Source organism: Vigna angularis, chromosome 11 (genome assembly GCF_016808095.1).
Source record: "Vigna angularis cultivar LongXiaoDou No.4 chromosome 11, ASM1680809v1, whole genome shotgun sequence".
In the NCBI taxonomy this organism is placed as follows: Eukaryota; Viridiplantae; Streptophyta; class Magnoliopsida; order Fabales; family Fabaceae; genus Vigna; species Vigna angularis.
Genome location: NC_068980.1, coordinates 11575638 through 11719816, shown reverse-complemented (window position 1 = coordinate 11719816; position 144179 = coordinate 11575638). Strand labels below are relative to the sequence as shown.

The window sequence follows — 144179 nt, the reverse complement described above, 5'->3', positions numbered from 1 at the left end:
TGAAATTCTTTTTTTTATGCACCATTGAAAGATAGAGTGTGTATGCCTAGCACCAGCATCTGTTCTGGTTGTGTCTTAGGCTTGAGTGCATATTGTGAATGGCCCAAACCCCTTTCTAAAACCTTAATCTCTAAAACCCCACTTTAGAAACCCAGACTCTAACCTAATTTGTCCTAAAAAAACCCTAAACTTCAAGTTTTCCCAACTTCCCCTTCCAAAACCCTAACTTAGTTTCTACTTCATCATCCAAAACACAAAGCAGAACAGTTAATCGCATCCAGTCATCGCTCAACCCCATCTTTTAAAGGCTAAAACCGGAAGGACATGTTTTATTCTCACCGATTCCTGATCAAACAACATGAAGATAAATTATGCTTTGGTTCAAAACATGAGATTTTTAATGGAATGGATGGTAGACTTACAAGCTAGAGAGGTACTTAAATTTCAAGAAGAGTTTCTCTAGAGATTGTGGAATACACTTGGGATATACAATGATCAAGACCCTTACCTTAGCTATATACGAGGAAGATGCATGCTCTTTGATGTATAGACTATCAATACCTTCTTTAAAATAGAGTGGAAAATGGCTACACACCATGTCAATATGTCAAGTTAGTAGAAGGAGGTGTTGATTACGAGAAGATTAAGAGGACTTTGAGCATCCCAAGAGCCATTTTCCATAGGAATAGGCAACAAAAACCCATCCACTTCAAGGGATAATTCCTCACCTAGGTGAACAAGCTTTGGTTATCTTATATGCACTTCAACCTCTCCCTATGCTCCCATGTCTCTGACATCACGATGGGTCGTTCCATCATCTTTTATAGCATTCTCATGGGTCGATCCTTTAATGTGGGAAGTCTCATTGCCAATGAAATTCGTTAGTGTGCCCATGCTACCAATACAAAGTTTCCTTTTGTGCACCCCTTTTTGGTCACATATTTGTGTGTTGGTTGGAGTTGATACTTCCACTCCATCACTCGAGAGTCCTCGTTCGGCGATTAACTTAGGCTATTACACATAATTTTACCTACAGGATAAGGAAAGCTTAGTTGTACCACTACTACTACCACCACCATGACATTGTCGTCAGCAACTAGTTGACCCCCACCCTAATGTATATAAGATGTTGGAAATAAGGATGTAGTTGAGGGAAGCAAAGCTAGATGCACTCCATAAGAGTAGAGTGGCGACTTCAGAGATGATTAGGGACATATCTCTATCCATGCTAGAGCTAAACACCTTATCTCTTGAAGAATTTTTTGTTAAAGTGGCATCGCCTGGGATTAGGCCCATTCTACAGGACGAGGTGGAGTAGTTGCTGTTGGAGATGGAGAGGAGGAGGATGATGATGACGTGGATGACAAGGATAAGAGTGAAGACAATGTTTCTTGAGCACTAGAATTGAGACTGACTCTTTTGCATGACTCTTTTTGTCGATAATCCTTAGATTTAAATTCATGTTTTTAGTTTCTTTTCATCTTTTTTATTTTTTAAGTTTTTAGTTATGGAACTTTTTTAACTTGCGTAGTTGGATAATTTTAATGCATATGGTTTAGTTACTTGAATGAATTATAATTGTGCATGATTTGAATGAAAATCTTTTATACTTGCTCTTGATCAAAATGTGAACTACTTTGAAGATATATTTGAGATGGTATTTGGTTGTGTTTGTTGAGCATAAGTTGTGGTTGCTCTCATTTATCAATACATAGATTGATGCTTTATTTTAATTATGATCAATAATCATGGTAATTTCTTTGACAAATCTTTGAACCTATAGTTTAAACCAAGTGAGATGTTATGCTCCAATTTTAATTTTCTTGAATGTTATCACTTTGTTGTCACAATTGATTTTGCCCGAGTTTCTCTTTGAATCATTCATTTACATGTTACATATGATTAAGGTGATCTTTTACTTCTACAAGATGTACAATTTGAGCCAAAAAGTTAACCTTGTGTCAAATAGAATCTTTGTGCAAACCTTTTAAAATTTAAAGGAAAACTTTCTCATTTTTAGAACTTGGAGCTTAGTGAAATATTTTTTACCACCTTACCTTTAGTTATAAGAAGAACATGTACTTCAGGGTCATGAAAATAGTTCAAGTTTTGGAAAGTTCACCAAAGTCATAAAAGAGCATTGAGAAGAATAAAAAATAATTGTAAAGAATGAAAGTTTGTGGATATAAGTCGGGAATTGGTTTTATTTGGTTTGGTGTAAAAGGGAGAAGAATGCTATGTCATGATTTGATATGTTTGCTCTCTTAGGTCAAGGTGATTTTGTTATCTAGAAATTGCAAATCTCTTTGTTAGCACAGTCACAATACAAGCCATAAAAGCCCTTGAGATGATAACATGTTTGCGAATGTGTTTAATAATATTATTGAAACAAAGAGCAAACTTGAATTGTGTGAAATTGTGATGGCTGAGAAAATGACACATATCCCTATACACTAGTGTGCTTGAGTGAAACACTTCTTGAGCAAGCAAGAATGATTGTTATTTGTTGTGATTGTTTGAAATTATTTTCTTGAGTTACTATATCATTGTAGATGAAATGTTTTTCTAGGCCAAGTTGTCTTTTGCTTGAGGACAAGGAAGGTTCTAGACCAATATCATATTATCTAATTCAAATCTCACAAAATAAAATTTTAACAATTATTAGTTCACAATCATTACACCTCAACTCAGTGACACAAACAAAATTTCACAGATTCAATAGCTATTAAGTAATACAATTCATCCAAACACTAATTCAAACTAAAATAAGCAATATGCATGCAAAACCAATCAAATCATAATAACATAACATTTTTAGTTTTCCTCACTTCACAAAACAACTTAATGTAGCTCTAGAACAAATAATATACCTCCAACGTTACAAGATGTTCTATCTACACATAAAAACATCATAAACACGATTAGATCATACCTTTATGATCACTGGTCAACAAAAACTCATAGAATATAAAAAGAACACATGCAAGTGAGATAACCTCATATGTAGAAGCAAAATAGTTTGGACAGAGAAAAAAGGTAAAAAATCAACTTACCCAGAATGAAAAAATTGATCAATTGATCTTGAAGAACTTATCGCCAAAAGTAATTATATTGTCTCAGTTCTTCAAACAAACAACCTATAAGTAAGATATCTTAGAGAGAGGCAAAAGTTAGAAAAATGGTTTATAGAGATATAATGTTTTAAAATAATAAAACTCTAAAATTTCTATTTATAACTTAAGTATTTTAATATTAAAATAATTAAGTTTTATTATTTTAAATATACTATCAATTTTAAAATACAATTTTATAAGTCTTTACAAAAATTAAATATTTTTAAAAATATTTTATTTTTAAATTACATATAATTTAAATTTAATTTATTAAGAAATTCATTTTATTCGTTGATTACTTTCTTCTAAAAATATTTGTAAAAAAAAACTTATCCAATATTAGTTAAACATGTATTTAGCACTCACTAGTACTTGACTATCTGTTGGTGCGTAGCTTCTTTTTGGAAAAGATAGTAATAACCTATTATTTGCATAAACAAGGTATAAATCGTAGAAAACCCCTTTGTAGGGTTTCATATTAAAAGTTAAAATGCACATGTCCTTTAACGTCGGATGCAACATCACTATTATATTTATGTCCTAAACGAATCCCTACTTAGCATACATACAAAACTTTATGCTGATAGGTGCCCAATTAGATGAGTACAACCTTTTACTGTTAAGAATATTCTCGGTGATGATGACACAACATTTTCATACGAAGTTTAAGAACAACCTGGCATATATGCCAGTTAGCAAATTTTTAGATTCTTACTGGCTTTCATCTTTTTAATATCCTATCTAGGACTTTAATACGAGAATCTTAATAAGATACGGGATATAGTAGGTAGTTTATGTAATCTAAAAAATAATTAAAGAATAAAAAGTTATATTTATTTTACTATATTACTTGGTAGAGGATACTCTTTTACAGATAGGTTTGTTATTTTGTGTAATCCTAGAGTATATTAAATTTTATTTAGAAAAATATCTTCAATATATTATAAATTTTAAGTTTTAAAGTTAAGAATATTTAAAAATTTATGATTTTTTTATTTTAAATTAAAAATAAAAATTATTGGGATACTTTTACATTCAAAGTATGATTTTTTTAATAGAGACTTTTTTATTAACTAAAATTTAGTACTTTACATAAGTTAATAAATCTTATATATATATATATATATATATATATATATATATATATATATATATATATATTAGTTAAAAATTATATCACCTGCAATGTCTGATTAATTGTGTAAATTTTTTATATTATTAATATATTGTCAACAATTGACAACATCCTTTTTATTTTAGATTAATTGTTTTCAATAATTAATGTATTATTTGTCAATACATTGTGCCAATTTCTTCATCTTTTCATTTTTTATAGTCATACTTAATTACTTATTTGATTCTTAGTTTGATCAAAAATTTTCAAGTTAGTTTATGTTTTTGAAAAAAATTCAATTGCATTCTAACTTTCGAAAAAAAATGTCTCAATTATATTCTTTTAATAAAAATTACTATTAATGTTAATAACCTGTTACATGTCTATGATTTTTTTTATTTTGTACAAAACAAATATTGTTACCACTATTCAAATCTGTGGTGGGACGTTGTTAAAATATCATGTTAGCAAAATATAGACTAATAATATATAATAGTGTAATATACTAAAAAGTTATTTTTTTTAAAATATTAGATTTATACATATAATAAATTTGGTTTCTAGATAAAGATAATATGGTTCTATTTTGACAAAAAAATTAATTAAATTAAATCAAAAAGATATATAGTCACATAATTAAAGTGTCACATTTTGACACTGGCACTCACATGTTGCATTGTCCAATCACATGACACTAAAGTGTCACATTTCATACAAGAAACATAACTTGTGGCAACAAAAATTTTTGCAAAAAAAAAAAACTTAAAAGAACTTTTAAAAAAGTTAAAAATTTAAATAAAATTAAAAAACACATATATTGACACATGTCATATTTGTTAATGTCGTTTGTATTTTTTCAAAGAACCTAGTTGAAGAATATTTTCAAAAATTAAGACTCAATTGAAATATTTTCAAATCTATAACCAACTTGAAACTTTCATATCAAAGTGAGATGAAATAAGTAATCAAGCCTTACATAAAGTTTAAAAATAATTTAAATATATACGACTCTTTAACGTTTTTAACGAATTTCATATTTTAAATTTAGTATGGAATGTAATGATTATCTTTAATAATATTATCTTAACGCATTAAGGAAATAAAAATGAAATTTATAAAGTACACAATCTTCCCTTTTAGACTTTTATTGGGTATTTGTTTTGATTGGAGCTTTAGAAGTCAATTTCTCATCTTTTCCTTTTGTGCTTTTATTTCTTTATATAAGTTTCTAAAAATACTAATTTTGGTAAGACCATATTTATTTATATTTATTAGTTATAGAATTAATATTAGCACTAGTGCAGAAAGGGCTTTAGACGTTCGATCTTTTGGTTTTTTGACGTCCGACCTACCCTCGACGTCTTTGTGGGTGACGTTACTCAGACGTCCGGGGGTCCACAATGAACGTCTATGTAGACGTCCGATGTCTCAGTCCCGACGTCTACGTAGACGTCCGATGTGTACTCTCGGACGTCCACATAGACGTCCAATGTGCATCCCTTGGACGTCCACATAGACGTCTGATGTCCCCTCCACCGACGTCTACACAGACGTCCGAGGTGTATCCCCACGACGTGCCATATGTCTGAATGGTTTTGTGCTCAGGTAGGGTTGGACGTCGGTTTGTGCATTGCCAGACGTCTATAGATGTCTGACAGTGCACTAACAGACGTCTACTGGGCATTTTTTTCTTAAAAAATTAATTTATTTTTGCAATAAAACCAAAACTGAAAAGCAGAAAATTGTCCCAGAATAATATTGTATAATATATATATGCGTTTCATATAAAGAAAGTTCTACTTAATGTAAAAAACAATCCACTACCAAAACTATCAATTAGTAGTTATTCTGTCATATTTCTTTTTAAAACGGGATAAACCACATGTTGGACAATACTTTAGCGAAGCAAACTCCCTTGTGTACAAAACAAAATCATTAGGACAAGCATGTATCTTTTGATATTTAAGACCCATTGGACATAAAATAAATTTTGCCTCATAATTACGAATAGGTAGGTATTATTTTCTGGAAGCATCTCCTTCAACAACTCCAACAACTCAGTGAAACTTTTATTGGTCCATCCATTCCTTGCTTTTAAGCTAAACAACTTTAAAGTTGCAGACAGACGTGTAAAGTTCGAGCATCCTGGGAACAACGGTTGCTCTGAATCATTAATAAGAGAATCATACAAATTAGCTCTTCCAAAATTATCTTCACCGACATCACGTATCATGTCCTCTAAATGGTCACTCATTCATTCTTCCACATAATCCGTTCCTCGTGACGTGGTAGGCTGGTCCAGTACTTCTCCATGCCAAGTCCAAACAGTATAAGTCCTCATTATGCCAAACATGAATAGATGGTCACGCACATTGCCTAAGTCTTGCCGTATTTGATTAAGACAATGAACACAATGACAAAAATATGTCCCGTTCACAGACTTAGCATTTTGTTCAACGTATTGTAAGAACTCCGAAACACCCTTATCATATTCTTCACTGATGCGACGTTCATTCATCCAGCTTCGATCCATACTATGTTCGTAAAATCGTCAGTATAAGTTTTTTAACTCTCACAAGGTTAGGCCCTACCCATTCAAAAAAATTAATTTTCATAATTTGCTAAGACACGTGCAAAGAAGTCTACATGATAAAATTGATAAGATTTCGGTAGCATTTTGCATTGGTCTCCGAAATACACGAAATGAGAGTAGTCAACGATGACCACAATCAAATATGCATCCGGAGAACAACACAAATACTGAACCGAAATTTTATCAATCTTATCCATAAACTCCAACTTACATGTTATTGCAAATTATGAAAATTAATTTTCTCAAACTGTCCAATCGGACAATTCAAAATTTAACACAAACGATTAAAAGATTAATCGTTTGTGTTAAATTTCAAATGGGAACTAAGTGTCACTCAATGATTTGATACTTATATTCTAACATGACAATTATAATAACACAACTAATACATGCATATTCAAAAGCCAATAACACATGCAGACCTTAAAGTCAAAAACATGCATACACAAAATCCAATAACATGCATACAAAAAACCTTATCAACGAAGAAACTAACCTGAAAAGCAGATTCCAAATGAAACGGAGGGAAATCAAGGAGGACACGACCTAAAACGTAGGCCAAAAATAGTTAAAAACGCCGCCCAAGAACACGCAAGAAACTGTACCAAAACGCACCGAAAATGATTTTTAATCGGTTCAAATCAAGGATATTTCATCACAGAACAATTTAATCTGGTTAAAAGTGAATTTAAACGGTCCAAAAGAGAGAAAACGCACCTGGAAAAGCTTTGCCGCAGAGTGAAATCGCGGGAAAGACGATGAACAGTGAGCGTAACTCCTCGTGGGTTCGCGTTTTAGTATAAATATCATTAGATGTCCGGTACTTGGGGGCCCCGACGTCTATAATAGTATAGACATCGGGGCCATCACTACTATGACGTGTTTTGGATTTAAAAATTGATATTCGCGGGGCGTTTTAGACGTCCGTTGGAGGGGTCGTGACATCTATAGTATTATAGACGTCCGTCCCCCTCCACAACGGACGTCTACAGTTCCACTTATTTACGGATATGCCACCGGTCAATTATTTACGTTGGTGTTTTTGTGGACGGACGTCTATGTGCTGACGTTAAAGGCCAATTCTGCACTAGTGTAGGTAAAAACAACAAATCTAAGGGAGTTAAAAGATTAAAACCATAAACTACAAAGACATATGAGTTGTAGAATGAATTATTCTATTATAAGCAAACTCCATATGAGGTAATCAATCCTCTCAAGTTTTCATATTCTTATTTATAAAAAATCTAAGCAGTTAAGAAAGACTTCAATTTACCACTTTGGTTTATTCATTCGATTGAGAATGACAAGTTGTAGAGAAGAGATGTTTTGTAACTAACTTACCCCACAACACTTTCCAAAAATGGCTAACAAATTTCACATCTCTATTTGACATAATGCTCCTTGGGATGTCATGGAGTCTCACCAATTCCTTCAAAAATAGCTTGGCCACATGGTTAGCATCATGACTCTTGTGGTAAGGAATGAAGTGAGTAATCTTTGAGAACCTGATGGTGATGTTAGTTATGGCCCGACAGTCAACATACATCCTCCATGATCCATATTTCTTAGGAACAAGGATGATTAACATGAAGCTCCCTCAAAATGTTAAAAATGTTAAAAAGTGAAGTTTAAGTTTAACTTAATCTCATGAAACTAACTTATATATATATATATATATATATATTGCAAAAGGACCTTGATGGATAGTTCAATAGTGATCCGATAAGAGTGGAACAATAAACCTAACAAATAACAACTTCATGAAAATAGACTATAACTTATAACTTTTATATCATGTTGGAAGTCTTACATCAACTAGTGATAAGACTAATTTAGAGATATAAGTATAAACCTCGTCTTACAAGCCAATTTTGTAGGATTAAATTAGCTTAAAGTCCACTTCTTAACATGGTATTGAAGTTATGCATTAAAGTCTATTATAATGAGATTTCTTGTTTGTTTGACCTATTATGCCACATTTTTAGGGGTGGGCAAACTGCCCTACAGTGTACTGCACTATTACAATCTATAAATAATTATAAACTATTTCAACAAAACTGCACTGAACTAAAAAATAGTTTAGGATAACTGAACTAAACTATTTTTTTAGTTCATACTGCAGTACAGTTCAGTTTGCATCAAAAATACTCTTCTTCATACATTTCTCTTTCACGTTCAGTAATGGAAATAGACAAATGCAATGGTCAATTTATGCTTCAAACTAGCGGTGCAGAAACAACTCACAAAACTCTTCAATCTAATAATTCATCAAATCAAATGACCCACTGTCTTCTTTCAATCTTCTCGATTCTCACCAATTCGAAGGAGGGGATCACGTTGTTCTTGAGGCTGGATACGAGGATTCTGGGGCACCTATTAACAAGGTGAACGATATCAGAAACAGAAGCACCTTTTGAGCGTAAAAATTGAAACTTTGGCGAAAGCCTCTCGTCAGCGTTGCTTGTGAGCGTGGGTGAATCCATTTCTGTTGACGATGTTGTTGATGTGAGCGTGGGTGAATCCATTTCTGTTGAAGAAAGCGATGACTGAGTCGGGCTTTTGAGGGGTATCGAAGCTAACGTGTTTGGAAACCTTGAGAGTGGTTTATGGTAAGAAGCCAAAGGTGTTTATTGAATGTAAATTGACGCTGGAGCGAAAAGAGAACCGATGACGAAACCCTAGAGGGCTAATAGAGGGAGATGGGCGACAGCGGGATGGGCGACGGCGGGATGGGCAGCGGTAGGAAGGAAGAGAGCAACGAACCTTGGCAAAATCTGTGTGAGGTGTAGTGGTGATAAAAAGAGATTCCGACGAAGAAAGATGAAGAGACAAAGAAAGATGAAAAGACACATGTTAACTAGTTAACCATACTAAAATTATTAAGTTTCAATTTTTTAATCTGAACTGTAAAATAGTTTAATTAGTTTTTAGTAAAAACAGTTTAGTTTTTTTAAGTATAAAACAATACAGTTAAGTGCAGTTCAAGTTCAGTTAGATGAACTATGCCCACCCCTACACATTTTATTAGAATATTTGTTGTTTGTTGAGTATATTGTTCTATTCGCTCACTATCAGGCCCCTATCGAAACACTCATTACATCCAACGAATTACCTTTGCTAAGTAGATTAGCCTAAATAAAAAATTACTGTAACATATTTATTTTTTAGCAAATCTAACTTATAGAAATTCTACAAAAGCTTGATTCTTCATAAATTTTTTCTTCGTTCAATATACCAAAATTGTCAAATTTATTAACTAACCCATTTTCAGTTTAGTTTAATTACAAAACCATTTAAGACCTAACAAAGCTTTTAAGTTTACAGAAAAATAATTAGACTGTCCCCTAATGCCATGGTTTGACAAGTTCCAAGGGCAATCGATATTTTTTTCTTGTTTTTGTGCACGAAAACAAAATTAATGGGATAAACACATTGTTTTCACTTTCTTCATACTTATTTAATCTTCTCTTTCTACTCTAACAAATAATACACACACTTAATTGTATACAAAGGAAAGAAGTTTGGTGTGGAGCTCTTAAAAAATATTTTAATTAAACTAAAGTGCTGTTTAACTGAATTGAATTATGTAAAGAAAAACTAAATTGTTTAAAAAATAACTGATTATTATATTAGTTTAGTTTTTTGAAATTGAATTATTGCAAAATGAAGCCAATTAAATTAAATGGTTATCAGTAATACTTGAAATAATTAAAATAATTCAACCAAATTTAAAACAGTCGGTACTAATTCAAATTAGTTTGATTCACTTTTAAACTGTGATGTAATTTAATGCAATTTATTTAACTATTTTTAAAGCTTAAATTAATTTTATAATTTTAGAATGATTTAATGCAACTATGTATCACCAATTAGGGTATGGTGGCAAGACTATATTATTATTGATCATGGTTTGATGAGAGAAATGTAATAAAATGTAATTGAAGGGAATAGTAAAGGGAAGGTAAAAGGAAATATAGAGGAAAGAGATGAAAGGGTGGGGAAAAGTGAGACTTGATTCTCTTTATTTTGATAAATTTTGATGGTGAAATCCTACAAGATAGCGTACGTAAAGAACCAAACACTCCTTGTACGAAATTTAGAGTCAAAGTAATAAAAGTAAAACCCTATCATGGGTAAAGTTTAAGTTACAAAATTAGTGTAAGGTGAGAATTGTTTCTTTATATACTATAGGTTTACTTAATTTTTAGTTTAAGTTACTATAAGGATGAATTATGTTTAAACTCTTATTAATATGGTATTATTGACTATCCTAATAAGATTTGTTAGGTTTATCGTATTACTCATTAGTAGTAGACCACATCATACCATTACTCACAAATATATAATATCATGTATGAGATATATATGTGATGGTGTATTGGACATCCTATATCGATTAAATATAAGATTAATTTATAGTATATATAAGTAAGGGTGATATTTATTTTACAAGTCAGTTTTGTGGAAATAAGTTACACTTAAACTCACTTTATAATATGGCATGAGAATCTATCTTTTTAAGATATGTTAAACTTATCTAGTCATTCGCTTTCGAATCGTTAATGGACTACCTACAAATATTGAGTAACATACACGAAATAAGCATATATCAATGTGAGAGAGATAGTAAAAGATCTAACATACATTGTAAATAAAGCCAATTTATCATTAGATTTAAGCCTACCTCCTATAATAATTTATTACTTATTTTGTTTTTGTCATTTTTTTCTTTCTCTTTTCATTTAAAGTTTTACGAAAATCTTCCTAGAAATACTAATGTTTAGAATCCAATTTCTCAAAAATGTGAAAATTTAATTTCTACAACTTAATTCCTATAATCACTTCATATCTTTATTATTAGTGCTGTCAAAATGGATTGTAACCCGCGAGTCAACCCGACTAACCACGGGTTTGAGCTAGGTTGGGTTTGAAAAAAATGTAATTTTTTTATGCGGGTTAGTTTTCAACCCGGTTCACTTAGAACTCGACTCACCAGATTGAACCTGTGGTGAGTCGGATTGACTCACCAACCCAGCCAACCCACCTAATTTAATTATTTATTATTTTTGTGTTTCAATATTATTAGTTAACATTTTTTTATTATATTGTAGATGAGATAAGAAAAAAAGATGTTTCAAAAGAGAAAAATATTATAGATTTATCTATTCAAGACTATAATATTACATATGGATAAGTGATACAAAAATTATCAATATTAAAGGCTTATTTATTCGCCTTTTATGCTTGTTTTTGGATTACGCTTGGATTGTATGATATTTTTTTTTAAAATTGTCTGAATTTAACATCATTTTAGAGTGTTTATTTAGATTTGAATTAAAAAAAATTATAATTTTTTTTTATTTTAAAAAAAAAACTTATAATTAAGTGAGCTAGTGAGACAATCTGTTTAACCCACCAAGCCGTGGTGGGTCAAGCCGAATTCAAATTTTTTCAGGTCGTTAATAAATGAGTCAGGTTGGGTTAACTCACTATTATTTAGATTACAGTACTCTTAAGAGTCAATACTTATATTTACTTATTGCTATTATCATTGTCTACTAATTTTATTAAGGATAAATGTATTTTTAGTGCTGAAATTTTGACACGAAAGTGGAATTGGTTCTCATCTTTAATTTTGTCTTTTTAGTCTCTAAACTTTGAAAGGAAGGTGGAACTCGTTTTCATCCCAAACTAAAAAGTTAATGTCCTTGAGTGAAAATAATTATATTCATTTATTTTTAAAGCTTGAGATCAAAATTTAGAATAATAATTTTTTCTTTCACACGCAATAGTCTCACATCTTTTAAGAGTGAAGACCCAAAACATTTTAAATACTCATTTTTTTTCACTCTCTGAAACACTTTTCAAAAACAAAACTGTGACAATGGCTCAATTTTCAAAACAAACAATATCTCAAATATATAGTGATTAATTTCAGAACATTAATTAATTTCAATTTTACATCCAAATTTAAGACTAAAAATATATATAAATATATTTAAATAAGAAGTAAATATTATATTTAGATAATTAATATTAAAATAATTTAACATTATCTTATGTTCTGGTTATCTTTCTAACGGTACATAGATAAAAAAAATGTTATAATATTCTTCATATATTATACATTATTTTGTATAAGGTGAGCCACTAATGGAAAGCAATAGAGTGTTGCACCTGTATTATTCTTATAAAAACCACCAACTCAAACTAATAGAAAACTAACCTGGCAATTACCCTCCCCAACCGAGAACTCGAACAATCACCTTTTCATAGTCAACAAGAGCCATCATAATGTGGAATGAATTTCAAATGTAAACCTGTACCCTAGGCCTGCGTTGAGTAGGAAAAAGAGCATTATATAAAAAAAGAAACTGAGAAATCTATTATTTTAAAAAATTTAATTATTTCAAGTTAAAGATAACATTTTAATCTCTTTTTTTATTATGATGATCATATGATCTATTTATGTTGAATATACTTCCAACATTTTTCTGTGAAAGAACCCAGCATATAGTAAAAACAAAAAACAAAACCAACAAACTTTAACAATTGCATAACAAATTACAAATTACAAAATAAGAAAGAAAACAGGAAATGACTACCTAATTTGGGTTAAAATTTAAAACATCTGCTTCTATCTTGTCCCTTGAGTGTTATGTAAACATCACTTTGTTAACACAATTAACTCCTAGTGTTATAGCCTAAACCAACCATCTAGGCATACGTGGATAAAATGTTTGATGCTTATATAAATATAAAAACGTTATACCCATAATTTGCAGTTTAACTTATAAGATAGTGTGAAAGGAAACTACAGTCTTAATCAATCAAAAAGCAATAAACTTATTTTTCAAAGAAATTATTGCAATTGAAAATATAAAAACTGCCTACATTTCCAATGAGTAGAGTACTATTTATTTACTAAGTAAACTATCCAATCCAGAATGCTTTTTCCATCTAATTTACTGTGAAGCAAAAGAAATGTATATTCTATTGTTAATTAATTGTAAGTACATAGATCTCAGTTTTTATTAGATGATATCAACACATATTTCATTAAATAATAAACAAAAAATCATATGTTAATGAAAACCTGGTTTCCAATCGATGATTTGAGAGTAGGTAAATCCATAGCTTGGTCGGTTTGTTCAAACAAAACATGAGTAGGTAGGACTGCGATGTCAAAAATCGTGCAAAAAGCATGAAAAAAAGAAAAAGCAGAATAAAAAAAGAATGAAAAAGCATGGAGCAGAAAAGGCAAAGATAATTACAGTCAAAGATGGCACGCTAACTGAAGAAAAGAGGAAGCCACGCACGCACGACGACCCCAGATATCTATCTACCTACCATCGTAAGAAAGACAGTGACGATGAAAGAAAGAAGAGAGAAAAGGGAATAAAAATGAGGTGGAAGTTTCAGATAGAAAGGAATATGAAACGTTATGAGAAGACAAGAGAATAAAGCACAGGCACCACTTCACTACGGAATCTTCTCATTAAAGTTTAAGTATTGCAACATTATATTTTAATTTACCTTTATATTTATATTAGTGATGTAACATCTACTTTAGAATTACTTTACTACTAATTACTTAAAATAATCATTTCATAAAAGATAAATAATTCATATAGATATAATTGCCTACATGACTCCTTTGAACAACTTTTTTTAAGTATAAATATCATGTCATTTAGAGAAATATAAATATAAACAATAAATATATATATATATATATATAATATTTACATAATTATAAACAATTTTCACTAATGACTTATGCACTTATGTTACATTTTACTTTTAATATCAAAAAAAGTTATGATATTTAAGTCAAAAATGTCAAATATCATAATTGAAAATAAATATTTAAGAATGGCAGTGAGAGTATGATATCTCTTAACAACCAATACCACATGCCAAGGTTTGATTGATGTCATTTCAAACTAAAATTGAACAATATATGATATTTGTTAGTACATTAACAAATGTCAAAAGACGTTAGTTATGGTATAGTATGATGTCTTTTAAAGTATGTTAGTACCCTAATTGGCGTTGAATGCTAACTTTTATTTAAGAATTTTTTTTATATTTACAATTTACCTAAACTTGAAAAGTTAAGCAAAAATCTAGCATAATTTAGAAAATTTCTTACACATATTATATATTAGAACTAAAACTACTAACCCAAACTATTTAAGAGATAATTAGAACTTTCATAATAAAAAAATAACACCATTTTCAAGTAAAGTAACTATTGTTATAGTGGATCTTAATTCCATCATTCCAATAGATACGTTGTCGACTCTTATCTTGTCTTCTTTATTGTGTCATCCGTTATAGGTGATAGATTAATAAATTGATTAATGAAAAAATAACATAACTTCATTATGTATGGATACTAATGTTTAAAGTTTGATATGATTTCTAATATGTTAAAGGTATATATTATTATCTCATTCTAATCATCATTAATTCTTACTCGACTGATGTTTTTTATCCAAACCATGACATAATAGTCACATGCCTAGAAATCTAGCTGCTTGTTATACTAAACATGACAAAGAAAATAATTACATATATCAAGATCATAAAATGACATTTGAAAATTAATAACTTTAAGATGAATTAGTTCCAACCTTTAGATATAATACTTGAATTTGCTATGTTATAAACCTACCCACAACTCTAATTAGATTGGAATTGGAAACATAGGTTAGTATTAATATAACTAAGTAGATGATATGAAAAAGAATAACACTTACATTTGTAACATGGATTTCAAATCAAGTTTCATCTTCGGAAGCAAAACCATACTCTAGTTGGCAATGGTACCATGAATCATAAACAGTTAGTCAAATAATTAACATTTAAAATATTACATTCAGTTTAAGGTGCAAGGTACATCTCTCTTTATGACTCAGACATCCATGTTTGCATATAAGTTTGCTTGTGCTCAAGTGTGTTTCTAAAAAATTGAATGGTTTGACGTTCAATAAATCCATATATGGAAGCCCAACCTTAATCCACAATTATTGTGTCCATGTACTTATAACAAGACAGTTAAGTATAAATTAAAAAGTAGCAATTCCAAGATTTAAATATGGAACACAATGAAAAATCTTACATGTACCATAGTTGTATGATTGAAATATTCAACATCACGTTTCCCCCCAACTCCGATAATCGTGTAAAGTTAGCACATCATGGGTACAACTATTCCTCTGAATCAGACATAAGAGAATCATATGAATGAGCTCTTCCAAAATTATCTTCATCAACATCATGTACCATATCTTTTAAATGATCATTCATCTATTCGTCCACATGATATGTTTCTCAAGATCTTGTAGGCTTGTATAATACTTTTTTATGTCAAGTCCAAACTATATAACTCCCCATTGTACCAAAGGTGAATAGATGATCATGCATTGTACTCAAATCTTGAGATATTTGATTAATATAATGAATACAAAGACAAAAATATGTCTCGTTTACAGATTTTTACTTAAGGGATTAACATAATCTTGATTCTAATTATTACATATTACAATATTTATTAAATTAATAAATTTTATAGAATATTTTATTTTACCTAATTTGCTCATATGTATGAGACTTTGCTCAATAAATATTATTGAAAGAGAAAATAATCGTTCAAGACCTAATTTACTTAGTGAATATAAGTCTTATGTATGTTTAGAAGTAATTACCCATACCACTTGTATATAACTAGGAAGGTTTATTAATATACACATTTAATATATATGTCTTGAAAAGAGAAATTTGAACATGCATGAGTAATTACCTTTAAGTATATTGAATTGATGCATGACATACTAGAATTGAATGATTATTATAATGGTAGATGATAATTTTATCAAATTAGGTCAGATAGTCAATTTGTAGTATTAAACATAGAAAAATGTTAAAATTATACACGAGAGATTCTTAATTTACTAACAATCCAAACCATGTAGATTAAGACATCAAGTTATGATAAGTTGAAAAAGAGTTTTTGCATTATTCTTATATATTTGATCCTACAATTTTTTATTTAACGAAATTACCTTGAGCTCATCCTATGAATGAACTAAGTCAAACTAGTAATCTTACAATTAAGTTGATAGATTAATTGGGTTGTTTTGAAAGAAAAACAATGCTTATGAGTGTCATTTGTAAGAAAACTTAAAAGAAATGGATGAGAACTACTCATTATAGGAGTAAGATTCATTCTTATTCTCATTGATGCTACTTAAAGACTCCTCATGACACCAAAACCTCTACTTTTAAAAGCTTTTACTATTTCCTTATTTGTGAAATCGTTGTCGATGCTATCGTTTGTGAGGAGTGTGTGCTGATTTTATTCTTTGTTCACAACAACTTCTCTTTTTAAGTAGTTTCTAATTGTCACATGTAATTGTATTTTCTCGCAACAATTCTTCTTTTCGATTCAAGGTATGTTCTTAATTAGAGTAGTTTAATTAAATTTTATTTAAAACTGAAATTAGACGAGAATGGTAATGCAAGTATTGTATAGTGTGTTTTTTTATTTAAAATTGACAATATAAACTGAAAGATATTATTGATTTTTTTAATATTTCATTTCTAATTGTCAATATTCTTTTGTCTAATTATCAGTATTGTATAATATGTATGGGAGTGAATTAAATGACAAAGAAAATAGATCGGGTATTAGATAGAAACACCAGAAAAATATAAATAAAATGTAGTTATTATTCAATAATTGAGAGCAGATAAATATTTAGATTCATATATCATCTTTTTACAACCATAACAAATTATAAATCTTGTGTTTCTATTTTAGAGGAAGTTAAAATTTTGATAATAATTTTTTAAAAAGAGTTAAGGAAACTTCTGTTAGCTGTAACTAATATTTCTCAACTAAGAATAAGTGAATTGGTTTTTCAATAATTTGAATTTTTTTTAATTTTTAAAACTGGTTTCAAAATATCTTTAATCAATTAACATGTGTGGTAGAATGCTTAGTTTTTGTAACTTTAATAATTATCATGATACTAAAAAATGACAAAAGAAAAAACAAGAAACACCAAGTTTTATATTCATTAAGAATCTACTTCCGACTTTTAGCAACCTTAGCTAGAATTTCATTAAAATACCAAGAGTTAAGATTACAAGATTCACCTATCTAAATCATACTCTCTAAATATACAAGAAATTAAAATACACTTCAAGATTTTCAACCAAGATAATGCTAAACACAATTACCCTAACATATCTCTTACGCAGTGAAAAAAATATAGAAGAAGAACAAACAAAACATATAAAATGAATACACTTATGTGCAAATTTTACATCTCAATCCTAAGTCAAACAACAAAACCTTAGGACTAATCTAATCTTTTTTAATCTCGATGGAAACTTGAAAAATTATGTTAATCTCTCCAAAAACTTTCACATATTTCTTTCTCTTATTTTTATTTCAAATCTCATAGTTAGAAATAAGAAGGAAGTTGATTTTTAAAGAGAAATTTATTTACTGATGATATTAATCCATTATAAAAATATTGTAATAGATTAATGTATTTTAATTTTGAAAACTTGTAAATGTGTTATGTTTTAATCAATTAGATTAATATGTTAATAGATTAATACAAATCAACGAACAGGCATATAATTTGAAATGAATATTTTTGTGTCAGAATTAATCTTAATTGATTATATTGTAATTATTTTGATTTTAAGAACATTTTAACTTGGTTTACAGTATTTATAGACTCAATAACAAGCAACTAATGTACTTTAAAAATTATTCTATCGATCAAATATAACTTAACACTAACTATCACATATTTATACTCATATTTTCTTTGAACATCATAAAAAAATAACAACTTTATCTTTTTTTGACATATTAACAACAACTTTGTTAAAGAAAAAAGATTGAATACAATTGATAAAAGTCACACAAAAATTGAGCAAGTTAAAAAAACAATAAATGTTTGATTTTAAAAGAAAATAAGCAATAATGAGAAAGTTGAAAAACAAATACAAATCAAGTTATTAAAAAAGAATATATAAAAGACAAATGTTTTCTAATTGTTCTTTTTTACATGGGTATAAGTTCATTCAATATAATTAAAATTTGAGTTCCTTTTACAAAAATTATGAGATGATTGAAAGTTATAAATTATAAACCTTTATCTTATCGTAATGTTAAAGAGAAGCATTTGAGATGAGTAATTAAAAAAACTTATTTAATCCTTCATAATTTAAGACTGTGGGAAGATAATGAACTGTTCAATTTATATTAAATATTTGGTAAATTAAAAGTTCAGTTACGCAGTGACTATTACAAATGTAGAGTAAATGTTCAATATTCAGCTTGTACAAAACAACACACAATTAAACAAGAGAAACATTCAATGTAGCCATTAATTAATATGCAATATACTTTCAAGCAAAATTAATGCTAATTAATGTCATATCTGTCTCTGTATTTGTCAGCAAAATCAAATAACTGAAAATGAACAAACCAATTACCTCTGTACTCGTTAAGTTGGTCAATGGAAATAAATTAATTTAATTAGGAAAATTGCGTTTTTACGATTATATAATCATTAGCCACCTGTTCTCAAGAATAGTCCAATTATTAAAGAAAGTAAACTTTCGTTATAAAAAACAATTATTTAGTAAGTATTAATTGATTATATAACTTTTTTGGAATATCAAGATATTATTGCCAATTTAATTAAGAAAAGAAAAGAAAAGTAATAAAAACAAAAACCCAAAAGTAACTGAATAATCGGTTAGGTTCACAGATATCTGATTCCTTTACAATACTGCTGCCAAAAAACCTAATACGGTAACGTTAAAGTTTAATACTTTACATATGAGCGAATTTTGCATATAATACTTAATTTTCCTAATAAAGTACATTCATTTAATAATTCACTTAATATATACTAAGATTTCAAATCAAAAAATAAATAAATATGACTAAAATATTATTATTTAAAATTAGTACCATCACGAAGCAGACATGATTCCCTACTACTACATTGTTATTTGACAACCCATGTGCTACATATTCATCTCTGAATTGACATCCCAAGATAAGCAACATAAAATATCTTCGCTCATATCGATAGAATATTGAACATAAGATTAATATAACAAATTCAAATACTTTAATTCCTGTATAGCTACACAAGGCACAAAAATCCATAATTTCTATTTTGAGCGGGTTGGGTTTGCGACCCGGTTTATACTATTTAGCCCAAAAAATATCCTAATTTCTAAAGCCCATAGAAGTTGTCTTTTTCTATACTTTTAGAGTGTTGCTCCCTCCACCACCACCCTATACTTCCTCCACCTCTCCACATTATTTTAAATACAATTATATTCTTAAGTTAAAAATATTTTTACTTTTACCTTATTTTAAATAATTTGAAACCCTAATTTTACTTTCCCACCACCCACCCACGGAACTCTCTTCCTCTTTCCCCATTTTCGTTTCACTTCCTCACCTTCCGCACTTTCATTCCTTTTTCTTCCCAGTTTTTTCTTTTGGTTTGAAAGCTTCCATTGCAGCCGTGGTGTGAAGTAGCATCGCCGCCGTGGTGTGGAGGAACATCGAGGAGCGTCCAGAGCATCAACCAGCGTGAGGAAGTATACATCAACCCTAATAAAACAAACTCTAAAATAAAAAAAGTAACCTTTAAACGAAGGTGACATCTTCAACGGATGTCAACATCCGTTTAAGGTAAAACGGATGTCGACATCCGTTGAAGGATGTCACCTCCTTTAAAGGTTACGTTTTTTATTTTAGGGTTTTATTTCAAGGTTTATTCGAATACGAGGAAGCACGACACGCACTGCACCACTCCACGCACTGCATCACGAGAGCGATACTGCACCACGAGAGGGAGACTGCTTGATAATTCTTTCCACCACCACCAACCTTTACAACTTGTAGTATCTCACAACGAAAGAAAGAGAGGAAGAAATATAATATTAAAATGAAAAAAAAAAGTATTTTACTCATTCACGGGACTAGAATAGGTTATTAGTGAAATAGGTTGTGAATGGGTAAAATTAAAAAATAATAACCCTAAAAATAAAATTTTACTGAGGGGCAAAATAATAAAGGGGAGGTGGAGGAAGAAAGGTGTGGTGGTGGAGAGAGCAACACCCATACTTTTATTACATACCTTTGGAGGCTGCAGCCTCCAAATATCCTAATTTCACTTTGAATTAACCTAGAAGAAAATATATAAAAAAATATCTTTAAAAAAATAGATTTAATGATTTGACAATAATTGAATAATTAAAATAGAAAATCTACTTATGAATTTTCTACTTTATGAATTACTAGAAGGTTTTAATGGATTTTTAATTTCTAATCCAAAATTAATAATTAAATACTCATTTTTGCGATTGATAGACTCGTTCAATTGTTTCATCGTTGTTTAATAGGGTTTAAAGTTTATGCTTTTCGACTTGTAACTTGTTAGACAAGCCAAATTTTCGTTCAGTGACTCAAATATTGCTAGTTTGGGTTATCATTTTCTCCCAGTGAACACTTAATGTATTTCTTTCAAACAATGTTAACACAACTATCATGTTTTTGAAGATTGTGTTGCTAAAATTGTACAGTAAATGCACATAGGTATATCACTCTATTTGATTATGAAGTTGGTTTGTTATTAATTATTTCTTTGTGTAATTATATAACTTATGTTAAATTTTTTAATGTTTATATAATGTTTATGAATATTTAAGTATATGTTAAACTTTTTAATGTTTATATAATGATTATGAATCGTAAGACTCAGCATAGGATATGACTCACATAATAATATAATAGGATTCGCAATTCAAAATTTAAGTTCTTCAATACACAATAGATTGAGGATTCAACTATTATGATAGGAAGTAATGAAGGAAAGATGATTTTGCCTGAAATCTTTGAAGAACTCATAAGGACTAAAGATTATCCCAAATAAAAACGTGGAATAAAGTCGAGTTTGAGTAAAAATAATTATATATATAATTTACTTCTCGAATGTTTATCATTATATTTCTTAATATAATAGTTCTTTTAATAATTCTCGTCTTCAATTGAGTTCATAATCTATATTCTTGAAATCTAATGACTTCTCCTACTTTAAAAAGAATTATATTTCATTTATTTATTTAATTTTTATCTTAATATAATGATGTATGATGTGTTTGTTCCCAACAATGCTAACACATATACGCATGGATATGCAAAGAAAGATCGAAATTCAGTAAAAGAAAAACACAAAATGCGATACAATGTTTTTTCAAAAACTTTCTTCACATTTAAAGATTTACAAACAAAGGACCGTAGATATAATAAAATATATACATGTAATTATTCTCTTATAATAGTATCGATTCTCTAACTTTTATATATATATATATATATATTATTTTGATATAATTAATTTTATTATATTTTTATAGTAAAATAATATGACATAATAAAAATGTTTAATCATTGTAGCGGTCGTTTTTGGATTCAAGTCACATATTAGTCTTTCAAATTTTTTTGTTTCAATTGGATTTTTATTTTTGAAAAATTAATGGAATTAGGTCCTTTTTCTGTTAGTACAGTATTAACACCACTAAAAGAGGTGCTACATGTCAGTTTCTGATTTTTATAAATATTTTTTATACATTTAAAGAAAAAAGTTTGCCACGTGTCAATATGACAATGTCACGTGACAATGGTAGTGTGACATGTGTCACATGTCTTTATCATGTTATGTGTCATTACACTAGTCTCAATTTGATTCCTATATTTTTATTGTCTCAATACAGTCTTAATTTTTTTTATATTAAACAATTTCGTCCATTTCTAAATTAAAACAAAATTTAATTTGTATATTAATGATATACAAATATTTTTATTAAAATTAATATTTCATTAAATATTTTTAACAAGTTTATTTATATTTTATATTGAGTTAATTATATAAATGTTAATCATAAAAACAAGTGGTGAAAGCAAGAATTGAAATAAAATGGGAAAAGGGTGGAAGAGCACGAAAGAATAAGAAGTACCATTAACAACCTTTAATTAGGGTTTTTAAGAAATTTTCTCCAATTTTTTTTAAAAAAATAAAATTCTATGTCATTAACTTGTTTTTAAATATACCTATAAGAGTTTAAAAAACTATAACGTGGCACGTCATTAACTTGTTCATTGAGTCATGCGTCATTTGAAAAATCCATACCAATGTGTCACGTTACACTTTTTTAAACTCTTACAGGTATATTTAAAAACAAGTTAATGACGTAGAATTTTATTTTTTTAAATAAAAAGTTGGAGAAAATTTCATGAAAACCTAGTTAATGGTTGTTACTAGTACTCCTTCTTATTCTTCCATGCTCTTCCACACTCTCCCAAATTTTATTTCAATTCTTAGTTTTACCACTAGTTTTTCTTAACTCTTATAGGTGTATGTAAAAAACATAATTAACATTTATATAATTAAGTCAATGTAAAATATAAATAAACTAAATCTTTTTAGAAATATTTAATAAAAATATTTGTATAACATTTATATACAAATTAAAATTCGTTTTATTTTGAAAAGGGTTGAAATTATTTATTTAAAAAAAATTAGGACTAAATTGAGAAAAAATGAAAATATAAAGACCAAATTGAAACTAGTACAATGATACATAACATGATAGTGACACGTGACACTGTCTTTGCCACATCACATTGTCATTGCCACATGGCACAATGTTTGCTTGCCACTTGACAAATTTTTATTTTTTTGAAAAATACATAAAAAATAAAATAAAATAAAAATTATTGTAAAAATATTAAAAAAATCACGAATTGACATGTGATACCTCTTTAACGATGTTAGTAATGCACTAACGAAAAAGACCTGATTGCTTCAATTTTTTAAAATGACAGAATGAATTGAGACACAAATTTAAAGAGCTCATATGCAACTTCGATAAAAAACAAGAATAGTTAAAATAATTAAACGTAATAAAAATAATAAAATATGATTTTTTACTATTAAAATAATAATCATAATAAATAAAATAGATAATAACAATAATAACATAAATAATAATAACAATAATATTAATTTATAATAATTTCTCATAACCTTTTCCTTGTCTAAAAACTTTACTTTCACTTCTCTTTCTCCTGAAATTCACTATTCCAAAAAAAAAACAATATATATATGAGAAAAATTACTCTTAAATTTTAAAACAGTATTTTTCATTTTTTTTATTGATAGAATAATTCAATTAAGGGTAAATAAATAATTTTGAGACATTCCAAAATAATCTAAATCCATATTGTTTTAAATCAATTTAAATCGATTTATTCCAAATCTAAATTCATATTTTTTAATTTTAAATCCAATCGCTTAAATTGGATTTTTAATCCAAATCTCAATCCTTTAATTGGATTTGGATTAGATTTAGATTCGATCATTGTTACAAAATTGACAAGTATATACTAACACGTACAAATAATAAAGTGAATAAGTTCACATATCAAGTTGGCCCCAACCAAAAGTTAATTGAGTTACTTCTTGCGAAGGTTGATCGAGACAATCCTGGATGAAGGTGGGTCCACTTGGCCCTGATCAAATATTAGTTGAGTCAGTCTCAACCAAAAATCAAGCCGAGTCAATCAGGATCTAAGGTCGAATCGAATCGGCCTGGGTAAAAAATTCAGACTAAATTAGCCTAAGACGAAGGGTTGAGCTCAATCGTCCAAATCCATATCTAATATAGTAGATCAATCTCATTCAATTTGATCTAATTAACAAAGTAGATTAAAGCTAGTTTTAATCCAATTAAATTAGATTGAAAAAAATTCAAATTTAGTAAATGTAATTGAAATGGATCTAGATTTTAATTTAGATTCATTTTAACTAAATTAACTAAATTTAGATTATAACTCTAGTCATTTTATTGAATCTAGATTGGATATTGAAAAATCCAATCCATGATCATCCTTAAATTCAACAAGTAACTTATCTTTAAGAATTTGAATAATACAAAATGGAAAAAATAACGAGAAGTAATTGGTAAAAGACTTATTGCAATAGTAACCTAAAAAAATTTCTCAATTTTCATCATTCATTTTCCTTTGCTTTATTCCTTTTGTGTCACTAACGTTAAGATGATGTCTATTCAACATATTGCAACTTAATCACTCTATGATCTAATTTTAATATCTTTCGACTTAATTAGGTTCATCTGAGACGAAATCTTTTGAAACAATAAAAGACCATATTTATGAAATATCCATTACATGGTTGGAGGCAATATGGCATATAAAACTGCAGTCTTTATCAAGTGGCTTTAGGTATCCGATGTTTGTAATAAAATAGATAATTATGTAAAGGGCCAAGTTTTGTAATTAGCCTGTTAAATGGATTTCCTGACAAAGAATTATGTTATGGCTTCACCTGAAAGACTATCCGAAATGGAGATTTAGAACCCAGATATTTTGAATTATATGATTAACTAATGCTTTGAGTTTGTGCTTGAATGTTGTTGTCATGCTTGCAAATTTAACTGTAATCTCTTTTATGCTTCTAGGTATGCATGTGGATATCTATTACTGGCTTATACTTCAACACTTCACCATATAAAGGTATTTATTTCATTTCATATACTAGTATTATATAATTATATAACAATCATGAGTTGGACCCTGAGTATGCAATTACTGAGATATCATTCTTTAGAGCTGAGACATTATTTTATTACACAGTGGAAGTTATTACCACCAACGATTTCTTCTAGGTCCCAGAAAGTTCTTAATTTTTTATGAATATTGGGAAAGCGTTTTGAAGTGTCAAACATGTTTCTGCAAAAAAAGCATCTCAAACCATGCCACACTTTCGATAAGTCTAATTCTTTTGCTTGACGAAATTGTTCAATGACCCCAGTTGAGTTGGAGCAGTTAAAGAGTGTTACATCCACACCATAAACCAGAGGATGATCAAAAGTCAAATTTTTAGTGCAGGTCGCTCCAACCACTAAAAATAAAGTTACTTTTTCTTATTTTCTAATGTGGATGAAGACTCTCGTGTTCGTATGTGGAATCTTCTTTCAAAATTTACGCTTTAGCAAGCTCTAGTCCAATATAAGTTGAATAAGTAGTTGCATATACAATACGTAAGTTATAGAATAAATTATATGGATTGCTATGAGGTGATAGTGTGGTGCTCTCTCTTACTTTCTTCCTTCATACCCAACATCACTGCACTGAGCAGTATCACTCCAAATAAGCCCTTGCATCGTAATGAAACCCTGGTTTCAGCATCTGGAACCTTTGAAGCAGGATTCTTTAGCATTGGAAGTTCTCAGAGATATTACTTTTGCATATGTTACAAGAATATATCACCTAGAACATTTGTATGGGTGGCCAACAGAAACACCCCATTGGATAACTCCACTGGGGTTTTGAAAGTCAGTGATTGGGGGAATCTTGCTGTACTTGATGGCACTGGTGCAAATGTTTGGTCATCCAATGCATCAACCACTGTTCAGAAGCCAACTGTGGAGCTCTTGGACTCTGGCAACCTTGTTGTGAAAGATGGTGGTAGTAATGCCCCAGAAAAGATTTTGTGGCAAAGCTTTGATTATCCTGGTGACACTTTACTTCCTGGAATGAAACTCAGAAGCAGTTTTGTGACAGGTGCACTTAGTTCTCTGACATCATGGAGGAACACGGAAGATCCTGCTGTGGGGGAATTTTCATTGTATATTGATCCTCATGGTTTTCCTCAGAGAGTGACTACAAAGGGAGGGACTTGGTTGTACAGAGCAGGTTCGTGGAATGGTTATCAATTCTCAGGAGTTCCTTGGAAACTGTTGCCCAATTTCTTCAATTACTATTTTGTGTTAACCAAGGAGGAAGTGTATTATGAGTATGAACTCTTGGAACGTTCTGTTGTTACAAGGTTTGTGATCAACCAAGCAGGTAGCGATCAACGTTTCACATGGTCAGAGAGAACAAAGAGTTGGGAGCTTTTTGCCTCTGGCCCCAGGGAACAGTGTGAAAACTATGCCTTGTGTGGTGTAAATTCTGTTTGCAATGTAAATAGCTACCCCATATGTGAATGCTTGGATGGTTTTATCCCTAAGTTCACAGAAAAGTGGAGATCATTGGATTGGTCTGGTGGGTGTGTTCGGAGAATGAGTCTGAGTTGTGACAATGAAGATGGTTTTGTTAAGTACGAGGGAATGAGATTGCCAGACACATCTTCCTCCTGGTATGACGCAAGAATGAGTCTTGATGAATGTGAGAGGGTGTGCTTGCAAAACTGCTCTTGCACAGCATACACAAACTTAGATGTCAGAGGTGGTGGGAGTGGCTGCCTTCTTTGGTTTGGTAACATTGTGGATATGGGAAAACATCTCTCCCAAGGACAAGAGATTTACATACGAATGGCTGCTTCAGATATAGGTACTTGTAAGTTTTCAATTGAAACAGAAAAATAATGCATGACACTCAGGTTTGTGCGACCATTGCATTTAATGTTCTTACCTTTACTGCTTAATGTGTTTTCTAATATTCCTTTTGTTCTAACAGAGAACACTTGGCATAAAAGGCACATTAACAAGAAGCTTGTGGTGGTTTTGGCAGCACTTGTTGCGTTCATTATAGTCATAACATTAGGATCAGTTCTATACATACGGAGAAAACTTGAGAAACAAGGTAAACTTTAGATTAGGTGAGTTTTTATGTAATGTTCACTACACGAATTGGCAACCACCAAAGTAAAACAGGGCTAACCTACAGTTTGGTCCTTCATCTCATTTATTTAGTTTCAAGGTCTTTAAGTTTAAAAAGTGCCACTTTAGTCTTGGAAGTGTTTTTGTCAAACTAAATTTGTTTTTCCCTTTGTCATATTGCACTAAATTTCTTGATGTGTCATCTTTCACACTTTGCCATACTATCAAGTTGACCATGTTAGTATGGTGAACTGATATAAAAACCAATTTTGACTAACACATTTTAAGAGACCAAAATGCAAAAAAGTAAAAACTAAAATAAGAGACCAAAGTATATTTCAACCATAAAACAATAATAGGCTGTCATTTGTTTACAATTTGCTGCTGCCATATCAGGAAAGACAAATATAGTGGACCAGATGCCTAACACTATAAAACATGGGAAGAAAGACATTGACTTACCAACCCTTGATTTATCAACCATTGATAATGCCACTCGTAATTTCTCTGTCAATAACATATTGGGAGAAGGTGGATTTGGACCAGTTTACAAGGTAACATCAGGATATCCCACCAATGTTACACTTAATATATTTTGAATATTTGTCCACATTTAATTATCAGGGTGTTCTGGCAAATGGACAAGAAATAGCTGTTAAGAGACTTTCCAAAAATTCTGGACAAGGATTAGATGAATTCAGAAATGAAGTGGTGTTGATTGCCAATCTTCAGCACCGGAATCTTGTAAAGATTCTAGGATGTTGTGTTCAAGAGGAGGAGAGAATCTTAATCTATGAATTCATGCCTAACAGGAGCTTGGATCTTTACATTTTTGGTTTGAGGCTTTTACTCAGATTTTTTTGTACTCTCATTTCTGCCAAAATTATTTTAACTTAAATTAGGCAACGACATGCAGATAACACAAGAAAGAAATTATTGGATTGGAGCAAACGCTTCCAAATTATAAGTGGCATAGCTAAAGGTCTTCTATATCTTCATCATGATTCTAGACTAAGGATCATTCACAGAGATATCAAAGCAAGCAATATTCTTCTTGATAATAATATGAATCCAAAGATATCAGACTTTGGACTAGCAAGAATGCTTGTTGGTGATCACACTAAAGCCAATACAAAAAGGGTTGTAGGAACTCAGTAAGCTTGTTTATGCTTTGATAGTTGAACTAGATACCATGAATGTTGTATACTTTTTCTTTTATCTGAATTTGTTCTACTTTGTCTTGCAGTGGTTACATGCCTCCTGAATATGCAGTGTATGGATATTTTTCAGTGAAATCAGATGTCTTCAGCTTTGGTGTTATTGTGCTAGAGATTGTTAGTGGGAGGAAGAACACAAAATTTCTTGATCCACTGAACCAACTTAACCTTATAGGGCATGTAAGCATAAATTTGTTACTATTCTAACAAGAGTTTAATTTCTATATACTTAACCTCAAAGGTTGTATTTAATTTTTGTTCAGGCTTGGAGATTGTGGAGTGAAGGGAGGCCTTTGGAGCTGGTTGATGAATCACTAGGTGATTCAGTCATTGAAAGTGAAGTGTTGAAAATTGTTCATGTGGGGCTCTTGTGCGTGCAAGAAAGACCAGAGGATAGGCCCAACATGTCAAGTGTGGTTCTGATGCTGAATGGTGAGAGCCCATTGCCCAAGCCCAAGCAGCCTGCATTTTATCCACACCATGAAGATTTTTCTTCATCCACCAAGTGTGAATTCAGCTCAAATGATATGTCCATCAGTTTAGAGGCAAGATAGTAAACCTAAATTAATTTAAATGACCACCATGTGTTGACTGTTTGTACAGTTTTCAGTATTATTAATGTCTTAAGTTTTGAATGTGATTGCATAGACTATTGTTGTTTATTGGTAATATTTATATAAGTGCAATAGGAAGAGATAGACTTTAAAAAGGCTTAATTATTCACATGTTTCCACTTTGATGAAAATTCTCAAATTGGTCTCCTTTTTTAAAAAGTTTTAGTGTGTTTTGATTTCAATTTGGTTATTATATGTTTCTTTAATTTAATTTAATCTCAATTTTTTTCAAAATGGAGCAATACTATTCATCTTCAAATTGAGACAAAATTTATTATAAGTATAAATGTTATATTGATATTTTATTAAAAATGATTTTTTAACATATTACATTATTGAATATTATTAACCCATGTTTCATTAATAATGATTTTAACTACTAAATTTTAATATAAATTTTAGCATAACATTTATACAAATAATAAATTTGGTCCCATTTAAAATAACACCAAATTTATTATTGATATAAAAATGATATTAATTAATTTATTCTTATAAAAAAACATGAATTAATAATATATTAATTTTAAATTCTTATTTTTTTTTGGAAAAAATATTTATATTTAATTAGATTTAATCTTATAAAAGAAACATAAGTTAACAAAAATTGAATTAATAATATATAATAGTGTAATATGTTTAAATATTATTTTTAATAAAAATATCAATATAATATTTATACAAATAATAAATTTTATTTAGAGAGACAATATTATTCTATTTTAAAAAAAATGGAATTAAATTTAATAAAAAAATATATATAAAAAACTAAATTAAAATCAAAATAATAACATTTGACAAAAAAAAACATATATTAACATGTGGCATAATTCCATTAGTAATATTTTTTAAAATAACTTAATAAAATGTTAATGTATAATTGATTTTTTTTAAAAGCTGAGACTAACTTAAGACACTCTCACAAAAGTAAAAATCATTTGACTAATTAAACTTTTTAAAAACTATTGACATTTATTAGGAGAAGATAAATAAAGGAACAACAAAATATGTGTGTAGGGAAGAATTCACTGTATCATAAATATTACAACTTAATATATTTTCTCTTCAGCAAACATAATTGTATGAAGAATATCTTTAAGAAACTATACTTGTAGTCTTTACCCAAAAAATATAAACTAATATGTTAAACTACTAATACGAATTTAATAAAGTATTTTCAAAAATAAAATATGAATTAAAAAATGATTTAAAGTAATATGTATTAAAAAAAATGGTTTAATTAACATATTAATTACTAGATTATCTTCGTGGGAAGCTTTAGCAACAGAATAGCCATCCACTCCAATTTATCTTAACTATTTATACTTTTCTAGTCTAGACATATATTTTCTTTTGTTTTATGTACTTTGACGAAAGTTTAATAACACATAATTTAGTTTTTCTCTTTCACGATGAAAATTTATAAAAATTATTAATTGGGTCTCAAACATTTCCACTTCTTTAATTTTATTTTTAATTTGAAGTTACAATATAAAATTTGCAGACACTTAACTGTCAAATTAATGAGGGGTTGGTTGGGCGTTGAAAGCTGGTCAATTTCTTCTGATTCAATATTCAATAATGGAGTCCCTTGGGACATCAAATAAATACTCAACGGTTTATTATTTTTTATTCTGTTGATATTCAAAACAAATTTAATTTTGGTTCTTTATATTTTTTAAAATTTTTTAATTCTTCAAATTTGATGGACTAAGCTGATCATTTAAATTAATTATAAGTTAAAAATAGAAATTTAAGAAGTTAAAATTCTATTTTGAAAATTTAATTTATTAAAATAAACTTTTTAAATTTGTGAACTAAAATCATTTTCATTTTAAATTTTACAGATTAAAACAACGTTAAATCAATATACTACATATATAGTATTTATTGAAGACAAAAGAATAGTCTTCGAAGTCTCTTTCTTTCCAACATGATTAATAGTAATTGCGAATAAAGTCAATTAAATTTATTTGCAAGTTGCCACTCTAGAAGTTTTAAACTATACTCTACCTCTTACTTATATGAAGTATACGAAATTTGAAGGACATTTCCATAAAAAAATATAATGAAATATTTTCTCAATGATTAAGAAAATAATAGATGTTAGATTTTTAGTTAGCAGAAAAAATATTTTTCTGTTATATAATTTTCTATTTTTTACGTTTCTTTTAAAATATTTAAAAATACAATATTTATAATAGTGATGGTAATAATTTTTGGTGCTACGTAGTTGGATTAAAGTAATAATGAGAATAATGGTGTTATTAGTGATGGTAATAATAATGATGAGATTGAAGAAAATACCTCAAAAGATAATATTTAAAAGAAAAATAAAAGCTGTGAATTTATAAATCTTCAATTTTTATCTTTATTTTCAAATTGGATCTAAACGTGTGTTTCCAAAATTGGGCAAAGATTAATTTCAGTTCGGTCTGTGTCAAAATACAATTTGGTAAGGAAAATTAGATTTCAAAACAAAAACAAAAACTAATTATTAAATCTAATAATTCATCATAATGATTATTTTTAACATAGTTATATCTTCAAAATATACTATATACATAATTTTATCCTCGGAAAGCATGAGTTATCTAGTTAGCTTGAATAAGAAAATACGTGTATTCTGTAAAAATAATATTATCCAAGAAATGATACACTTAAGTTTCTTAATAATAAAATAATCTTAATATTTAATTAGTTTGGTTTGACTTTACATAGTTATAATAACTCAATTTTGGCAATATATTATACCCTGTAATTGCTCATTACGTATATATAAAAAAAAAAAATTTACAATATACGGAAGTTGTTGACTTGTGCATGTTAAAATATAGCATTTGAAACAACTTCTAGCTGTCAAACTATCATAAAATAACAAACATTCCTTTAGCTTTAGACAATGCTTGATTTCATAAATATTTTCCCAAACATTTTTAAGAAAAATAGAAAAAAAAAGCTATTTCAAAAAATAAAATTAACCCTTAAATTAATAAATAAGTCTGTAAAAGATCATTTTTATTTTTTATTTTCTTCTAAACATATTGTCTTACTTTTCCAATTCAACAAAAAATTATACCAGAACAATCTTGTAGCAGATAAGCATGCTTAGAAGTATTCGTTGCCCTGAAAAATATGAATTACATTTCGAAGTTAGAAGTTTATTTTCATATTTAGATTATGAAATTGCTTAAGTCACCAAGCTTTAGTTTTCTGTAAAAAAAGTTATTTAATTTATTTAATTATTAATCAACCCAACATTTGGTTTAGACAATGTTAATCAGAACGCGGATAGTAATGATAAATCTCAAGTACAAGGGTGACAGCGCCGTCCGATAATAACGTTATTATATGTTGTGATTTCAAGGGTGAGGTTGAATATATAAAAAGAAAAATAATATATAAGAGAAAAACTCAAAATGTTTGTATATTTTGCGATTAAAGTCCACCTGCCTTTCTCTCAGAAGAACGCTGTGAGATAAGTTGAATAGTCAGTGATACATTAAAATAATAATATAATAAAGTTTTGTATAGACATGGAACAGAGGAAAGAGTATCCAGTTATGTAGCTATTCTTTGAAGATTTTGGAAAGTAGTGGAGAAATTTAGAGTTAACTCTAATCCAAGAAGAAATGAATGGAAAGCTTAAAGGCAATGGTTTTGTGGTCTCTTGTGTTGCATTTCATACCAGGTTTGAGCACCCTTGAAACCATTGGTCCTGGCCAATCAGTGAAGGATAATGAGACTCTAGTTTCAGCAGATTGGACTTTTGAAGCAGGGTTCTTCAACTTTGGGGATCAAAGTAGTCAATACTTTGGTATATGGTACAAGGATATTTCTCCAAGAACAGTTGTGTGGATAGCCAATAGAGATACTCCAGTTCAAAACTCCTCAGGAGTTTTGAATGTAACTCATGTGGGAAATCTTTTCATTTTGAATGGTTCAGGGGCCATATTCTGGTCTTCCAATACATCAACAGCTGCAAAGAATCCTGTTGTGCAGCTTTTGGAGACTGGAAATCTTGTTGTGAGAGAAGAAAGCAACCCAGAGAATCTTCTATGGCAGAGTTTTGATCTTCCTGGGGACACTTTGTTGCCAGGGATGCGACTTCGAAGTAGCATGGGAAATGGCAGTTTTACATCTCTGACATCTTGGAGAGACACAGAAGATCCTGGTAGAGGTGTGTATTCATATCACATAGATGCTCGTGGTTTTCCTCAAGTGGTGATTATGAAGGGAGGGGCATTGTTGTATAGGCCAGGTTCATGGAATGGCAATATTTTATCTGGAATTCCTTCTGCAACATTGTACAAAAACTTTAATTTCTCTTTTGTTATAACTGAGAAGGAAGTCTCTTATGGATATGAACTACTGAACAAGTCAATTGTTTCGAGGTACATGATCACGTTAACAGGTCAAATACAACGTTTTGTTTTGTCTGATTTGACAAATAGTTGGCAGCTTTTCTACTCAGGCCCCGCAGACCAGTGTGATAATTATGCCGTTTGTGGGGTGAATTCTAATTGTGATGTAAATAGCTCTCAAACGTGTGAGTGCCTTCAGGGTTTCATTCCCAGATCCGAAGAAAAATGGAATGCACAAAACTGGTCAGATGGGTGTGTTAGGAGAGTTAATTTAGATTGTGGCAACAGTGATGGCTTTCAGAAGTATCAGGGAACGAAGTTGCCGGACACATCAACCTCATGGTTTGACAGAAGCATGAACCTTGAGGAATGTAAGAATTTCTGTCTGGAAAACTGCTCCTGCACAGCATATGCAAATTTAGATATCAGAAATGGTGGAAGTGGATGCTTGCTTTGGTTTAATAACATTGTGGACGTGAGAAAACTAACCACCGGAGGACAAGATCTTTTCATAAGAGTGTCAGCTTCAGATCTAGGTGCTAATACTTTATTTCCATCTAACTTATAACATTCGTTTGTTGCAGAACTTGGTTTAACTGTGCGAAGTACATGTATATAAATTCATGTTCTTACTATGCTGCAGATTATGTTTGTTGCCTGACAGTTTTTTGGATGCATGTTATTAATTTCATCCTTCTTGCAAGTAGATAACATAACATATAAGAAATGATGAACATTAGAGGACATTGTATAATACTACTTAGCATTAAAAAAATTGTGATCAGGCAACATCTAACTACCATCAACTTTCATTGTGAATACGTGCTTTAGATACCTTATGTTTTGGGATTTCTAAATTGCTCAAAATTTGGTGTGTGGGCTAACAGTGCTTTTATTTTCTCAGGTCATGAAAAAGGCTTACGCAAGAAGCAGCTTGCAGGAGTTCTTGCAGGTTCTGCAGTGTTTATTGTGGTCATGATATTATTGGCAGTGGCCATACTTCGGAGAAAAAGGCTTGAGAAGTCAGGTACTTATACCATGGTAGAATTAATAGTTATTTTACAATTGAAAATATTTTTTTCTTACAAAATTTTAAGGTTTGGTAACCTTTAGATTTTCCTCTTCCGATAGAACCTATAATGCAAGTACTTTATATACATACATTCTTCTATCTTCACAGGAAACAACAAAAGTGTTAGCTGGAAAAATCACTCTGTTAAGACACAGAAGGAAGACATTGACATTCCAATATTTAAGTTTTCAACCATAGCTAAAGCAACTAATGACTTTTGCGTTACTAACATATTGGGAGAAGGTGGATTTGGACCAGTTTACAAGGTAGTTTGATTGAACTTATATCTTACAATTAGATTTATCTTCTGTGCTTAACTTTCTTATGAAACGATTGTCAGGGTACTTTGGCAAATGGCCAAGATATAGCTGTGAAGCGGCTTTGCAATAATTCAGGACAAGGACCGAAAGAGTTCATAAACGAAGTTGTGCTAATTGCTAATCTTCAGCACCGAAACCTTGTGAAGCTTCTTGGGTGTTGCATTCAAGACGATGAGAGGATCTTGATATATGAATTCATGACTAACAAAAGCTTGAACTACTTTATTTTTGGTCATAAATTTTATCTTGTCCCAACACTTGGTCTTATCTTGCCATGATCACCAAACCATCTTCATGCTAACTAGTTGAAATTTTTTCAGATGAAGCTAGAAAAGGTTTGCTAGATTGGGCTCAGCGCTTCCAAATTATTCGTGGGATTGCCAGAGGGCTTCTCTATCTTCATGAAGATTCTAGATTAAGAATTATCCACAGAGATCTCAAGACCAGCAATATTCTTCTAGATGAAAACATGAATCCAAAAATATCAGACTTTGGTCTCGCTACATCATTTGGAGGAGATGAAGTTGAAGGCCAAACAAAGAGAATAGTGGGAACTTAGTATGCATGCATAAATAACTTGATTTGTTACTTTATCTTCATAAAATTTCCCTCTTCTCCCTTTCTGAGCTCCATTTCATTTTCTGTATTACAGTGGTTATATTTCTCCAGAATATGCAGCCCGTGGGAATTTCTCAGTGAAATCTGATGTCTACAGTTTTGGTGTTATATTACTGGAGATAGTTTGTGGAAAAAAGAATAGGGAATATTCTGACGATCATGACCTTCTTGGACATGTAAGTCTAGTCCACTCATACCATTTATATTGGCATAGTCTTCAGAGCATGTTTGAAAACCCATCTCCTTCATTTTTATCCACTTCAAAGAGAAGCTATTATCTGTAGCTTCTGCGTTTTTTTCGTTATTGATCATGATTTTGAGCATTGAAAAGCATACAAAACGTAAGTAAGAACACACTCTGAACTCAAAATTGACAATTTTAATTTGATGATCATAGGCATGGAGACTTTGGTGTGAAGAAAAACCAATGGAGTTGATAGATGAATCACTAGGCGAATCAGTAGCTCTAGCCGAAGCTGATGTATTGAGATGTATTCACATTGGGCTTCTATGTGTACAAGACAGAGCAGAGGATAGACCAGAAATGTCATTAATAGTTCTTATGCTGAATGGTGAGAAACCATTGCCCAGGCCAAGGGAACCTGCTTTTTATCCCCATCAATCTGGCTCTTCATCAGGAAATAGTAAACTGCAATCAAACAATGAGATTTCTATTTCATTGTTGGAGGCAAGATAGTTTATTTATATATATGAAGTTATAGAATTCAATGTAAATGAGGCAACATTAGTCAACATAAGATATATGCTACAGTTTCACCAGATGAAATACATATTTCTGTGTCCTGTAGGCCACTTTGTAAGTGATTAGAGAAACGAGAAAGAGAAAACCAGAAAAAACAAACTGAAATGAATTGTATTGAAAAAGTACAGAAATTACAACAAAGCAAAGTATTTATACAGAAAAATAAAGAAACAACTAAGAAAAGTAAAACGCAGACCGAGCAGCTTCCTAGACCGATCGTCCGAGAGTAGAGATGATCGGTAGTGAGAAGACAACCGAACCTGTCGATCGGTACAACCGATCGTCCGAGAGTAGAGACGATCGGTAGTGAGAAGTCAACAGGAACAGTCAATCGGTACGACCGATCGTCCGAGAGTAGAGACGATCGGTAGTGAGAAGACAACAGGAACAGTAGTGAGAAGACAACAAAACCTGTCGATTGGTACGACCGATCGTCCGAGAGAAGAGCCGATCGGTAGTGACGATCGGTAAGGACGATCGGTAAGGACGAAGAAGAAGAGATCTGTAAAGATCTCTATCACCCTCCCTCAAGATGAACATGGATATTATGCATGTTTAGCTTGGAAGTAACAGTATTAAAAGGAGAAGGATAGAGGGATTTGGTGAAAACATCTGCAACTTGATTGGTAGAAGAAACATGAAGAAGTTTGATGAGACCATCTTGAAGCTTTTGTCTAGTAACGTGACAGTCTATATCAATATGCTTGGTTCTTTCATGAAAGGTGGGATTCTTGGCAATGTGGATAGCAGAATTGTTGTCACAGTAAACAGAATAAGGGGTCGGACACGGTATATGCAAATCTTTTAAAAGATATTGCAGCCATTGTAATTCACAAGTTAAGGAAGCTAAAGACCTGTATTCGGCTTCAGAAGAAGACTTGGAAACGGTGGTTTGTTTCTTTGATTTCCAGGAGATAAGAGCAGTTCCAAGAAAAACGCAAAAACCAGAAATGGATCTTCTAGTGGTAGCACAGGTAGCCCAATCAGAATCAGAATATGCATGAATGCGGAAGGAGTTATTTGCGGCATATAATAGACCAGAACCAGGAGCATTCTTTAAGTATCTAATAATCCTCATGGCTTGTTGCATGTGAGGTTGGCGAGGAGTGGAGATAAACTGACTAAGTTGTTGTACGACAAAAGTAATGTCAGGCCGTGTATTAGTGAGATAGAGAAGTCGACCAATAAGACGCCGATAAGAAGAAGGATCTGTGAGAAGAAGGCCGTCATCAGCATGAAGTTTGATAGAAGGATCAACAGGGGTAGGAGCAGGTTTACAGCCTAACATACCAGCTTCAGAAATTAATTCAAGACAGTATTTTCTTTGATTAATACATATCCCAGCTTCAGATCTAGCAATTTCAAATCCCAGAAAAAATTTGAGATCTCCAAGATTTTTAATGTGAAACTTGCTGTGTAGATGATCTTTGACAGTGGTAATTTCAGACAGATTATTTCCAGAAAGAAGTATATCGTCAACATATACCAGAATAATAGTGATAGCAGAGGGAGAATGTTTGATAAAAAGAGAGTGGTCGGCAGAGCTTTGTCTAAAACCAAGAGAAAACAACTCAGATGTGAGTTTATGATTCCAGTTTATGCTAGCTTGTTTTAAACCATAAAGAGACTTTTGAAGTTTGCAAACGAGATTAGGAGTAGATGAACAGAGACCAGGAGGAGGCTTCATGTATATTTTTTCAGATAAATCACCATGAAGAAAAGCATTGTCGACATCTAATTGATGAAGAAACCATTTATTGATGGCAGCAAGAGCAAGAACAAGGCGAACCGTGGTGATTTTAACAACAGGGGAAAAGGTTTCATAGTAATCCAATCCTTCAGTTTGAGTGAAACCTCTTGCCACTAAACGAGCTTTATATCTGTCAATAGAGTCATCCGGCTTATGCTTGATACGATATACCCAACGACAACTGATAGGTTTCTTACCAGTAGGGAGATTCACCAAAGTCCATGTTTGATTTCTTTCAAGAGCAGCAAGTTCAGAATTCATAGCCTGTTGCCAACATTCAAACTTGCTAGCTTCTTTAAAAGAAAAAGGTTCAACTTGAGCAGAAATATTATGACAAAAAGAAGTGTGGTTAGAGGAACAATTATTATAAGAAAGAAACAAATGCATGGGATACGGGGTAGTATGGGTTGGTTGGATGCTAGAAGTAGTACCACAGTAGTAATGATCTAAATATTTAGGTCGAGTTTTGTTTCTAAGAGAAATTCTTTGTTCAACAGTAGGAATAATGATACTATCAGAAGTAGGATAAGAAATGTTACTAGGTGGATGATTTGGGGCAGTGGAAATAGGTAGTAAAGTAGGAAAATAAAAAAAAAATAACATCAGAATTATCATCATGTGTAGGAGAGGAAGGTGAAGTTAAACAATTTTTATAGGGAAAAATATATTCATGAAAAATGACATTTCGTGAAATGATAGTAGAATGTGAATGCAGATCATACAACACAAACCCTTTGGTTCCAGATTTGTATCCAAGAAAAATGCATTTATTACTTTTGGAATCAAGTTTTGTACGTCCTGCAGTAGCAGAGCTGGAGTATGATAAGCATCCAAAAACTTTCAGATTTGAAAAATCAGATTTGATAGAATAAACTAATTCATAAAGAGATTTATTGTGAAGAAAAGGTGAATGGCAAGCTTTATAGCATAAGACCAAAAAATGTTAGGAACTTTAGATTGAAAAAGAAGAGATCGACAAACATTGAGAATATGTTGATGCTTCCTTTCAACAATGCCATTTTGTTGAGGAGTAGCAACACAAGTAGTTTCATGAAAAATACCTTTAGTAGAATAAAAATCATTAAGAAGAAATTCTTTGCCATTGTCAGATCTTAGAATTTTAAGTGTACAGGAAAACTGATTTTCATTTAAAAGAATAAATTTTTGAAGTAAGGTTTTAACATCAGATTTGTGTTTCAAAAGAAGAATCCATGTGAAACGACTATAATCATCAACAATAGTTAAAAAATATTTGTATCCATCAATAGAAGAAATAGAAAGGGGGCCCCAAATGTCAACATGAATGAGATGAAAGAAACAAGGAAATTTAGTTTTGCTAACAGAAAATTGAAGACGTTTTTGTTTAGCAAAAGCACAAGCATCACAAGCATCAATAGGTTGAAAAGAAATATCAGTATATTGAGAAGCTAAAGTTTGAAAAACTTTATTTGAAGGATGTCCAAGTTTCATGTGCCACAGATTACAAGAATCACTAGAACTATTATGAAAAGCAGAATGAAAAATGTTTAATTCAGAATTAGTTGTTGGATTATTACTAAGAAGATAAAAAAGGCCCTTGTATTTCTTAGCTACTCCAATCGTCTGGTAAGTATCCATCTGCACAATGAGATAACTATTTTGATAAAAAACAATGAAGAAATTATTGGAATGTAACAATTTAGAAATAGAAATAAGATGAACAGAGAAATTGGGAACAAAAAGAGTATTATGAAAAATCAAATTGCCTAAAATGACAGTGCCAGAAAATTTAGCAGTAACAAAACTGTGATTTGGTAAACGTATCGAAATAGGAGTGTGTAAAGAATGAAAAAGAAATTTTGAAGAACATATATGATCAGTAGCGCCACTATCTATAATCCAAGAAGAAAAATTAAGTGAAGAAAAAGAACCTGATGACTGTGGAGTGCATTGATTAACACTGGCCTCCCTAGTAGTAGGAGATTGAGACTGTTTCAATAAACCAAGAATGGCGTCATACTGATCTTGAGAAAAAGTGCATTGAACTTGAGTTTTATTAGCGGAAGAATCATTGGAGGTGTGTGAAACACCATCAGTCAGGTTGGCAGAAGGTTTGGAGATGGCAGAATTAGGTTTGATGATGGGTTTATAACCTTGAGGAAGGCCATATTTGATCCAGCAATTATCAGAAGTGTGATTGGTTCTTTTGCAATGATCGCAATATTTGGAACGACCACCAAATTTAGTAAGGCGTCCGCGTCCACAACCAGAAAAAACACCACGATCGGTATTATAAGGCTTGTTCTAAGGGTCTTGAGAGTTGAAATTAGCCATGGAATCTTGTGGAAGTTGTGAGGAAGAATTGTGAAATTCTCGTTCTTATTGAAGGACCAAAGAAAAAGTTTTGGTAAGAGTCGACATGGGTTCCATTAGCATGATTTGAGAACGTACAGAAGAGAATTCATCGTTTAACCCACGTAGAAACTTGATTACAGAATCATCACTGCGTTCATGTTGAATCTTGATCAATAATCCACAATTACAAGGAGAATGACAGGTACAGACAAGAATGGTTTGATACAGAGAAAGCTCTTTCCAAATTATTTGAAGACGAGTATAATATTGAGATACAGTGGAATCACCTTGTTTGCAAGAGTGAAGAGCTTCTTGAAGATCAGCAATACGAAACTTATCACCATGAGAAAAACGTTGAAGGAGATCAGTCCAAATCTCGTAGGCAGATTCCATCCACATAACAGATTGTTTTATGGGAAGCGTCATGGATCGCGTCAGCCATGAAATCACCATCTTGTTGCAGCGTTTCCAGGCTTCGTGAAGGACATCATCAAAAGGAGGGCAAGAAATAGTACCAAGAACGAATTTTTCTTTATTCTTGGTTTCAAGAGCAAGGAGCATATCGTGTCGCCATTGTTGATAATTGTTGTCAGAAAGTGGAGGAGTGACAAGAACAAGAGCTGGGTTCTCACCGGGATGGAGAAACAGAGGATTAGCAGGATTATAAAGATAATCGGTCGTGGAATTGGAGAAAGCCATGAGAATAGAACAAAAGAGTATTTGTGCTCTGATACCATGTAAGTGATTAGAGAAACGAGAAAGAGAAAACCAGAAAGAACAAACTGAAATGAATTGTATTGAAAAATTACAGAAATTACAACAAAGCAAAGTATTTATACAGAAAAATAAAGAAACAACTAAGAAAAGTAAAACGCAGACCGAGCAGCTTCCTAGACCGATCGTCCGAGAGTAGAGACGATCGGTAGTGAGAAGACAACCGAACCTGTCGATCGGTATGACCGATCGTCCGAGAGTAGAGACGATCGGTAGTGAGAAGACGACAGGAACAGTAGTGAGAAGACAACAGAACCTGTCGATCGGTACGACCGATCGTCCGAGAGAAGAGCCGATCGGTAGTGACGATCGGTAAGGACGAAGAAGAAGAGATCTGTAAAGATCTCTATCACACTTAGAGACAGGGAAAAGTTTTTTCACTTGCATGACAATCCGACATGGAATTGCTGGGAACATCAATCCAAAATTTCCAAATCTTGATGCAAGTAATTAAAAAGCTTCCAAGGCTTGGCGAATGCGTCTTCACTCTTGAAGAGGTGTGATAATTTAAGCCACTATCTAAGCAAATTCATGAACTTTTGCTATGTAAAGGCATCATGTGTGGAGGGAAGACATACATAATCTAGAGAGAGGGGATCATGATAGGGAAAGGGCCAAAAAAATATAACAACTTGGCAAAGAGTAATAATGCAGCGGAAAATCAATCCCCCTTCTTGCGAGAATATGCGAGGAGCACCAAACAAATAGAATAAAAATGGAATCCAAAAGCATAGAGACACCAACAATTTTTAACGTGGAAAACCCCTCAATGCAAAAAATCACGAGTCGTCCCGACCAAAGAAAAATCCACTATGATCAATAATAGGATACAAAAGAGTCTCCAATCCAATAATAACACCATCTGGTGTGTTCAATAAGCCAATTTAAATAAGCACAAATGCTTACAAATGAGAACAAAGAAGATGAAAATTCTCCAAAACAGGGCTGTTGGTGCGAGACTGATTTCTCCCAATCTAGACCTCCGATTGATGATCCAAACGGTCAGGATGAAGAACCATATGTCTGGAACCTATTATCCAAAAATCAGCTCGATCAACGACTTCACAGCCACGAAAACACTAGTGCAGGTTAAGGGTTATGCGGGAATAGCTTTCTCTCTTCATTTTTCTCTCACTTGGTTTTTGCCTCTCTTCAAATAACTCTAATGTGCTCTACTAATCTGACTCATCTCTATTTAACCTAGTGAGACCTAATGGTCCACATTATTTAGGCCTATTCTCCACGTAGGAAGGGAGCCCAATAAGCGAACAGATCACACATTTTGGAAACTCTAGGAAGTTTCTGAAAGGCAGAGGTTACATAACTGATCTGATCAGACAACAATACTAGTTCCCCATGCTTTGAGAATTCAATTATGTTCAAATTGTCCTTGCTGATGCAGTATGAAAAATTCACATGTACCATGAAGGCATTTAACATGCGATATAAGACTTTTAGTTAATAAACACGTGTTAATGTTTGGTCTATAGTGACTGACAGACCCTATACATATTCAGTGATTATTTTTAACTTTTTGTCAAGCTCATGGGATAAGGTGACTTCCAAATTCAGAAAATCAGAGAATAAATTTGCATTTTTATCTGTTTCTTTTCAATATCATGTTTTACTTTTCTTCTTTCGAGTTTAGTGTGTGTTTGGTCTCAGAAACAAATACCTACATATGAAACACAATTCTTTAACTCAGCACACACCTATGATACTTCATTTTGTATCACATATCCGTATCCGATACTTTAGATACTTTACTTATATTTATAATTTTTTATTTTTTTGATAATGTTTAATACTTTTGATTTGTATTCACATAATAATAATAATCATATATTTATCATGTTTTTAAGAATTTTTATACATTTTTCAACATGTATATTAGATACATGTCCGTATCCAATTGACGTATTGTATCTGTGCATCATAGGTATACGCCCACATTAAACTACTCCAATATTAAGTTTGAAATGCAGCCTATTTGAGTATTATGCATGAACCATGAAAGAAAAGGGCAATATCCTAATGTTTCAAAAAAGTAGATAAACGTTTAATGTAAACACCTCTAATTTCTAAATACAGTGCAGGGAGCAACCAATCTCTTAAGGAATAAAAAAAAGGAAAAAATTCTATGGAAGCAACCAGTCTCCTAAAGAATAAAAAGAATCTGATAAGATTCATCCAGTCTCTTATGGAATAAAAAAGGGGCAAGATACGAGGGAGCAAATAAGCTCTTAAAATAGGGAAAATACTAGTTTGCAGATCTGATGAGAGTAATTATCGATGGAGTGAATAAATTCTCAAGTTTCGCTTACTTAGAAGTGATTTACAGTTTTTTGGGTACAAGATGAGATGTTTATCTCATGCATTTTTTATGCTCTAAACCATTTTTGGAAATAGAAATCAAGACAACAAACAACATTATTGCAATTCGCACGAGATGACATAGATGATACATCCGAAGATTTTCCAAAAGCAATGCAACAACGAAAATACATTAATTTTGTTCTGACAAAGCAAGTAATAAGAACAAAACATCGTTCAAAGTTGACCATTCACAATCTGGTCATCAACAACTTCTTTTAGGGGAGCTGAAAAGTTTATATCAAGAAACAATACTTTTGCTTGGTCAACAACAACCTCAAATCCATCTTTTGAAAGAACATTAAGCCATAGGCGGGAATGTTTTTACATTTCATATTCTAGAACGTTACAAACAATGAAAGGTGATATTAAGGTCACCATGCAACTTAGCAGTTCTTTTTAGAAGTCCAACATTATTTGGGCTTATAATAGGAGATATGACATTTAAGTCGATAATTAAAAATGTCTTGCTAAGGCTAAGGGGTTGTGTGATGATAAGCTCAAAATGGTAGACCCAAAACTAATCAAGATAAGTTGGTCATACATTTTCTTAGTCTTACAAGAGCTAAAGGCCGGAGGCTGTGTCATGATAGGCACAAAGTGATGGACCTAATATCGATTGGATGTTTTATAGGAGGGGAAGGTTTTGTTTATCGTTGACCAAGTGGTTACTGAAGGAACTAAAAGGTCAGGTAGTAAAGATGGGACATTAAGGACTGAAAAGAGGAGTAAAGAGAGTGTTAAAGGAGAGAAAACTCAAGAGACAGGGGAATGAAGATAAAGAGGACTTTGGAAGCAAAGGTTGGGAAAATCAAATCCGTAAATGCTCTAGCTGATTGGATTTTTACCTTTTGGCTAGAACAACCTGTCATATATTTTGTTTGTGATAACATCCATACAAATAAGTTTTTTTTATCAAGTTTATTAATTGATAATTTAGAATATATTTATTTGAGTTGTTGGTAACATTATTTATGTTCAATTTGAAATATTTTGTAATAACTTGTGTCAGATAGAGGAACTATACATATATTAGAAGCAGTTTGCATTAGTCAGTACTTGTCCACAATCACGTATTAAACCAATCCAAAACATGTTTGAAATGCAACTATCTAGCAGACATTATGCTAAGTGACAAGTCATTATTTGTGTATTGTTTATGACTGCTTGATGATGAACTATCACCAGCCATGCTTGTACTTGTAAAGAATCCAGGCAAGTTTGGCTGAGGCAGTGCAGATTCACCGCTTAGCATCATAACCACAGATGACATGTTTGGCCTATCTTCAGGATTTAGTTGCACGCACAGTAGTCCCACATGAATTGTTCTTAGAGCTTCAGACAAATGGACTGACTCTGTTATTGCTGCATCAACTACTTCAGAACATTTGCCTTCAGTAAACAGCCTCCACACCTGCATAAGTTTTCAAACCATTTGGTTATCAGCAGAAACATCTCAAAGGTGGTTAGATTTCAAGTTCATTCTTACATGTGCCAGTAGATTATCTTGATGACAGAATCCTTTATTTCTCTTCCCACTCACTATCTCCAATATCAGCACACCAAAGCTGAAAACATCTGACTTTGTTGAATAAGCTCCATCAATTATGTACTCTGGAGGAAGATAGCCACTACAATCACATGCACCAAAAGTCATTGTAAGACAGTGCCAAGCGATCATACTCATACTACATTGGTGTAATCAGACACTTACTAGGTTCCAACTACATGTTTTGTGGTTGCTTCGATTTCATTTCCTCCAAAGCTTCTAGCCAGTCCAAAGTCCGAGATTTTTGGGTTCATTTCGCTATCTAACAAAACATTCCCCGCTTTGAGGTCTCTATGAACTATTCTATGCCTTGAATCTTGATGAAGATAAAGAAGACCCCGTGCAACCCCGTTGATAATCAGCATGCGCCTTGGCCAATCTAGTAACATGCTCTTGTTTTCATCTGAGAAAAATGTGACCAAGCTTTAGATAGTGGTAGATCAGTTTCAGTAGTTTCTATATAGATAGATTATGGAATGATAAACTTAAGTGCAAAATAAATTAATATCTCTTCCTCATGCCATGATAAATAACTGGATTGGAAAATTTATTTCCTTTCTAGCATGATTTTCTTGTATGTATCTGTTTAATTGCAATAATTTTCAAGCTAAGAGAATCCAATTAAACAAATGAATATATAACCCCAAATGAATGAAACAATAAAAAAAGGTTTCTCTTGAAACAAACCAAATATGAAGGAATCCAAGCTTTTGTTGGGCATAAATTCATATACAAGCAATCTTTCTCCTGCTTGAAGGCAGTACCCTAGTAGCCTCACTAAATTCCTGTGCTGAAGCTTTGCAATATGCATAACTTCATTTTTGAACTCTGGAAGTCCTTGTTTGGAATTCATAGAGAGCCTCTTCACAGCTATTTCTCCTCCATCGGCCAGGATGCCCTGGAATTTGGGACAATGACAGATTAAGCTATGAATAGACTTCATTTTACTAAAACATGTTACAGAAAAATTTATATAACTTTAATAGTTCAGTTCATGTGTTCCAACATTTAATTTCGTTTTTCTAATATAGAGAATTGATTACAAAGTTCAATGACGTGATATATGAAATGTGATATATAACAAGCAGCGAATTAATAAAGGAAAAAGAGGCATAGAATCCGAAGTATAGTCATCAGCAGATCAGCTAAGCTCTGCAAGGTCTACTAGTCTGAATACTTTTGTCTTTGTTTTCTATTTTCATTTTTAATGTATAAAATATAATACTGCTTTGAATCTGTTATCTGTTTTCAAATATATTTGCATAACAAAAAGAAAAAAAAATATGTCTGCTGTCAAGATTTCCTATAAAATAGTTTTGAGAACAATAAATAAAGCAAAATAAAGAAACATGTTTTATTGTAATAAAAAATGGAAAACAGAAAATACTTTCTTAAAACAAATAGTTCCTAGATTTCTTCCAGAAAAAGACATTGCTAAAAGTCCCGTCTCTTATAATTATTTGACCATTATATTGGTACAACACTGCACAAAATGTAAAAAATTATTAAATATCATGCATTCTATGCTCGTGAAGACATTTTATCAATTAATTACCTTATAAACTGATCCAAAGCCACCTTCTCCTAGTTTGTTGTCAGGTGAAAAGTTGTTGGTTGCAGAAGTAATTGTAGACAACTCAAACATGGGTAACTCTAGATCTTTACTCTCGTGCTCATTTATTACATTCACGTCTGGTTCAAGATTACCTTCCATCTTTCCTGCAATATAGTAATTGGAATGTGTAAGGAATAAAGAAGTTGAATTGTAGAATATGCTGTCTTCTGTACTCTTTGTACCTTAATCTGCCTCACCCAAGTCTAAAACAGAGAAAAGCAAACTTAGTTTAAACAACTTTTTTATGCAGCTATTGACAACATTACTCACTTTATTGACTAGCATTAAAGTGCTTTAATGATTGTGAATAATGAGTTATTCTTGTTGAGATTAATACCAGTTAACCAAATCTCAAGGGAGAAAGATAAACTCAAAGACAGTTAAAATCTATAAGGTAACTAAGTAAAATATGCCTGCATGCACTGACTCAGAGCTTACATCATCACCTATAGAGGTGTTTCAAATTTGTGGATAAAGCAGCCTAAGTTTGCAGTAAAAAGAACATATAGAAGAATCAAGACACGTAATTTAAAATCATAAATAGGAACTACTTAACCACCTTTCTGCCGTGTCTTCAACCGTTTATAACGGGTGATGAAGGTTAAACATAGTATTAAAATTCCAATAAACAACACACAAATTATGAAAATACTCTTGTACTTCCGGATGTTGGATTTATGCAATTGCTTTCCTTCAGTAGCTTCTGTAAGAAAGAGATATTCCAAAACGGTAAGAGTGACAAGATGATAACAAAAGAAAGAAACAAGAAGGGATGTTCCACAATTGAGAGACAATATCATACCAAATTCTGAACTAGCCATCCTTACGTATACGTCTTCATCAACATCGGTCAATTTTCTTATGTCAACCAGATCATTAAACCAGAGTAAACACCCATTGGGCCCTTTACTCATATCCAATGCTGCATAAGCTTTACAGGAGCAGTTGTTCCTGCAAAAAGTCTTACAATCCTCAAGGCTCATATTTCTGGAAAACCAGGATCTCTCTGTGTCTGGTAATTTCAACCCTGGAACCGGCAAAAACTCATCTTCATGACAACTCAGTGAAGTTCTCCTGACACAACCACCATACAAGTCAGCCGTTTTGGGCACAAATCCATCCAAGCATTGACATGGAGGAATGTTGTCTATATTGCAGGTAGCATAGGCTCCACATTTGCCGTAGTAATCACAGTCATCCACCGGAATTCGTGCATGCAAGCTCCAATCTTTTCGTTCACTATCCCAAAAGGTCCCCAGAATACGTCCCTCTGTTGTTAGCACCATCCTATGTAAAAATGACTTGTTGGTATGCTCAAACATGAAATACAACTCCTCGTCGTTCGAAATAAAAGTAAATCTAGTATAATCACTTTGTTTCAACAGAGGTGCCCCACTGAACTGAACATCATTCCATGATCCAAAACGATATCTTTTAGTAGTTCCTTCTCTCAAAACAAACTGTGGATATCCAGTGATATCAAGTTGATAATTATATACACCATGAGATGGATCCTCAGAGCTATTCCATGATGACATGTATCGATTCAGACCTGTAACTAAATTTCTTCCAAACTTCTGTCCTGGCAAGAGTGTGTCCCCTGGATAATCAAAACTTTGCCACAGTAAATCCTTTGCCTCATCATTGCCGTTTCCATTCTGGACAATGAGATTTCCAGTATCCAAAAGTTTTGCCACCGGATGTCGTGCTGAGCCTGTTGTGTTGGAAGACCAGATGACACTCTTGTTGTGGTTGAGAAGAACAAGAACTCCGGTTTCATTGAGCTTCAAAACTCCTGATGAGTCATTAAGAGGGCTGTCTCTGTTGGCAACCCATACTACAGTCTGTGTTGGGATCTCATTATACCAAATTCCCACATAACGGTTCTTGGAATTACCTGGACTGAAGAATCCCAGTGCATAGGTTTTGCCAGGTGAAACAATGACTTGGCCATCACTGATAGATTGCAATACATTAATACTTTCTCTCACAGTGGTAGCAGCTATACTATTCAGCAAAGCAAGGCAGAACAGAAGCAAGGTAACTTTTTCCATTCAGGTGCTTATCCTTTTCTTCAATATTTCTGTTCCAGTAATCGCAATGCTTTTAATATATCAACAAACTGAGGTACAAAACCTGAAGCACTCCCTTAATGAGTTGATTTTTCAACTTGTGTGGTTCGTTAATGAGGCAGGTGTGCTCCATAAAGTCAATGATCTCAAAACAAGCTGGTTCCACACAGCAAACTGGCATTCTTCGAACTGAAAGCAACTTAGACATGTTTTTGGTGATGTGTACAAAAAGTGGTTGGTATCTATTTATGCATATACTATACATAAAGTTGAGGCACATGTATGCTGACTCTTTAATTAATGAATGAATAGACACAATGTACAGAATGAAGAGAGACTTAATGTTTGGTGGCCATTGCAAAGGAAATCATCATAATGTTAATCATCTTATCTGCCAACATTACAGTTATTGATGCGTCCAGCCAAACAACAGTGTGAAAACCATGCAGAAAAGGTTGAATTTGGACTACCTTCACCAACAATAACCGTTGCATTCAATGCAAGCTAAAACTTTTTAAACCCCCAACCATGATGATGATTTAAGCGCATTATTAGAATTTATCAAGCTAGCAAATTATACCTGTATTGATAGGTCATTTGAGAGGGATTTAGAAGGAAGATTCAATGATAATGAAACACCAATCAAACTCACGTAAAGGATCATACCACCTTCAATTCAATACTTTAAGACAATAAATTTGTGATTCTTCTTTTTTTATTTAGTTGTCAACTTTCACATTTTTATTCAATTTTAAACTTAGACTCAATTAAATTCTTAATAATCTTTCCATCAAATATAAGTCTCTTTCATATTCATACATTCTTGAGCGGAAAAATTTCTATCCACGAATATCTGAATAATAACTCATTCTTGTATCATTGCACAACCAAACATGTTTGTCTAAAACCCTAAAAACTTTTAATACGAGAGGCCATATTATATTCATTTTAGCCTGATCACTAAAATGATCCTTTGACTCTGTTACCACTAGGGTATTTTGACAAAGATTTATCAAAGAGATTAAAAAATAATGAGTCAAACTCACATGAAAGGTCATAGGTATGACAAAACATCCTATGATCAATGTGATTTTGTGAAAAAATTCTAATAAAAAATTTATTATTCTTTTACTCATGTTAACAACATGTCAATTGTTTGTCATGAATAAGATTCAAAGTCTCAAAAGAGAATTAAACAAGTCCTATGAAGGATTTGGTGTCCTACAAAAACAAATTATTGACATGAGAATTGTTCATGACAAGAAAGAATGAAAAATTTTGTGACTTTCCCAACCAAAATACGTTAAAAAGTATTATAAAAATTTAATATGAACAATTCAAAGTCGATTAGTACTTCACTTGTAGGTCACTTCAAGTTGAGCTCAAAGTAATGTCCTTCAAATGAAAAAGAAAAAGAAAAGATGCAAAAAATTTCATATTCATCCGCAATTTTATAGAATGTGGTGTATGTTATAAGGTCACACCATGCTTATGTTGTTGGTATTGTTAATTGTTTCTTTACAAATTTTGAAAAAGCTAATGGAAAAGCTATAAAGTGAATACTCAAGTATCTCATATATACTTCTAGAGTTTTTTGTTTATGCAAACCCTATGTTCATGTTGGGAATTCAAGTGTAAGTCCAAGTTCCACATTGGATAGAAATGAGAAAGTAGAACACTATATAAAGATGAAAGACCCATTAACTCATTGCCTTAAGGTTTTTGGTAGAGAGTGTTGTCAATCCTTTATGGGGTTGGACTCATATCTCATTAATGTTTGTATGTCATGTTGAACCTCCTCATTTTTAGACCCAAAAGTTTATTGATTACACAGAAGTAGACAAGACTAAGAATAGTATGGTTACTTGATGACTTTTTTTTAGGGAGTGGTCTTAGGCATTTGAAAATACAAAAATGTATTGTTTTTGTATTAAATATAGGCAAAATTGTTGTTATAAAAGGTGCTAAGGAAATACTTTGGACGTGAAAATTTCTGTAAAAAATAAGAATGTTACAAGAAAATATGTTATGAATTGTGATAGTCAAAAGTATAATTTATCTCAACACTTAATCTTTTATTTAAAGTCAAAGCATATTGAAATTCAACATCATAAAATACAAGATATATTCTTAAGGTTTTGGTCGATCAAGAAGTTAGTTAAATATTATTTTTTGGGATGTCTTTGTCGGTCTTAGAATTTCCAAAGAGACATAAAACCTTTCAACGGTGTTATAGTAGGATTCTTAAAAAGTAGGAAGAGTGCAAGGACATAATGAGTTAAGAAGGATGTTTGGGGATAATGAATGACAAAAGCACTACTAATAAGATATATAGGAGTCATGCACTTTCATCATATAATATTTTATAGGAAGATCCTTGGGCTTATCAACTCTGTGTTTAAAAATGAAATATCCAACATATTAATATTTGATTGCAGTCATAATCGAGATTGCCACGTATTGCCACATAACTACGAAAGTTCAAAACATACAAGAAGCGTATACATGTCACAATCCAATCAGATGGTGAATATATTTAATTTGTATACAACGAAAGTAGATAATGAGAAATTTAACATCCTCCATAATTAGTTAATTTAATAATGATCATAATGAAAAACAATAAAAGATGTTTACTAATTTCACCAATTTAAACACCACATAAGACTCATATTTGTTATCCAATATTGTATGAAATACATTATACTTGGATAAATGATAATTTAAAATTAAATAAAATTTAAATATTTTATACATAATTGGTTTTTATTTTGATTACTCAATATATATATATATATATATATATATATATATATATATTTACTTTTAATTTATACTGAATAAAAAAAATCTATATATATTAAGTTGAAAGAGTTCCATATAAACTGGAATATTTATTAGTTTTGTTTTATCAATCTAACATAATACATTGTCATTTTATGAAAAATAAATTAAAATATCAGAAAAAATATAAAAATATTTTATGGATCACAATGACGAAATAAAAATACGTATATTTTAAATACTTCCATTAAAATCTTATAATTTATTACATATTTAATTTAAAAAACATTAAATAATTAAAACAAATATATCGTATGACATGACGTAGACCTTAAACTCATATATCGTAAAATTTCCTTCGTTGACGCAGCCGCAGTCAACAGTCAAAGGAGACCAGAACTTAAAAGGAGAAAAAGAAGTAAATGCTAACAAGAGCCACTGCCAGGATATGAGTTAAAACTTTTAAAATCATATTTGTTAAACCATTAAAGTACATAGAATGAATTTTTTAAATGATTTTTAGTGTGTTTCTATTTAATTTTTAATTTCTTAGCTAGCTTCCTAAAATCACTAGTTAACAAGACAAAAAAAACTTAGAAAACTCTTTCTTTTACTTGAGTGGTTTCTTTCTTCTAGACACCAACATATAAAAATACTCATGCTAAAGTTAATATAAAAAAGAAAATAGCTAGCTCAATTTTATTTAATATTATTATTTAAAAATAAATTTAAACTCGAATTTAAACATATCTAGTATAAAATAATTTCCCAATTTGAAGAATATATTTTTATAAAATAAACAAATTAAATTAACTAACAATCTTAATAAAAATGAATTAGAAAATTCATTTACATTTAAGTTTAAAACAGTTATAAAGTTTATTAAAACCTCCTAACTTTAATAAATATAAACTGTTATTTAATAATTATTTTGTAATTTAAAAAATTTATTCAAATGAGAGATTTTCTATTAATCAATTAAGTCTTGATAACATTTATATACAAAAAAAAAGTGAGACCATGAAATTATGAAAGTGCATTATTTTTCTATAATAATAGTAGAAGTACTATTTGTAGTGGGACGGTTCTACCCTTCTGTTAACTTCCACGAAAGTCCACTCCAAAGTAAACCGTGTGTGTTTGTGTGTCTGACCGAGTTTGTTCCTCTCTGTTGCTTAGTTGTCTTCGATGTATCTATCTATGCCTTCTCCTTCTCGGAAGATCCCATTCCACATTCCTCTCTCTTCCCTTCTTCATCTTTATATACTATCATGTTCCCTTCATCATCCTCATTATCTCATCAATTCATCAATTTCCATTGTTTCTCTCTTTCATCATTGATCTTTGTTCTCTCTTTTTACTCACCCAACTCCAATTCACCGCTATGGCAGCACAAAACTCCCAAACCCAGTTCCAAGATTGTTTGCCTGTGATGGCCAACAAGCTTGGTGGGGACGGCCTAATCGATGAACTATGCAATGGCTTCAATCTTTTGAAGGATTCAGAAAAAGGGGTTATCACCTTTGACAGCCTCAAGAGAAATTCTGCCCTTCTTGGCCTTCAGGGCCTCAGTGATGAGGATCTTCGCTCGATGCTTGTAGAAGGTGACTTTGACGGTGATGGGGCGCTCAATCAGTTGGAGTTCTGTGTTTTGATGTTCAGACTCAGTCCTGAACTCATGGAAGGCTCAAAGTTGTGGTTGGAGCAGGTCCTTCAACAAGAACTCAAAGATTACTTCTAATTTTTTTCCCCTTTTAATTCATTTTTCATTTTGGGCAATTTCCCATATACTTTTGTAAGGAAATGAAAGAGAAAATGAAATGGCAGAAGTGCTTCATTTGATACTTCCCGTATATTTATCAGTTTTTCAATTATTATGCACAGATGCTGGTTAACCTCTCTTATGCTTCTTTAAAAAAATTCAATCTTTTTTGTTTTTTGTTCTGAAAAATTGATGATTGAATTCTGCCGTCTTATCCCTGCCTTGAACAGACTCTATTCTGAACGAGTTGTGAATTAGTCCAAATTGTCGGCTGCCTAAAAAGGGTTAAACTTAATTGGCTTAGAAAAGCTAATAAAGTCGTGAAGACTTGGATGAATTAAAGCACCAAGATGCAAGTCTTTTTCCACTCGTCATTACTCAATATTCAACTTTAGGTGAAATATCGTTTTCAAAACTATGTATGGTGCAGAGGAATCAAAAGAGAGTGTGTGAACTCTAGCTAATCAAATAGACCCTTGCTTGACCACAAGTTTGAGGGCATAGACTTGACAAGTTTTTGGAGCATGTTTCATGCATTAGCTTCTGGAAGTTGCACAGATGTGTTTACCTGATAAGCCGTTGCTTTCTTGAAGAAACTATTGCTTTCGCCTTCAAGCATGAATGCAAGGAAGCATAGAGACAATATCACGAATCTAGGAAAGAGGAAAAAGTGTCAAATTTCTGTGTCATGGATATTGATTTTCACCTTAAGCTAGTTACACTACAAGGTTACCTACTTGCAAGGTTTTAAGGAACATCCACTACTGCTTAGCTACAATTTTAGGAGCTCTTTTACCCAAAAGACTAATTCATTACCTGGTACTTAATGGTATCAGTCCCACATATTTTAAGTTTTCGTTCCAACTACAACTTAATCAGTCTATAAGTAACTTTTCTCCTAATTCAACTCTTCAAAAAGCTATCAATTATTATAACTCAAATACAAAAAAGAGAGTTGAATACAAAACGTTTGTTCATTCATTGTAATATCTAATATCAGCATAAAACAACCTTAGACATTCGCCATTGATGAGACACGAGGACCAACAAAAGAGGTAACCTTATATTCATGTCTACCTAATACAGGTCAAACTTGTCCAAAGAAAAATTTGACACAAACTTCAGAAAATGTGTTTGTATTCACGTTTGTTTCGGTTTCAACGTAATACTATATTTTTGAGAGACGTTTTCTCCAGCTAAGAAACTTATAAACCTAATCACTAATAGGAAAAAAAGAAGTTTGGCCATGCCAGAAATTGAGGAATTTAGTATCAGCCGTTACCGATTTCATGTTCTTTTTTTTTCACTCAACGCCAGCAGTTACAGAAATCCAACGTTAAAACCGTGAGCTTCATGGTGTAACTCTTATTCTCCTCTTTGCTGTCCGGACACAGAAAAGCTCTGGTTCAGTGAAAGCACAGAGCTTCGAGAGTGTCAAGCGATGAAAAAAGTTCTTCTAATGTTTGTTCTTACTATGATTCTACTGTTCTTTTTCTGCACCTCCACTGCAAATGACTCTATATCCCAATTTAAATCACTTTCTGTAGGCAATACATTGGTTTCTGAAGAGGGTACTTTTGAATTGGGTTTCTTCCGTCCAGGACGTGCTGCAGATCTTTACTTGGGGATATGGTACAAGTCAATACCTGTGAAGACTGTTGTGTGGGTTGCCAACAGAGCCAAGCCAGTAAAAGGCAACTCAAGTGTGTTGCATATTAACAGTGAGGGAAATCTTGAGCTTGTCAACCATAATGGGGTTGTGGCTTGGTCAGCAAACTCCACAAAGAAGGTTCAGAATCCCATTGTCCAGCTGTTAAATTCTGGAAATTTGGTAGTGAGAGATGAAGGAGACCAAGATCCTGAAAGCTACTTGTGGCAAAGCTTTGATTACCCTTCTGATACACTTTTACCAGGAATGAAGCTGGGATGGGACTTAAGAACCGGCCTTGAGCGGCGTGTATCTGCTTGGAAGAATTGGGATGATCCATCACCAGGTGATTTCAGTTGGGGTATCTCTCTCGAAGGATTTCCTCAAGTGATGATGTGGAAGGGGTCAAAGGTGTTTTACCGTGGTGGTCATTGGAATGGTCTTGGATTCAGTGGTGCCCCAGAATTGAAGGCAAATCCAGTTTTTAAGTTCAAGTTTGTTTCCAACGAGAATGAGGTGTACTACACCTACAGCCTCACGAATGAGTCTATCATTTCAAGGATTGTTATGAACCAATCTATTTCCACTCGCCAAAGGTACATATGGATTGAAGATGCTCAAGCTTGGAGGATTTATGCATCTGTACCGAGAGATAACTGTGATTCCTACAATATCTGTGGACCAAATGGGAATTGCGTAATTGGTGATTCTCCAGTGTGCCAGTGTTTAAGTGGATTTAAACCAAGATTTCCGAGGCAGTGGGACATGATGGACTGGACTCAAGGATGTTTTCTCTCTGAAGAATGGAACTGTGAGGAAAGGAGGAAACATGGGTTTGTTAAATTCAGTCAGCTGAAAGCTCCAGATACTTCAAATTCTTGGGTCAATGAGAGTATGAGTCTCACTGAGTGCAGGGATAAATGCTTGGAGAATTGTTCCTGTAAAGCTTATGCAAATACAGATGTTAGAGAAGGAGGTAAGGGCTGTTTGATGTGGTTTGGTGATCTCAGGGATATCAGAGAATTTTCTGCTGGTGGTTGGGATTTATATATTAGAACTAAAATTTTAGAATCAGGTAAGGTCTTGACTTAATCTCTCACAGGATATAGTATATTTACTTTACTGAACTTGCTCTGCTTTTGTCACAATTTTAATAGTTTTCAATGATTCAGAATTTACTCTGGTCTCTCAATTCTATATAAATCATGAAGGTGAGAAAAAAAACTATAGCACGAAGGTGGTGGCAGTAGTCCTCACAACAGTCGCAGTCGTTGCAGCCATTCTGGTTTTGTACCAATTTGGAAAGAGAATGAAAAAGTTCAGAGGTAGCTTCCTTACTCTTGTATTTATTTCAAGGACTTGCCAGTCATATACACAACAAGAATATCAATTTTTCTTTTATATTTTAATTAATGCATTTAAAATTTTATATACTATTATTATTATTTGGTGGCCCGGGTGTTAAAGCCATGCATGACATTTTCTTCACCTCTTTGATTATATTTACAACCAAATCACAATGCACAGGTTTGGCTAGTCAAACTCTACTAAACCTTTCTATGCAAGAGCCTACAAGAGTTTAAACATCCCCTCACAACACAGAAAGAAACATATATTTTCAATTCTATCAATGGAGTAAAAAAATATGGATAATTTGCCGGTTCTGAATTTAACGGAATATTATCTTTACAGCTTGTGAATCAAGTAATTCCTTGATAGTAGATAATAATAAAGATGAGGAAGAGCTTGAGCTTCCTTTCTTTGATCAAGCTGCAATCACCAAAGCAACTAATGGCTTCTCAATTAACAATAAGCTTGGAGAAGGTGGATTTGGGACAGTATATATGGTAATTATGCAGTATACTTCCCTGATTCAACATAAAATCCCAGAATTCATCTTATTAACCATATTAATATGTGGCCTATGTGTGTGACACTATAGGGTACCCTAGCAGATGGGCAGGAAATTGCTGTGAAAAGACTCTCACAAAGTTCTGGACAAGGGTTTAATGAATTTAAGAATGAGGTCATATTGATAGCCAAACTGCAGCATCGGAACCTAGTTAAGCTTGTTGGTTGTTGCATTGAAGGAGAGGAGAAGATGCTTATCTATGAATACATGCCCAACAAAAGCCTTGACTCCTTTATATTTGGTTCTAATCTCTCGACTTCTTTTTCAATTTAATTTTCATTTTCTTCTAGAATTTTTCCTCCTCCAGTTTCTCTTTCACAAAACTCTTTCCTGTTATATTTTCAAATATTTCTTTAAGTTTCCAGTGAATGAGTTAGCAATGTTATTAATCTGGCAGATCAGGCAAAGGCTAAAATTTTAGATTGGTCTAAACGCTTCAATATTATTTGTGGAGTTGCGCGAGGACTTCTGTATCTTCATCAAGATTCCAGATTGAGAATTATACACAGAGATCTCAAAGCAAGTAATGTTCTACTTGATCATGAGTTCAACCCAAAAATATCTGATTTTGGCATGGCTAGAACTTTTGGGGGAGATCAGATTGAAGGAAATACAAAAAGGGTGGTTGGAACATAGTAAGTGAATATCTCAACATAATTTGCAATCTGCATCTACCACTACACAGTGTTGTTCTGAACTTCTAAACCATACTTTTAATGATTTTGTTCAGTGGTTACATGGCACCTGAATATGCCATTTATGGTCTATTCTCAGTGAAATCTGATGTCTTCAGCTTTGGTGTACTAATGCTAGAGATAGTAAGTGGAAAGAAGAACAGAGGTTTTTCACATTCAAATAATAGTATTAACCTTATTGGACAAGTAAGTGTGAAACTAAAAAGGACATGTTTCTTTTTTTCTTTACAAGTAATAAATATTGGTAATGACATGTCTGTTACACTGTTTAGGCATGGAGATTTTGGAAAGAAAGCAGACCTCTGGACTTACTTGATTCATGCATGGAGAATTCATCTGTTCTGTCAGGAGCATTGCGTTGTATCCATATCAGTCTTTTATGTGTTCAACAGTTTCCTGAGGATAGGCCAAGTATGTCCACTGTGGTAGTGATGCTGAGCAGTGAGAGTTCCCTACCTCAACCTAAGGAGCCTGGTTTCCTTATGGAGAAGGAGAAAATTTTTCTTGGAGCAGAGTCCTCTACCAAGCACCTGTTTTCTTCTACCAATGATATAAGTCTTACCATGTTAGAGCCTCGCTAGTGCACTATTTGCCTCATATATTTTTAGGGAAGACAGTAACTATGCTAATAAATTGACTAATTTATACTTGGATAATAGGAAATATTTTAATGGAACACTTAATCTGTTATCAATTCAGATATTTTTTTCATGACAGATATCAACTTCCTATCTCTAAAAAATTTTAGCCTGTTTAGGAAGTTTGGTTGTAATTTTTGTTCATGGGTTTGGTTTGACCTTCTGGTTTATTTTGTTCTTTTAATAATCTTTTTCATCTGATAGTAAATGATAGATGTATATTGGAATATCAACATATCTAAGATGCCAAAGTATATAATGATGGCTAGCATAACCTTTTTAAAGAAAAAAAAAATGTAAGAAAAACTAGTAAGAATTGATAAGAACGTGGATTCAAATGACTAATTAACACTTCCTATAAAACCGGCATGTAAAAGTAATTTGTTTGGCGTCACTGAAAACTTAAATGACAAGAAACTTGGTGAAAATAACAACATTTGATGAATTTGACAGATTTTTAGTCAAAGTAGATTTCTAAACCTTTTAAATTACAAGTGGAGTTACTCTAAAGATTCTATCTTCACAATATGCAACAATGGGAATTATACATAAAGATCATAAAAGAGATAACGTTTTAATGAATTGAAATAAAAGACTTAAGCTTCATCAATATTTAATGGTGAAATTGAATTAAAAGTAGAATACATGGTTCGCAGTAAGTATTTTATCGGTCGTGTGAAGTTTATTAAATATTACACATTGATTAAATGGAAAATTAAATATTTTTCTTCCAATGGTTATGTGCCCTCCAATATGCATATTCTTAACCAAATCTTATGTATGTACCTGTGGCATCTTATCATTAATGGACATAGTACAGGAAGTTATAATTAACTAGACATTAAATGGCATACTAATGAAATTCATAGAACACCATATTTATTGCATCCAACCATCATCATCAACAGCTGCATTGATAGCATAATGACGAGGTTTAAGGTACACATAGGTAGTACAAACATACACACAATACTAAACTTTACAGACAAAGACAAACTCAAACTCCTGGTGCGGATCGAAGATGGACTAAAGAACAACTTCTGTCTGATAGGCAGTGTCCACAGCTAAATTGGGTACCCATAAAATTTCTTTGGTGCCAAGGAAATGGCAAACAGGGTTAGTTCCAGGATCAACTCCCATAATTTGATGAAGCATTTGATGATTCATGCCTGAAGTATCTGAGTGGCAAATAGCAAGTGCCTGAGTTTGGGTTCCATCAGCAGCCACAAGTGAAACCATGAAAGCTGATGTTCCGCAGACTTCATGACAGTAAAACACCACCGTTTGGAAATTGAGCCCATGACACATCACTGCTTTGTCTCCAAGATTTTGCACTCCTTCCAGTGTATTGCTCTTGCTTATTCACAAAGGAACTTGACAGTACTTGTTTTTTCCCTTTGAAATGGCAAAAACGATTAATGTTCCCAAAGATTTTGCAAAAAACTTGTGTTCTCCCTCTATAGATTCTCTCTTGATGCATAGCTCATCAAAAGTATATCCTTCTTTATCAGTGTCTTTAACTTTCCTTAACCATGCGAGTAAAGTCATAGGTTGCTTAAAGAGCCCGTTGCTGAACTGTACGTTCATGGTTTTGCCAGGGTGAAGGTCATGCTCATAGAAAAAGGTTTTCGGGTACTCTGTATCATCAATTTTAGTAGGGTGATCTTGGATTTTAACACCTGTCATAATAATATAAAAATATAATTTTTTTCTCTTCTAGTCTATTTCACAAAACAATAATCAGTCAGTTCTTACATGCTTTAAACAAGGCTCATGAAACTCTGGAATCAGTAACCTAGAGTTGAGAATTCATGATTATGCAACCAACCTGAAGTGATAGGCTTTAGAAACTCTTGAAGAGCAGTGGGAATGGGAGTGTTTGGCCAAACAGCAGTGGGATTGGGGATGGCTTTCTCCTCCCAGAGCAAGCTGCCACAACATGCATGCATTCTCTCGTAATTAACTCTCGCGTCTTAATGAACAATATCATTTCACAGTCTTGATTACCATGTTTAAGTTAACATGAATGAAAAACTAGTAAGAATTGATAAGAACGTGAAAGTTTTCAAATCAAACACTTTATAGTCCTAATTAACACTTAAGCAAAGAGAACAGAAATGGAGATCACTAAATAACGAAATTCCATTTTTGCGAGGGAGACCGGAAAATTTGTGATCCAAACTCTTCCCCATTATGACATATATAATGACTTTTGGATTGTTTGCAGATCAGAAAGACTAGATTTAAATTTTACAGAGTTATTAATAATATTAACATTAAAAATATAGTTATATATAAATATAATTTTATAGCATTTAGATAATGACCATATAAAATTTCATATTTTCTATATACAATTATTAAACAATATTACATTAATAGTTATAATAACCATAATTCTTAAAAATTATATATTGAACAAGAGTTAATAAAATGGTAATAAGTTTAAATAATTTTAAAACACTATCAATTAAATATAATATCATAACTTCATATATAACATCAGAAAACATAGTTTTATACTGTCTTAAAATTATACATAAAAGTTCAAATAAAATATCAATTATAATATAATAATTGAATTTAAATTTCAAGAAAAATTATTAATGTCCTTAACAATAACAAGTTTGTTGTAAGATAAAAGAATGAAATAACAAATTATTATAAAATAGTTGGCGCAGGGAAGAGGAACTAAGGAAGCTACATGCATTGGCTGAGTCATCGTTAGATGAAGATGTGTCGTTGTCAGGCTTCAATAGATGGCTACCAACCTTTGTTAGGAGAGGTCTACACTCATTCGTCGGTGCATATATATATATATATATATATATATATATATATATATATATATATATATATATATATATATATATATATATATATATATATATATATATATATATATAATTTGTTAACTTATGTAAATTTTTAAAATGTATTAAGTTCAAAAAATATTCTTATACATTATAGTTTTTAAATTTTAAGATTAAAAGTATTTAAATAATTTCTAATTTTATTTTAAATTAAAAATTAAAATTATTAAAAATATGTTTTATTTATAAATAAAAAAAATTTTATCAACTAAATTTTGATACACTTGATTACCTAAATTAATAAATATATATATATATATATAATACAAATAGAAAAAAATAGGTTGTTATGATAAATTTGAAAAAAAAAATAACGTATGCAGATAGAAGTGAATTTATAAACATTAAAACTGGAGATTAAAATTTGTCTTTTGACTTATAATGTAAAAATAAATCAGCAATTCAACTATAGTATTATATGAATATCTGCAAAACAAAATTTAAAGTTATGATATATTAATTAATATTAACTACTAATTTTATAGGAATAAAGATTAAGTAATTTAATTATTTCATTAGTATTAAGTATTTGACTTTTTTTTTAAAACACAAAAGCTTTTGGATTATCTAAAACATAAAACATTTAATCTAACATATTTAATAAAAAACACTTTAAACCATAAATTTGGGCCATGTAACTTCCTCTGTCCCTATCTCTACCTGTATAGGAATAGGTTGTATACGGCCAACATTTTAAAAAAGTGAAACCAAACAAAACACTTCATAAAATGGAAAAATTAATTAAATCAATTAGTAAAATTACTCACTTCTTTTAAATAATAACCTTTTAGAGAATGTATAATTTCCCTTCACCATTTTTTTAATGATAAATGATTCATGTAGCCATAATTTGAAATCAACCATCATCGTACTAAAATGAGTAAATTTATATAAAAGGGGATTTCATTAATATTAAGCAAATCTTGAAAGCTTGAAATTTAAACATAGACATAATAAATTGTTTCATTCTAATCTATTTAACTACTATTAACAACTAATATTTAAAATAAAAAATCTTAACAAATTACCTCCATAACAAGTCTTTTCACCACATTTTCATAATTTGTAGGTTCGTAAATTTGTTAAAGCATCATCATTTTGTGCACACCATAACAAAAAAGAAACAAATGAAAATGAATAAAAAACTTACCTCTTTTACAATGGACAAAGCATCACTTATGCTTTCGCAAGTACCTTGTTTAAATGTTCCACATTCACTTTGTGGATTGCCAAAACTTGAAAATTTTATATTTAAAATGGGATGTCCATGACAGGATAATTCCAAACTCTTGTTCTCATGAGTGTTTCCACAAGCCGACCCAACAACAACGGTTTGAAAATTCACCAATGATGGATTGTCACCAATTTCCACAAACAAAACTAATGTGTTCACATCGTCTTGAATAAAAGATCGATGAACATGATACCTAGATTAATCCAAACAATGATTGTTAGATACATTATTGTTAAGTTTATAGAAAAAGAGATTTATAAAATCTGATTCCAACCAAATAAATGAATAAAAATTCATAATCTTTGGCACTACAAGATTTATTGTATAAAAATCAGTTGCATAGTGCTCCATCTGATGACTATCGCTAGAGAAATGTTGTTGATCTAATATTTTTTCGATATATGGCCTTCTCTATGCAGGAGTGTTTGTCTTAATCATTGTTTTTTGTCCCTTATGACTTCAATGGGTCCTTTTTACAACGATGACGCCATTGAACAATAACTTCAAAAAAAACATCAAAACAACAAATGTCATAACAAAAATGACATTTTCTTAATGGCAACCACTTAATGCTCGACCATGGATGATATTTTCTCAAAATGAGAGTTATTGGGTCCTATGAAATCCATGAATCCATCGAGCCTTGTAGTTAACTTATCAAATTGTGACTCGATTAAGTCAATCATTGGTGCCTTGTGCTTTGAACCACGTGAAGATGATGTGCCCCCAGATGGGACGAAAGGCACAAACCGAGTAGCCCCTAGACTATACTTGTTCATAAGCATAGGGGATGGTGGAGTTGGGCCATTATACACTTGAAACACAAGTTCTTCGAGCATATATTTCATTTGCTCGTTGAGATCAACCTGTAAACAAACTTCTTGCCAAAGACGACGTGCTTGACAAGCTGTCCGCACTTAAATCCCAATAGCCTAATTAACGGCCTAAAGCTTGAAAATTAGATCGTAATGTCTAATGGTAGTAACCCTCCACCTAGCCGCAATAGGATTTTCTTGAAATGCAAGGCAGAACCAAGTCATAAATAACCAATTGCTTAACATTTGAATAATAAATCAAATTCTATTGGGTCATCACAAACTTCATCCTTCACTTCAAATTTTTTAGATGTTGCATTCCATGCAAATACACTAAGTGAGCCAAACAAGTCATGAACCTCGCGCCACTTATCCTTCAATACTTTCTACCTATTTTTGACGTTATTTTTTATAACTGCAATATACCCAAACTGATGAAGATTGTCGACCATATTATTATATGCATGGGTTGTCTAGCTGCAATATACCCGAACTACAATACACATACCTCTTGAAGACTTTTGAAGCAAGGAATATAACATAATACCAAGGATCTACCACACCAGAAGCACCACAAATTCAGAGAACCACAATGAAAGTCATACATAACCTCCAATCCGCGAAATATCCTCCAACAAGGGACTAACGAAGCCAACAAACAACCACGAGATGATACCAACCAACCAACCACCAAATCTTTAGCTAGAACCACCACACCAAACTGTCAAATTACCACCCATAACCAAATACAAAACCAATTAACTTCCACCAACGACAAACACAACTTTAAGAACTACATAAATTACAACATATCATACAAGAAATAATCACAAATAAACTTCACCAAAACAAACCAAGACCTAACCTCCACCTCATTGACAAACACTAACTCTAACCTCAAATCCTCCTCCTCCTCCAGATTCAGAACAAATCCTCCTCCTCCACCAGGTTCAGAACGTCCACTACCCTTGAGAAACACATCTTGTAGAGTTATAGATTCACCACTAATGTTTGCTTCACACGTTCACCACCAAAACAACCACGTTCACCTCTACCTTCCTTTTGTAACATCTGCAATACACAAAAATTGGTTAAACCTACCATTACAAGGTTCATCGCTGCTATATGTAACCTTTTGAAGGTCTTGGAACTGAATACAAGGAGCTTGGAACCAAATACAAGGAGTTGGAATCGAATACAAGGAGTTGGAATTGATTACTCCTTTGCTGGAATTGATTACGATGTGAATCCTTGTGGCCTGAAATCGGATACATGCTCTCTAGAATCAATTCCAGGTACAAGTAGAATCAATTACCTTGCACTGGAATCGATTCCAAGTTCTTCTTCAACCTTCATAATCCTGCAACCTCCATGTTCAAAGTTTTCATCTTCAACCTCTTCACCTTAAACATCAAAACTAAAATCCCAAGGTGCACAAGTTAAAATTTCATGTGTATGGAATGGATGTTATTAACCTTGTTTTGTCTTCAACTAGAAATTGTCTAACTTATATAAAAGAATAACCACACAACAACAACAACACCGAATCATGAACACTCATATCAAAGAAGTCACAACAAGAGTCTCTAGGTTGTACTTCAAAACTTTGGTGAATATTCCAAAGTTTCTCTTTCAACACTCTCGATAGGCAATTCATACTCCAACACCACTCTTTTCACAACCTTATATATGAAGCATGACACTTATTATAAACCAGTAAATGCTACCAACCATACCTACCAAAAAGCGAAAAGTTTTCAAATTAGGCATTGTGCAAATCATAAATCTTGTCCTCTTCTATGTAACCGGAGGAATAATTGTGAGTAAGGAATCCTTGTGCATGCTAAAGAAAATCAACACACAATTCAAATAGCTCAACAACTTGTGATAGGGCAACAAAGACATTTCAAATATTATTATTATAGATTTCCTAATCGATTTATCCTTAGTTGGAATCGGTTACAAGGCTTTCATATGAAGGTTGGAATTGATTCTATCTTAATGTAATTATTTATTTCCACTTTTATGTAAGGTAAAAATGATAATTGTACAAGCATTAATTTAACATTTTTTTTAGGTAACCCTTTCGTAGGTCCCTATTAATGTGGGGTTTTACCAGTTACAACCTCGTCTTTTAAGTTTTGCCAATTTGGTCATTTATATTGAAAAATTAACTCAATTGGGCCGCTACCGTTAAATCAACTTATCGGGATTAAGTTTTTTATGACTGTGAGGGTGACGTGGACATTTTTCTTGAGACATGGAGACGTGGCTTGTAGCATTCATGTTCATCTTCCATTAGCATCATCGCTGCTCACAACCGAGATCACTACAGCGTTACTGCTCCCCTATCGCATCGCCGCCGGGATTCTTCTTCGTCGTCATTGCACAACTTGCAATCAGGAAACAACGAACCCCCGTGACCCACTATGATGGAAGGAAAAGAAACTTGGAATTTTTTTATTGATTGGTTACGTTATTGGCACCGTTCCAAAAACAACACCCCTAAAAATAGCACCAGTGAAACCACTTATTCCAAAGATTACACCAACATCAAGTCCGAAACCCTCAACCCCCAAAATCCCTCCACCAAAACCACCCAAAAAAGCCCCTATTTCGCCACCACCACTGCCATTATTGCCTACCCCAAAAGTATCCCCAACACCTGCGGAAGCACCAACAACGCCAGCACTAGCCAAAAAGGCATCATCACCTGCACACAGAAAGAAAGCGCCAAAACCATCACCTGCACCAACGCCTTCGATTGAAACACCAACCCCAACAGCAGCACCGCAAGATGACATCCCAGAACCTCCTCCTCCTCACAATCTTGATAACCTTTTCTAATTTCAATTTTGTTTTCTATTTCCCAGAACCTCCTCCTCCTCATATTTTGGTTTTGCAATCCATGGGAGTTTCTTGACTGAGAGGATTGAAGAGAGCCAAAACAGTTTCAACTGTTCTCAAATCATTCTCCTGTCCAGACAACTCTTCCCGGTACACAATTTCCCCAAAGGCTTAAAGGATACACAATCCTCGAAAATGACCCCACACTGTACATCTTCACCCAACTCTCCCCCAAAAATATCGCATGTATTATTATGATAATGACCATGAATGACCAAAGTAAACAAATCCCTTCCGATGTCAAATGAAACCACAAATTCAGAATCAGTGTTAAAAGCAGAAGTCATGGTGGCAAGCCAGAATATAGTTCTAGTGATGGCCACAAAACTAGAGACAATACACAAAAAAAGGTTGCAACTTGGCGACATCGATTTCCCTCCAGGAGCCGGAGGCTAACGAATAGACCTCGATCTGATCAACCCTAACGTTGTCAAGAACGACCACCTGGTCGTCTGGGGAAGACGCAATGGAGATTCGGATGATCTTGTAATCGTCGACGAGGGGACTGAACCCGAATCCGACGTAGTTGAAGGTCAAAATGTTTGCGATGGGACCTTGTCTGATTTGACGGGTGGCCGGGTTGAGGATGAATAGGGTGGTGTTGTGGCAGAGGCAGAGGAGGTCGTTGCAGGAGGCGATGATCTTGGCGGTGGAGGAAACGATGTGGGAGAGATGAGATTTGTGGATGAGGTCGTGGTGGAGTCAGATGATGCATGTGGAGAATGATTTAAAATGTTTCTTTTATAAAATGTCACGTAACTGATTATTTAATAAAAAATCATGTATAAGGTATGTGTAAACTACGTCTCAAAAAATTATCCACGTCAATCTCACATCTCATAAAAATCTTAATCCGTAAAATCAATTTAACATACCAGTCCAATTGAATCTAATTTTTAATATAAAGAATTAAATTGAGAAAACTTATAAGATTATAAGGGAATCTAAGTGGAAAACCCACATGAATTTCCGAAGGAGTTTAACTTTTTTTTAAATCGCTTCAAATCAACAAATTGCGAACATTGAAACTCTACGAATCCCTCAACTTGTCGCTTTGCCTTGCTTCAAGAAAACATCGTTTATCTCACAATTCTATTCGGTCGAGTCATTACACTGACATCATGTCTTTACTCTTGATTGTTTCGTAACAATTTAGGTATATTTTAAATTAACTTTTCATGCTCAATAATTAAAAATGAAAATATCTCAATGTTTTTAGAAAAGAAAAATATAAAATTATGAAGAAGGATTACATTACTTTACGAGTTACATTACTTTACGAGTAATTCAATGTACTCACTTTTCATTTTTACAGTATTTAATTATTTTAATAATTTGGTTTAAGAAAAAGTATAAAAACCAGAAACCCTTTTTAAAGAATCATTTGTTTATAATTATTCATTTTGTATAAGTGCTCCTTTGATCTTGATATATGCAATATTGACTTGTGAGCTCCTTCAATGCAGCTTTTGTCCACTCTCTGAAGTAAGCAATAGATAGATTTAAATCTCTCTGCTACTGACTATAGAGTACACAGAAAGGTTGAACTTTTCCAAAACAATGACCAAACTTACTGCAACAGTTTCTGTTCATTGGTCCTTCACACAATTAATGCAATGAAATTTTCTTCATCAATTTTTAATTGTAAAATCAATTTTAAAGCTTAAAAATGTTCTTACAAATAGTTCTTTTATTTTATTTTTCTTTTCGCCATGTATTAAAAAAATATAAATACAATTGACTGATACTGACTTGTATACAGAAAACAAATAAGTGAGACAGAGGCCCCAACAAAGCATTTTATTTCTTATAAGTTTTGGGCCACAGAAGAAAAGTCTTCTCTTTGAGATAGGGACTTTGGCTATGGAGTCTTAAGTTTCTAGACTTTTCCTTAAAGCAGTGTTTCAACGGAAGCTGCCCTTTGCAAATTGTTCATTCAGAATTTCTAACTCTACTGTTCTCCAATAATGTGTCTGTTAGTGTTCAACGTTGTTTCAAAGAAATTGCACCGGCTTCTTCAAGTCTACTGCTTCCTACTTCTATAAATTTTCCCAACCACCACTTCGTGATTTCACTATGAAAGTAACATAATGTATTCTTTTTCCACAACCAACCTCTAAGGTCGCATTTATTATTACTCAATCAATTCTATTTATTTGTGGAATGAAAATCACATAAAGAAGTAACATTTTCCATCCAGATACCGTGATGCATCATGTTCATTCCTGTGTTCACATTTCACTCAATTCAGTTTTTTCATAGGGTGCCAATAACATCGTTGCAAAAGCCTAAGCAATTTACAATCCAGGTTGTTTATTCCTTTGGTTTATCAATCACTGTATATTTATGTAGCTGAAGAGCATAGTTCTTGAGATGTTATAAACATGAAGAACCTAATGTCTTTAATGAGAATCATTTTTCTGTGTTATCATATGCTTCTCTGTCTTTGTGAAATTTCCTTGGCACTTGACTCCATTTCTCAAGACCTGTCTCTAAGTGATGATGTTGATAACACCACCTTGGTTTCGAAAGATGGAACCTTCGAACTTGGATTCTTCACCCCAGGAAATTCCCAGAAACGTTACCTGGGGGTTTGGTACAGGAAAATCCCTATTCAAACTGTGGTTTGGGTTGCAAACAGGCTCAATCCGATCAATGATTCATCTGGCATCTTGAGGATGAACACCAGCAGTGGGAACCTTGTCCTCACACATGATGACAAAGTTGTTTGGACTACAACCTCTTTGAAAAAAGCAGAAAGCCCAGTAGCCCTTCTCTTGGATTCTGGCAATCTTGTGATAAGAGATGAGAAAGATGCAAACATTGAGGCCTACTTGTGGCAGAGCTTTGACTACCCTACTGATACCTTCTTACCAGAAATGAAGTTTGGTTGGGACTTGAGATCTGGTCTCAATAGGAAGATAACAGCTTGGAAGAGTCCTGATGATCCATCTCCCAGTGACTTCTCTTTTGGTATGGTGCTCAACAGCTATCCTGAAGCATACATGGTGAAGGGTAACGAAAAGTTCTACCGAAGTGGACCATGGAATGGCTTGCATTCAAGTGGTTCACCACATGTTAGGGCCAACCCCATTTATGACTTCAGGTTTGTTTTCAACGAAGCTGAAGTTTACTACACATATAGCCTCAAGAACTCCTCTGTGATCTCGAGGTTGGTGCTGAATGCAACAAGCTATGTTCGCAGACGGTATGTCTGGATTGAATCAAAGCAAATATGGGAGGTCTACACTTCAGTGCCACTGGACTTATGTGACAGTTATTCCCTTTGTGGAGCTAATGCAAATTGTGTTATATCAGATTCACCTGTGTGCCAATGTTTGGAAGGGTTCAAACCTAAGTACCCTCAAGCATGGAACTCAATGGATTGGTCTCATGGATGTGTCCGCAATAAGGAATTAAGCTGTGAGAACAAACACAAGGATGAATTTATCAAACTGCCTGAGATGAAAACGCCTGACACTACACATAGTTGGCTAGATCAGACAATTGGGCTAGAGGAATGCAGAGCCAAGTGCTTGGATAACTGTTCTTGTATGGCTTATGCAAGTTCAGATATCAGTGGACAAGGAAGTGGTTGTGCCATGTGGTTTGGTGATCTCATTGATATGAGACAGTTTTCAGATGGAGGCCAGGAAGTATATGTTCGAGTGGATGCTTCAGAATTAGGTAGGAACTAAACTTTGCCACCTTTTAGTCCTTCAACTAAATTTCTTAGCTAGGCTAGATTTTCATCTGGGAATACTTATGCCAACTTCTGTAAATTTGTGATCACATTCAATTAGAACACACCAGTAAGAGCCACAAGAAGGGAAGAGTCTTGGCTGCAGTGACAGTTTCTTTAGCTGTGGCAACAGTTTCTGGTATTCTAGTAATACTTGGCTTGTGTTATAGAAAGAAATCGCGCGCCAATGTGAAAGGTAAAATTCACATTTCTGCTCCTCTTCTCATGAGGGGAAAAACGGTATCTGAATTTCCTAGTAATGTTGTAGTATTGCATTAGATGTATGCACATATTATTTCCCAGCCATGCAGTGATCCACATCAAAAGCCGTAGAAAGTAAACACAGTGTACAGGTTCCACTATTACCAATCTGGTTCACCTTCCTTGGTCAATATTTTCTTGCTAAATGAGAAGTTTGAGGAATTCAATTTGAAATAAGAGGTAAAAAAGACATACGAATGTTGAGAAGTCATGGAATGATTTTTTTTTTCAGAAATGTTTTATGAGGGAGAGATTACATAACATGACTTAAGTCCAATTCGAGATTGATGTCACTTTTAATGTAAAACATTAAGACAATAAATTTATAAATATTTTTTTATATGATTTTCAATTTTGTCATCATATTTATGCTGACCTTTTTCTAAATTTTGTCTGCCTAATATGTTGTGTTCCTAATACTTATGCCAACTTCTGCAAATTAAGTTAAAATTGAAACACTTTTCTGCGCATGCTTTCCTAATTTCTTGCACCCACTTGGAGTTACTAGCTCTCTCATTTCCTTTTTATTTCTTGGCATTTGGGGGGAGAGTGGGGATTAAGTGGGATTACTCAAACTAGGATGTAGAATTTCTTCATTGTATGAAAAGATGAAATTTCATTTCTTTCAAAAATTGAAAGACACTTTCTGAAATGCTTGTCAGTTATCACAATCTAAAACCACCCACTTATACTTTGTCAGAAAGATCAGACTTCAGTATCAAATCATATCAAAACAGTGCAATGGAAGTGGGTGATATGGACCTACCAGTTTTTGACTTGTCAACTATAGCCAAAGCCACTAACAACTTTACACTCAAGAACAAAATTGGAGAAGGTGGATTTGGATCTGTATACAGGGTAATTTGCTTATAGATTATCATGACCTAAAGAATTGGAAGATAGAATGAAATTTTCTATCTCATGATCATTTGAAAATTAAATTTTTCAGGGAACACTAGCAGATGGACTGGAAATTGCTGTGAAGAGACTTTCACAAAGTTCAGGACAAGGATTGACTGAATTCAAGAACGAAGTAAAATTGATTGCAAAACTCCAACACCGCAATCTTGTAAAGCTTCTTGGATGTTGCCTTGAAGAAGAGGAAAAAATGTTGGTTTATGAGTACATGATAAATGGCAGCCTGAACTCATTTATTTTTGGTATGGATCCAAGGAAGGAATTGTATATTTAAGTAGTTCAGATTAATATCATGATAGATTATCCCCTAAACAATTTTCACACTAGAATATCTTTTAACAGCATATAATCAAATTGATTTTGTTGTCTGATGGAAAAATCTGGCAGATCAGGAAAAGAGTGAGTTACTAGACTGGTCAAAGCGCTTCAACATTATATGTGGAATTACCAAGGGCCTTCTCTACCTTCATCAGGATTCCAGGCTAAGGATTATTCATAGAGATCTCAAAGCAAGTAATGTTTTACTTGATAATGAGTTGAACCCCAAAATTTCAGATTTTGGCATGGCTAGAATATTTGGTGGAGATCAGAAAGAAGGAAACACTGGGAGAATAGTTGGTACTTAGTAAGTGAATAAATGTTCTTCCAGTCAAGCTGAATTCATGACATCTACTTTATCCTAGTTAAGAGATTCACTGCATCAGAATAAATGTTAAGAGTTTCCATTCGAGTAACGAATTAACAGTTTTCATGTAAAACATGTTCTGCAGTGGCTACATGGCACCAGAATATGCAACTGATGGGCTATTTTCAGTGAAATCTGATGTTTTCAGCTTTGGAGTTTTATTGATGGAGATTATATCTGGGAAGAGAAGCAGAGGGTATTACAATCAGAACCACACCCAAAATCTCATAGGCCATGTAAGTAATTAGAGACAAATTGCAAACTCACATGCATCAAATAGGCCTGTATCCTTTATGACAAGCAATTTTAATGTCTTTCAGGCATGGGAACTCTGGAAAAAAGGAAGACCACTAGAACTGGTTGATAAAAGCATAGAAAAGTCCATTTTTCAATCACAGATATTGCGTTGCATTCATGTTAGTCTCTTGTGTGTTCAACAGAATCCAGATGATAGGCCTGGAATGTCTAGTGTGCTCTTGATGTTAGTGAGTGAGGTTGAATTGCCTGAGCCAAAGCAACCAGGATTCTTTGGTAAATATTCAGGTGAAGGAGACTCCTCTACAAGCAAGCAGCAACAAAGTTCAACAAACGAAATAACCATTACCTTATTAGAAGCCCGTTGATAATATTTGCTAGTCACATTCATCATCTAACTTGTATAGATACATAACATTTTGTATCATTAGAAATTAACTCTAGGTCATGGACTATATTCACTCTTTCTCTCCCTTCTTCCTTCTGAGTGAAGTTCTCTTCTAAACATACTAATATTGAAAGGGAACACTGAAAGCTTGGTAGCCCTTAATGTGCTGAAAATATGACATCACAGGAAAACAATAAAAAGGTCACAAAAGTAACCAAGAAATCAAATCATGGTTTGTGAGTTCAGTGATACATTTTTGAGTGCTTGAGTGAAACACTTTCCTTGGTGAGGAGTAGTTCTTTGAATTTCTGATTGCATCTTTGCTTGGTTGATTGATCATTCTTAAGGATAACATCTATTGAAGTATATGAGCATCACATTGAGTTTGATTGAATTAAGGCATTTGTACATCTTGATTGACATTTGTATGCTGAGCTGATAAAAGTGATCTCTTATCCTGGAAGAAAAAAAGTTTTGAAAAATGTTAAGTCATTGTAGTCATTATTATGAAAAGCTGAGTTACAATCTGTTTCGCTTGAGGACAAGCAAAGTTCTAAGTTTGGGGTTGTGATAACGGTTGAAAATACCATTATTTGTCATATAATTTTGATACTAAATGCACCCTTTTCTGCTTAGAAACTTGCTTGAAATCATGCTTTTCTATTAAGTTGTGTGAATAAGAGAGTTGAGGTTGAATTTGATGATTTTATTACTAATTCTCCTTATTTTGGTTGAAAATGAGATAATATGGAAAACAGGGATGAAGTGAAAAGGAGATGGAGCTTAGAAAGGACTGGAAGAGCACCAGAAGGGAGGGATGCTCGTAGCTTGGGCGCCCTCTTTGGAGGCTTGAGCGCAGAAGAGTGTCGCTCACTGCCCGGGCGCCCCTTTTTAGGCGCTTGAGTGCCAGAAGCACGAAGCTTGGGCGTCATCTCTGAGGCTTTGGCGTAGAAGAGTGTCGCTCATCGCCCGAGCGACCTTTTTGGGCGCTTGAGCGCCAGATGCACGATGCTTGGGCGTCATCTCTGAGGCTTGGGCGCAGAAGACTGTCACTCACCGCCCGGGCGCCCCTTTTTGGGCGCTTAAGCGCCGGAAGCATGAAGCTTGGGCGTCATCTAGAAGGCTTAAGCGTGAAGGACCACTGCTCACCGCCCGGGCACCCTAAGTGGGGCGCTTGAGCGCCAACGACACGGGCTTAAGCTTTGTTTCTGTTCTGTCTTTGCTCTATTTAAAGAACCTAGATGTTCTAGGTTTTGTATCTCTGGCTGGACCAGCACAACAACACACTCTTCCACTCTCTGAAGGCGGATTTGGATGCGGGAGCATCCATCCTCTACTTTTAGGGTTTTGCTATCTCATGGTTTTCCATTATTCATCTAGTTTCATCATGTCTATGGTGAACTAAACTCTATTTGTTGTTGGGGGATGATGTAACCTTGTGAACTCTCATGTATTTGAATTGATTCTTAATAACACATGCTATTTCATTAATTGTCAGAGTAATTCATATGTGCTTATTACATGCTTTGTTTAACTCATTCATAGCATGATGTATGAATTGCATGAGTGTCGGGAGGTTCCTTACAATTCAGGTTCTTGTTGAATTCTCCCAAGAGTAATACTTCTCAGGGATGAGGGTATGAGTCTTGGTTGTTTTAAAGCTCTTGATCTTCACATCTAATTGCTAGGAATGCTAGGAATTGCATGAACTAGTTATTAGGGACATGCTTATTTCGCCAAGGGATCAGGTTTAAGTGATTTAGTGAGTGACGTTGACATTAATGCATAAATGATAACGGTTGAAAAACCGTTATTTTTATACTTAATTTTGATATTCAAAACAACCTTTATGACTTAGAAACTAGCTTGGAATCATGTTTTTACTTAAGTTTTGGAAATAAGAGAGTTGGATGGGTTTTATGCTTGCTTTTCCTTGTTTTGGCAGGAATTAAGATGAATTAGATGAAAGAAGTTGAAGTAGTAAGGAGTTGGACTCAGGAAAGGAAGTAAAAGTGCACAAAAAAAGAGTCGCAGACACCGCTAAGCGTAACTTTTGTTGCTGAGCGACATTCTGAAGTACCGCAGTCACCGTTGAGGGCCAAAACTTCAGTTGAGCGTCATCTTGAAGAGTCGCACTTACCGCTGAGCGCCAAAAGTGGCGCTGAGCGCCATTTAATTGGGCTTGGGCCTATTTTCTGTAATTTTTAATAAACTATATAAGGGTTTAGTCGACCTAGGGTTGGTATCTTTGGACAGAAAGAGGCGAAATCACACTTTCTTCACCCCTTGGAGACGGATTTTGGATGCGGAAGCTCCTTTCTTCAAATTCTAGGGTTCTATCTTTCATTCTTTCATTGTTTTTCATCTAGTTTCACCATGTCTCTGGTGAACTAAACGTCCATTGTTGTTGAGGAACCGATGTAATCCTTTGAAACTCTCATGTATTGAATTGGTTCTATATTTTATATGCTTTGCTTCATTAATTGTTAGGGTTTTTCCTCTTTACTCTATGCATGCTTTGTTTAACTCATTCAATTGCATGATCATTGATGTTATCTATATGGACACATATAGGTAAATCTAGAATTGGGGAAATTCTCCCGGAAGCAATATTACTTAGACATAGGAATAGGAGGATCGGTTGCCTTTAAGCTTCTATGCGAATGTATGCATGAATAATTGCTAGGGAAACAAGACATTGTAAACAAGTGATTAGGAGTAGGCTTTCTTCACCGACACATCAGGTTTAAGGTAAATTAGAAAGTGACATTAACATTAATGAAGAAAGTTAAATTCATGAATAATAGAGTGGATAGGATAAGTCGGAAACCCCAAAAACATAATCATTCATATTTTATATCAATCTTTTTTGCTTCTTTCAATCCAATTGATCAAAACTTGCATTCATGTTTATTTTCCGCAATTCAAACACAATAATTTCGTTTACAAGTCTAATTTAATCAAGAAATCACATAACTGTCTAGGCTGTGAGTCCTTTGGAAACGATACTTAGTCTTACCATTTTATTATTACTTGATACGATTCGATACACTTGCTGAGTGTTAACAAGTTTTTGGCGTCGTTGCCGGAAACTCGTGGTTTAATTGTTCTATTTGTGTGATTATTGATTAACTTTGACTTGATTTTTTATGTTTTTATCTTTTTGTTTTATCTTTTCTATCTTTTTGTGCTAACAATTGTTTCTAGGGGTTTTGTTTTCTTGTGTATGCAAGATACAATTCGGACTAGGAGCAAGAAAACAACGAAACCTCTTCTTGAAGGATTGGACGAGAGTAGACGGAGAAGGAGAATCCGAACATCTAGAGAATTATTTCCTTCTCCAGAGACACTTCTACAACGTTCACCACAAAGATCTAACCAAAGTATTGAAGAGATGACCGGAGAGAACAATGGTAGACGTACTCTGGCGGATTACACCAATGTTGTTGGCCCTCATCACTTTAATAGCATTGCTAGGCCGAGGGTTAATGCTGCAAACATGGAGGTGAAACCGGCGTTGATACAATTGGTAAAGAGCAACCAATTTAATGGACTATCACATGAAAGTCCATATGAGCATCTAACCACATTCAATGAGATTTGCCACACTGTGAAGATCAATGGTGTGTCAGATGACGCTATAAAGCTTAGTTTGTTTCCTTTCTCATTGGGAGGCAATGCAAAGCTATGGTTGAATTCGTTCCCGAAGGATAGCTTTACTGAATGGGAAGCCGTGGTTTCAAAGTTTCTAAACAAGTACTTTCCACAGTCCAAAATCAACAAAGGGAAGCAAGAAATTTCTTCTTTTAGACAAGGCATGAAGGAGACACTAGGTCAAGCATGGGATAGATACAAGAGCTTGTTGAGAAAGACGCCCACTCATGGCTTTGACGAAGCAACAATAGTCATTCTATTCCTTGGAGGTCTTGGTTCACAAACCAAATTAATGCTAGATGCCACAGTTGGAGGTAATATTAAATGCAAGACTCCAGAGAAAGATTTTGAATTGATAGACAACATGGCTACTAATGACAACGAGATGCATAGTGAAAGAGGAACTCCATTTCAACAGTTGCAATCTCAAGATGCCTTGCTTGCACAAAATAAAATCATAACTCAACAGTTGAAGAATTTGACAAAGGCACTCGGTCAGTTGCTAAAGGAGTTGAAGAACATTTCACAGGTTAAACAACAACCCTATGAATTGTGTGGTGGTGACCATATCAATGGTCAATGTGCTTTTCCAGTGGAGGCCCTAGAAGATGTCAATTTTATGACCAATCAATTTCAAAATCAATTCAAATACTGCCAAGAAAACTTCAACCAAGGGTGGAAACCTCACCCAAGCATGGGTCAAGGTCAAAATGGACAAGCAGGACAAGTTAATAGACCACAACAGCAACCATCACTATGGCAACAAGTATCTACACTAAATGACAGATCAACAAAGCTTGAAGAAACTCTTCAACAATTTATTCAGGTGACTATCTCCAATCACAAGAGCACTGAAGCTGCAATTAGAAATCTGGAGATCCAGGTTGGCCAAATGGCTAAGAAGTTGAAGGATATGCCTGACAGGAGTTTTGGGGCTAGTATTGAGGTTAACCCTAAGGAAGAGTGTAAAGCTATTGTGAGTATATGTGATGAGAGGGTGGATGAAAAAGAGAGAGTTGAGTTAGAAAAGAGAGACGAAAAAGAAGAGAGAAAAGGTGAGAATGAGAAAAAAGAGAAAGAAAAGAAGAGAGGAGTGAAAAATTGTGAGAAAAGTGAGAGTTCTTCCTTATCCTAAGGGGAGTGAAAAATTTGATAAAGAGAGACAATATAAGCATTTTAAAGAGATCTTCAAGCAATTGGAGATTAAGATACCTTTGACTGAAGCACTGCAACAAATTCATGCTTATGCAAAACACATGAAGCAAATCCTCGCAAAGAAGAGATATCTAAAGGAAGAAACTAGTGATAAACAGGGAGAATGCAGAGCTATTTTGGAGAAACCGCTTCCTCCAAAAGTGAAAGATCCAGGAAGTTTTACTATTGCTTACATCATTGAAAGTGTGTGGAGGGTACACGACTTCAAGAAAAGAAGTCGTCAACCCCTTACAATTTTAATTATTTTTTTTTAATTAATTTAAATAGTTTATACTTAATATTTTTATTAATTTAAATAGTTTATAATGAAAAAAAATGTTATTAATTAATTATAATTTGTAAAAAAAATATACTATAATAATAAAAATTAAAAAAAATAGAAAATTTGTTTTTTTGTATTTTTAATTAGATAATTACAATAATTATAGTTATAAATTATTTAATTGAAATTATTTGTAAGAAATTTAATTTAATTACAAAAATAATTAAAATTGTGAATTTTATTTATTTAATAATATTAAAAAACTTTAATTGTTAATTAGATATAATTTTAATTATTTTAAATACATTTAAAAACGTCTTTTACAAATTATAAATTATTTTAATTAATAAAAGAAATTAAAAATTTTAAAATGTAAAGATGTGTGGAGGATGCACGACTTCTCTTATTAAAGTCGTCAAGATCCTACGACTTCAATTTTTTTTGTATTTTTTTTTATGAAAAAAGACGTGGTAATCGATTACAACACTAGTAATCAATTTGTAATCAATTACCATGCCTTAAAGTCGTTTTTGGGGTGCACAACTTCACCTCTGACCACGGTGTCAGGGCGAATTCGTGTAGGGAAGCACGACTTCTTCATTTGAAGTCATCCCACAACTTGCCTATTTTCGTAATTTGAAATTTTTTTGCTTATATCAGTAATTTACACTGCAAATTTGCCTAATTTGGTAAAAAAACCCAGTACTTTAACTTCCTAAATCTAAAGTCAAGTCAGCTTCAAATTTATGGCCACGATATCAATGCATGAGATTTCGAATTGCATTTGTGGCCCAACCCTTACTAACGAATGGGAACATTGCAAGCTTATGTCAGCTCATACTAACGAATGGGAACATTGCAAGCTTATGTCAGCTCATGTGGCCTATATTTTTCATTAAAAGCACTAATACTCCGACAAAATTTGCTTAGTCTCCGGATGAGGATATGCCGTGAAATTTAGTTGTCGTCTTCTCTAACTATAACAGATGACGAGGCAATAGAACTTTCAGAACTGGTGCATTGGAAGATATCGCAATGATATCCCCATCTTGGATGGTATGATAGATATGAGAACCATCAATATATATCACTCCTTTTCTACAGGTCCATGTAGCAACTAATGTTTGATCATCTTTGATCAATCCACGCATAAGATCTGAGGCTTCCCCGGTTGAAATAGGCTCCCTTATCATGTACTGGAGATCCCGAGATAAAATTGGCATTGGAAATCCACCTGCTGAATGCATTGCAGCAGTTGAACCAGCAGCTGTTGAAACACGTAGACCACTTGATCTACAGTTAACGAGAGGGGAACATGGCTTGTTACCCTCTTTGATTCTACAAAAATATATGCTTAGTTGGCTTCATTACAGAAAATAAAACCTCTGAGACGAAATTAAGAAAATGTGAGTTGAGTTTTAATTTCTCACTGGAATGATCGTGTACCTGAATGAGAACCTGGAAACCGAGGCAGGACATGGATGTGCAACTAAGATATCATTGAGAGCATAAGTTGACAAGTGCAGTGCGTTAACAGATATCATGGTCCTTCTTAATTCGGAAGGAAGAAATTGACCTTCAAGTATAGCATCTAAAACCTGAAAAAGATTTTAAAAACTGGATAGATGAAATATTATATTGAAACCAACAAAATTTAAAGAAAATCATTTCTAATTCCTAATCTGTATATTACACTTTGTCCCGCTTTTTCACCTTTCAATTGCCTATACAAGACGGAGAATCTTTAGCTTAGATTTCAAGTCGAGAGAATATCCCTTAATTTGTCCCATTTTTTTTTTCACAAGAAATAAGCATTTGAAGCTGAACATTTATCCAAAAGTTGAAGTCAAAAAATATAGAGTAACATTATTAACAAGAAAACTTTAGGTTAAATGACCAATTTCATCCTTGAATATAAGACGTTGACAAATTAGTTCTTGAAAGAATATAAAAGTTTAATCTCTAAATGTGTAAAATATACAAATTGGTCTCTCAATATTATAATTTAATAACAAAACAATTTATGATTTAGTATCAAATTGATCCTCAAAATTATATTTTAATGACAATATTCTCACAACTTAAAAGTAGAAGATAATTTACATATTTGGGGACTAAATTAGATTTTTTTTCCTTTTTACAAAGATTAAATTTGCAACGCGTCACATGTTCAATAACCAAATTGGTGATATACCAAAACTTTAATATGGGGAAGGAAACAACAAATTGTTATGCTTAAGATAGACAAATTAGATATTTAGGAACTTTTTTTCTATGAATGGACTCCCTTTCAAAAGATATTTGCCACTTGTGCTGCAGGCTTTCAGCTCATCAACTTATGGACTACAATGGTAACAAAATTACAGGTTTTGTCATAAAATTGAAACCTGCACCAAACTGTACTTACAAAGGAGGGAATGGACGTTGAACAGACATCACCGCAAGCTTGTCTCATTTCTCACTGTTAGGATATTTATCTTAATTTATCATGATTATATTGTGTTAAAGATTATACTATTTATCATGATTATATTATGTCTAGGATTACCCTATTTATCATGATTATATTGTGTCTAGGGTTACTCTATTTATCATTTATCATGTACTTTTGTATCAATTTATTCTTATAAATAGAAGATTGTGAGAGGGATCAATTAAGCCATCTAGAATTATTTTACAGTTTAATTCTCCAAGTCTCATAATTGATTAGAGGTACATTCTGAACCCCAAATCAATCCTATCTCTACTCAATGTTAAACCAGCTTTGAGCTGGTTAGTCACATCAGAGTATAATGATTAAAATGGTTTCAAAGGAGTAATTATTGGTTCATGATTGTGATAATTAACAACAATGTCAAAAAAAAAATTGAATATTTCAAGTTACTGAATTATAAAACTTCATTCTACACATGCTTCCTGCTAAACCTCAAGGAGTAGCAAGCTTACTTGATAATCTTTCCTATATGGGTAGACAAGAGCTAAGCTTACTTGTTCAAAGTTTTCAACACTAGCAGCACAAAGATGGCCTGTGCTTCTGGTAGCATCAAATTCACTGCTGCATTGCTCCACCTATTGCAAATGGAATTTGATTAAATAACCTATAGTGTGCTTCTTTATTTTCATAATCAAAGGATGATCAAATGAAATATATATACATAGACGCTATATCAATAGCAAAGCCAAAACTATATTTATATATACCTCATCAATACGTGTAGGGTCAGAATTCACTCCAAGAACAGGAATTTTGTCATCCAATGAATGGCTAGCCTGTAAAAGAGTTCCATCACCACCAATTGTGACAACTAGATCCACATCATTGATGGGTGGCAACAAATTGTTACGCAATACAGCTTTCCATTCAACTGACTTTTTTTGCAGAATAGCTTGACAAAAGTTTATTGCATCATGGTGTACCTTACGCCTATTCTCCAAGAACTGTATAATCTGCAATTTTCCTAACAATTCAAATTTTAAATTGCTCTATAAACATCTACAATCATGCCAAAAATACATGTCAAAAATATATGGAAAAAATCCTCAAAGCACTCCATATTAAATAAGGATGTAAGACATCATATCAAATGCATCAATATTGCAATTTGATTTGTTTAACGTATCAAATAATACTTATGTTAGTATTTTGAAGTTGTGAAAGGAATAATTGATCGGTTAGAGAATATGTAAAGATAGTGAAATGTAGAGAAAATGTGGAGATAGTAAAATGTGGAAGTAGTAGTTGGAAGAAGTCTTGTAGTTGTCTTAGTTGTTATAGATGTTATAGATGTCTTACCTCAAATGGCAGAGAACATGGGTATTTATAGACCCGTAGATTATTCTAGAACATGCTAGGCACAACATATGTGGAATGTCCTAGATTTTTACCTATGTAAAATGTTCTTGATTTTTTTCTTCTTATCTTCGGCTTTTCTACAATATTCTAGAACTTTTATTATATTTTAATACTTCTATCTTAAGATTTTCTATATTCTTCTAGAATTTGCATTACACTTTAATACTCCTCTTAATGCAAATTCGATAACTCTAAGCATAGCATGTAGTACTTCAAATCTTGGTCGTGGTAACACCTTCATAAAAATATCTGCAATTTGATCTTCTATTGGGCAGTACTCGAGTCGAATTTACTTAGTTGTCTCTTCATCTTGAATGAAGTAATATTTAATGGTTGTGTTTTGTTCTTTGATGATGGACTAGATTTTTTGTTATTGCTATTATCAATTTGTTATCACAATAGATAATAGTTGTCCATCTCATGGTTCACCCATTTCTTAAAGTATTCTTCATAGCCATATTGCTTTACTCGTGGTTTCAGCAACTGCTACATACTCTGCTTCTATTGTTGATTGTGCCACAGTTACTTGCTTCTTTGATGCCCATAAAATACCTGATCGAGAAAGCATACCCTGACATACTCTTCATGTCATCCATTGATCCTGCCTAATCACTATCTATGTAGCCAATGATCCTTGAGTTAGTCATGGTTTTGTACCATATACCAAACTCCTTTGTGTCTTGTAGATATCTTAAAATTTTGTTTCCTACTCCATAATGAATCTAACTTGGCTTTTGCATGAATCTTGATATAAGAGACTTCCAATCAAACTCCTCTAGCGTGATGCATCTGCCTCTTGTGCTCCATCATTATTTTGTAGCTTCTTGTTTACCACCAATGGAGTAGCAACAGGTTTACAATCATTCATCTTGAACTTCTTTAGTAGAGCTTCAATATATTTCTTTTAAGTGATAAATATACCTTCTTCTTTTTTGTTTCACCTCTATTCTAAGGAAATAGTTCATCAAGCCAAGGTCGGTCATCTCAAATGTCTTCATCATGTCTTCTTTAAATTCTTTGATCATTTTCATATTGTTTCCTGTATAGATAAGATCATCGACATATAAGGAGACAATGAGATGATACTGACCTTGTGTCTTAATATTAGTGTTGGCTCACTCTTGGTCCTCCTTAATCCTTGATCGATGAAGTATTGATCAATTTTGCTATACCATGCTCGAGGAGCTTGCTTTAGGCCGTATAAGGCTTTTTTTAGTCTTAGTACTTTGCCTTCATTACCTTTGTTGATGAAGCCTTGTGGTTGCTCAAATAAATCTCTTCTTCGAGCACTCCATTTAAAAAGGCTAATTTGACATCCAATTGATAAATGTTCCTTAATTGTATTTAAGCGAGCAACTGGAGCAAATGTCTCATCATAGTCGATTCCTGGATGTTGTGAGTAGCCTTTACTGACCAATCTTGCCTTGTGCTGTCGTATAGTTCCATCAAGATTAAGCTTTGTTTTATATATCCATTTCACTCCAATGATGCCTTTTCCATGAGAGCAATTTACAAGCTCCCAAGTGTTATTCTTCCCAATAATTTTAATCTCTTCTTCCATAGCCTTGACCCATACTTCTTGCTTTGATGCTTCCTCATAACAATTAGGCTCAATCATGGCCATATTGCATGTTTTGTATATGTGTACCAAAGATCTTATTTGTCTTGAACTGGATTCAGGTGAAGAATCTTGTTGTTGTGGAGGTGGAGAAAGCGCACCTAAATTTTCTACCTCTTCTTCAGATTGTTGCACTAGAACTAAAATGTTGCTTTTAACAACTTTTTCTTCTTCCCAATTCCAAGAAGCATTTTCATCAACTTCAACATCTCGACTCATGATGAGCTTTTTCTTTTGTAGGTCGTACATTCAATAGCCTTTTGACTGTGTGCTATATCCCAAGAATATTCCTCGTATAGTCTTCTCTTCAAGTTTGTGCCTTCTATGATCAGGAACACGTATGTAGCAGATAGACCCAAATACTCATAGGTGTTTAGCTTATGGTTTTCTTCCACTCCAAGCTTCAAAACGAGTCTTGTCTTGGACTGCCTTAGTTGGACATCTGTTTAGAATGTAAACTGCAGTGTAGACTGCTTCAGCCCAAAAAGTGCTAGGCATACTTTTTCTCTTTTAACATTAATCTAGCCATCTCCATGACTGTGCGATTCTTTCTCTCTGACAAACCACTTTGTTGTGGAGTATATGCGACTGTAAGTTGTTGCTCTATGCCTTCATCTTTGCAGAATTTGTCAAACTCACAAGATGTGTAGTTCTTGCCATGATCACTTCTGAGTACTTTTATCTGTTTTCCACTTTGTTTCTCGACACAAGCCTTGAATTTCTTGAATACTCTGAAGACTTCTGACTTTGCCTTTAAGAAATTGATAGGATATAGGGTGATAGGATATAATGGGTTTAGGATAGAAGGAAGAGGAAATGAGAGGACAATTAAGAGGGAAGAGTTGTTTGACAGTTAGTTAGTTAGTGGGAAGGGGAAGAGAGACTTTATAAATAGGGTGTGTGTTTTGTACTAGGAGGATTATTCATTTTTGTATTCATTTGGGTATAGATTGGATTTTTGTTCTAATGGAGGGAGAATTTGGCTCCCTTAGAGGTGTGGGTGTATTGTACAGTTGAGAGGAATACAATACATATTCTTTCTTTGTTATTTTGTGTTCTTGCTTGGGTGTGTGCGTGTGGCGTTTTCTATAGGTTTCATATCCAGAAACCTAACAAATTGGTCTGACCTACCGGATCTCCTAAGGAAAGGAGTGCAGGACAAAGGAAGAGGTGGAAGCATGGAAGGAAGAGACAATACCTGGGAGAAGTCGACCAGTGAAAGGGAAATGAGGATGGCAGAATTTAGAAGAAATTGCCAAGAATTGAAAGAAATGATATTGGAAGACCAAAATCAAGAAAGGGACTCAAAGAAGGGAGAAATCTCTTGACAGAGCAAGAAAGGGAGAGAAAGGGGAATTTTTGCAAGACAACAAGAAAGGAAAGAAAGAAGTAAAGAAGGGTAGGGATGTTGTGAAAGACAGTCTGCAAAACATCAAGAAAGCCAAGAAATTCTTTGAAGAAGGAGAGTACTTGGCTAATGACGAAGAGAAAAAGGAAGAAAGACTTCCACAGAGTAGTGCAAGATGGAGAAGAACTACCCAAGAAATAAAAGAAATGATGCAGGATATCAAGATTCAGATAAGGTGATGGCAACTCTTTTAGGACTTTCCATCCAAAGAAGTAACAACTTAAACTAAGACTAAAGAAAGGGAACTGGAATAAGGATTTCTAAAAGTTTTTTCCTTATCTAAGTCTTAGATGGATTCTCTTTAACTAAATCCATTTACATTGTTTTGTAGGACATTAATAAAGACTGGGAAGTATGTCTACACAATCTAGGAAGTTTGCCAAGCAAGAGAACACAAAGGAGGCAAAAAAGAATGCATTTTGCAGCCAGCCTTATAGCTTCCCTTCTTTGAAGCACATTTTCAACATTTTCCACGTGAAACACAATCCCAGCCGTGTAGCTTCTTCACTTGAGCACGTTTTAAATATGTTTTTCCTGAAACATGCACCCAACCTATGTAGCTTCATGCACGTTGTAGCTTGCTAGCCATGCTTCTCTTACTCTATAAAAGAGAGCTTCTCCTTCTTGTAAAAATAACTTAAATTGATATAGTGATATGCTGCTGAATTGAATACAGCCACTACTTCTTCGAGTTCAACCTTAGAGATGCTTTAGCTTGTTTTCCTCTAGCTCCCTTCTCCGCTGGAAGGCTATCTGAGTTAGAAACTCTCCACACACACACATCCAAACACAGTGAACCATTTTCACAAACACCTTGCATGCGTCATTCATCTTCAACCAAATCTTCATTCCGCTGCCAATTCTAGATCAAGGAGCCGCTCAAGTCTTGAAGATTGGAGCTGCTTCTATCATAAGGGCCTTAGCAAGAAGTGAGGAATCTGCCAGGAAAGGAAAGAAAGAGGGAAAAATGGGGAGGGATGTTGTGAAAGGTAGTCTGCGAGACATCAAGAAAGTAAGGAAACCGTCATATGGAGGAGAAAATTCAACCGATGGGGAGATGACAAGAGAAACAGACAACGACGCAGAGGAAGGGGTTCTCAAAAACTGTGATGGAGATATTGTTGGTGTTGCTGCTCAGGAAGTGGCAAAAGCTATTGTTTCTGGGAAGGAAAAGGAAAGAGATATCAGTGCAGAAGACAAAAGCTGTGATGGAGACATTGTTGAAAAAGAAAGAGATATTAGTGCAGAAGACAAAAACTGTGATGGAGACATTGTTGGTGTTGCTGCCAAGGAAGTGGCAACAACTGCTGTTTCTAGGGGAGATAGTGGGGTAGGTTGTGATGTGTATGTCAAAACAATGAAGAAGGGTGAAGACAAAGGGAAGAAAGCAGAATATGGTGGGAACAAGGTGACTATTATGGCTGGAAATAATGTAGAAGATGCGGCTGTTTTGAGTGGGGAAAAGATATGGTTGTCACAAACATATAAAACACGAGAAGACCAATGGCAGGGATATTTCTTTGTCGAGCAGCAATTTAACATTAAGAGGAAACGATTAGCTCAACATGATGATGATGAAGAAATTGGATGGTCAGATTAACAAGTTCTTTCCTTCTTAGCTTCTAGGATGAAAAAATCTGGGCAAGGAGAGGGCTTAGCTACTGCTGCTGCTAAAAAAATACAAAAAAAGTTTTGGGGTTGGAAGAAGAGAAAAGAATTCTTGATCATTCATCAGAAAATTGTTAAAATCCAGGCCCATGTAAGTGGTCACCAGGTCAGAAGGCAGTATAGAACAATCATATAGTCCATGGGAATTCTGGAAAAGAAGCAACTCTTAAAGGAGTCAACAATTCTTTCATATAGACCACTACCCAAGCCTCTAGACCTGAATTGAAGGGAGTTAGCCAGTGGGTTCCCTTCATATGATAACATGATGATGAAGAGGAGCCATGAGATCAAGCTTCCCGGTTCCAACCTTGAGGACAAGGTTGTTCTGTAGAGGGGTGTAATGATAAGATATAGGGTGATAAGATATAATGGGTTTAGGATAGAAGGAAGAGGAAATGAGAGGACAATTAGGAGGGAAGAGTTGTTTGACAGTTAGTTAGTTAGTGGGAAGGGGAAGAAAGACTTTATAGATAGGGTGTGTGTTTTGTACAGGAGGGATTATTCATTTTTGTATTCATTTGGGTATAGACTGGATTTTTGTTCCATTGGAGGGAAAATTTGGCTCCCTTAAAGGTATGAGTGTATTGTACAGTTGAGAGGAATACAATACACATTCTTTCTTTGTTAAAAAAAAAAACAAAAAATGATTAATCCCCCTTGTAAGAACACTCCCCCTATTTATAAAGTCTTTCTTCCCCTTCCCACTAACTAACTAACTGTCAAACAACTTTTCCCTCCTAACTGCCCTCTCATTTCCTCTTCCTTCTATCCTAAACCCATTATATCCTATCAGAAATAGACCCATGTCATTCTAGAAAAGTCATCAATGAAAAGGATGAAATACTTGTTGTTGTGATGTGAAGGTGTCATCATCGGTCCACAAACATTGGTATGAATCAACTCCAATAAGTCTTTTGTTCTCCATGTTTTGTCTGTCAAGAATGGTAATCAGTGTTGTTTGCCAAGGAGACATCCTTCACATGATTCATTATTCTCCTTCAAGCATGGAAGATCTTTCATCATGTTTTTCTAATATAGAAGCTTTAAGGCATGTGTATTGAAGTGGCCAAATCTCCTATGCCAAAGCCATAAGTCCTCAACTTCTACCTTCATGGCATATTACTTCTAGGTTTGACGCTTATAGGAAAGCTTCTATTTCTCTTCTCCATTTTTACTAGGCCAATTTCTATCATTTTACTGTCATAAATTTTGCATGTATCTTTCTCAAAATGAAGAGAATATCCATTCTCCATCATTTGGCCAATACTTAATAGATTCTCTTCAAGATTGGGAACTAGTAAAACATCCTTGATGAATTTTGTACCTTTCTTTGTCTCTACCATGACAGTTCCTTTGCCTTAAGACTCCATTGTGGCATCATTTCCCAGCCAAACTTTGACCTTGACACATTTATCAATGTCTTTGAAGATGCTTTGATCTTTCACCATGTGACTACTGCATCCACTATCCAAGTACCAACTTCCTTCTCCACTAGGAGATTCTTGATTGGCGTAGAATAAGAGTTTCTCCTGATTATGTTCTTTCGCAAAGTTTGCTTGATGCTTATTTTTATTACGACAATACTCCTCTACATGACCAAATTTCTTGCAGTACTGACATTGAGGTTTTCCATGATGCCAACAATCTTTTTCCAAGTGCCTTGTCTTGTTACAGATGCCACATGGAGAATATTTTTCTTGACGAGTCATAAAGAAGCTTCTAAAATTTTCTTTATTTCTAGAAATTTCTCCTCTACTTTTATTTCCTTCATATTCTTTATTTTGAGACCGTAATTTTAGTTTTGATTGAAAGAAATTTTCGACCGAGTCTTCTTCATGCCTTTTTAATCTTTATTCACTGGCTTCAAGAGAGTCCATTAGTTGTGGTACTGAGAATGTAGCCAAATCTTTTTTTATTCAATCACAGTTGCGATTGCATCATACTTTTGGGGAATAGAAATTAAAAAATTTTCAATGATTTTCTTGTCAAGAATATTTTTCCCAAAGGCTCTCATCGGACTAACTATTTCTTTTATTCTAGAATAGTAGTCTTTAATGGTCTCAGATTCTTTCATTCTTATTAATTCAAACTCTTGTCTTAGAGAATGAAGTTTAACATTACATACCTCATCACTTCCTTGAAACTCCTCTTGTATTATGATCCAAGCTTGCTTTGCACATGTGGCACCAATTATTCTTGGAAAATTGTGTCATCAACTGCTTGTTGAAGAGCAAATAAAGCCCTTGAATCCTTCTGCTTGTTTTCCTTCAACTCCTTCCTCTGAGTTGTAGCAAGAGTGGAAATGTCTTCTGGAATAGTGAATCCCTCTTCTCTGATGTCCCATAAATCTTAAGAGCGAAAGAATGTCTTCATTTTGACACTCCAAATATCATAATTTTCTCCTATGAAAATAGGTACTAGAATTGATGATGTTTGATTGATAGTAGAAATGGGTTAAGAAAATATTTTGCAGGTAGTACAAATTGAGTTCTAGTTTTGTTTGAGGCAGTTGAAAATTTTATCTATGCCTAGTAGATGACCGAACGTAGCTCTAATACCATTGTTAATATTTTGAGGTTGTGAAAGGAATAGTTGATGGGATAGCAAAAATGTAGAGATAGTGGAATGTAGAGAAAATGTGGAGATAGTAGGATGTGAAAGTAGTAGATGGAAGAAGTGTTGAAATTGTCTTAGTTGTGGTAAATGTTGTCTTACCTCAAATGGTAGAAGAGATGGGTATTTATAGACTCATAGATTATTCTAGAACATGTTAGGCACAACTTATGTGGAATGTCCTAGATTTTTACCTATGTAGAATGTTCTTGCTTTTTTTCTTCTTATCTAAGGCTTTTTTACAATATTCCAGAACTTTTATTACATTTTAATACTTTTATCTTAGGTTTTTCTATAGTCTTCTAGAATTTGCATTACACTTCAATAACTTATCTATATCCAATACTCTAATATGCTTATCGATGAAAAACTCAATCTTTGAAGCACTTTCATTATGACAATAATTTATAATTTTTTATTTTGGCAATATCTAAGAAATGTCATGTTTGGGCCACATAATTGAAATTATATATTTATTATGTTTTATGAATTGTTATACGTTTTAAATTATGTATACATCCTGTTATTTCCAAAATAACCACGACAAACACATATCATATCAGATACGTGTCACCTATTTGTGTATCATACCATCAAACACACACATATATATAAGGGCTGACTTATTAGATACTTCGTCAGTAATGAAAGCACGGCTTATTGGTATCTTATCCCTTCTTCATTATATAGGGTGAACAGTGTACGAGGTGAGAACTCTTGTCATTGTAAAAAAGGTGGACTATAAATCTGGGTCATAGAGCCATACAAGAATAGTTAAGATTAAAAGCTAATGCTTACATGATCAAAATATGAACTTATATTCTACGTTTGTAGTTCTAGTTTTTCTCAATAAGAAGAATCTTATTATTAAATGGTCAAAATTAACTCTTCTGACAAAAGCTCGCACCTAATACATTTCACACACAAAAACAGCTATTTTTATTGTTCTAATTCATTGATAAGAAATTAAATTACCAGTATTACGCCAATACTTTACCTACAAGATGAAGGACGTATAAAGAAGCGTTGGTCATTCAACTAAAGCTTTTTCTAGGTTAAAATGAAAGTGGGCAGCAGGGAAATGGCATTGTAGCAGGAATGTAGAAAAAAATGTAGGACCTTTTTTATTTCCCATCTACCCATTTTAGAATACAAGTTTCCAACCAAGCACAAACAAGCAAACCCCAAATTAACATTTCATCAAGCAGTATGCGTGCATATTGGAAAGTGTGGAACAAACCCTTCACCTATTGTTTCCTAAATGAATCTTCAAACAAGCAAACAAAACCATCACGGGGAATTATACAAACATGTGAAAGAGGTGATGAAACGAAAAGGGAAGATGGTGGGTGGAGGCAATGTTACCTGAGGGGGGGTGTGGGGAGGTGGTGAAGATACACTGAAGGGCTTTAGCAGCAGTAATAGCCTCATCTTCTTCATCACCATTTGTTTTTGCTTTTAGCTCTCTCAATTCTCCTTAAAAGCTTGCAATTGCAGGGCCACACCACACGACACAAGCACAATACCTTTTCTTCGCCTCGGTTGTTCTTTCTAAATTAATGTAATTTTTATTACCTGTTATTAAGGCTTAACATCTTCTCTCACATTACTTTTCATTTTTATTTTTCTTATTTTAGTAGTTCATGTTTTTTTTTCAATCTAAGACTATACTTTCCAGGCTTAAGTGATTTTTACTTCTAATTTCGTACTGTTCATTTTGTATAATTCTTAAATAAAAAAATTAATTTTTAGGATATATTGATGTTTTTATAGGAAGAAAAGTTCATATTTCTAAAATTTAATTTGTAAGGTTTCCTTTAGATAAATTTATCAAATTTACTCGTGAAGAAAAATTTCTTCTTCAATCATTTAGCATGAAACACAAAGAAAATGAATCAACAGTTAAAAGATAAAATAGAAATATAAATTAGTGGATAAAATTAAAGGTGGGCAAAATGAATTGTACTACAGAGTATTTTTAAAAATTAAATTAAACCAAAAACTAATTTGTTTGTTTAAATTGAACTGAACTAATTAGTTGAATTAAACTGAATTAAACTATTTCTTTTTCTTCTAAAGTGTATTGTAGTTTACTATTTTAAACTCAAAGAAAACACATTATTTCATTTAGTAATTATGCCTGCAACATCTTTCCTTCTCTGTCTCATTCGTTCTGCGTTAATGACTAATCATGAATAGAGTTAAGGGTGTGTTCACTTGGAAGAGAGGAATTGGGACAGAGTGAGTGGATGGATTTGAGAAGAATTGAGGGTGAATTAATTGTTGTTTGTTTGAGTGGATTTGAAGGTAAAAGAGAATGGATTTGGAATTAAAGTTTATGAGAATTAGTGTAGGATTTGATTGATGTGATAGATAAAAAAAATTTGTTTAATTGATAAAAATTGAAGATTACCAAAATAGCTTTAGTAGTAAAATAATATAAGATGATAATTATTAATGTTATATATACTTATAAAAATATTTATAAGAAAAAAAATATTTTTTTTAAATATAAAAAAATTATAATTTAATAAATTGAAATAATAAAAATATTATTATAATAATTATTATTATTAGTTTTATTATTATTATTATTATTAATATATATTATTATTAAAACTACTCAAGTCTCATAATTAGAATGATATTTTTATTACAGCAATGCATGCACCTACCTTGCAAAAGCTATTTCATACCAAGGATAAATATGACTTTTTATTATAATCACTTTCAAATCTCTTCTATCAAGAAGGAATGAAATTTTTTTATATCCTCCAAATTCATCTGCACAAATCCACGCTAATCCATGAAAGCGAACATAAAATTAAATATCCGAGCAAACCATTCTCTACAGTTTATCACCTCAAAGCGAACAGAACATAAAAAAATTAGTTCAATTTGTTTTCTTTTTAATAATGACAAACAAACAAATTAATATTGAATAATATTACAGCATTTAAAAAGTTAAATTATAAATCTATATAATTAAAATTAGTAAATAATTATAATAAAAATTTTATAAAAAATTAGTGAAATATTATTGGTACTATTTTATCATATTATTAAAATTAAATTAATAACTATAACTATTTATTATTAATTTAAAAATATAAAATGTCTAAACTTTGATTCTCATATTAAATATAGTTTAATTTAGTAATATAAATTATTTTATATATTATTTTATATAGATTAAAAAGTTAATCTCTAGAAAATATCTCTTCTGTTTTGCCTTATTCGAAATATTTTTATTTGGACTATTATCTAGTTTAATATAAAAATTCTCATCTTTCTTCTCTTCTCACCTTTTTCTGAATTCTCTCTCTTATATATATATATAAGCAATATTATATTTTATAATTATTTACTTATATAAGTACTTTTATGTTTTTATTTTTACAATTATAGTTAATTTTATTAAGTTATAAAAATTTTACCACTTGAAATATAATTACAGTATAATAAAATTTAATTTTTTTTAAATATATAATTATTTTAGTATAAATTTAATAATATTATTTTATTTTAATAATTATTATAATAATAGTTAACTTTTTAAGAGACTTGAAAAGAACATTTATTTATTTATCTATCATGCCGAAAAAAATCAAAAACAAAATTAATAAAATCTAAATTATATATATATATATATATATATATATATATATATATATATATATATATATATATATATCTACGGTGCCTTTATTTCTTATGTTTGAGTTGCTGGAAATAGAAAAAGAGCAAAACAATTAAACAAGCAAAAGTAAAATGCAGTAAGTACATAGTTTGAAATAATTAACTAAACTATTAATAAAAAGAAGTTCAGTTTTCTTAAACTGAATTACAAATAAGTATAATTCAGTTTTTATAAAAAGTAATTTAGTTTTTATAGTGTAAAATAGTATAGATAATTCATAATTTAGTATAATTTAATTAACTATGCCCAATCCTAGATAAAAATATAATAAAATAAATTTTAAAAACTTTACCTGTTTTTTGAAGATTAAATCATAGTTTTCTCATCAAATGAAATGATTGAAGAGGAAATTTGCTTCACTTGCGAGTTGTGAGACCCTTGATAATTAGCAATGATAATTTCTGTCACATCACCATTAATGCACGCCACTTCAATGCTCAGCCATTAAAACCCACTCCCTAATTTGAAACTCCACTGTCAAGTGTCACAAATAGGGGAATTCTGAAAATGCTAGTGGAAGACAGGTGTCCGTGTATCAGAGGACGTCCGCTTGACTTGGGAAGAAAACCAATTTCTGAAAATCTTCTTCCCACTCTCTGCATGCACGAACGCCACATGTCACGTTAGAAGTTTCTGAAATCAGAAGTGGGAGTGCAGGTGTCAGCAGAGGAGACGCTCGTCCGTGGGGCATGGAAATTAACAAAACTTTAGTTTTTCGAAAATCTCTCTCACCTGCACGCACTCATCTTCTACCTCTGAACTCACCCCTTCATTTCTCTACAACTTCTCTCTAAAACCTCCCAACTTCTCTCTACTATAACTCACCAAGCTTTTCTCCGATCACGTTTCAGCACCGTAGGAACGTTCGCTGAACCGAGAGCTACACATTGGACCGAACAGTTTCAAGAACTGAAATTGGTAAGTTCTCCTTCAGTAGCTCGTCCTTAGGTTTTCTGGAAACCAGGTTGTTGGCTGCATGCAAATGTGTAGTCTAAAGGATTCATTTTTCTGTGGTTAGATTTGTTTTAAGAAGAGTCAAGAGGCATTGAGGGTAGAATACCGTTAGCTGGACGAACCAAAAATCTTGTGTTAGGACGTTTCCTTCATTGATCCGGGTAAGGGAAGCTTATATATTTAATTTATACTTGCATGTTGTATGATTTGACTTGGATGTATGAAAAGTATGCCGATTTAGCTGTTATGAACGATCACTGATATTGAATATGTTTTCTGTTGTTTGAAATGCATGTTGATTTGGATACGTATGAAAGGTGTATGATTATAGTATAGTTTGATTTATTAATATAATGAAATTTGTATAGTATGAGAATTGATAATGGATATGAATTTTCAAAGTAGGAATCACATGAGAAAGGTTGAGTTAACTTAATTGAAAATCTGGATATGATAATTTCCCTATGATAAATTACGCTCGTCATCGTACGGTCTTATACCGTTCGGTTTCCCTGAAAATTTCTTAGAGTAGAATTCTTTCATTTGAGAAGAATTCGATTTGAGAACGAGTGTCCTTATTTCGAATTACTATGTTTGAGCGTTCAGCTCAGCTTAGAGTTGTCGTACGCCTTAAATTAAATGGTACTGAATTAAGTAACGTTCGGTCTTACACTGAGCGTTCGTCCTAAAGAGCGCTCGGTCTTGTACCAAGCGTTCGTCCTAAATAGCGCTCGGTCTTGTACCAAGCGTTCGTCCTAAATAGCGCTCGGTCTTATACCGAACGTTCGTCCTAAATAGCGCTCGGTCTTACACCAAGCGTTCGTCCTAAAGAGCGCTCGGTCTTGTACCAAGCGTTCGTCATGATTGGTTTTCGGTCATCTACCTAGCGTTCGTTTTAACGTAGTGTTCGGTCTTAAACCGAACGCTCGTCCTTATCTTTGATTCCTTAACGAACGTAAATAGCGTTCGTCCAAATAATTAGTAAATGTATATTGGTGCGTTCGGTCATTGACTGGCAGTCGACCCCTTTTAAACAAAAGATTCCCAATGTAGTTAAGTATTCTTCTTGATGTATCTTCGTCCAAGTTGAGTCAATCTGACCTCTTGGTACTTAAAATATTCTGAAAATGGTCGTACTCCTCTGGAGTCTTTCTGATTGTTAATGGGTTATTCTAAATCTGGCTTTTAACGTTCGTCCTCTTCCTTCAGAAAGTTGAACGTTCGTCCTTTTAAGAAAGTGGAACATAGAATGAAAATGTTATGAATATGAAATATTAAGACGTGTGAACACTATATTACATGATTATACGATTATGGAATTTGAACGAGCGTTCCAGGGAGGAACGTCTCATATATGTTGGATATTAAATTGGTAAAGTATGACTGTGGCTATTGCTAATGCTGGCTTGGTCCATCCTGATAATTCGTGATACTCATCTTCAAGTAGAGGAGAGTAGTCATGTTTGGGAATGGCAGGAGGTTCTATTCCTTAGGGGTACTTTGGATAGAGCTAACCTCGAGTGGCAGCTGTTGAGTGTATCCCAGTTACTACATCACTCGGGTGCAAGGACGCCTGTAGCTACACGGTTCATACAGTCCGGACGATCGTCATATATATATCTATATATATATATATATATATATATATATATATATATATATATATATATATATATATATATATATATATATATATATATATATATATATATATATATATATATATATATATATATATATATAGATGCTACATGATGTTATATGTTAAACTATGTGTTTGTGTGGAATGAAATGTTTTATTGTATGTGTTGATGTATAACTTAAACTATATAAGCTTACCCTTTCGTTTTTCTTGTGTTGTCCTGATGTCTATGTACGTTCGTCCTGTCTTGCAATGATCATCTGTGTGGATGTGAGCAGAAGGCGAGGCCACCCTAGAGGATGTGATCGAAGAAGAAAACTTGGTTGAAGTGGAAGTGAAAGCGGAGCAGTAGGACGTCCGTCTTTCGTTTTGATTAGAGCGCTCGTAGATGTTAGGTTGTAAATGTTAGCTTATTTGGACGTTCGGTTAATTCTTTTGTAAAACCGTTCGTTCTAGTTTACTTTCCTGTTTCTGTGTTACGCTTGTTATTTTTTTGTATCCAAGCCGTTCGGCTTTTGAACCTTGAACTCTGTAAATTGTAAAGACTGCATGTTTTACTGTTAATTGTAATTAATTCTGATCTATGGTAATTACTATATTTTGGGATGTTACATTAGTGGTATCAGAGCAGTTTTGTTCTCTTAAAGGACACTGTAGGTTATGAGTGCACGGTGTTTTTGCTGTGTGCTTATTGTGTGTTTAATGAGTTATTGTTTTTAACTCTTGAACATAACTAACGTTCGTTTTTCTCTGGTCCAGAGAATACATGGCGCCTAGACTCCCTCCTCCACGTCAACCTACTGATCCAGATGCGCCCAACAACGCTAGGTTGTTGGAAACAGTAATTGATAGATTACAGCAGCAGAATACAACGTTAATGGAACAGAACGCCACACTGATGAGCAGAGTTTGGAGGCCTCTCGTGCCAACTCTGAAACAACCCAAAGGCAGTTAATGGAAATCCTGGCGGCAACCAGAGGTACGCCTGGAGCGTCCTCTTCCAACGCTGCCCAACCTGCTGCTGAGTGGAGTTTGGAGAGTTTTCTCCAGCATCATCCGGCTAAGTTTAATGGTAAGGGCCTCCCTGACGAGGCAGACCAGTGGCTAAGGGACATGGAAAAGATTTGTAACGCTAAGAGATGTCAAGATGAAAACCGGTTGGCGTACACGGAGTATTTATTGACTGGAGAAGCAAGTCACTGGTGGGCGAGCGCGAGAGCTATTCTGATGGACGCTCAACAACCGATCACTTGGGAAGTGTTTAGAAATAAGTTTTATGAAGAATATTTCCCTAACAGCGTTCGGTTTGCAAAGGAGGTGGAATTTCTACAGCTGGTTCAGGGGGGTATGTCTGTTTCATAATACACCAATAAGTTCAAGCACCTCGTCAGATTCAATACTATGGCCACAAGTGGAGAGTGGCAGTGTAGAAAATTTGAAAACGGTTTGCGGAGTGACCTGAAAGTGTTAATTTCCAGCTTGTGTATCCGAACGTTCCCTGCCATGGTTGAGAGGGCCAAAGTTTTGGAGAAGAATATGGCGGAAGCTGAACGACAGAAGAAACAGCAACAAGTGAGTAGGGGACCGATCGTGTCTAGGGGAGGTACTGTTCAGAGAAGGACTCCTTACGCTCGTCCTAGTCAGCCATCTAACACGAGCGGTTCTCAAGCTTTAGTTCCTGCTGGACAAGCTGGGCAGTACGGGAACGTTACTTGTTTCCAGTGTGGGGGACCACACTACCGTTCGTCATGTCCTCAGTTGGTGGGAGGAAAACACTGTAACCGGTGTGGACAGAATGGGCACTTGGAGAACGAGTGCAACATGGGTGGACGAGCGGTCATGAGACCACCAAACGCTGGAAGGAATCAGCCAAGAAGTGGACGAGCCCAAGCAGTAGGACGTGTGTATGCCATAACTGGGGCTGAGGCAGCCAGCTCAGGTACACTCATCATCAGTACATGTTTTGTGTATGGTACATCTTGCTGCGTGTTGTTTGATTCGGGAGCAACACATTCCTTCATCTCGAAGGCGTGCGTTGGCAAACTGGGTTTAGAAGTGAGTGAGATGCAGTTTGATCTGGTGGTGTCAACCCTAGCAGCTGGAGAGGTTAGGACGTCCACTATGTGCGTCCAATGTCCTATAGAAGTAGAAGGGCGTAAGTATAAAGTAAACCTCATCTGCCTACCTCTTCAAGGGTTGGAGGTGATTTTAGGAATGGATTGGTTGGCTACCAATCACATTCTCATAGATTGTGGGAAGAAGGAGTTGGTGTTTCCGAATGAAGAGGAAGAAGAATTGACAGTAACGCTCGGTCAGTTAAAGGAGGATATAATGGAAGGTGCGAGCTGTTTCCTAATCATCACGCATGAAGACCAAGAGCTTGGAGATTTGAGGCAAGAACGAACGTCCGTTGTTGGCAGTAATGTTGTTGGCAGTGATGAACGAACGGTTGTGGATGAGTTTCCGGACGTCTTCCCTGAAGAAATACCTGGACTACCTCCGGCTCGTGAAGTTGAATTCACCATTGATTTGGTGACGACAGCCGCACCCATCTCTGTTCAACCATACCGTATGGCGCCTGCAGAGTTGGTTGAACTTAAGAAGCAGATTGAAGAGCTGATGGACAAGCAATTCATCAGGCCGAGCGTGTCACCATGGGGAGCGCCTGTGCTCTTAGTGAAGAAGAAAGATGGCAGCTCTCGGTTATGCATTGATTATAGACAATTGAACAAGCTGACCATCAAGAACAAGTACCCGTTGCCAAGGATAGACGATTTGTTGGATCAACTGCATGGGGCAACGGTATTTTCTAAGATTGACTTGCGGTCTGGATATCATCAAATCAGGGTGAAGGAGGACGACATCCAGAAGACAGCGTTCAGATCTCGTTATGGACACTATGAATATGTAGTGATGCCATTCGGAGTGACGAACGCACCAGCTATCTTCATGGACTACATGAATCGGATATTCCGACCTTACTTGGACAAGTTTGTGGTCGTTTTCATAGATGATATTCTCATCTATTCCAAGACGCCAGCCGAACATGAGGAGCACTTGCGAGCAGTACTAACCGTGTTGAGGGAGAAGGAGTTATATGCAAAGCTGTCCAAGTGTGAATTCTGGATGAAGGAGGTGCAGTTTTTGGGACATGTGGTGTCGGCTGGAGGCATCTCAGTAGATCCAGCTAAGGTACGAGCGGTGTTAGATTGGAAGAGTCCGCGCTCGGTTACTGAGGTTCGTAGCTTTGTGGGTCTCGCGGGTTATTATAGGCGTTTTATTGAAGGATTTGCTAAGATAGTAGCCCCGCTAACTCAGTTGACTAGGAAGGATCAATCATTCGCCTGGACTGATCTGTGTGAGGAGCGTTTCCAGGAGCTGAAAGTGAAATTGACGAGCGCTCCAGTGTTGATCATTCCGGACACGTCCAAGCCCTTTGAAGTATACTGTGACGCGTCTCATCAAGGGTTGGGCTGTGTACTTATGCAAGACAAGCGAGCGGTAGCGTACGCGTCTTGTCAATTGAAGATCCACGAGAGAAATTATCCAACGCACGACCTGGAATTGGCAGCGGTCGTCTTCGCACTGAAGATTTGGAGGCATTACTTGTACGGATCTACTTTCCAAGTCTTCAGTGATCACAAGAGCCTCAAATATTTATTTGATCAGAAGGAGTTGAACATGAGGCAGAGGCGTTGGTTAGAATTTCTGAAAGACTATGAGTTTGAGCTGCTCTATCATCCTAGGAAAGCTAACTTAGTGGCGGACGCCCTAAACAGGAAGACAGTTCATGTCTCGGTAATGATGGTTAAAGAGCTGAATTTGGTTGAGAGTTTCCGAGATCTAAGGTTGCACTTTGAGTTGGAGCCGAGTAGCATCAAGTGCTGTAACCTTAGAATATCTAGCAATGTGTTTGATCGGATTAGAATGAAGCAACGTGAGGATGAAGAGCTGGTGAAGATTTTAAGCGCGCTCGGTTCGGATCAAGCTAAAGAGTTCAATACGGGAACGGACGGCATGTTGCGTTACCTAGGTAGGACGTGCGTTCCTAATGATGGCGAACTAAAGCGAATCATATTGGAGGAAGCACATCATAGTTGTCTTAGCATACACCCTGGTATGACTAAGATGTACCAAGATCTTCGACGCTCGTTCTGGTGGCCTGGAATGAAAAGTGATGTCGCTCGTTTTGTGGCATCCTGCTTGACTTGTCAACGTGCAAAGGCTGAACACCAACGACCAGGTGGCTTACTTCAGCAGTTGGAGATTCCAGAATGGAAGTGGGACAACATCTCCATGGACTTTGTGACTCATCTACCACGAACGGTCAGGAATCATGACTCGATTTGGGTGATCGTGGATAGGCTAACGAAGAGCGCCCACTTCCTGGCCGTAAACTTGAAGATGTCAATGACAAATTTGGCTAAGTTGTATATTAAGGAGATCGTTCGTCTGCATGGAGTACCTGTTGAGACCTCGGCAAGCGTACCGAATCGTACAAGTAATAAATCAGTAAGTCCGAATATCGTTTCCCAAGAGATTTGTTATGCTTCACTAATTGTTAAAGTTTACTAATTTAGCGATTAATAAACGAAATTTAGTAACACAGATGAATTTTAGCATGCAGATGAAAGTAAAATGGTAAAAACAGTCTACTAAAAGTTCACTGGGGTTGAAATTCAAGTTCATCACTCCGGTAATTTTCTACTAACACAATTCCTCAAACTTAAGCATCGACATCCTAGGCACATGCAGTCCTGATTCCTCAGAGACAGTTCTTAATCATTCAAACTAAATTGCTAATTCCTTAGCTAATTCAATTATCAGATTTGCCTTAAACACAATGTCACAGATGACTAAAAATTCCCTCCTATGTCTAGGACTCGAAATCCTTTAGCAGTTCTATCATAGGTCCGCGGTCTCATACATTTTCCAATGATTTAACCGTTCAAATAGCTCAGATTTCCATCAAAAGCATGAAAAATAAGGATAGAACACATAATTCAAACAAGTTCATGCATTAATAGAAAAATTACATAGAAGTTCAGAAATTTACTCTCAACCCCAGTGAAATGGAGTTTTAGCTACACATACACAACATAGAAGAGAGAAATGATGGATTGGATGGTGGAAATTGGTGATTTTCCACCATGGAAGCCCCTTGGAGCAGCTGCAGCAGCGTCCCTGGTCTTCTCCCCGTTCCAGATCCCTCTTTCCGCAACTGCCTATGCATTCTGATATAAAGAAGGGTACAATAATTGAGTCACGGGCCATTTCTGGACGAGCGTCCAAATTCTGGACGAGCGGCCCAATTCTGGACGAGCGTCCAATTTTCTGGACGAGCGGCCCTGGACGAGCGTCCCTGGACGAGCGCTGGACGAGCGGCCCAATTCTGGACGAGCGTCCTCTTGGTCATTTTATGGACGAGCGTCCACTTGCTGGACGAACGTGCTTCTCCTGGACGAGCGGTCTGGACGAGCGTCCTCTCCTATTCTGGACGAGCGTCCTCTCCTATTCTGGACGAGCGTCCCCTGCTGGACGAGCGTCTCCTGCTGGACGAGCGTCCCCTGCTGGACGAGCGTCCCCTGCTGGACGAGCGTCCCTGGACGAGCGTTGGACGAGCGCTGGACGAGCTGGACGAGCGGCCTTCTGGACGAGCGTCCTCTCTTTGTCTAAGTGGCGCCCGGCGCCCCTTTGTATCTCGCGCCCGGGCGCGAATCTCTCGGCAAAATCGCGCCCAGAGCCCTTTTTCTCACGCCCGGGCGCGAAACTTTCGACAAAACAGCGTCCTTTAAGCCTGGTCCAAGTCTTTTATGATATCCAATCCTTATTTTTCATCAAAATAAACAACAAAAGCATCAAAAACATTTAAACAGTCAAAATTATACTTATATCAACAATTATACACTTTTCATGAGAATTAACACTAAAACTTACTCAAAAGCCCCACAATATAAGCAACAAAAACAAGTAAACTTTTCACCTATCAAACTCCCCCAAACTTATATATTTTTGTGTCCTCATGAAAATAGACAATAACAACACAAACGAACCCAACAAAGCAGTTAATATTCCATCACATAATATCTGACACAACAGTAAGGATTGTACCTACACCTCCAAATATTCGGATCACATGTCATGACTTCTATATTGACAAGTTCTTGAATCCAAAATGATAAGACAACCAGAAAAAGAATAAAACCACAATGCTCAATTTGTGTTTACCTCCACCTGCAAGTGTTTACACTCTAATTCATGCTTAGAGTGTCATCAACTACTTCATCAACTTTTGCAAATCATCTTATATACAATTCAAACATTCTGATTCAAATCAAAAGGACTTTCTCAGGTTATAACTTGGCTTGGCTAGAAGAAACATGGTTTTACAGGGAAACAAAACAACACTAAAGAAGAGGAGAACAAGAACATAGCAACATTGAAACTTTATTCATCAACTACCTCTTCATTCATCACATAACACATTTTTTTTTGAATTTTTCTCTAACTTTGATACTTTTTCATATTTACATGATACAATAACCCCCTTTTTTTTTCATCAGTTTAAGGTTGAACTGATTATGATTTCCCCCAAACTTAATTTCTACCTATCATCTTGACAAATATGTTTCTTGTTCTCTTCTTCTAGAGTGTTGGATAAGGTAGATTGTTCTGTAAGAAGCTCAGGGTTCACAACAAATATATATAAGGTTCAAATAGGATAACAATGGATGAATATTCACATATGGGTAGTCATCTGGCCAAGTAGCTAATTTCAACAACAACAACTGCCTTTCTCATTTCTAAACCAGAATGTATCTGTGTTAATAAGAATTATGCAAAAACCAAATTCATAGCAATAACAACTTCTCACTTGCTCTCAAAGCTTTCTCAGTACACTCAGATATTCAACTTCTGGGTCACAATCAATCAGATTCAAGAACAAATCATATATAACCATAACACAAGTTCTAAAACTCAGATTTTTCAATAACAATCTCACAATCATGCCAGTTATCATGGACAGAATTCCAAATTCAAATTCACACTTCAAACACACAATTCACAATCAAATCATTGCAGAAACATAATTCAATCCACACAACCAGACATATTCAGATTCAATCCACACAACCAAAAGAACTGAAAACATAAATAGATAGAGTTAGAAAGCTGGGTTGCCTCCCAGTAAGCGCTTGTTTAACGTCTTTAGCTTGACACTAAGAAGCACTCTGTGGTTGATCCAAGGGTTTGACATCATTCAGAAGTGAAGGTAGCAACTTCAAGTGCAACTTCTGTTCTCTTTTCTCTTCTTCCTCAAATGGAATCTCCTTTAAAACATCCAGATTAAGAGGTGAGGATATATGCATCGTCTTCTGTGCAATCATGCAGACTTCTTCAAGTTCATCAATTAGAAAGCATGTATCTTCATCATTTGGGTGAGACATTGCTTCAAAGACATTGAAATTTACTTCTTCATCCTCAACTCTCACTTTGAGCTTTCCCTCATCAACATCAATCAACACTCGAGCAGTCTTCATGAATGGCCTTCCCAGAATCAGAGGAATTTCTGTATCTTCTTTCATTTCCATGACAACAAAGTCCACCGGAAATAAGAATTTATCTACCTTTACCAGAACATCTTCTACTACTCCTTGTGGATATTTGATCGACCTGTCTGCCAATTGTAGAGTCATGCGTGTGGGCTTCAACTCTAATTCTCCAATCTTCTTAAACATTGACAGAGGCATAAGATTGATGCTGGCTCCAAGATAAATTAACGCATTCCCAATAGCCAGTTCACCAATGGTGCATGGAATTGTAAAACTACCTGGATCTTTAAACTTTGGAGGAAGCAACTTCTGAATGATAGCACTGCATTGGCCCTGTACTTCTATAGTTTCTTCCTCAATATACTTCTTCTTCTTCTTAGTGAGCAAATCTTTCATGAATCTTGAATAAGCAGGTATTTGTTTCAGTGCTTCTGATAAAGGCATCTTGATTTCCAATTTCTTGAAAATATCAATGAAACTCTGGAACTGTCTTTCCTTATCCTTTCTACAGACAACCATTGGATATGGAAGAGGTTTCTCATACACATGTTCTTTCTTTTTCTCTCCCTCTCTCTTTTTCTTCATCTCCCTATTTACTCATCTCATCTTTTTCTTCACTCACTTTTTTCTCAATCCCTCTTTCTTCTAGAATTCTTCCTGATCTTGTAGTAATAACATTGCAGTCTGCCTTTGGATTTACTTCAGTGTTTGCCCCAAAGTCTTTCTCTGGTTTTTCTTCCAACTTTTTAGCTAATTGACCCACCTGAATCTCCAAATTCCTAAGTGAGGCTTCTGTACTTTTATGGTTGGAAATTGATACCTGCATAAACTGCTGAAGAGTTTCTTCCAGTTTTGAAGTTCTTTCTGTCAGAGAAGGTTGTTGTTGAAAGTTCTGTGGAGGTGGTCTATTGAAAGGAACAGCTTGTCCCATACTCGGATGAGGTCTCCATCCTTGATTAAAACTTTGACGTTGATCATAGTTCGTCTGAAGACCTTGATTTCCCATATAGTGTACTTCTTCATGAGACATGCTTTGCACTACACATTGACCATTATTATGATCTCCTCCGCACAATTGACAACTCTGAACCATCTGATGTTGAAATTGAGAAACATTCTGCAGTTCTTTAGGTAGCTGAGATAACTTCTTCATTAATGTCTCAAGTTGTTGAGTCATAATCTTGTTCTGAGCTAGTAAAGCATCTTGAGTTTGAAGTTGAAGAACACCTTTTTGTTGAAATTGAGCTCTCTCACTCTGAACTTCATTATCATTTGCAGCCATGTTTTCAATCAGTTCATGTGCATCTTCAGGTGTCTTCCATCTGATATTACCTCCAGCTGATGCATCTAACATTAACTTTGTTTGAGATTTCAGCCCTCCAAGAAACAGATTTAACATTGTAGGCTCATCAAATCCATGAGTAGGGGTTTTTCTCAGTAGGCCTTTGAATCTATCCCATGCTTGACCTAGAGTTTCATCAGCATCCTGTTGGAAAGAAGAGATCTCCTGCTTTCCCTTATTGACTTTGGACTGAGGGAAGAACTTGTTCAGAAATTTGGCAACCACATCATCCCAGACTGTCAGACTATTCTCTGGAAAAGAATTCAGCCACATTTTTGCATTACCAGCCAATGAGAATGGAAATAAGCTGAGTCGGATTGCTTCATCTGGAACCTGGTGAATCCTCACTGTATTACAGATCTCCATGAAAGTAGCCAAGTGAGTGTATGGATTCTCGTGAGATAATCCATGAAACTGATTATTCTGCACCAGATGAATAAGAGCTGGCTTCATCTCCATATTAGCAGCATTCACCACTGGTCTTGCAATACTGTTGAAGTGGAGAGGTCCTGAGAAAGTATTATAATCTGCAAGAGTACGTCTTCCTTGCCCAGAACCTTCTCCAGTGCGATTATCTTCCATTTCTTCTTTTCTTTGACCAGATGATGAGTCCAGAATTTCTTCAGAAATAGCAGATGATTCTCTGGATTCTCTACTTTGTCTCCTTCTTCTGCTGTTGTTCCTTCGAGCAGTTCTTTCAATTTCCAGATCAAAAAGTAGATTTTCAACCTGTTCTCTGCTTCTCATACAAAACACAAACTAAAAGAAAACAATCCAAAAATACACAATCTCTACAGATGATAACAAATATGTACAAGAATTCAAATATAATCAAAATACACACTAAAACAACAGATAGCTAAAATCAACTAAACCAGATAAACAACAAACAATCAACGAAAACAAAAACAAATCCCCGGCAACGGCGCCAAAAACTTGTTGAGACCTCGGCAAGCGTACCGAATCGTACAAGTAATAAATCAGTAAGTCCGAATATCGTTTCCCAAGAGATTTGTTATGTTTCACTAATTGTTAAAGTTTACTAATTTAGCGATTAATAAACGAAATTTAGTAACACAGATGAATTTTAGCATGCAGATGAAAGTAAAATGGTAAAAACAGTCTACTAAAAGTTCACTGGGGTTGAAATTCAAGTTCATCACTCCGGTAATTTTCTATTAACACAATTCCTCAAACTTAAGCATCGACATCCTAGGCACATGCAGTCCTGATTCCTCAGAGACAGTTCTTAATCATTCAAACTAAATTGCTAATTCCTTAGCTAATTCAATTATCAGATTTGCCTTAAACACAATGTCACAGATGACTAAAAATTCCCTCCTATGTCTAGGACTCGAAATCCTTTAGCAGTTCTATCCTAGGTCCGCGGTCTCATACATTTTCCAATGATTTAACCGTTCAAATAGCTCAGATTTCCATCAAAAGCATGAAAAATAAGGATAGAACACATAATTCAAACAAGTTCATGCATTAATAGAAAAATTACATAGAAGTTCAGAAATTTACTCTCAACCCCAGTGAAATGGAGTTTTAGCTACACATACACAACATAGAAGAGAGAAATGATGGATTGGATGGTGGAAATTGGTGATTTTCCACCATGGAAGCCCCTTGGAGCAGCTGCAGCAGCGTCCCTGGTCTTCTCCCCGTTCCAGATCCCTCTTTCCGCAACTGCCTATGCATTCTGATATAAAGAAGGGTACAATAATTGAGTCACGGGCCATTTCTGGACGAGCGTCCAAATTCTGGACGAGCGGCCCAATTCTGGACGAGCGTCCAATTTTCTGGACGAGCGGCCCTGGACGAGCGTCCCTGGACGAGCGTCCCTGGACGAGCGCTGGACGAGCGGCCCAATTCTGGACGAGCGTCCTCTTGGTCATTTTATGGACGAGCGTCCACTTGCTGGACGAACGTGCTTCTCCTGGACGAGCGGTCTGGACGAGCGTCCTCTCCTATTCTGGACGAGCGTCCTCTCCTATTCTGGACGAGCGTCCTCTGCTGGACGAGCGTCCCCTGCTGGACGAGCGTCCCCTGCTGGACGAGCGTCCCATGCTGGACGAGCGTCCCTGGACGAGCGCTGGACGAGCTGGACGAGCGTCCCTGGACGAGCGGCCTTTTGGACGAGTGTCCTCTCTTTGTCTAAGTGGCGCCCGACGCCCCTTTGTATCTCGCGCCCGGGCGCGAACCTCTCGTCAAAATCGCGCCCAGAGCCCTTTTTCTCACGCCCGGGCGCGAAACTTTCGACAAAACAGCGTCCATTAAGCCTGGTCCAAGTCTTTTATGATATCCAATCCTTATTTTTCATCAAAATAAACAACAAAAGCATCAAAAACATTTAAATAGTCAAAATTATACTTATATCAACAATTATACACTTTTCATGAGAATTAACACTAAAACTTACTCAAAAGCCCCACAATATAAGGAACAAAAACAAGTAAACTTTTCACCTATCAGTACCTTCGAGCATAGTTTCTGACCGAGACACGAGATTCACATCTCGGTTTTGGCAATCTCTACAAGGTGAATTAGGAAACAGACTACAGATGAGTTCAGCGTATCATCCTCAAACGGACGACCAGTCTGAACGGACCATCCAGACGCTGGAAGATTTACTGAGGACGTGCGTCCTAGATCACTTGGGCGCTTGGGATGAAGTTCTGCCGCTAGTAGAGTTCACGTACAACAATAGCTATGAGTCTAGCATAGGTATGACGCCGTTTGAAGCCCTCTATGGAAGGAAGTGTCGAACGCCACTTTGTTGGTTCCAAGATGGAGAGAACGTGCTAACTGGACCTGAGCTCATCCAGCAAACGACCGAGAAGGTTAAGTTGATCCAAGATAGATTGAAGACGTCCCGGAGCAGGCAGAAATCATATGCGGATAGAAGAAGAAGACCCTTGGAGGTCGCTGCAGGTGACCATGTCTTTTTAAGACTAAATCCGATCACTGGAGTAGGCCGAGCCGTTCGTCCAAAGAAGCTATCTCCCAAATTCATAGGACCGTACCAGATTGTTGAAATCCTTACTTTTCTTTGCTTGGGAGATGATCATGATATTTGAGAATTGAATTGATAGTGACCATATTACCTGTGTGAGATTTGAGCCATTTGATTATCTTTCTTGTGTGTGATGTCTCTTGATTGCTTATACATATGTCTTGGCTCGACTCTTTTTGATGATTCTTGACTAATACGCATGTTTGAAAGGGATAAAGGCATTTTGTTGTTGAGCCTCTAGAGCCAGATGAGCCTACCCTGTTTTAATCCATTGATAACCCTTTGAGCCTATGTTTTTCCCCATTTCTTTATTTTGAAGCTCATACATCAGCCCTGAGTGAAAAACCACTATTACCTGAGCCTTAGGGAATTTTGCAACTTTGGAATTGTTTTGGGAATAAGTGTGGTCTCCTAGGAGTTTTAGATGAATTGGCTACTGAGTCCTCTTCTTATCGTGTTTTTGTAAATATGTGGAATATCTCTTGTCTCTTGAAATTGTGTGCTGAACAAAGTAAAGAAAAGAGACAGGATGTAAAAAAAAAAAAAGAAGAAAAAAAAGAGAAAGAAAAAGAAAATGGTGAATAATGGAGTCAACTAAAGGATGGAATTAGAAGTTGTGGGTATATTTAAATGTGTTTATACTTGTTCCCCATTGCTCATCTATCCCTTATGATTTGTAGCTTTTTATCCAAATATATCATTCCATGTCCTTGACCCCATCATAACCATAAAAAGACCTTTTGATTTGAACATGCGTATTTGCTTGAGTGTTGATATTAGAAGCTTGCCAAGCCTATTTGTGTTTGCTTTCTTGAGTGCATTGAGTGACATTGATTTACCTTAAACACTTGAGAGAAACACTGATTGTGTGCAACTGTGAGGCTCTGTTGCCTTCAATTCATCTCTTGAACTGATTGATTGTTTTCCTTGTACTGAACTGTTTGGAAAACTCTTTGAGTATTTACTTTCATTAACTCTGTGTGGGATTCTGCCTATACCTTTTACTGTCCAAATTTTGTGAGAATTGTACAAATGTGTTTCTGTCCTTGTTAGTTTTTGTTTTCTGTGTGCTGATGTTGTGTCATATCCCTGATGATTGAGTAGTTCCCTGGTTTTCGTCTTGGTTTTGCCCAAGAGTGCAAAAGTCTAAGTGTGGTCTATTTTGATGAGTCAAGATTTTATTCACTTTACTTAGTTTATTGTGCTAGAATTAATCGGGGAATTGTGCTTAAATGTCCGGTATTTTTCCGTATCTTCTAATTGAGCTTAATTTGATCAGAGATTCTAACTTCAGTTAATCTGCATCTTTTGAGCTCATTATTTTCATTATTAATTGAAGGAAATATATTGGAACATCCAGAAGAACGAGGGATTTATTCTTTGAATAAAATTAAAGAAAAGTGTGAATTCATTTTTAGCTGGAACTGCACTGTGATTTATTGCTGGTGTTGCAGATTGATGTGATTCCTAGCAGGTGAAATAGTGACTCAATGGGAAGCAACATGTGGCACATTGGAGAGAATTGGTGTGCAAATTAATCTAAAAAAATAGAAGTGGTATACGACCCTTGAACAGCTCTCGGTTGAAAAAGTGCAAAATGTAGTATGGAATTGGCATTATGTGAAGTCACGGCAAAGCAATTAAAAGTGGGAGCCACCATTTGGTTGAAAGCTCACAGTCCATTCACTTTGTCTAAAATCTGCAGATTTCTATCTCCATGCCTTTCTACTACACACCAAATAAAACATCACATATGTTTGAATCAAAAGGGCCACCACTCTCGCTATTATTCTCCACTCAAGGTTTTGTGTTGGCATTTAGTTGATTCCTTGGGAGCAATTCACGTAAAAAGGGAGCAGCTTCATGATGCAAGATTCGGATCTCTATGCTTTGTCCACTACATACACAAGGTTTTATCCTTCCATTGGTAAAAGAATTCACTGACCCAAGTAAATCCCAGCTGGAAGAAGTAGTGCAAATGAGGATAAAAACCTTTTTAATATAGAAACCACAGTGCAGTAAAAAAACACACACAGCCACATTTATGAAAAGAGACACTCACGGACAAGGAGCTCCAAGTGGATGCAAGCTAAAAGAGGAGACAACACATGAAAAGGTGTGAAGAGGGGATTGACATTTGGACGTTTTGCATTCCAGACTTGAAAGGGATGGTTTTCAGCATTTAAAGAAGGAAGGAAGTTGGCTGCGGGGACACACACTCGGATACACGCTACTCTTAGTTACAGACACTCTCTGGAGGAACGTTTTAGAAAGCTACTGGGAAGCTCTTGCTGTTGGAGTTTCAGAACCGAGTTGGCTGGAGGACAACATGCAGGAGAAGACGTTTGGCTGCCACTGAGAAGAGTTTCTGGTTGAGCTTTCATTGCAGACGGTGTCCAGAAGGAAAGGAAAGGAGCTTAGCTTCAATAGGTGTTGTTGTATCTTAATGCTTGAACCAATCTTATTCTACACGTTGGAAAACATTGATTGAAGTAGTTTATTCCTCTGTTAATGTGTTTTATGTATGATATTTCCACCATGAATTGTATTGGATTGTTTAGCTTATGTGTTGCATCGTATTTTATTCCTTAAGCAAGTGTCACTACACGGCCATGTTCAATAATTATTGGGATATGATATTTGTTTAAGTAAGGGATAAGTCTTTAGGTGTGCTTGTTGAAAAGAACATTCATTTGCATAAAAAAATGAGAAAAAGGTTTGTTTAGAAATATAGCTCATGTGGTGATGAATAAAGAAATTGAAGGTGGAATCTAGATGGCATTATGTGTCATGGTCTTGTGAAGAAAACGGAAGTGGAGCTCTCTTTTCATTTACCTGCACCGAGAAAGCACACACAAATTGGAATGAATAGTTGATTTAATGTGTATTACTTTATAGTATTTTAATGGACTTCATTTCAATTGAATTTTGCTGGAAGGAAATGGCCTAGGACCCGTGAACAAGCCATCAACTTTTGCATTAGAATAGAATATTCATTTTGGTTTGTTTTGGAGTGGAAGTGATGGAGTATGTACGTGAAGTGGTGTGCATGGTTACGTGATGAGGTTTGAAGTGGTATGTGTTAGGTGTTTGAAGTGCCACGGTTGCTGGAAGAATGGGAGAAAAGAGAATGATTCTTTATTCAAGCAAGGTGCTTGTTGATTAGATGGGTTTAGGTGTACGGTGATAATTTGGAGATAATGAAGCACATGCAATGTTCATCACGGTAATAGGAGAATGGTTTGATGAATGGAAAAGGTGCTGATTTACCTTTCATTTTAGATAAAGCTTGGTGTTTTCAAAAAGAGGAGTGGTGTCACGTCTTGGTTCCAGCACACGCGCAAGAAGAATAAGGAAGTAGATTATCTTTGCTTATGGGCACATGAACTCATTGCTTGTAAGTAAAACACGTTCCAGAGAAGTGTAGCGTTGGTAGTAGCTTGTTTCTATTTTCTTTCTTAGTTGAGTTGTCACGGTTAGAGAGGACTTTCAGAAACATTTTAATTTTAAAATCCTTTTGGTACTTGGATGATTTACGTTATAAGTTGTATTGAATTTCTTCTTTTGTTGGAAATTTGCGTTTGGATATTTATTTGTTATAGTGTTTAATTTAATATTTTCATGTTTAGTCAGTTATGCTTTAATTTCAATCTTAATTTTATTCGTAACCAAAAACAAAACATTTCAAAACCCCCCCAATACGTGTTGATATGAGATTGAACCACATTTGGTCCCTGAGAGACGACCTAGGAGTCACATCCTAGCACTGTACTGCATTCTTAATTACAATTAAATTTGATCGGCCGCGACAGCCGTATCAACGTTCGTCTAGTTAAAATGGTGTGGGACACGAAGACTGGCGACTCAACGTGGGAAGGGGAGGATGCTATGAGAGACTTGTATCCACACTTGTTTACGGGTAAATTTTAAATTTTCGAGGATGAAAATTTTTGTAGTTAGGGAGAATGTGAGACCCTTGATAATTAGCAATGATAATTTCTGTCACATCACCATTAATGCACGCCACTTCAATGCTCAGCCATTAAAACCCACTCCCTAATTTGAAACTCCACTGCCAAGTGTCACAAATAGGGGAATTCTAAAAATGCTAGTGGAAGACAGGTGTCCGTGTATCAGAGGACGTCCGCTTGACTTGGGAAGAAAACCAATTTCTGAAAATCTTCTTCCCACTCTTTGCATGCACGAACGCCACATGTCACGTTAGAAGTTTCTGAAATCAGAAGTGGGAGTGCAGGTGTCAGCAGAGGAGACGCTCGTCCGTGGGGCATGGAAATTAACAAAACTTTAGTTTTTCGAAAATCTCTCTCACCTGCACGCACTCATCTTCTACCTCTGAACTCACCCCTTCATTTCTCTCCAACTTTTCTCTAAAACCTCCCAACTTCTCTCTACTATAACTCACCAAGCTTTTCTCCGATCACGTTTCAGCACCGTAGGAACGTTCGCTGAACCGAGAGCTACACATTGGACCGAACAGTTTCAAGAACTGAAATTGGTAAGTTCTCCTTCAGTAGCTCGTCCTTAGGTTTTCTGGAAACCAGGTTGTTGGCTGCATGCAAATGTGTAGTCTAAAGGATTCATTTTTCTGTGGTTAGATTTGTTTTAAGAAGAGTCAAGAGGCATTGAGGGTAGAATACCGTTAGCTGGACGAACCAAAAATCTTGTGTTAGGACGTTTCCTTCATTGATCCGGGTAAGGGAAGCTTATATATTTAATTTATACTTGCATGTTGTATGATTTGACTTGGATGTATGAAAAGTATGCCGATTTAGCTGTTATGAACGATCACTGATATTGAATATGTTTTCTGTTGTTTGAAATGCATGTTGATTTGGATACGTATGAAAGGTGTATGATTATAGTATAGTTTGATTTATTAATATAATGAAATTTGTATAATATGAGAATTGATAATGGATATGAATTTTCAAAGTAGGAATCACATGAGAAAGGTTGAGTTAACTTAATTGAAAATCTGGATATGATAATTTCCCTATGATAAATTACGCTCGTCATCGTACGGTCTTATACCGTTCGGTTTCCCTGAAAATTTCTTAGAGTAGAATTCTTTCATTTGGGAAGAATTCGATTTGAGAACGAGCGTCCTTATTTCGAATTACTATGTTTGAGCGTTCGGCTCAGCTTAGAGTTGTCGTACGCCTTAAATTAAATGGTACTGAATTAAGTAACGTTCGGTCTTACACTGAGCGTTCGTCCTAAAGAGCGCTCGGTCTTGTACCAAGCGTTCGTCCTAAATAGCGCTCGGTCTTGTACCAAGCGTTCGTCCTAAATAGCGCTCGGTCTTATACCGAACGTTCGTCCTAAATAGCGCTCAGTCTTATACCAAGCGTTCGTCCTAAAGAGCGCTCGGTCTTGTACCAAGCGTTCGTCATGATTGGTTTTCAGTCATCTACCTAGCGTTCGTTTTAACGTAGTGTTCGGTCTTAAACCGAACGCTCGTCCTTATCTTTGATTCCTTAACGAACGTAAATAGCGTTCGTCCAAATAATTAGTAAATGTATATTGGTGCGTTCGGTCATTGACTGGCAGTCGACCCCTTTTAAACAAAAGATTCCCAATGTAGTTAAGTATTCTTCTTGATGTATCTCCGTCCAAGTTGAGTCAATCTGACCTCTTGGTACTTAAAATATTCTGAAAATGGTCGTACTCCTCTGGAGTCTTTCTGATTGTTAATGGGTTATTCTAAATCTGGCTTTTAACGTTCGTCCTCTTCCTTCAGAAAGTTGAACGTTCGTCCTTTTAAGAAAGTGGAACATAGAATGAAAATGTTATGAATATGAAATATTAAGACGTGTGAACACTATATTACATGATTATACGATTATGGAATTTGAACGAGCGTTCCAGGGAGGAACGTCTCATATATGTTGGATATTAAATTGGTAAAGTATGACTGTGGCTATTGCTAATGCTAGCTTGGTCCATCCTGATATTCCGTGATACTCATCTTCAAGTAGAGGAGAGTAGTCATGTGTGGGAATGGCAGGAGGTTCTATTCCTTAGGGGTACTTTGGATAGAGCTAACCTCGAGTGGCAGCTGTTGAGTGTATCCCAGTTACTACATCACTCGGGTGCAAGGACGCCTGTAGCTACACGGTTCATACAGTCCGGACGGTCGTCATATATATATATATATATATATATATATATATATATATATATATATATATATATATATATATATATATATATAGATGCTACATGATGTTATATGTTAAACTATGTGTTTGTGTGGAATGAAATGTTTTATTGTATGTGTTGATGTATAACTTAAACTATATAAGCTTACCCTTTCGTTTTCCTTGTGTTGTCCTGCTGTCTATGTACGTTCGTCCTGTCTTGCAATGATCATCCGTGTGGATGTGAGCAGAAGGCGAGGCCACCCTAGAGGATGTGATCGAAGAAGAAAACTTGGTTGAAGTGGAAGTGAAAGCGGAGCAGTAGGACGTCCGTCTTTCGTTTTGATTAGAGCGCTCGTAGATGTTAGGTTGTAAATGTTAGCTTATTTGGACGTTCGGTTAATTCTTTTGTAAAACCGTTCGTTCTAGTTTACTTTCCTGTTTCTGTGTTACGCTCGTTATTTTTTTTGTATCCAAGCCGTTCGGCTTTTGAACCTTGAACTCTGTAAATTGTAAAGTGATATTTGTAAACTGTAAATTGGTAAGAACCAGGCAGAATTAAGTGATATTTGTATTTGTTATCCAATCACCTGCATAACATGTTCACATCATAGACAGACCTGTATAACAATTTCAAACCACAGACAAACCTCCATAATATACATTCCAAAGTCATCCAATCATTAATAGAGTAAACAACAATATAATAACATCATTTGTATTGTTCAAATTTAAGAACTTGTATTTGTAAATGAAACATTAAACATAAAACAATTGTTCATCTAGAAAATGTAATGTAAGAGAATCATAATGTAACATAAAAAATGTTCTAACAACTATGTTCAATAACAAAATAAAACTAATAATCTACATATTCATCATCAGAATGATCTTCATCATCCTGTTGCTCTGTAGATGGCTGGACTAGTGTGGGCTGGACTAGTGTGGGTTGGACTGATGTGGGCTGGACTGATGTGGGCTGCTGAGGGACAATGGGTGACGGGGAGGGTCGTGGCTGATTTAGAGGGACAGTGGAATGAATGTCTGAAGCATCAGGCAGCACTCTCATGACCAGGGACTTGAAGTTTGTAAACTCGGTTCTCAAGTCACTGTAATTTTCTCTCAAATCATGATTTTCCTGGTCATGTTGTTGTAGTAGCTATGTCAAGCGCTCGATGGTCTCTTCAGCAGTAGTGTTGGAAGAAGAAGGTTGGTGCTTTAGAGTACCTCCTCTTGATGTTGTATAGTTTGGAGCAAGTTGTCATGCACCGTACACTCGTCCCTTTTTCTTCCCACCAACGACATCGACCCAGCATTGTGTCCTACGGATGTCGTCGTCCTCATTAGTCGCATCAGCTGGTGTAGGAGCTTACCCATGTTCAGATCTAATCTGTGAAAGTCTCATAGAAAATTCTTCCTGTTCAAACATTAAAAGCAATGTTAGGGAATGATACAATAACATAATGAGAAATTAATATTAGTACCATTGTTATTTGCTTACATGAGTCTTCTGAGATCTTTCATCAACGAATTGATTAGTGCCCTTCCGAACATGAGTTTGTGCAAAGACCTCATCAACATGGACCGCCCATCCCAGAGCTTGTGCCTGTAACAGAATTTATAGTTAGAAGTCTACATGAAATAGAAAATACATAAGTTATTTATGAAAGAAACACAGAAGTATTGAAAGTTTACCATACGAACGACATGCTCATGAACTGTGATCGACCCATCAGTACGAAGGGTGCCACCCTTTTCAGAAGCTCTGTTCCTCTGGGCTGTAGCATACTTATTGCAAAACTCTGCTGAATTCCAATGAGCGAGTAAATAGTTCCAAATGTGCTCGCCCAACCAGTAAGAGCTCTCCCCTGCATTGCGGGCATCCCTAAACATCTCTAACAGCCGATGAGATGCTTTCATGTGGAAATTTTTGTGTATTTGAGTTTCATGTTCAGGTTTCCACTACACCTTCACCGTAAAACGCTCCCAGAATGGATTTTTAACGTCTATAGGTATTGCTCCCCAAGTAGGCCATGGATTCAAATATTGTTGCTTAATTGATCATGTGATGGCTTGGGAAGCAACCCTGGATGGAATAAACCTTTATATAAAGAAATAAAAGTCATTTGAAGTAAGACAAACTTTAAACATAAAAATGGTTTAAAAAGGGATTAAAGTCTTACCCTTTACCATATGGCTCAATCCATGGTCGATCATGGAGGGGCGGGTCAACATCATCACCATCACCAGCTAAATCTGGATCAGCAGATGGTGTGGCAGTCTTAGAAGGCGGTATAGAAGATGAGGAAGGTATAGAAGTAGGGTCAGGGGGAGTAATAGGGGTAATAATCACAAGGGGAGGAGTCGGGGTAATAACCACAGGAGAAGGAGTGGGGGTAATAATCACAGGGGGAGGAAGAATGTTTGCTGCAGGAGTAGGAGGAGGGTGTACTACAGGGGTAGGAGGAGGGTGTATTACAGGGGTAGGAGGAGGGTGTACGGCAGGGGTAGGAGAAGGCCCTACGGATGATGGACTGAGGGCAGTAGTGATAGGTAGTGTAACAGGCACCCTAAGTACATACTTTGGTGTCTATCGTTGTCTCTTTTTAGGCCTTGCTACCCCATTTCCTTTATCACGACGTTCTGAACCTTCTCCTGTCATGACTGCATTGAAATGGTTACAAATAAAGTGAAAGAATTAAAAAGACTAAGGAAGGATCAGTACAAGTTAACGTGAATGTAAAATAATTGCATACAACTTTTAAGCTGGTATTTTGCATAACTCAATTGGAATGTTTTTGAAAAAAACTTTATAACTTTTTGGCAAGTATACCAAATCGTTCCAAGTAATACAGTGGATAAGTAAAAATGTATCGTTCTCCCAAGGGAATTTGAGTTACGTTAATCAATTAAAATTATTTATCAAGATCAATTACTGATGATATTTGTGATTTCAATTTGGATTTAAGCATGAAATTAACAACGTAAAAAAAATAAGATTGAAAAATGCGATAAAAGATCACTGGAATTGGTCTTTGACTAACATTACAGTAAGATCCTGAACAACATATATTCTCTGTTCAAGCATTCACATGAGAGTATCTTGATTTAATTCCTTAAAACAAGTTCTAAAATTATCTATTGAATTATTAATTCCTTAATTAATTCATTAGATAATTTTGCATTAAGTTCAGATGTGAGAATGACCAAAAGCACAGAAGCTATTCCTAGCGTAATTTACTTTTAGTTTTGTTTCTTACGTTTCTGGTTCTAAAAATACTTTCCAGTACAAAAGAACTTTTAAAGAGATGAATACTTTCGTATAATCAAAAGCAAGTCAAGAAAAGAACAAGAACATAAACATATATTGCACAGAAAATTTACATTAATGTTTCATCATACAACCAATTCCAATGAACAAAAAATTTAGCCTATCCTAGACATCTCAAACATACTCTTTACAGCAATTCCTTGCAGAAAGTGAAGTCTTGATGTCTTGAAAGGTCTCTTGATCGTCTCCTGAATTCTCCAGTATTTTTCTGGTTATTTTTGTGTGTCAGAAGATACTTTTTGCCTTTCTGTCACGTCTTTTAAAGCCACTTAACTTCCTTAATTCGCTCAGCGCACAGGTGTGTGTGCGCTGTGCGAATTTCCTTTAACTGCTGCACTTTAACTGAACTTATTCGCTCAGCGCACAGGTACTGGTGCGCTATGCGAATTTTCTTTTTCTGGCAGTGCGAATTTTGGCTTTCGCTTTCGCTTTGTTAATATAATGTGTTTACTCCTTCAGCATCTTTTATGTTTCTTTCTTTTCTAGTTGTTAAAAGAACAAAAAATTTGGCTATGTTGAGATAACAGAAACTATGCTGCTTCAAAATCACCAACTTCTGAACTAAGCTGTAAAAAGTCTGAAATCAAGTTCACTCATCCTTTACTAGAAAGGTAAATATTTTGATGCATTGACTAGTGTTTAGAACATACCTCTTTTTCTTTTTCATGAAACTGAGGAAAATATGTTAATTAACCTGAAGCAAACATGTTTCAAAATGAAGTTATCCTACAAATATTCTCATTATTAGCTTCTTGATATGCTCTCAAACGAAACTGCTTAGCGTGAGGGCGTAGCTATTTCACCATTATAACGAATTTCTCAGCAATCACATCTAAAGTTTGGTTATTCTGGTTCTGTATCTAACTGAAACTAAGTCGAAAAAAGATTAAAAGTAACAATGACGCGAGAAGTTATAACAAGTGTTCTTAGTTGGAAAATTATTTGCAACCTCAGTTCCTTTGTAAATAATGTTTTTGTTAGATTATGAATCCAAATCATATCAATTATAAATGAGCAGTAAACTCTTTCGTGATAAAGCAATTTTCAATTCCCTTCGAAACTGATGAGATGAAAAGAAAGAAACAGAAAAAAAAATTGTACATGCTTACAAAAGACCATGACTTCTTCATATACCATCTGTAGTTTACTTTTTCTTAAGTTTTAATATTTGTAATTTGACCCATTAACAAATAATATATATATATATATATATATATATATATATATATATATATATGATCCAAATTATTAATTATCTTTTACTGGTCATAAATACATAAATTCTTATAAATGTATTAGACTTTATAAACTCAAATATGTCTATATCTTGAACATGTTTAAAAGATCTATCCATTGATTATATCCACAAGTAGAACAAAACAATTTTCATTGCATCAATCACAACCAAACTTGACAATGATTCCTAATACAGAATCAAATGACATGAACTTATCATCAAATGGGTAACAAAAAATTATGGGAAGGTAACTTGTACACGTCTATTTTCAACTGGTCCTTACATTATCTCAATATAAGATTAATATAATAATAACTTTAATATACATAGTGTAATTTCTGAACAATAAACCATATTTTATAAAAGTAAATATACCCAAAAGGCAATGTATGCATACATAAAATCAAGCATAGAACACCAAACACACAAAAGTGACTAACTTCCACTAAACCAATGATTCCTCAAAATGTAAAACACTCATATGAGCAATATGCTCATTAAAGACCTTGGGTGTAAGAACCTTAGTAAGAGGATATGCTATCATGGAGTTTGTCCCTAAATTTTCTATGGAAATTTGTCCACTTTGTATCATTTCTTTAAATACCAGGAACTTTATGTCAATGTGTTTTGGCTTGCTTGAGCTTTTATTATACAATTGATTTGTTGTCATAGTATAATTTAAGTGGTCTTTCAATTCCTTTCATAATTTGCAGTCCTATGACAAAAAACTTAATCATATTCCTTTTAGCAACAAAGAAATAATTGAAGTCAAGGAAGTTTTGATGATGAAGCAAACTTATTGTTTAAAAATTAGAAGAATTTGTTGCTCAAGTTATTGATTAATTTAAAGCTTATGTAATAAAGCATTTTGTAATTGTATATTAGACTTAACATATATGTACAATAGGTTGAGAGACCATCAAAGAAAGGAACTATTTCAAAAACGCACTAGAATAATTGATTATCACTTGGAATAATCGATTATGCAATCAAATTCAGAATTGACAAAAGACCTACTGATAATCGATTATCACTTGGGATAATAGATTATCATAAGAAAAATAATTTTGGAAAAGGCCCACTAATAACTGATTATCACAAGAAAAATAATTTTTGAAAAGACCCATTAATAATCGATTATCACTTGGGATAAGCGATTATCAGTGGCAGTTACGAGGAAGGTTCTTTTGACCTAGTTTTAAACTTGGGCCTATAAATACTTTGCCTTTGAACATTTTTTAAACTACTTATTCTTTTTTAGAAGCTTAGTGCTTTTGCTAAGAAACTCTGTGTGCTTTAAGTTGTGAGCTTGTAAACCCTAGTGTTGGTAAAAGGAAGTGTTTCCACTCTTTTCCTACACTCTTTATTTATTTCTTATTAATTATGAAGAATTTATTTTATTTATAAAATAAATTTATAAAAAGAGAAATTTTTTATAGCTTAAATATTTGCCTAATACTCCAACTATATATGTTATATCCAGACACGTATATACTTGGACATACATTAAACTCCCTACAACTGAAGCATAAGGAATCTTTTACATTCTTGAGTTTCCTAATTTCATCTTGGGCATTGATTGAGACTGAATTTATCTCTCTTAGCAAGTGGAGAATCCCCTGATTTATAATCCTTCATGCTGAATCCTTTAAGTATGTCATCAACATACCTGGTCAGGATAATATATTTGCTCCTATTGAATTTGTGATACACACAATCATTAACAACATTCATCTCAAAACCAAATGAGAGAATCACTTTATGACAATTGTGGTACCATTGATGAGATGTTTGTTTTAGCCTATAAATGGATTTTGTTAGTTTGTAAACCATATTATTTATGTTTCTTGATACAAAGTTTTTTTGTTGCACCATATAAATCATTTCATCAATGATGTCAGTTAGAAACGTCATCTTGACATCAATTTGATAAAGCACCAAATCATAGTTTGCAACAAGAGCCATGATTGTTCTAAAAGAGTCTTTCGATGAATTTGGAGAGAAAGTCTATTAAAAAACTATCCCTTTCTTTTGAGTATAGCTCTTCTCCACAAAACGAACTTTATACCTCTCTACATTACCTTTAGAATCCGTCTTGGTCTTAAATATTCACTTACTACCAATGGGTTTCACTCCTTCTGGTAATGGGACAAGTTACCAAACCTTATTGTCTTGCATGGACTTATACTCCTCATGAAGCACAAGTTTTTTAGGATCTTGAGTTTGTTCTTGTAGAGATTTTAAACTTGTTAGAGGTTCTAAACTTGCTTCATCATAAGCAATTGTATGAACCAGATATGAAATTTTCATTGTTTATTCCTCTAATATAGTTTCTAACCTTTTCTTCCTCCCTCTTGAGATTGGGAGATTTATGATCAAGTTTTTTATGATGTCTAAATGGTTAACAAAATCTAGATTAGTAAAGTTGGGTCTAGAATAGATTGTAAGTCAAGCTTGAATCCTTTTATAATCAAATTAATCAAGGTATAGTCAATTAAGAACATATTTGGCACAAAAAGAAACTGTTTTGAAATACATAGTTGTCATCTAAACTGTCTTAATCGATTAACATACTTATATAATCGATTAAAATAGAACCAAAATTTTAGAATTCAAATCCGAATTATATTAATCAATTAGGTTATTTCCATAATCGATTAATAACATCATAAAGATGTTTTCCCTTTAAAAATAGCCTTATTATCATTCCAAAAACACAAAATTTCATATCTAAAAGTTGATTATGTGAGAAAGAAGTGTTATTGAGTTCTTGAAGAGAGTAAGAGTTGGGTATTTGAGAAATTCATCAAGAAGGTATCAAGATGAAATTGATTATAGAGATTCTTGCTTGACATAGGAGTGATTTGTAAGATATACACTCCAAGTGTATTAAATCCATTTACTTTTTGCATTTTTTTCATTCATTAAACTCTATTAACTATGTAAGTGATAATCTTGATGTAATTGTGTGAAGCATAACATCTACATATTAATTCTTGATATCTTAGGGTCTGGAATTATTAAGGTGCACTTGGACTTTTGTTAGCTCTGTGATTATAGTGGAAATTTCCTAAGCTTATGTTGCTAGAAAGAAAATTGGAGAAATTTCCTAAGCTTAGGTTGCTAGAAAGAAAATTAGACATAGATTGAAGCTGAATCGAACCAGTAAAAGATTGATGTGTTATTTTCTTATTCTTTCATCAATCTTGTGTTTCTTTGATGGTTTGAAAAGGTTTAAAGACTTAGCATCTAAACTATTATCTTATTTTTGCTTAATATGCATAGAACTTCGAATTTCTTCAGGAGGGCCTACAACTTCATGTATCCTCTTAATTTCCCGAAAGATGGCATCAGAAAGAGTGAATAGAGAAAAAGTTTTCTCCCTTGATGAACAAAATGATGTAGAAAGGCAAGAGGGTTCATTATGAAAAAACAATTTAAAAGGTGAACAGTAGCGACTTGTCAGCTTTCAACATCCATGCTTAGCAAGGACGCCATTACTTGCTCAGCTCTTGATGCACTTTATAGTTAATCCCTTTGAATTTGTTGTGTTAGAAACTCAAATTTAAACGCCACGTCCACACTAAAACGTACCCCATAAAATACAAGTTATAGCTGTCAAGAAGAAACAAAGAAAAAGAGGGAGAAAATCAAAAGTTGGACCACATTGTGTTAGGGGGCAAAAAGTCTCCACTAGGATGCTGTTTTTATCATGCACAATTAGGTGTTATCCATCTTTCATGGGTCCAATCAAAACTACCCCAAAATTTTAGCTAATTTCTCCATACCTTGTACATTTACATTACAACCAAAAAACCAATATTTTATTTACACTTTTATTTCATTTTTATGAAAATAAAAAATTAATGTTTAATTCTTTCATAGGATAGAAGTAAATGAAAAATAATGAGTTGTAAACCTTTTAAAATTAACTATTTTTCTCAATCAATAAACTTAATCTTTTCTCTTCTCTTTTTTACGCTTTCCCCCCTCAACTAATCAATCCATAAAAAGAGATTAGAATTCTCTTTGTTGGATGATTTTCATTGACATTGTTTACTTACAAAAGTTAAGACAATTTTTAATTACAAACAGTTGGTTTAAACATAACTAAATAAAAAATAGTGAGAATAATATATTATGTCTTAATGTGAATTTTTGTTGTAAACAATACAAAAAAAGTCACAAAATCAAGATAAACATTCGCACTAGCAACCTCATGAGGTAAATTTTATACAAAATGTTTAATTTATATAATATTATAAAACCCGTAAATTAATAATGTAATTAATTATTAATATTATATTTTTTTTAATTCTTTGTACATAGGAAATTAATAAAATTGAATTGATAGAGTTTGGCGAAAATGGTTAAAATGTTGGTTCCTCTTCGGGGAGAGTGATCTAACGTATAAGAGAGAATATTAATTTGGCTATATACGAAAGCATAAAAATTCAAAAAGCTACGAATAGAAGTTCGTATGGATACAAAAAACGTTAATTTTCCTCCACGAAAAAAGAAATGTTGTTTTTCGAAATATGCAATATTCTAATAACAGATATTGTGGAAAGGATTTGTCCAACACAACAATTAAAAGTATATGTACTTTCAACACGACAAAAGTTTGTATTAAAAGTGATTATTTTAAGAGTTGAACATGAATTATCGAAATGATTTACAATGGATAATTATGTATTAAAATATCAGAAACATCGAAACTTAAGTTGATTTGACCACTTGAAATTTGATTATAAGTTGATATGACGAGTTTAATTAAAGGTAAGACATATTCACTGAGAAATAGAATTGATATTATGGTGAGGGAGAAGTTACACCTAAAATTAGAATGGAAAGAAATACAAATATGATTTCAGTTTTTTTAACTAAAATCTATAAGTTTATGAAAATTTCAAAAATATTAATACGTCTTTATATATGTTTATTTTCTTTAAAATCAAAACATATTACGAAACGAAAGTTAAAATGTTAAAACTATATTAGTAGTTCCACATAGAAGTTGGTTAGAATATAAGAAAATATAAAAGTAAATTAGAGATAAGTGAATGTCGGAATTATTTTAGGCAGAATGGGTGGAGTGCAATTTTTATATTTTATTTAGGGATATAAATGTGAAATTTGAGTGGACTTAAATGTATAGGTAAGGTTTGTTATGGTCGGTAGATATTACGTGGAAAGTGTATTTTTAAACCAATTTTTCCTTAGAAATAAAAACATGTGGTGCTGGTAAAGCAGTTATTTTCTAACTGAAAAAGGAACAAGTGAATACGTGAGTTTTACTTTTAAATATGTAAGAGTTACAAGAACGGTAAGAAGAGAACTTTAAATTTAATTAATCTATAAAATTGATTTTTAAGATAAAATTTGTATTCATTTGTAAATAATAAATATTATTAGAATAAATTTTAATTTGATTTTGATACCATGAACTTTAGATCTAATTTAATTTTATAAAACCAGTGTATAAGATAAAGTTTATTTATATATTTTAAATTAATTTTATTTCTAATATAAAACTTTCAACCACAAGTGTTACAGAAAGTAATTAGTGAAATAAAGACATTCTTACAATTTGGAGTTTGAAGGCTGCAAAGAAACGTAATAGAGCTTACAAGAGAAGTTGTAGAGTTATTTCAGATTTTTATTTTTCAGACAGGGAAGCTAATATTTTTTGTTTGTAAGTCTTTTAAAGTTAAAAACATTTTTTTTTCATGGATTTCATGGTTTAAAGCTAAAATAATTAGATATTATGAAATTGTATGAGATGTGGATGCATAGTTTTAAAAGATGGTTTTAAAATAAAGTAGTGACAGTTTTTTTAAGTACTTATTTGAAATAAGATTATTCATGTAATTATAAAATTTAGACATTAAAAAATAGAATTGTTCATATAGTTTTAAAATTAAACATGTTTTCATCCGTAAAACTAGTTTTAAAATTTATGTTTGATTCTAAATTCAATTATATATCTATTTTGTTTATATATTTTATAAAAGAATGTAACGATTATATATATAACCTTTACGAATTATTGATTGGAAAAAATATTTTAAATACGTTCCAAAATGTATAAACGAAGTATGCATATAATTTACTATGAAGAGAAAATACAACTTTTAAAAATAATTAAAAAAAAAACATATTTAATCTTAATTTTTATTATACCTTTTAAAAGTTACAAACTATACTTTCTCTCTTTTCCAAATCTCCCTAATCTCATATCGAGGGGATACAGAAAAATGACAAAATTTCAATTTCCATGTTTCATATCACTCTTAAAAATTTCAAAACCAGACAAGAATTACTAAATTTGTTACAAATTTGGTAATATTTTGAACTTGTTTTATATTCTGTAACATACTTTTCTACCATTAATTTTCTTTTTGGTAGATACATATAGAAAGTGGTAAGCTTAATAAAGAAGCAAGTGTATGAGTTTGAAGTTTGAAGATGATTGAATGAGACGTTAAATCCGTGAAGCAAAAGCGAATTTTGATGTTATGGCATGTGACGATACTCTTCTGAGGAATCACGAAGCAACCCTAATAATAATGCCACCATGGTTCGTTTCTGATTCTGCAAAACCTTCTTTTTCATCACATCAACATGCATACCTTATTCATATAATATTTTTTATATAATGCAAAAAGTGTTACTCATCATGATGGTAAAGATGGTGAAGTACATTTTCAGGTTCATTGATGGAAAATATCACTGTAACTCCGCGTTAGGTGAGTTCACGGAGTTTTACGCACTCCGGTAACAATATCATGACCATGGACCAGTTTTTGAGACCTTGCACCAAATCTGGAAGACAAAATCAAGTTCAAATCTAGATGTTTCATAATTTTATTCACCATTGAATCCAAAGAAGCCACCTATTACGTAAGTACAAAAAAAATTTTATATTTTCAACCCAATTCAATTCTAACTAGTTATAAATTCAATTAAACCTACTTTTCATAACTATAATCATGCCATTACAACTAAATTACTGTACCATTTAAATTGTAATACACACTACTCTCTCCATAATTAAATATAAGAAAAAAATGAATTTATAATAACATACTTAATATTTTTGTCTTAAAATATTGTTTGAAAGTTGGTATCAAGTTTTAATTTAAAAAATATATAAGTATTCTATATATAAAAAATTAAATATATTTCTAATTCTTATATTTAAATGAATAAATAAATATATGACTCTCAATATAACAATCACTTATGTTCCATGACATTTAACCATAGTTATTGAAGATGTCAAATTAAAAATATTAAATTAGTTATTGATATACAATTATTATGGATATAATTGTTAATTACAATTATAATTTCTATCAATTTGTTTTCGGTATACTTAATTTTGACGATTGTTTAGGAATTAAAATTTAAGATAGTTTCATTACTTTTTTCTCTTTTTATCTTTTGATGTTTCTTTTGATAAAATTGTAACTAAATTTCAGTCTTTAAAATAATTACCAAGATTCTTCAAATTATCAACGAATTTTACCGAAGAAAAAATTCGTTAAATTTCTATTTTTTACCGACAGATTGGTGGGAAAATTCTCACTCTTTTTATTGATAAAAAATTTGTTGATAATGGATATTTCACTTATTAACAGATTTTTTCGTCGATAATCCGTAGATAAAAAGAGCAAGAATTTTTCTGTCCATTTTTTCACTTATTGACAAAAAGATCTGTCGGTAAATAAAATATATGTTAGCAACAAAAAATGTGTCGGTAAACCAGTTTTCATCTCTGTCCGCGAGATAGTTTTTTCTCTCTCACACATCTTATTCATTTGCGCGAGGCAGCTTACAAATCAGCAACCAAAAGAAATCAGCAACGCACTTCATCCCGAAATGGGATGCACCACTACGAGCTCTGTCGTCGGTAATCCCTTGTAACGCGTCGTCGTTTCACTAGTCGTTGCGACGCTTCGCACTTAGGCGCTGCTATTGAGGTGTCGCACCAAACTCAACCCCTTCTTCTTGTGAACCACCCAAAGTAGAGAGGGAAGAAGGAGTGACGCCTCTCCTCCTTGCATAGAGAGCCAAAAAAGAGAAGAAAAAAGAGAAGAAGAGGGTTTCCTATTGAATCGAACCTTTCTAAGAAGAGGAATAATGCCTTTTGTGCGAGTAGAACTCCAAATGCTGGGGTTTTTGGTTCGAGAAAAAAAAAAGAAACAAGGTTCTAGACTATGGATAAAAGTAAAAGAAAGAAGAAGAAGGAGAGTAGGGGAAGAAGAGAATCAGATCACGATATTTTGTGACGAATTTATCGATAATATTTTTACTGATGAATTTTTAACTTTCGATAAACCATCAATAATTTTAATTTAATGATTGATTTTGTACCATATCAAAGAATTTTGACCAGAAATTAATTCTAACTATTTTAAATACAGGATCAATGCATAAACTAAATATATTCCTAAAACATTCAGGATAAATTATTCACTAAATCAATTCAAAAAAGAAAACTAATCGGAAAAGAATTTAAAAACTTAAGCTAATAACCTAATTTGATGATATGATTGATGGAAGTAAGAGTTTTACCATTTCATGCATACACTAAAAATAACATAGGTTCCGAGAATATTTACCAATGATTTTAGGTGATGAAAGTGTGTGATGTGTCATCTAATTCCTTTTGTCGATGGGAAACAGAAAATCATAACAAAGTCAAAGGCCATCAACCTTATTCAGCAATTGCTGCAAATTCTATGAACACTTAAATATGCATAATTTGTTTTGATGAGAATTGAAATGATAGTCTTGGTGGACCCAATCACATTCACAAATATGACCATGCCTTATGTCATTAGACCAACCAAACCAATTCAACGCCTTTGATCTCACCAACCCCACCTTTCTCAATTACCCCACTTCACTCATTGCTTTTCTTAATTCAAATACCATTCAAAAATCACATCATTAACTCTATGCTTAAGACACCTTTCGAATCATTATTTCTAAGAAAATCTATTTCCTTTCTTAAATTCCTTTTCAAACCTAACAAAAAGTCATTCTTTATTTTTTACAACCGTAATTTCATAACGCTTACTTCTTATCAATTCATTCAACTTTTAATATTCTTTCCATTATTTCAATATAAATGATAACAAGATGTATATTTATTTAGAGACAGATAAGAAGATGAATTAGAGTGTAATTATTTCAATTGACATGGTAAAATAACTGATACATAGAATATGTAATTTGGAAAAAGAAAACAAGAGAGAAAAATTGGATAAAAGAAGATAAAAAGATCAAATATATAAAGATTATTTTTGTGTCCTTAATGACAAATGACGTAATAAAAGTTAAAAAATTGACAGCTTCTAGAGGAACTGCATTAGTTCACGAAAACCACGATGATGATGATGTTCGTGACACCACCCTATCATCATTAATCATGTTGTAGACAACGGTGTCGTTTCACCTACCAAACGTTCGAAAAGGCCAAGCCATAAAGCAAATCAACAAAATTACCCACTAATTACAATGTATTATTATGCTGCCAAGCTAATCAATCCAATGTGCAAGTACACATCATATTATCATACTTATAGTTATATATATATATATATATATATATATAATATTTATATATAGTGCTTCCTTCCCATTTTCTATCGTCAACTTTAGTGCTCTTGTTTAGGTAACTAACCACACAGAGAAAGACACTCGGAGACCTTGCTGGACTTCAATGGCTGTCAAAGTTTATATTGTGTATGCTTCTTCACACCCTTTTCTTTTAACATAACGCCTTTTTATTTTATCTTAAGCTTTGTTTATCTTCTTCGTTAATTTCTGAGTTTGTACTGTCGTTGTCGTTATTGTTGTTTTCTTTTTATTACCTCCTTTCTTTTTTTGGCCCCTTGTTTTGGCATTTATGATGATCAAGATGAGATTTCGTTTTCTGGGTTTTCTCCACCTCTCCAACGGGTTCTTAAATTTTGGGCCTTTTGAATGCCCACTGAAGATCTGGGGGTGTAGCCGCTTTCTTCGATCTGATGCGTTGTTGTTTTTAGCGTGGTCTATGCGCCATGTGATGGCAATTGGTTTGATCGCTTAGTTTTATGGTTGTTGGCAGAATGGTGTTCATGTCACAGAATCCCTTTTGCGAGTTTCTTCTCTTGATGATTTTGTTCTTTGAATTGTTCTGCATTCGGTTTGGTGGTAATCAGAATCATACTCTGCAGAAAAAATATTTTTCCTTGGTTTCGTTTATCTGATTATGTATTTGAATTTTACTGAAAAAAAAAAAATGTTGACAATGGAAGTAAGACGTATATAGACTCCCCCATTATGTAATTTTGCAACGCAGCAACGTTGTCCATTTCTTTTGGATTTAGAGTACTGATCACCCTTAAGGATAAGAATATAAAATTATGTTGTTTTTAGTTAGACTAGTGTTGAAGTATTAAAGATTTACATTGAAATCAACATTTCTTCGCTCCTAGAAGTATGGTTGGGTTAAAATATTGTAAATATTTCTGTTCTTTAGTATGATGAAGAATGGCAATCAGTAGAAGCACTCATACCAACTTCTGCTTCTCAGTTGATTTGTTAGGGGAATTTTTTTTTTCTATATTATTTTTAATTTATCGAGCAAGCAATAGAGAGCTTTTGTTGATGATGTAATCTTTCTCTTGTGATACTCAATTAAAATCACATCAGACAAGATTTGGTTCATGCAGTTTGGCAATATGTGTGAACACTGAACATCTCAAATTTTCTAATTTGAAGGCAGTATGAAATTTGTTATTTTCATGTGTAGGGAGGGAACTTGTAAAATTGAGAGAATGAATCCAAGTGAATAATTGATCAGTATGGCTTTTGAGATCTCTCATTTAAATTCTGAAGAATAAACCAATAGTTAATTGGTGTCACAATACTAAAGCAATACATGCATATGCCTGTTCATAAATACCCAACATCTACATCTACAGAAATCTACAAAAGATGTGCTTTTGGCTACTTTTGTTTTGTCACCCATCTAGCTGTTATGTTCATTAGAAAAATAAATATATCCATATGAGATGAAAAAATCAGATAATAAACTGGCTTTTATATTGCTCTGTATGTTTTTCTCTGAGATTATTTGTATTCAGCTATCTATTTGGTAATAGATGCTATCAAAGGTGGGGAAAGGATTGATATATAAGACAGTAAATTGATTTTCCAAGGTTTTGAACTTCTAAATATTTGTTTATGCCAACTGGTGAAATGTGTTAGTTTAAAATGAAGGAAATAGAAATTACAAAAGGAAACTAAGAAGCAATTGATTTTCAGATCAACCGATTCCAATTTTTGCAAGAATATATACTGGTTAGTGTTTAATAGTCTGTCTATAGTGCACTGCGATTCTCTAATGTTTTAAATGTTGAGTAGGATCATAATTTTCTCTCTGCTAGACAATCATTTGGACTCTGTTCTAACTTCTAAAGAGGTTTTGCCATGATTTTTCTCATGGTTGGACTTTTAATCCATGAGTTTGTTCACCATGATGTTTTCATTGAAGGTCCTACTGTCTCTTCTACGTTTGATAATTTCTCAGTGACCTACCTGGTTACGTTTGAGTTCAATTTCCACAGGCATGAGTGGAATTCATGTCACGAGTTCCTGTTCCATGTGCAACAATGCAAGCCATTATAATAAGTAACTTTCTCTGCGATAGTTTCTAAACTGAATCAAGCTCGACTATTAGGTCACTAAGGATATGGGGTTTATGTTTCCATGTTAATAAACAAACAGAAGTTGGCTGTATTTGCTAGAGAAGCAACATTGAAGTGTTTGATTGTTGGTGAAAATTGGAATTCTTAGATTACACATGAAATTTCTACAACTAATTGAGGAATTGGGTGTTTGGATGTTGAAGACTGCACTATTTATTCTTGCATAAGATCAATCTAAAATGATTGGAAACATAGCAATATTTTCTTTAGTTTTATGCAGTCTTGTTTTCATATAAATGTTATATTATATTGGTCATTTTAACCTTTTGTGTTCATGCTCCTGGCCACATGTTTTGTTGATTCGAAGTTCCTTTCTTTTTTATTGCCCACAACAAATTCTATTTCATTAATGAATTGAATTACTGAACATGTTTCTGGTAGCTTTAATTACAATATAGTTTTCTTGCTTTGACAGGTATTATTCCATGTATGGACATGTTGAGAAACTAGCAGAAGAAATAAAGAAAGGAGCTTCTTCTGTGGAAGGTGTTGAAGCAAAATTATGGCAGGCATGTATTTATGTTTCATAATTTACATTTCATGTTCATTCCATTGTGTCATGGCATGAAATTACAGATCGGGAGCAACATCAGCTCCAGAGCTGAGGCTCATTCCTCTTTAGTGTAAATAAATGCAGTAAATATAAATAACCTATCGCACTGTTAGCTTCACCTTCATAGCTTGAAATTACAAATGGTGAGCAACATCAGTTCCAGAGTTAAGGCTCATTCTTCTGTGGAACAAATCAGTGCATTAAGAAATTAAAAAAAAAGAAAAAAAGAATACTTATGTATCAGCTATTGCTCTGTTATTTTGATATTTTTGATTTTCAATTCAACGTTATTGTGCTTGCCTTTGAACTGCTACATGAAGAAAATAAGAACTTGTTTTTGAATAAACTTCTTCTCAAACACTTGTATAAAAAAACTAAATAGAAATAAATAAGTTTATCTTATAAGTAAAAGTTATAAGGTAAAATCAGTTTTTCCTACAAGTGCATATGAATAAGTTTGTCTAAACAGGATCGTGGATAGCTTCAGACGTTCTGTTGGCTAAATTCCTCTACTGTCACCATATACTCCGATTTCCATGTACTTTCAGATAATTATCTTTATCCATTGTCTCTTCTAGTTCTATGGCTCCTATGTTGTTTCAAGATAGCAAGAGGATCTCTCATTCTTCAGTTTGCAAATACTTATTGTGTGATTAATTTTTGTATAGTCTACAGTGTCTTGGAACAAAACCCTGCTCCAAAATTCATTCTTGCTGAACTTTTTCCTGTCAGTGAAGATCGTAATTAATGATGTTTAATAGAACTTGCTGTCTTTGATGAAACTGTGAACAGGTACCTGAGACACTGCCCAAGGAGGTGCTTGGTAAGATGAGTGCACCACCCAAGAGCGATGTACCAATCATTACCCCAAATGATCTCTCTGAGGCTGACGGCTTCGTGTTCGGATTTCCAACAAGATTTGGAATGATGGCTGCTCAGTTTAAAGCCTTTCTAGATGCCACAGGAGGTTTATGGAGAACTCAACAGCTTGCAGGAAAACCTGCTGGAATCTTCTACAGCACCGGTTCTCAAGGTGGTGGCCAAGAGACTACCGCGTATGCACCCTCTTACCTTCGGTTTCTTGCTCCATTATCAAGATGAATAAAATACTAACATGTTGAAGTTTGTTGAATCCATGACAGGCTGACTGCTATCACTCAGCTGGTTCATCATGGAATGATATTTGTTCCAATCGGTTACACGTTCGGTGCAGGCATGTTTGAGATGGAGAAAGTGAAAGGTGGAAGTCCATATGGTGCCGGAACTTACGCCGGTGACGGCTCAAGACAGCCTAGTGAGCTTGAGTTGGAGCAAGCATTCCATCAAGGGAAGTACATTGCAGCCATCACAAAGAAGCTCAAGCAAGCTGCTTGATAATGCCTTCATATATAGACATACTACTACTATTGTTAAACCATACCAAAGTATTGCTTGGAAATCATCACCCATTTTTTAGTCTTGAAATATATTGAGCTTTATTTTTCTGTGCTTGCAAGTAATTTTTTGTTTCTTCTCATTATCGTAAAGGAAATGCTTTGTATGCGTGTTGCAGTGGATGTTGGAATTTGTTGAATGATGAAAGTTTGTCTGTCTCAGTCTTGTTCTTTCGTGATAGGCTAAACAATATTTGTTCCCAGCTTTTGTATTACCCCATTAAGCTCATAAATATTGCAACAAGTTTGAGTTCTATATGGGCTTTATTATTACTAGCCTAAACTAAAGCGTGACAATTTAAATATATCTATAAATTATTTAAATTTTAAAAGTAATAATTAAAAGAGTAAAATTAGAAAAATAAAAAGTGTAATGATTAATAAGGTAAAATTGCAAAAACAAAGAAGACAACAAGTGTATCCTTATATAGTTATTGATTATTTTGTACATGGATAAGATTCCGTGAATCTATGGCTACAACAACAAAATTTTCATGGAAAAAGATCAGAAAAGTGGCAGTGTGTATGGGTCGGAAAAGATCTAATACCAAAGTTACCAATTAAAAGTAATAAATTACTCCTTGTTACTTAATTTTTCATACTAACATTTCACAGTACTGAATATATATTTTGCTCAAATTCGCGTTAAAAAAAGTTTTTTTTGGTTCGTTTGATATATCTTCATCTATGCCAGAGTATAGCACATTATAATAAATATCTTTTCGGTTTGGGTTATATTAAAGATAAATTACCCATCTTAAATTCTTTGTTGAAAGCGATCTGGTGAGATTACGATGTGTAAATTGGCATCTTATCCCCATTCCCCGCTAATTCTCAGTTCCATTTGGGTTGATTTCTAAGTTTCTTTTCCACTATTTTACACAAAATAAAAAAAATTAATAATAGTTATGCATTAGATTGAAATAAATTTATAAAATAGGTGATTTATACAGAAATAAAATTAAGTAATGTACTGAAAGAATGAAATTCGAATGCGTCCTATCCATGCGTCTGACACATATTAGGCATTGTAATATATACAGACAAAATGTTCAATTCAAAATAAATAAAAAAATATATTTTAACACATAAATTTTTTATATTTATTTGGTATTACTCTTTTTATTTTTATAGTATATATTAAATGAAAGTAAATATGTATCATTTTATAGTTACTTTTTAAAATATTTTCCTTTTCTAACAATTTTATCACCATTCGAACATTTTTTTAATAAAGAGAAATGTAATGATTTTTTAAAAACTTATAATTATAAAAATAAAAAACAAATTTTATATAATCACAAATATTTAGATTATATATCCTTTTGAAAATATAAATCTTCATTGTTATTTTAAATAATTCACAATTAATTATCTAATATATAGATTTGAATCCTCACGTTCTACATTATGGGTCAAATAGAAGTTCATATTCATAAAATACGTATAGAAATTATTGTGGATGAAATAACATTAAAATCATGTCTTTTTTAACTGGTGATTTAATTGGACTAAACATTTTTTTAGAAGAGTCTATCTGTTATGGAGTTGTATTAACATCATGCTACATGTCGGGTGTCCATGTTAGTATGATGCTACATAACAAAAATATTCCGATGAGAGAAGAACATTGGTGGTCCTTTGTCTTTGTTGTGAATGAAATCTAGTGTCATGTGATATAAAGATAATTTTGGTGTTTTGGTTTTGGTCCACTTTGCTCTAATTTTCTTTTTCCCTTCCTATATCATTAGTATGCATCAATGGGTTTCTAATTCTGGCTTTGCAGCATCTTGTTCCGTCATTTCATGACAAAAAGTGTCTGCCCTCATATCTTTTCTCAACTAGCTAAGCTAGCCACACTCATGAATTTCAGCAGCAACTTCTTTTTTTTTGGATTCCGATGACACGGTCGTTTTCAAGCATGATGAACAGACCTGACATTTACACATGACGCGCAGAAAATAAACTTGGAATCGAATCTTTACACAACTCATGTCATATTATGCACCCTAATCATACACATAATTAACCTCATTCTCTTCTTTGCTTCTTCAATTTTCAAAACCAACGTAATAATTTTTATATGCCATAAATTTGTGGAATCCTTAGACAGTATACGTACACAAATAATTTCATGATTATATTCCTTCCCTTTTGTCTCTATACACAAACTTTGGTATCAATCACTTTCGTTGATTATCAATCATGTTATAGAATTATGCGACATATGCTATTATAAACAATTAAACGAATTTTCTTTTCGGTTAAAGAAAGAAAAAGGTGCCAAAAATAATATACTGCTAAAAACTTATTTCTGTTATTCCTTCATTGGAATATTATACAGATGAAAGATGAAGCAAATGAATCACATAACGGAGACAAATTTTGTTGAAAGTAATTAAGGCTTATAAGATGCAGTGTGGAGTTGCATGATAATATTAATCAACTTAATTAGTTTAACATGACAATGATTAAAATGCTATGATGTGGTAGAGAAGGTAGAAAGTAAGATTTAGTTAAGTAGTTCTAATCAGAAGGGCAGCATCAACCTGGACCAGAATAAAACCGTTTGAAATATCTCTGGCCAATAGCTGCAGAACCCTAACAAAAGTTGCTGGGTTTAAAGATATACCAATCATGTAGATTTAAAATCTCAAGACAGTGGTATCATATTCTGCTATTTTGTCACTGTTCTTGGTATCACTCGTTGTTTTTATAAATATAATACAATAAAAGGAAGAATAAGACTTGGTTATATGTAGATTTATCAGTAAAAAAAGTGCACTGGAGAAACCATATTATGACAGATCAGCTAAACTATGCTCTTGTTTTGGTTGAAAGTTAGACATGATTGATTTTGATAACGTTAATGAGAGTGGAATATGTGTGTTTAAATTCATTGGTTATATGTTAGGGTGTGTACGTAATGAAAAGAATTGATTATAAAATAGAACAAACAGGCCCTAATGAACAAAGCTTTAGGGGTGATTCTAAGTAGAAAATGTCCTTTCTCTTTAAACCTAAGGTACACATAAATATTGATTTATATGTACGTTGATTTTGAAATTTTGGGGGGTGGTGTTGATTTTTGGTAGAAAGAAGAAGTAGATAATGACAGGCACATATGAGGAGGAGCTATAAGTCCTAATCCAGAAGTCTGAAGAGGATATGAATATTTATGAATTTCCTCTTCTTTCTACACATACTTCCAATGGAAGGCCATCTATGTGGCCATTCGGTATAAAGCACAAAAGCATGTGAAAAAGCATCTTCAACACATAAATATCTAATTAATCTTTGAGAAAAATAAAACATTTGATTTGAAAAAAAATTAAAAACCCTAAAAGGGGGAGTGTGGGCCAGCTTCTGACTTCCACTTACTTATTCCAAAGACATAAACAAATAAAAAGTGAGGTTTCCAATCAAATGACGCATCCCTTCACTCACTCTTGTGTTCTATACTCCAATGATTCTCTCAATTAAAATTCCTTTTTCTCTTGAGTTAAAGGTAGGTAGTGCCAGCTCTATTCACAATATAGCAACAACAAATAATAAAGCTCCTTTATCTCTGCTATAACAAAAATTTCTCTCCCTCTTGTTTAGTCTTGGAAGTAAGAATTTTCAGTATATTCAGCATTTTTGTCATGCTTAATTAATCCCACTATTCTAAGCACAATTCTGCAATTATTACAACAACTTATTCTGCTCCCAATGGTCCCAATATTTCCCAAACACTGCATAATTCTGAATGTAGTTGGTCCAACAATGGCTATCTTTTGAAGGGTCATTTCCCTTTCTTTCTCTTTCAAACACATTTTCTCCCTTCTCTTTTTTATACATCTTTTCCACTCTCCAGCAGAACTAACTACCTTTACATATTTATGTGGGCTTCCGTGTCCTCTTTCTTGTTTCTCTTTTCTTTCATCATATCATTCCCAACTTGGCCAGGTGTGTGACAAGGTACATGCATGTCCTAGCTACCTACTTGCAGGATATTGGTTCCGTGTCCCAACTCTCCATCCATCTATATTATTATAATCATTAGGGCAAAATGTGTTTTAACTTCTTTAATTTCCATCCAAATACTTTTATAATTACTGAATTTCATCCCTCACTTTCAACCATATATATAGGTTTCACAAACAAGATGAAATTCATCAATTATAAAAGCACAAAGACCACAATCCTTCTTTAAAAAATATGGACTAAAACATCTTTTCATCAAAAATTTTCAGACTTAAAACACATTTTACCCTTATTATTATTGCTATCTGGAAACTCCTCCGAATGTTGGTGTCCAAAAATCCACTGTTGTTTCATGAGTTACTGGGAATGTGCTTGAAACAGGCACCAAGCATAGCCCTCGGCTTCTTAGATCCTGCTTTGGACCCTCAGTTTCCTTACATTTACCAGAATTCTGCATCAAAAGCCAAAATATGCATTATAATTTACCAAATTTGGAAAAAGTTTATCAGCATCAGTGCCTGAGAATCAAATCTTCATCTTTTTTTTTTATCTGCATCTTACTCGCCCTTTCCTATCTCTTTCCTTTCCCTTCCTATTAGAGTAATGCTTATTTCACATTTTTTCTTCTTTTACCCTCTTTTTCATATATATCAAATCTTTTTTAAGAGAAGAGAGAGACAAAAAATGTCTTGTACTATGAGTGCATTATGCGAAAGCATATGATATAACAATGATTCAACATTACAGTGGATATAAGACATGTAAGAACCAAAAACCAGAAAAACATAATAGACATAAATTATGAGATAAGAAAAGAGGAGAAAGATGTAAAGACGAAATGCATGATGGAAAGAAAGATAAAGTATATGTATATGTTTATGATTATTCGGTTAACAGTTTAACTAAATAAATTTGTTAGTGTAGTAATTTGAGATATTTACATTAAATATTTAGTATAATAATTTACCTTCTGTTAAACAAAGTTCATGCAAACTTAGAAATTTTTAATGCTTACATGTGCTGAAGGTCTGTAATGGAGTGAAGAAAAACTATAACAACGACGTTAAAAATATCAGGATTGTAACTAAAGTGAAATTTAGGAGAGAAAGTTGATATTTAAAAGAGGGTCTATCACTACTCATTTAGAGATTGAAAGAAAGAAACAAGAGATCTAATTGCAGTATCTTTATGTAAGTATGGTACCTGTTGAATCTGTATTGGAGCTCCAGTTTTCATATACGGTGTACTTAAGGCCTGCAGAAAAAGAAAAACGAAAAAATATAGGTACAAGATGAAAGTCTTGCCACTATTTCTAGTTTTTTAATAAGAATATCTTAATGGGTTATGGGACTTACAGTGACCTGTTCGTGGAGGAATTTGATGTATTCAATGGCTTCAGAGAGCACTGAGGCTGTATCAGTCTGACACAATATACAAAAGAGTTTTAATCTTTTATCTATAATAATTATACTAATAAAGCAGCATTATCAAAACTGCTATGATCATTTATTTATTTTCCTTATCCGCACTTATTATATCACATAAATTCACAAATGAAATGATCATCAATAAATAAGCTGAAGATAATTTTATTGGAAGGCCACCTTTCCGAAAGGCGACACCAATTGTTGGAGTGCAGTGATTCTGTCCCCCATCTTCTCTTTTCTCACCTAAGAGGCAAGAAAGTAGAATTACAGGTTCACATCCATGTTTATGGATTCAAAGGAAAGAAATAAAGATAAAGATAAAAAGTTTAAAGCTTTTTCCCTTCTTGTTAAAAGGTTAGTTGCACTTATTGTACCTTAAAAGCTGGCATAGGAGATGGTGTTTCGTTACGGGTCCTTTTGGGTGCTGGCTCATTCCCACTTTTCTTTCCCACAGTACCAGACTCCCTAACTTCAGATATATTCTGCAAATTAAAAGCCATGCCTATATCAATTAAATCTAAACTTTACTTTACACCACATCCAATGCAGTACTTCAATTAAACCCTAATACCATATATAATACTGCATAATTAATAAGGCTCTGTAGAGAATATATACACATGTATCAATAAATTTTACAACTTGGTATACGTATGATGCTTTTAAACTATGTTGTCATGTTTTGTAGTACTAAAGAAATAGTATACCTTAGACTGTACTTCGAAATTTGGCGTAGAGAAGGGGGGTTGCAATGAAGGGAAGAAGCTGGACCGAACATCTTTGAAGTTTGCAGCCTCAGAAGCGTTCCAAAAGGGTGCGTTGTTAGTGAAATGCAACTGGTTATTGGGTGGTTGTTTTGGAGGTGAACCTCTCAAAAATTGAGGAACTTTGGACCAGGAAGGGATGAGTTCATTGTTAGAGTTTAATCCATAGGTTGTTGGGTATGGAAAACTCATGGAGCGGTTCTCAAAGGAAGAAGGTTGTTGGTTATTGTGATCAGGTCCCAATAGTCCTTGCAATATTGAAGGGGTCCCATATAAGGCTGAGGAATCCATCTGAAAGTTAGAAGAGGGTAACCCTTGGCTTGTCACTGTGCTGTCCCCAGAACTATATTGTGGACTAAACTTGCTTTGATCCAAGGAGAAACCCCTATTCACTTGCTTGAACTCATTCGTTGAAGATTCTGTAGAGAACATCTTCTCTGACCTCCATTGAACTTGTTGAGACAACTCCACCCCAGTTTCTTGCTGAAAATTTGTTCTTGATGAGCTCAAGTTCTCTTGCAACATCGATCTGAAACTATTCTCCGTACCCTTCTCTCCTCGTCTATCACCATCGAACAAACACAACCACAAAAGAAAACTCACAACATAAATACCCCTTGAAGATTGATAAACCATTTACTCAATTCTATCATGCTATATTGCAGAGTTATGAAAAATATAACAAGAATAAAAGCCTTTTCCGATACCTGCTACATAGATCACACACCATGTTATTTGACACGGTTAAAAACCTGATTTTTAAAGCTATTATTTTCAAAAATAATAAAAATATAGCAAAAGAGACGAAAATGTGTTCTTTTTTAGTGGGTTGGTTTGATTGTGTTGGACTTTACACAGATTGCATGCACTTACAACAAAGATGCTTGATTCCAATCCATGGCTTGGGATGAGAGGCCTAGACCCATCATATGCAAGTTGGGGTCAGTGGAAGTTGTAGAATCTGGGGGTTGAAGCTTATTCTGTGAGTCATGAAAAACCACAGAAGAAGAATCCATGGAAGACCTTGGCTTCATGTCTGCCATATCTGAAGCTTGCCAAGCATAGTTTGCTATGTTGGTGATGGCAGAGGAAGATGACTGTGACGCCCCGCTTTCATACCTGACGTTCCTTGCTGTGTCCCACCAGTTTCCACTTGCCTGAAATTGATCATCTGCCATGGTTGAAGAATCCAAGAAATGTTGTTTGCTTCAGCCTCCACTGTGTATCTATAAACTAGAAAATAAGTGTTAAATGATGAGAACTAAACTATGGTTCTATAAGGACTGCATCAGATTCTTCAAAGGTGTGTCTGTGTGTGTTGTGTTTTGTTGTTTGAGAAAAATGAATGGAAAACGGTTCGCTGCTTCTCAGTATTTATATTATCGGCAGCTGAAGAGAGAAAGTGCATAAATGAGAATGAATGAATGAATGAGAAGAGTAACTGACTAACCGGATTATGGTTGACACTTTCATAATTCAAAGGGGTCATTGATAAGACACTGGAATTTAATTACATCTTCAGTTTTTTCAAATTCAATTTGGTTTTTTCCTTTATCTTATTATTATTATTATTATTATTTATTATCATTAATTAAGAATTAAATTCTTCTTAAATTTTACCACTTTTAATTTTAGTGTTAATATATTAAGTAATTGTTTCAATAAAGACTCAATTAAAGACATTTACTCAAAACTTAATTAAATTTGTTATTATTATTTTATAAGATGTTTTAATTTTTCTTTTTACTTTTTTTAAGCTGTTCTCAGCCTCTAAAGTACAAATTGTGAATAAAATGAATTTTATTGAAAACTTTTATAGATTATTCTTAAAAAAATCATGAAATAATAATCAAATTTAGAAAAAAACATAACTAATCATTATATTTATTAAATTATAAATTATTTTATAAAAAAAATTATTAGTATCTAAACTAATCTTATTATTAATTAAAAATTATAATTCATTTATGAATTAAAGTTTAAATAATCTCTAACATTTACTTATTATTGATTCTAAATTAATCATTAATTAAAAAATAGAAACTAATTTAGAAGTAAATAACTAATTAATCTTGGTGACTAATTTAATTTTAATTCATATATTAATAATAATTTTTTATCAATAATAGAACATATTTTAAATATTAATAACATTTAGTTTATAAGTCAATATAATAATTAATTATTTTGTTCTTTAAATTAAATTGTTATTTAATAATTTTTTTATGATGTATATAAATAAAATTTAGGAGTATTATGTTGTTCATGAATCATGATCTCTAATATAAATAGTCCCTTTCATTGGAACGTAAAAATTAAAAAATAAAAATAAAAAAAAATGGGGGAACTTGTCTCTTTTATATTTTTGTGTTTCGAATTAAAACTTGCCGTTGATAAAACAACTGTTAGATTTGATTTAGTGCAGTCAAAATTAAAACAAAGTGGAACATACAAAATATAAATTGTGATGAAAAATTTTGGTATTTTTATTTGATTAAAATTAGATATAAAATTAATGCTGACAAAATATTTAAAAAGTTAAAAACAAATAATTAATGTAAAAATAGCAGACATAAAAAGAGTAAATAATAATTAAATAAACTCAATAAAGAAAAAATTTACACAGTATCAAAAGAATAAAAAAAATAATTGAAGACTCCAGAAGTGTAAATCTTAAAAATAATTTCAAATCAACGAACAGTTAATAGTTCACATTTCTATATACAAAACAAAGCTTTTGCTTTTGGAAAAAAAAAATCTACAAAATAGACTAGTTAATCTCATTAATAGAAATAGATTTGAAATCTGTTTTTTCTTTATTTCATGATTTAATTTCATGAATTCTGGTTATATTGCCACATAATTTTTATATCTTTTTATTATATTACAGATGTGCTTTCCTTGTCTGTCAATTTAATAAAAAAAAATGGCATTAAAGCATTTTGTGAATGTTTTTCTTAATCAAACATGAGTGTATGCTATATGCAGTCAAACTAAAAAACATAGTTTCGAAGCTTAATAATTATGAATTGTCAATCTAAAGTTTTTACATCATTAATGAATAAAAAAAGTAAATATAATTTTAAAGATAATTGTTGCAAAAACAACTAATTTTAACATACGTCATAACATATTTTCTCCTTTCTTTTAACCAAAAAATAAAAAACAAAAGTTTCATAAATCACCTATATTTTTTCATATTAGAAGTTGAAAATATAGCTAGTAAAATAATTGAAAAAGAAAGCATGTATTATTGGACTGGCCTGGCTCATCCCAGGTTGCCTCTTCTAGGATTCTACAGAAGTTTTGCTTCCTTTAACTATTTTTGTTGAGTTAGGTTGCATTCTTTATTTCCTTTTTTTTCTTTTTTATTTCTTTTTTCCGAAGGATTCTATTCATTGTACTTTAAGCATCACTACTGTGTTGTTAACTTTTTGTCAAACCACTTCTCCAGATTTATCTATATTGCCACCACAGATTTGTGAAAAAAGTTAATGATTAAACTACTCATTTAAAAGTATAAAATATCACTTTACTCTTAAAATTATTCTTTTTTTATTCATACACCTATATATATATTTTATGACAAAAGAGTATAAATGTATAACCATACATGCCTTGTTCTTTCTTTAAATTAGAATTTAGAATGCCAAACAAAAGAAAAACTAAAAAGAAAAAGCCGAAGACGCTCTTGCCAATGATTATTTCCTGCAATGGCAGTTTACTTTTCTTCCTTTGTTTTTTCCTCCATTAATGGCATCCTTCTTGTGAATTTCAGTAACAGTAATCATACCTTTTACCATTAGATGGTTCAAATTTATATGCATTTTTAAATCTCTTTTAACTCTAAACAAAATCTAGTTAACCTTTTATTATTTTACATGTTTTTAGATTTTCAAAAACATTAATATAGGAAATTCATAGACTGCAAATCAAAAGGGTTCAATTTAAAAATAAAAAAATAAAAAACAAAACCATTGACATAATCAAAGGTCAAAAGTGGTACATAAACTAAAAATAAGTCAATGTAATATTATTTACTAGTAAATCAGCACTAAGTAATTTATAAGTATGACAATAAATAGTTGTTGGGTGGTGAGTGTTACCTTAATCTTTTCAACTAGTCAACTTTTTTGTTTTTGATAAGCATGATTTTTCATCTTTTAAAATAAAAAATACGTTGACCTATGTAAAGTTTGTTACATGATGATGACCTAATGGAACACTGGGTAATCATGAAAACAAGTCAGCTTCATTATATGGTTTAAACAGGTTTTTGTTATCAAAGAAGATATTTAAGGACGCCCTAATTACAAGATAAAGATGCTTTTTAAATCTACATTTAACTGGCGTAACAGTGTATTGGGCATTAAGTACATATATACGTGTTGACCTAAAGTCTGAGATTCTTTATTAGATTAATGAGAACATGATTACATAAAAGAAAACTGAGCTGAGAGTTCAAGGGTTCTGCTTTCGTCTTTCGTTATTGCTTCGTGCCTACTGGGTGCAGTTGTGCGGTGAAATAATAATAATAAAATTGAAAATAACAATCATTATTGTATCTTGACATAGTAACCTGAGATATTTTATACAAGTTACGAGTCAATTCATAATAATAATTTTAGGTTTTTCTTTTTACATTATACATTTTACTTATTGATTTTCAGCTATATACTTAATTGGATTACTTACGTAATAATAAAAACTAAAAAGTTAAAATATAACGATGTAAAAATAGATATCATTAAAGAGTGTTATTCTTATACCTCACCTGTCTTATCCTGCACTTTCTAATTGACAATTTTATCCTTCATTTAATAAAATTTGAAAATGATGATTTAATGATCTTTCAACCACTAACAACCTTAACCATGTACTCTAACCCCCAACAACCCTTAACCGTGTACTATATCTCCTTGTATGCACCCCATCTCATTTCTTCACGGTTAACCCTGTACTTTAACCCCTGCATGCACACAATGTCATTTTTTCATTGTTCCATTTCTTTCTTGTTTCATTTGTAAGAGGTTATATTCTGAAGGTAGTGATACATTGGTTGTGATCGATTGGCGGCTGTGTTGTGGTGTTTCTTGGAGGAGAAAGGTGCTGGAAAAGATTCGTTGGTTCCAAAGTCATTGAGGAGGTTAGTACAAATAAGGTAGTAGACATTAACACCCTTAACCGGCGTTGGAGCTTTGGTTAAGGGTGCACGGCGATCGAACGTCGATTATGTAGTGTTGTAGTTCGAAGTTCGGTAGCCCTCAACCAAACTTCGAAGTTCAGTTGTGTAGTCTGCACGAGTTATTTAATCTTTTATATACATTATGCTTTTTTTATTATTTGTTTAATCTTTTTATATTTGTTTATTTAAATTGCAATATTTATATATTAATCATATTATTTTAATTATTTTGTTTTTTAATTTTTTTTGTTATTTATGGTCTATTAGTTAATTTTGTAGAATTTTTATATAGTACTTAATTTGGTGTCGTTATTAAATATTTTATATCTGTTGTTGATAGAGGGAGTACAATGTTAGCTCAAATCAATCCCTGTGATGTTTTTTTTTATTATGACAACACATTATTAATAAAAACACATGTATGTGCACATGCTTATTGTGAAATATGAACATATTGTGTTTATCACATTTGATTGACATATATGCACATATTGTGTTTATGACATTTGATTGACATATTTTATTGATTGATGCATACTATTGTGTTTATGAAGTGACTATATCTGTGTATGCATAATATATGTTTTGGTGATATAAAAACCACATGAACAAAAGCATATATGCATGACTTAATTGATTACAGTATTGTGATAATCAATTAAGGTCATCAAACAACTTAAGTTTTAAACTGTGACAAAACAATTAGTTTTGAATCGATTACGTTAAGTGGTAAATCGATTAAATCTCGAGTGTTTGCACATATATTTTTCAAATGTGCTGTGATGAGTTTTAGAAAGAAAAGTTTTCTAAAATCTTCTAAGTGTTAAAGCGTAATAGATTACATAGTTTGTGTATTCAATTAAGTTGGTTATGATTTGAAAACTGAATTATGCTTGACATAAATGCTATAACGGTCATATTTTTAAATGTGTTTGACTATGTATTTAATGAGAATCGATTACATTAATTGAACATTCAATTATGTTTTTTGACTGTTGTAAGTCTGTTACATGTGTTTAATGTAACCGATTACATAAATATAGTAATTGATTGATTTACGTCAGAATTGACAAAAACTATATATTGACGCATTGTTTGATTTTTTGTAAGAACAATTGAGAATTACACTTTCATATCTGATTGATTTTCATCTAATAGGTTTTACAGATTGATCAAAGGCTCCAAGAATCAAGAACGAGAAGTGGTTTACAGATCTTGAAGCCTTCTTGAGAGACAATATGACTGAATTGAAAAGAATGATAGTTTCTGCACAACTTAAGGTGCATTCTGTTTGATCAGGAGAAGAAGACTTGCAATCTTTGATTTGTTGTTCCTTGTACGT

At 33.4% G+C, this 144179-nt stretch overlaps 8 protein-coding genes, 2 long non-coding RNA genes, 1 other non-coding gene and 1 pseudogene across 19 annotated transcripts; 6 read left to right on the top strand and 6 right to left on the bottom strand.

The window, feature by feature from the left end:
- Window positions 1-6088: 6088 nt before the first annotated feature.
- On the bottom strand, window positions 6089-8058 carry LOC128194793 (uncharacterized). The gene is made up of 3 exons (XR_008246156.1): window positions 7538-8058; window positions 7317-7419; window positions 6089-6761 (listed from the first exon to the last, which is right to left on the bottom strand). It is a non-coding gene; the product is annotated as an uncharacterized LOC128194793 (long non-coding RNA).
- A 4835-nt stretch (window positions 8059-12893) lies between these two features.
- LOC108333785 (uncharacterized) lies at window positions 12894-14287 on the bottom strand. The gene is made up of 3 exons (XR_001832594.2): window positions 14095-14287; window positions 13917-13996; window positions 12894-13153 (listed from the first exon to the last, which is right to left on the bottom strand). It is a non-coding gene; the product is annotated as an uncharacterized LOC108333785 (long non-coding RNA).
- Window positions 14288-26005: 11718 nt separating this feature from the next.
- Window positions 26006-36558, top strand: LOC108332817 (uncharacterized). The gene is made up of 15 exons (XM_017568119.2): window positions 26006-27293; window positions 27420-27545; window positions 27959-28116; window positions 28187-28397; window positions 28479-28716; window positions 28809-28959; window positions 29043-29332; window positions 31627-31669; window positions 33030-34293; window positions 34662-34784; window positions 34938-35095; window positions 35170-35380; window positions 35470-35707; window positions 35802-35943; window positions 36165-36558. The coding sequence occupies exons 1-15, from the start codon at window positions 26021-26023 to the stop codon at window positions 36462-36464; spliced, it is 4926 nt and encodes a 1641-aa protein (XP_017423608.2). The 5' UTR covers window positions 26006-26020; the 3' UTR covers window positions 36465-36558.
- An 8193-nt stretch (window positions 36559-44751) lies between these two features.
- On the bottom strand, window positions 44752-49049 carry LOC108333314 (G-type lectin S-receptor-like serine/threonine-protein kinase At4g27290). Of its 2 annotated transcripts, none has more exons than XM_052871046.1 (7): window positions 47728-49049; window positions 47578-47628; window positions 46866-47029; window positions 45998-46208; window positions 45476-45713; window positions 45251-45392; window positions 44752-45175 (listed from the first exon to the last, which is right to left on the bottom strand). In XM_052871046.1, the coding sequence occupies exons 1-7, from the start codon at window positions 48977-48979 to the stop codon at window positions 44870-44872; spliced, it is 2364 nt and encodes a 787-aa protein (XP_052727006.1). In that variant the 5' UTR covers window positions 48980-49049; the 3' UTR covers window positions 44752-44869. The 2 variants fall into 2 exon arrangements, with proteins under 2 accessions (XP_052727006.1, XP_017424210.1); XM_017568721.2 differs by having other exon boundaries at window positions 44753-45175; window positions 47485-47628.
- A 3899-nt stretch (window positions 49050-52948) lies between these two features.
- Window positions 52949-53625, top strand: LOC108333879 (calcium-binding protein KRP1). The gene has a single exon (XM_017569357.2). The coding sequence runs from the start codon at window positions 53166-53168 to the stop codon at window positions 53520-53522; it is 357 nt and encodes a 118-aa protein (XP_017424846.1). The 5' UTR covers window positions 52949-53165; the 3' UTR covers window positions 53523-53625.
- A 126-nt stretch (window positions 53626-53751) lies between these two features.
- On the top strand, window positions 53752-58509 carry LOC108333877 (G-type lectin S-receptor-like serine/threonine-protein kinase At4g27290). 2 transcript variants are annotated; one of them, XM_017569355.2, is made up of 7 exons: window positions 53752-56266; window positions 56403-56516; window positions 56884-57038; window positions 57134-57344; window positions 57501-57738; window positions 57834-57984; window positions 58071-58509. In XM_017569355.2, the coding sequence occupies exons 1-7, from the start codon at window positions 54985-54987 to the stop codon at window positions 58377-58379; spliced, it is 2460 nt and encodes an 819-aa protein (XP_017424844.1). In that variant the 5' UTR covers window positions 53752-54984; the 3' UTR covers window positions 58380-58509. The 2 variants fall into 2 exon arrangements, with proteins under 2 accessions (XP_017424844.1, XP_017424842.1); XM_017569353.2 differs by having other exon boundaries at window positions 56364-56516.
- A 784-nt stretch (window positions 58510-59293) lies between these two features.
- On the bottom strand, window positions 59294-60588 carry LOC108333878 (unknown seed protein USP-like; annotated as a pseudogene).
- A 7512-nt stretch (window positions 60589-68100) lies between these two features.
- LOC108333876 (G-type lectin S-receptor-like serine/threonine-protein kinase At4g27290) lies at window positions 68101-74005 on the top strand. 2 transcript variants are annotated; one of them, XM_052871045.1, is made up of 8 exons: window positions 68101-69952; window positions 70069-70203; window positions 70969-71126; window positions 71218-71428; window positions 71574-71811; window positions 71957-72107; window positions 72192-72230; window positions 72312-74005. In XM_052871045.1, the coding sequence occupies exons 1-8, from the start codon at window positions 68650-68652 to the stop codon at window positions 72492-72494; spliced, it is 2418 nt and encodes an 805-aa protein (XP_052727005.1). In that variant the 5' UTR covers window positions 68101-68649; the 3' UTR covers window positions 72495-74005. The 2 variants fall into 2 exon arrangements, with proteins under 2 accessions (XP_052727005.1, XP_017424841.1); XM_017569352.2 differs by having other exon boundaries at window positions 68103-69952; window positions 72192-74005.
- Window positions 74006-78271: 4266 nt separating this feature from the next.
- Window positions 78272-90386, bottom strand: LOC108333175 (probable NADH kinase). 3 transcript variants are annotated; one of them, XM_017568540.2, is made up of 6 exons: window positions 90171-90386; window positions 81063-81092; window positions 80847-80915; window positions 80634-80714; window positions 79092-79243; window positions 78272-78983 (listed from the first exon to the last, which is right to left on the bottom strand). In XM_017568540.2, the coding sequence occupies exons 1-6, from the start codon at window positions 90249-90251 to the stop codon at window positions 78623-78625; spliced, it is 774 nt and encodes a 257-aa protein (XP_017424029.1). In that variant the 5' UTR covers window positions 90252-90386; the 3' UTR covers window positions 78272-78622. The 3 variants fall into 3 exon arrangements, with proteins under 3 accessions (XP_017424029.1, XP_017424030.1, XP_017424028.1); XM_017568541.2 differs by lacking the exon at window positions 81063-81092 and having other exon boundaries at window positions 90171-90385; XM_017568539.2 differs by having other exon boundaries at window positions 80847-81092; window positions 90171-90384.
- A 13680-nt stretch (window positions 90387-104066) lies between these two features.
- LOC128194860 (small nucleolar RNA R71) lies at window positions 104067-104169 on the top strand. Its single transcript, XR_008246309.1, has one exon. It is a non-coding gene; the product is annotated as a small nucleolar RNA R71 (small nucleolar RNA).
- Window positions 104170-127357: 23188 nt separating this feature from the next.
- On the top strand, window positions 127358-131657 carry LOC108334356 (probable NAD(P)H dehydrogenase (quinone) FQR1-like 1). Of its 2 annotated transcripts, none has more exons than XM_017570147.2 (4): window positions 127358-127500; window positions 129925-130018; window positions 130855-131117; window positions 131205-131657. In XM_017570147.2, the coding sequence occupies exons 1-4, from the start codon at window positions 127478-127480 to the stop codon at window positions 131434-131436; spliced, it is 612 nt and encodes a 203-aa protein (XP_017425636.1). In that variant the 5' UTR covers window positions 127358-127477; the 3' UTR covers window positions 131437-131657. The 2 variants fall into 2 exon arrangements, with proteins under 2 accessions (XP_017425636.1, XP_052726907.1); XM_052870947.1 differs by lacking the exon at window positions 127358-127500 and adding an exon at window positions 127621-127950.
- A 1376-nt stretch (window positions 131658-133033) lies between these two features.
- Window positions 133034-139056, bottom strand: LOC108332461 (transcription factor bHLH123). 3 transcript variants are annotated; one of them, XM_052871115.1, is made up of 8 exons: window positions 138526-139056; window positions 137596-138214; window positions 137263-137370; window positions 137066-137131; window positions 136817-136882; window positions 136665-136715; window positions 135749-135912; window positions 133034-133429 (listed from the first exon to the last, which is right to left on the bottom strand). In XM_052871115.1, the coding sequence occupies exons 1-7, from the start codon at window positions 138828-138830 to the stop codon at window positions 135763-135765; spliced, it is 1365 nt and encodes a 454-aa protein (XP_052727075.1). In that variant the 5' UTR covers window positions 138831-139056; the 3' UTR covers window positions 133034-133429; window positions 135749-135762. The 3 variants fall into 3 exon arrangements, with proteins under 3 accessions (XP_052727075.1, XP_017423221.1, XP_017423220.1); XM_017567732.2 differs by lacking the exon at window positions 133034-133429 and adding an exon at window positions 134702-135519 and having other exon boundaries at window positions 138526-139055; XM_017567731.2 differs by lacking the exon at window positions 133034-133429 and having other exon boundaries at window positions 134702-135912; window positions 138526-139055.
- Window positions 139057-144179: the final 5123 nt, after the last annotated feature.

What these genes read in the sequence shown, in the direction of transcription:
- LOC108332817 (XM_017568119.2), top strand. Translation starts at nt 26,021, where the DNA reads ATGGATTGCTATGAGGTGATAGTGTGGTGCTCTCTCTTACTTTCTTCC. An exon ending in AAAAGGGTTGTAGGAACTCA is followed by an intron (nt 28,717 to 28,808) that starts GTAAGCTTGTTT and finishes TTTGTCTTGCAG; the next exon opens with TGGTTACATGCCTCCTGAAT. An exon ending in AACTTAACCTTATAGGGCAT is followed by an intron (nt 28,960 to 29,042) that starts GTAAGCATAAAT and finishes ATTTTTGTTCAG; the next exon opens with GCTTGGAGATTGTGGAGTGA.
- LOC108333314 (XM_017568721.2), bottom strand. Translation starts at nt 48,979, where the DNA reads ATGGAAAAAGTTACCTTGCTTCTGTTCTGCCTTGCTTTGCTGAATAGT. An exon ending in AAACATGTAGTTGGAACCTA is followed by an intron (nt 45,393 to 45,475) that starts GTAAGTGTCTGA and finishes ATGTGATTGTAG; the next exon opens with TGGCTATCTTCCTCCAGAGT. An exon ending in AAGATAATCTACTGGCACAT is followed by an intron (nt 45,176 to 45,250) that starts GTAAGAATGAAC and finishes AAACTTATGCAG; the next exon opens with GTGTGGAGGCTGTTTACTGA.
- LOC108333879 (XM_017569357.2), top strand. Translation starts at nt 53,166, where the DNA reads ATGGCAGCACAAAACTCCCAAACCCAGTTCCAAGATTGTTTGCCTGTG.
- LOC108333877 (XM_017569353.2), top strand. Translation starts at nt 54,985, where the DNA reads ATGAAAAAAGTTCTTCTAATGTTTGTTCTTACTATGATTCTACTGTTC. An exon ending in GAGAATGAAAAAGTTCAGAG is followed by an intron (nt 56,517 to 56,883) that starts GTAGCTTCCTTA and finishes TTATCTTTACAG; the next exon opens with CTTGTGAATCAAGTAATTCC. An exon ending in CCTTGACTCCTTTATATTTG is followed by an intron (nt 57,345 to 57,500) that starts GTTCTAATCTCT and finishes TTAATCTGGCAG; the next exon opens with ATCAGGCAAAGGCTAAAATT.
- LOC108333876 (XM_017569352.2), top strand. Translation starts at nt 68,650, where the DNA reads ATGAAGAACCTAATGTCTTTAATGAGAATCATTTTTCTGTGTTATCAT. An exon ending in AGTGGATGCTTCAGAATTAG is followed by an intron (nt 69,953 to 70,068) that starts GTAGGAACTAAA and finishes ACATTCAATTAG; the next exon opens with AACACACCAGTAAGAGCCAC. An exon ending in ATCGCGCGCCAATGTGAAAG is followed by an intron (nt 70,204 to 70,968) that starts GTAAAATTCACA and finishes ATACTTTGTCAG; the next exon opens with AAAGATCAGACTTCAGTATC.
- LOC108333175 (XM_017568539.2), bottom strand. Translation starts at nt 90,251, where the DNA reads ATGGTGATGAAGAAGATGAGGCTATTACTGCTGCTAAAGCCCTTCAGT. An exon ending in CTCCCCACACCCCCCCTCAG is followed by an intron (nt 81,093 to 90,170) that starts GTAACATTGCCT and finishes GGAAAATTGCAG; the next exon opens with ATTATACAGTTCTTGGAGAA. An exon ending in ACCCTACACGTATTGATGAG is followed by an intron (nt 80,715 to 80,846) that starts GTATATATAAAT and finishes CATTTGCAATAG; the next exon opens with GTGGAGCAATGCAGCAGTGA.
- LOC108334356 (XM_017570147.2), top strand. Translation starts at nt 127,478, where the DNA reads ATGGCTGTCAAAGTTTATATTGT. An exon ending in GCTGTCAAAGTTTATATTGT is followed by an intron (nt 127,501 to 129,924) that starts GTATGCTTCTTC and finishes TTGCTTTGACAG; the next exon opens with GTATTATTCCATGTATGGAC. An exon ending in TTGAAGCAAAATTATGGCAG is followed by an intron (nt 130,019 to 130,854) that starts GCATGTATTTAT and finishes AACTGTGAACAG; the next exon opens with GTACCTGAGACACTGCCCAA.
- LOC108332461 (XM_052871115.1), bottom strand. Translation starts at nt 138,830, where the DNA reads ATGGCAGATGATCAATTTCAGGCAAGTGGAAACTGGTGGGACACAGCA. An exon ending in ATTTCGAAGTACAGTCTAAG is followed by an intron (nt 137,371 to 137,595) that starts GTATACTATTTC and finishes TTTAATTTGCAG; the next exon opens with AATATATCTGAAGTTAGGGA. An exon ending in TCCTCCACGAACAGGTCACT is followed by an intron (nt 136,716 to 136,816) that starts GTAAGTCCCATA and finishes CTTTTTCTGCAG; the next exon opens with GCCTTAAGTACACCGTATAT.